The sequence below is a fragment of the Marmota flaviventris genome, chromosome 5, assembly GCF_047511675.1.
Source record: "Marmota flaviventris isolate mMarFla1 chromosome 5, mMarFla1.hap1, whole genome shotgun sequence".
Lineage (NCBI taxonomy): Eukaryota > Metazoa > Chordata > Mammalia > Rodentia > Sciuridae > Marmota > Marmota flaviventris.
Genome location: NC_092502.1, coordinates 111,790,825 through 111,935,003, shown reverse-complemented (window position 1 = coordinate 111,935,003; position 144,179 = coordinate 111,790,825). Strand labels below are relative to the sequence as shown.

At 38.3% G+C, this 144,179-nt stretch overlaps 1 protein-coding gene across 4 annotated transcripts; it reads left to right on the top strand.

Annotated features, from left to right (window-relative positions):
• Positions 1-56,300: 56,300 nt before the first annotated feature.
• Pik3r1 (phosphoinositide-3-kinase regulatory subunit 1) lies at positions 56,301-140,943 on the top strand. 4 transcript variants are annotated; one of them, XM_071612539.1, is made up of 17 exons: positions 56,301-56,525; positions 62,953-63,014; positions 66,360-67,066; positions 111,303-111,395; positions 111,872-111,946; positions 117,470-117,601; positions 118,373-118,574; positions 118,769-118,848; positions 130,748-130,850; positions 132,083-132,181; positions 132,283-132,463; positions 132,720-132,845; positions 133,736-133,878; positions 134,114-134,290; positions 134,389-134,457; positions 135,126-135,296; positions 136,634-140,943. In XM_071612539.1, exons 3-17 carry the CDS (start codon positions 66,733-66,735, stop codon positions 136,821-136,823), a joined length of 2,175 nt encoding a protein of 724 aa, XP_071468640.1. In that variant the 5' UTR covers positions 56,301-56,525; positions 62,953-63,014; positions 66,360-66,732; the 3' UTR covers positions 136,824-140,943. The 4 variants fall into 4 exon arrangements, with proteins under 4 accessions (XP_071468640.1, XP_027807398.2, XP_071468641.1 ...); XM_027951597.2 differs by lacking the exon at positions 62,953-63,014; XM_071612540.1 differs by lacking the exons at positions 56,301-56,525; positions 62,953-63,014; positions 66,360-67,066; ... (3 more) ...; positions 118,373-118,574; positions 118,769-118,848 and adding an exon at positions 126,952-127,155.
• The last annotated feature ends 3,236 nt before the right edge of the window (positions 140,944-144,179 follow it).

Below are 144,179 nucleotides of genomic sequence, written 5' to 3'. Positions count from 1 at the left end.
CTATCCTTCTCTTCCTCCCTCCTCCTGGTCCCATTCCTCCACCTCTAGGGGAAGCCCTAGTTTCTTTTCTCTTACTCTACTGATCTCCCTTTGGTTTTCATAAGAACTCCCTTCCCAGCTTTCTTGTCTGCTCTCCCTTCTAACTTCCACATATGAACCTTAACTTTCTGAGCTTGACTTGTTTCACTTAACATAATGTTCTCAAGTTCCATCAATTTTCCTCCAAATAATAAAATTTCATTCTTCTTTATGACTGAATAAAACTCCATTAAGTGTATATATACCAAAAATCTCTTATGTGTATATATACCACATTTTCTTTATCCATTTATCCATTGACAGACACCTAGACTGGATTCCATAGTTCAGTTGTGAATTGTGCTGTTATATTCTATTATTATTTTGTATTTCTACAAATAGGGGCAAAAGAAAGTTGCCCCTTATCAGAAAATGCAGATAGCAATTTAAATAAAATTTCTTAACATTCATAATTTCCCATTCCCAAACGCACAGTTTGTTGTATAGCTTTTGCGTTCCTTATAAAACAAGATCTAGATAGAGATATAAATTACAGATACAGATAATTAATTATGGCTGGATATATTTATATACATAGGTGTATAATCACAGCTATGTCTGTTCCTAAATGCAGATATCGGTCTACAGACTACCACAAACAAGCACAAAGATTATTCAAAATGAAGGCATTTTATTAGGTGGAAGGGCTTTTGATTCATGATCTGCCTTCTGCACTCAAATTAAGATATATCTTGTTTAATCACAACCCCTCCCTTCTAAGGAATGAAATTCCCCTGGATTGTTCCTCGCTAGTCCAAGTCCAGCTCTGCTTTCCTCAGGGTGGCCTCTCAGTGAGCCCAATTTCTCTGTGGGTAACCCAGTCCAGGAAGTCCTCAGATTTTCCTACCACAAAGAACTGGATGCTCCGGTAAGGTCTGGGCTGAAGTGAACAAGGACTGCGAATTTCAAGCCAGTACATTTGACTCGCAGCTAGGGTTTCCTTTTACCCTCCAAGACTCAGGCATGACCCTGGAACATGTTTCCCAGGTACAAATATCCTTTTCAAAACAGAACCAGATGGGGTCTCAGATTTAGTGACAAAAATCTACTAATTGTAGATCATAGATAACATGTAAATTATCTGAAAAGCTAAGGGCTTTATAACTTACCCTTGAAACAACTCTTTGAGGTAGATATTGCTGTTATTCCCAGATAAAATACGAGGAATCTGAAGCTGAAGGAAATATCTAAAGTTTGAGTCACTCGTGACATTGCCTGACTCGCTTGCTTGACTCATGACATGCTGCTTCTAAGTTTCTTGCAGGAGATGGAGGAAACACCCACAACATGAGTTCTAGCTGCTAGAGTTCTCTTTCCCAAGATGTCTGGCTGAGAAAGAGCTGTGTCAGCAGCTCTGCAGGATGATCTTATGGGTGTTAGGACCACTGCTGAGAAATCATGTCTCTGTTACAAAAGCTGGTGGCACAGGTTTCAGAAACTTACAATTACATCCTTCTCCCTAAGATGGTCTAGAAGTTTGGTTCAATCTGATGGCCATTTGAAGTCTAGAGATGCTATGTATCTGATGTTCAGGGAGTCATCCCGAGTGCTGCATGTGGGACTCAGAGCAGCTGGTCAGGGCTCTACCTAGACCAGCTTGGCCTTGGAGCACTCATCCCCCCTAGGGAAGACTTGGTGATTACATGGGAAAACTCCGCGTCAGGCTCATTTATAAATATAATTTAATATTGTTGAAATACACTGACCTGGAGTGAAGATCTTCCCATTTAAATGGATAATTTTCCTTTGTTGAGTATTTTCTAAAGCTCCATTATTTTTTTAAACTTTTATGAGCTCATTCCTGCCTCCTCTCCTATCAATGGATTGTTGACAGACTGAAATTGGTCCTGGTTATTCCATGTTTGGGTAAACGTGGACCTTGTTCCCTTAAATCCTGGTTTGATAAGGACTAACAGGAAACCAAAAACGAAAAAAGTTAAGTAAAAAATATAAATCTTGCATGGATTAGCAATGCCATATTCAAAACAGAATATGGAATAGAGTATTCAAGAGCTTAGCACATTTGTATCTTAAGATTTATTTTCGTATAATTTACCCTCAACTTGCATAACAGTGATCAAATGAAGGAGAGCATAGATTTAACTGTGAGATCCAGTTATGAGCATAAACACAGGAACACAGTTGCCCAAGCAATGGCCTTAGGTTGCAGAAGCACAGATTCCAGCTGACACATGGAAACCTCGTTTCTCCCCACATTACACTCCTCTGACAGCTGTTTCAGCAACACAGCGGGATAAACTTTGAACAGTGAGGGATGTGTCTTCCACAGTAGCTGTAGCTAAGTAGGTGGGGTAGTAAAGAGGTAGATATTTCATAAAAAGGAGTCCTTGGGTTTCAGAGAGATCTCACATGATGACTTTCATTTTTCCTATGACCAAGGGGGACAGAAATGATGGCAAGGGTAGCACAAGAAAGTAGTAAAAGTCTAGCCTCTGTGGAGAATGAGAGAAGGATCTGAGATAAGTAGATTTAAAAAAAAAAATGATACAAAGCACTGCAAGGGGAAAGCTGGACTTGGAAACCCTGAATGTATAGGGGGCAGCCGTGGGTAGTCAAATGACAGGTAAGAATAATAGATAATCAGGTAGGTCCTAGTTTGGAGATTGGGGAGGAAGGTGCAACAGAAAGTCTGCAATGAGTGAAGCATTCTGTGCCCAGTTTGGATAAGGAAAGAAACATAGCAATGACTGAGGATAAGCCATGGGGAGAGAGAGAAGCACGAAAGGGCTGGAGTGTTGGAGGGAATGAGATTGGATAATAAACACAGTGGTAATATGGAAGGAAGGGAGTAGGAAGAGTAGAAAGCTGACCAGTGATTGACATATTAGAGTTTAAAGTACTAGAGGGGATGGAGTACCAGTTGGTAAGACTCTATCAATGAAAACAGGTGATTGGGAAGGAGAGAACATGCAGGGTTAAGGATGACAGAACCTCGAGGCTCCTTTGTTGAGCATTCCATTAGGATTCAAGAACTAATGTTGTCAATGCTTTATTTGTGTAGTGACATTGTATTATTACCTTATTACAGGCCCTCTTATTATAAGCCACTTCCAATACTTGCAGAATAAAGAAAAATAGTCAGTGAGATGAACAAAATATAAATCATCATTGGGTCTCAGATGTGGTCAAAATTATGTGGATTAGGTAGTTCAGGGATGTGAATTTCTTCCTCCTCTTCTGGGGCTGTGCACATTTCTCATCTGCTCTACTCAGTCTTAGGTCCCCCCAGTGGAGGCCTGCAACTCCATCCCTGCATCCTGTTGCAGTTCTGAGCAGAGTTGCCTACACCACATTATTGTTCAATGAAACTTCATTGAATTAACAGCTTGAGAAAATAGTTCTAAGACATCCTCATATGCTCATATACTGATTGTATAAGTGCTCATGTTAATGTTCATAATACTTTCTACATATGCAACTTGAGTCCAGTTGCATAGCTGGAGGGTTCAGGATGATGAAGAGAGGAGGTTTGGATGCTGCTGAAGATAGGGACAAAATCTGCTGGAGCTTCCAGACCCCCCTGCTCAGTACAGGGCCCAGAAAATAGATGCCAATGAGTTCCAGATGAGAAAGATGACTCCCCACCTTATAAAGAATCTGCTTTTGACCTCTAGCTGCTGAGAGGCAGAAGACTCTGTGTCATCAGGAGCCCAAACCCATCCAAGCAACCTCACCTCTCCACACAGCCTCAGGCTCTTATAAGGTTATTTATTTTTTTGCTTATTTTTTCCTTAAGATCAATCTAATATGTACTTTTGATCTTAATGAAGGCAGGCACTTGAGTAATTTTATAAATAAATAATTTACTTCCCAGTTGGGAGGTACTTACTCTATTGTAGAATAATGTGTTCCGAATGCTAGTGATTTCAAGTCCAGAAATGAGAAGTAATGTGGTTTTGATAGCATTCCACTGCCTGTTCTTAGCCAATCTCTGAAATTGTTGGAGGGTTGGGAATGCTGCAGCTCATTGAAGGGACAGTGTGACAAAAAGGAAAAATTCTTATAAACACTGGAAGGACAGGCCTGAGCTTGGCTGGGCTGGGCAAGATGATCCTCCCCTGCTGATAAGGTCTCTGTTTAGAACCAGGGAAACTGGCAGAACAGGGTAGGAGCAAGCCCTGAGCAGTGCATCAGGATCGATGGTTTGACAATACATATTTTTTGGAGGCCATCTGGGGATTAAATTAACATATTTAAAGTTCAAAAGGGAATAGAAATTCATTACTAGAATGGGAGAGGTCATTTTTTTCCTGGATTACTCCCAAACAGAAAATTGAGAACAGGATTTGTTGCAGTAAAAACCCAAAGGGATTGTTTTTTTCCTTCAGCAAAGCCAACAGATGTTTTCATTCTTTTTAGAGCCAACTCTCGGTTAACCAGCACTTGGACATTCTGTTTTTTCAGTTATTCATTTAACTTTTTCTTTTTTTAAATGCCACCAATCCTGACAAGATATTCCTTCTAGTCAGTGTTTAAGTGATTGCTCTCTTTGTTAGAATATTTCCTACAGTTGATCAGAACAGAAAGACAAAGGACAGACAAGGCTTCTTTTCCTATTTAGACATTTGGACTTCCTTTATCTCCCCTCTGCTTTTTCCCTCTTTGCCATTATTCTTTCCCATCCTCTCTTGCATGCTCCCAGCTCTCCTGTCCTCTTCCTGATACATACATCCTTCCCAAACATCCTCACAAGTACCCCCTCCCTGTGGTGTGACACAGGACAGTTAAAAATTCAGGACAGGCTGGAGAGTTTAAATGCTAACACTTCATAAATAACCATAGCAGTCCTCATTCACTGAAGTATTTTTTTTTTCCAATTTGAAGATTTTTTTTTAAAAAATGTAACATGAAAGATGGTACTACCAATTTGTTGAGAACCAGATCAAAAACTCAAAGTCCGGAGATCCTGGACCATTGGACAGACACATGATGTAATCTACACCCTCCTCTGAGAGGAGGTAAGTAATGTAGTGTGCCAAACTCTCCTGTATCATTATTTCAAGAATATTCTAGATGCCACTACTTTATTAAGCAGATGAAGAAATTAAATTGGGAGAAATTAAGTACAAAGTAGCACAAGGTTACAAAGCTGTTAAGTGACATACATCAACGTTCAAGCTCAGGTCTTCCTGGCACCAAAGCTTTGTAGCATACTTTTATGTCTTCATTCAAGAGAGGATACAAAACACTTGAATATAGTCCACCCTCATCAATTTGCAAGTGGATTTTCCTGTTTTCAAGTGACTTTGGGTCTTGGGAATCACCCAGTTTCCAGACTCTTGGACTGATGACACCAGTAGTATCTTCAAAAGGAGAATTAAAATAAACATGGGAGAGTGAAATGTATATGCATGTATTTAGATTTGACTCTGCGCCAATGTGGATGTGACGTAACATTCATTTTGATTCGTTCCTGAAGAATTTCTCCAGCTTCTGGCTGATTCTTATATTTCCTTTCCCATTTCTCATGTATCCCTATGAATGAATCGCGATGAATCCCCTCCAATGGAGCAATTTGGCTCTTGCCTTTTTTTCCCATATCCCACCTGCTGACATGGAAGTCCAGGAGTTAACTAAAGAGTACTCAGCCTCTCTCAGGAGACTTAGTTATACCCATTGACCCTTAAATCCATTCACTGTATCAACAATTACCTGAAAGGACTCACCTCCTTCTTACCTCCTTGCTTCTTTGTGTTTTCCTTAAGGGGTAGGGAGAGGGTTCAAAGAAGTGATTTTAGACAAGAAATTCAAACAGCACCCCTTCCCCAACCATACCCTGCCCCTATATACATGCACCCTTTCTCTGCAGGAATATAAGCCTTCAGAGAAATGAAGAGCAGTTTTTCCGCGTAAGCGTTTTAAAAACAATCTTGCCACAAATAAACTAATTTTAATATTAAAAATTAGAGGATAACACACACACACACACACACACACACACACACACACACCTACACGATGCAGCCCAGAAACTGAAAAACCCCTTTATTTTTTAACTCTTGAAACAAAAAGGAAATTAAGTCAGAAACTGAAGAATGCTGATAATAATTATTAGCAATATTACCATTTCAGAATTTATGTAATATAACTGAAGCAGCACTGAAAGGAAAATTTATATTGTTAGAAAGAAAACTTTAGACAAAATAAACAACTGAGTTTGGGCATCCAAAAGAAGAAAGCACTTAAAACCAAAGAGGTTTAAAGAGCTTGGCTTTAATGTTGGAAACCTCAGGCTTTTACACACTGAATAGGGAAGCAAAGTCAAGAAATTATTTGATTGGCTAGACCTTTGCCTTATTTGATGTGATCCAGGAGAGAGTCTCTGTTAGAGGTTAGTTGGTGGTTTCTGAATGGTTAAGCTTAACTGTCAGCTTATTGTTTACATCTGTTAGGGTTTTGTTTGCTTAGGTAGGAATCCAAGACTCTAGAGCCATCTCAGCCTGATGGTCTCTCAATTGATTATGTTAAATTTATAAGTAAATAAGAAAGAAGTAAGTACTTTAAAAGTTTTGGAAATTAACTACAAAAGAAATGCATGGAAAGACTGAATAAAAATAAAAGCATAAGTTAACTAATTATAAAAAACCAAAAATGTGATAAAACCAATAAACAAATCCAAGAACAAAGAATCCAACCAAAGAGATAAACCATTGTCTATACTTATCAAGAACAAAATAAAGTAAGAAAAAATATATTCAAAGGGCCATAGGAATGAAACATAATCATAAATTATAAAGGAAATAAAAACAATAACAAACAAAATTAATTCTAGACAAGTAGAAATGAAAACCTGGGTGAAATGTATAATTTTCCAGAATTGTTTTCAGAAGAAAGAGGAAAAAAAAATTCAGGCAAACAAACTGATTTGCAACAAAACAATGAAGATAATACATAGAAGAGATCCAACAGCTACTTCCTAAAAACTCCCACTTATTTTTCTGAAATGTTTTTTTTTCCTATTTAAATGAGTTTAAATAGTACTAAAGTTATCTGTTCCATAAGAGTTTAGTAAAATTCAACTATTAAAACTAATCTAGATTTCATAGTTCAATTACCAACTAAACTAGTAATTTTTTAGGGAGTAATATAACAAAAATGATATTACAAATCAGTGTGGGGAAAATGGAGATTATTGGAATAATGACATATTTGAGCAAGAAAATTTCAGTCAATGCCTCACTTGTTACATTCAGAATATTTAAGCATGCATGGTGGTGCACACCTGTAATCCCAATGGCTTGGGGGGCTGAGGCAGGAAAATTTCAAGTTCAAAGTCAGATTTAGCAATGGCATGGCACTAAGCAACTCAGTGAGACCCTGTATCTAAAAATTACAAAATAGGGCTGGACATGTGGCTCAGTGGTCGAGTGCCCCTGAGTTTAATCCCTGGTAACAAAAAAAAAAAAAAAAAAAGGAATATTTATAAGAGGGCTGGGTATAGTGGCACCTGCCTGTAGAACTTGGGAGTCTCAGGCAGGAGGACTGTGGTTTGAGACCAGGCTCAGCAACTTAGTGAGACCCCCCCATCTCAAAATAAATAAATAGGGCTAGATGTATAGCTCAGTAGTAAAGCATCTCTGGGTTAATTCTCCAGTACCAAAAATAAATAAATTAGCAAACAAATATACATACATAAAATAAAAGCTCCCCCCATCAAAAAAAAAAAAGAATATTTGTAAGAGAGATCAAAGATTTAAATGCAAAAAAATTTTTAAAACACCACAATAAAATACAGAAGAATGTATAATCTTGGAGCATGAAATATTTCCTTAAATATGAAATATGACCTATAAACTACTTTTTTAATATTTTTTATTTTTAGTTGTAGATGGAATCAATATTTTTACTTTATTTTTTTTAAATGTGGAGCTGAGGATTGAACACAGTGCCTCACACTTGAGGGGTAAGCACTCTACCACTGAACTACAACCCCAGCCCCTAGAAACTACTTATTAAAATTGGAAAGTTAGAATACATGAAAGTCAAAATTTACTGTAAGCAAGATGAATATAAAAATTGTTAACAAGATAAAAATTTTGGTTTAAAAAACTATAACAAAAGACTAATTTTCTTAGTACTTAAATATTTTCTAAAAATAATTTTCTAAAAATTCAACTGCGCATTAAAAAAATAAAAACAAGCAAAGACAGTTCCAAAAAAGAACTACACGTGGCTTGTAGATATGTAAAGAGGTGCTCAGTTTCATTCATAAGAGACATGCAAATTTCAATGATCATATGCCATTCTTTGCCTATCAAACTGTCTTGATAGCACATATGTTGGTGAGCATGTAGAAAAATAAACATGCTGCCATATGTTTTAGGGTGGAATATAAATTAGCCCAACCTCTTTCAATGGCAGCACATTCACAACAACAAAAATGGAGATGGGTGCCTCTTAAACTAACAATTCTACATCTAGACTATAAATATCAAGTGTAAAATTGATCTGAACAGTTGATTATAATAGGAAAATACTGTGAATAACCTAGATATGCTTATTTAGGGAACTAGTTAAATTAAATGGAAATCCAACTATGGATTACCATGTAACCATTAAAACAGAAGGAGGCAGCTCTGTTTGTCAGTTATGGAATAAGCTCTGGAGTATATTGTTAAGTGAAACCAACAAATATAAAACTAGCATACTGAATAAACATGACTCTGGGCGTGAAATTGCAAAGCAACTTTATGTCTCAGTGCCCCATTATAATGCATTTAGTGGAAGCTGGGTACACTTTCTATGATACCAATGACTCAGGAGGCTGAGGCAGGAGGATCTCCATGTTCAAAGACAGCCTGCAAAATTTAACAAGACCCTGTCTAAAAATTACAAAATAAAAATAATTACAAGGAATGGGGATGTAACTCAGTGGTAGAGCACTTACCTACTTGCCTAGTGCATGCAAGGCCCTGTATTGGGTACTAAGTTCCACCTACATCCCCACATAGAACCCATTCAGTGGAGAAGTTCTCCTACTCCTGAATGAACAAATTCCATGACTTTTGTGATCTCTTGACAAGTACACAGTTTTGTATAACTTTAGATCACCAACTGAATCTCAATTAAGAACTTAAAATGGCCAGTCCCACATCATAGTCAATGCTGCCAACTCAAGTCACTATTACATTCCCTCCTACATTTAAGGCTTGTTTTTTTTCTAGTTCAACTGCTATGCTACTTATCTTCCATTCCAGGGTGAGATGACAAGAGAAAAAGAAGCATGAAAGTAAGAACTCGATTCTACTACGTGAGGATGGCTTTATAAGAGATCTAGGTTGGACAGGTGTTTAAAACCGACATTTTTTTCTAAGGGGAAAGATGACCCAACTTGTTTTGGGTTATTTCCTGTTTTTAAAACTGAAAGTCCCATAACTCTGAAATTCCATATCTGGAAATGTGGGATTTTCAGTGACACAACTTAAAGGACACTATGCAACTGTTAGGAGGCAACTCTCTCATCAATTGAGATACCTCACCTGCATTCCTTTGATGCTCACTTAGGGATATGGTCCACTTTTCCTGTTGGGAAACCTGCAATCTACTTCTAGTTTTTAACCACTGAGATCTCTTTTTCCATACTGTTCATATGCATGACTGCTATGATTTGAACATGAGTTCTCTCCAAAATTCATATTAAAACTTAATCCACATTGTGGTATTAAAGGTGGAAGAGATTAAATCATGAGGGCTCTGCCCTTATGAATGTATTAAAGCCCTTATAAAAGAAGCTGCAGAGACAGTTTGTCCCTCTTGCCTTCCTCCTTCCACATATAAGGAGATAGCAACTAGGCGCTGTCTCAGAAGGAGAGAGACCAGGAGCTCGATGTATATTGAGTTTGCCGGTGTCTTGGTCTTGGACCTCCAGCCTCTAGAACTCTGATAAATAGATATGATTGTTCATAAATTACCCAGCCAGGTATTTTGTTATAACAGTACAAACAGATTAAGACAATAGCCTAACAACTTTCTCCCTGCCACTCCCTCCCTCCCTCCTTCTCCCCTTTCTCCTCTTCTCCTTCCATGTCCCACATCTGGTAACATGAGATTCACACACCATCAGTAGTCAGCTCATCTGTTGCCTCTGGCTCTCAGGTGTTAAATGCTGTCCTGGCATCTGTCACTCAGGGTAAATATTCATCTAAGTACTCCCATGTAAGCTTCTCGTCTCTAGACCTGAGGTTGGTGAGAGTGCCATGTACAACTCAGCTCTCTCCAAAGAAGTTATCTCCACAACCATAGATCTATCTTACTTTCCTTTTTGGCCAATGGTCCATCACTTTGTATTCTCAATGGAGGTAAAAAGTTTAAGAACTTTAAACTGGTTTCTGAATATTTTTGTAGAAGATTACTATTCTGATATGGCATTTATATTGGTATTTGACAATCTAATATCTGTCGTCATAGGATTTTGGCCCAAAGTGACTTTTTAATATCTGGTTTCTATGCTTACTATATGAATAGAATAGCCTGGAAGGATTTGTTAAAAAAAAAAATGGCAATTGACTCCAGGGTGGGGAAGTAATTGGCAGAGAAAATAAAAGAAAGAGACTAACTTTTCACTATGTTTGCATCATTTGTGTCATTTGAATTCACACACTGTGAAACTGTGTAAATATTACCTGTGAAACATTTAAATCAGTTAAGTTTCTAAAAATTGAACAGTATAATACCTATGATTAAACTTAATAAGATAAATGAGTCTTGTATATATAAAATTACTAAATTTTGCTAATATTATCCAATAAATTAATAATAATTAATGGATTTGATTCTATGTGAGAACAGACAGATGAAATAATAAACACAATGGAAAGAACCAAATCAAACCCAGGGTGCCCACAAACTTCCTATATAATTAAGGTGCACTTCAAATCAATATGGGGAAACATTATTATTTAGAAAGTAATATCTGAGTAACAGGTCATTCATTTGTAAAAATAAAACATGGTCCTTCATTTACGTTGGGGGGGGGGGGCGCTGGGGATAAACTCAGGGGCACTCAACCACTGAGCCACATCCACAGACCTATTTTGTATTTGATTTAGAAACAGGGTCTCACTGAGTTGCTTAGCACCTCACTTTTGCTGAGGCTGGTTTTGAACTCTCAATGCTCCTGTCTCAGCCTCTGGAGCCACTGGGATTATAGGTATGTACCACCACACCCAGCAGCCCTTTTGCTTCTAAACCAAGCCAATTTATATTAAAAATTTAAATGAAAGAAGTAAACTCATAACAATAGTATACAAAAATACAACTGAATAATACTATCATCTTATGGGAAGGACAAATACAATACAAATAGAAAAGCTGTAAAGGAGAAGTTGGATAAAATTAAAACCTAAATGTCCCAAAATACAAATAATAAAAACTGAAACAACAACAACAAAAAGTGACAGAGAGAGAGAGAGAGAGAGAGAGAGAGAGAGAGAGAATCCACAAAGCCATGTACCTATGCACATAACATGCACGGTGTTTAGGTTTTATGGTGGTATTATACAGGTGATGTTTCTTTTCCTTGTTTTCTTACTTCCTGAAGTTTTTTTTCTTGAAATTAATATGCATTGCCTAATGATAAACTTACTTTAAATGATATTAAAACATTTTTAGATAATTAAAAATAGATCACCATAATGAAAAGACTCACTATTGAAACAGTGTTTTCCAGTAACATATGAAGACTGAATGTGTTTGCTGAGGTAAAGGAACTGCTTTTCCAGCAAGTTGTTTACCCCAATGGTACTCTTCCTCAAATTGTCATTTTTTTTTTCATCTTGGAAAGGGCTGCAACTTGAATCCTTCTATATGCTTGCTTACTTTGAGCTGATGTTAATAGAATGCTGTTCACAATGACATTGGAGAGGATTTCTATTGACAAACCTGAAATTGGAAACCTTGGTATAGCAGCTCCCAACAGAACACTATTGTGAAGAGTGTGTGTGCCCTAATTGATTTATTCTTTCACACCCAGGTTAAATTCTTCTAATTCCAGATTTAAACAAGAGGGCAAGGCAGTATTTTTAGCCAGAAAGCCCAGAGAAGGAGAAATGACAATTGTTCTATTTTAAAAAGTCAATATTTTCAGAGTTCAGAAGTTATAACAAATTCTTATAATCTACAACAGAAAACCATGTGATAAAATAGCAATAAGCACCAAAGCCCAGAAATAAAGATGTGATATTAAAATAGTACCGATAGTGACATTTGAGCACCTGCCATGTGCCCATTAACCTACTATACGCTTTATGTACATTAGCTGTAGCCATAGTGATTCCTTAAAACACAAACTGCTTGATTGATTACTTTTCCAAAAGATAATTCCATAAAAATTAGATTTTTAAAACTTCTATGGCCCGTGACATTTGAGCACGTACACTCTTCACAATAGCATTCTGTTGGGAGCTACTATATCAAGGCTTCCATCTCAGGTTCATTATCCTGAAAACAACTGCTGTTGAGTATAAACATAAATAATAATTCAGGTCCCAATATATATTATAATGTCCCTAAGGAAGTTTAGGGATATAAATGAAGATCTTCAGGACCATTTATTTTTCCATAATGAAAACAAAGTTTACGATACAGCTCAAACACTTAGGCTCCTACAAAGTCCTGGATGGTGATGATGAAGATAATGAGGAAGATGATAAGGACAGCGAGTATATGAAGAGTCCTTGCTGTGTGTCAGGTGCTATTACATTCGCTCTACACTTAATTTGACCTAACCAACAATTCTATAAGGAGTTGGAGGGATATCCCTGCTTTAACAGAATGAAACTGAAACATTCAGAAATTCTAAAATGTATCCTAGGTCACACAGCTAGTGAGAGAAAATGACAGAAATTAGGCTCAGACAGTTTGAGTCTAAAATGTTTATACAATACACTGTCCCCCCAGGCTCAGATCCTGAGGGATGAAGGGACGGAAAGATCAAATTATCACATTTTGGGAAATAGGTCTATATCCCTTGACAAGCATATCAAAATGAACCACCAAAACACTTATTTGAAAAAAATAATAAAATCAATTTCATACTACAATATGGAATTAAACCAAAACAGAGGAATGACTAAGTTGTTGAGATAATTGCCTTGAGGTTTTATTATCCTCTGCTAGAGGACACTGACCCAGAAGGGCACATTCCCAAGAGACCCACTGTCTCTGTGACTACATATAAGGCCAGATTTTCACTTCTTACCCTGAGAAAATGAGTATGCTTCTCACCTAAATTAGTGCAGTAGTCACTGAAATAACAGGATGGTAGAAATGTAGGACATATGCCCTGGTATACATGTAGAAGTAGGAGTATGCACAGCATATACCAGATGAAGTATCCTAAGATATGTAGTCTATGTAACATAGTGATTAAAAGCAGGGACTTTGTAAGTTAGGTAGAAGTGTCTTCAAATACTGGCCCACAACTTATGAGCTCTGTGACCTTGGAAAGTAATTTTACTTCCCTAAGCCTCAGCTTTCTCATCTTTAAATGGGATAACACATGCCTACCTTACAGATTTGTTGAGAGGGCCAAAGGGCATGCTATGTCTGGTACTGAGACTGGAGCAAGGATAGTGCTATGTAATTGTTAGCTCCTATTATTTTCATGATCATCTTCAACACCATCATATTTAGCCCACATCTGCTCTATTATTAGCATTTTTAAGCTAATAATAGAGTGATTTCCAACGTGGCTATCTTCCTTGCTTTTCATTTTTACCTACAGAAAATGTGTCCCATTAGACTACTGAATTTTCCATCTAAAGCATCTTGTAAAGTTGAACCAACAAAGGAAGGATAGACAGGAAAATGAGAAAAGCCATCCCACAAAGCCTCCTTATGACCAAAACTTTCACAATAAATGCAAAGCATATAAAAAGGAATGTCCATCCCCTTATGTCACAGCTGAAAACTGTAGCATAAATATTTTTGTCAGTTGGCTTTATTCTACAGATGTTTTTAAGTATTTGTTGCTGAAACAGCCAATCCACTCCTGAATTAAAAAAAAAAAAAAAAAATTGGCAGTACTCAAAGTGTCAACTAATTAGATCCAAATTGCAGCTGAACACTTTGAAATGTATGCATCGCCCACGTGAATACTGAAAATTTTATTATAAATGAAATTTCAATTGCTATGAAAGGCACAGGAATAAACTAATTTGTGAGCATTTACTAAACACCTTGTTACGAGTTCCCCTCATAAGGGACAATGGAATAAATAATGGATTTTCCAACACTGTGCTCAGGGAGGGTACTCTGCATAGCAGTCAGAAGGAGGTTGTGTGCATAACCAACTGGATTCCACTCCCATCTCTGCTACTAACTTTGTGAAACTTAAAAAGTTGCTTTTCCTTTTTATGCAAACTAGGTCCCCACCCTCTGGACCTAATTCCCTCTGCAAACTTTTTAAAAACTTAATTTGAATGACTAGAGCAAAGGCGCCTATTCTTAGGCAGCCACGGTTCCCAGTGGCTGGCTCACTGAGCAACTTCACAAGTTGTGCTACTTACTTACCCTGAAGTCTGTGAGCAGGCAAGGCATTGGTTTAATCCTATGGGGTCTCATTGTCTGCCTTTAGGTGAGATGAAATTTTAGTGAGCTATTTGCCAAAGTATATCATGATATGAATTATAGACAATGCCAGTGGTTGATAGAAATAAAGCAACTTAAACCACCCAGCAGAAAGTCTTTCCATTATATCAGGAAGGACTTTGTAGATTTTACCACCCAGCCGTGCATTTGCCTATTATGTTGGGTAGTGAATGCCCATCATTGGACTTGCTCATTCTAAGGCTATTAAACTATCTGCAAGAGGTTGGAAGAAGAGGTATGGTATAGATTGGGAGGTGTGGTGGTTTCCTAGGGCTGCTGTGACAAGATACCACAAACTGAGTAGTTAGAAATTGGTTTTCTCACAGTTCTAGAAGTCCAAAATCAAAGTATGGTCAGAGCCATGCTCCGCCTGAAGATCTAGGAGACAATCCATCCTGGTCTCTTCCTAGCTCTTCCTGGTTGCCAGCAATCATTAGCACTCCTTGGCTAAAGGATATGTCACTTCAATCTCTGCTTCCATCTTCCCAGGGCCTTTGTCCCTCTGTAAAATGTCTCCCAGTCTCCCTTCTCTTATAATTATGCCAGTGGTTAGGTGTAGGGACCTCTCTAATCCAGTACGACCTCATATTAACTAGATTATACCTGCAGAAACCCAATTTCCAAATCAGGTCACATTTGCAAGTGTCAAGGATTAGGGTTTCAACACTCTGGGGGAGGTGCAGAGGAGTGGGGAGGATATAATTCAACCCACAACACTAAATATGACTAGCTGCCTGCTGTGGTGATCCCACCTGCTGTGAGATTTTAGACTTTTATAATTCCATTCTACCAACATACTGTTATTAATTTGTTCAACAAATATTAACTAGCTCCATTCTCTAATCCTGTTTTCTTCTTAAAACATGCACCTTGCTAATTCTGTAAGTTTTGTGTTTTAGGAATGACTGGGGAAATTGAGGACATTGCCTTGAGTCAAATCCCAGAGCACACAGGGCTAATTACTGTTTTGTTTGTAGATTGTTTTTTGTTTTTGTTTTTGTTTTTTTTAATTTCACATTCAGCTCATTAACCTTACATTTGCTTTGCATTCAGCAATACAGATGCATATGCACAGTGCAAACAACAGCTAGATGTTGAGCATGAGGCACAATGAACTTCTCAAAAAGTTTTAATGGTAATGAGTTTTAATAGAAAACCAGAGCTCAAAAGCCAGCCTTGTATTTTCCTTTAGAAAATAACAGACTGGTCTCACTAGTAAATCAGAAAAGAGTTCACATGGCTTGAACCTACTATCCTATGCTGATCTGTTTGTCTCCTGTTCTCAAAATGTGGCATTTGGACACACATGCTTAAGTGGTTGTACTTTATTGTCCTTTTTTAACAGGCAACTTTTTTGTATCTCTCTTCTATCGCTTTTTCTGTAGTTTCTCAGCTTTGGTGCTATTGATGTTTTGTGCAAATAACTGTCGTGGGACTGTCTTGTGCACTGGGGAATGTTCAGCAGCATCCCTGGCTTCTACTAAATCTCATTGACATCCCCACCTCCACCCATTGTGACAACTAAAAAAAGATATTGCCAGGAGTCCCTGGAGGGCAGGGTGGTCAATATCACCTCCAATTGATAACCACTACATATTTTATAAAAATGAATTCTTTTCAAAATATAATGAGGGGCTAGGGATGTGGCTCAAGCGGTAGCGCGCTCGCCTGGCGTGCGTGCGGCCCGGGTTCGATTCCTCAACACCACATACAAACAAAGATGTTGTGTCCGCCGAAAACTAAAAAATAAATATTAAAAAATTCTCTCTCTCTCTTTAAAAAAAAAAAAAAAATATATATATATATATATATATATATATATATATATATATATATAATGAGGATACTAGTAGCATTGTTACCTTATATCTTTAATGTCTGACTCAAGAGAAGCCTGAATTCTCACATTGACTTCTTTCATTCTGATAATATGTTGTTTTGGTTGAAGTATATGAAGAAAACCCCACAGAGATATGAAATTGGAAATATGTAATTGGAAAATGACAGCAAGTTTTAATAGCTTTTTAAAGTCACTATGGACAGTTTTCTTTAGCACTACCCCAAAATCACCAAGTAGTAATTTCTTAAATGTTGCTTTGCAAATTAAAGTTATTTTGTCTGTCTTTGACTTTGAATGGATCTTTCACACATGCTTTGGTCATTTGGAAAATACCAGTTTGTTGAACTTTGTTGTTCTTCCAAAATTTGACACATTTTATCAATTTCATTACTAATTCAATATCAAAAAGATCACAATTGTTAACATCACCATCCATCTCATCAGCAATGCCTCTAAGCACAAGTATGTGGTCAAGTTCACAGCAGTGGGTAGAAGTTTCACAAAGTTCCCATTTTTTGCTTGAAATCTTGAATTTTATCATTGGCAACAAATACTGCCAGTTATTTCCCCTGAAGGGACAGACTCACTTCTTTAATTTTTTAGTTATTGTCTTAAAAAAAAAACGCTCAAGTATGAATAACCGTAATTTTCTATGATTCTTTTTAATAAAAAGACATGTTTTGTGAAAAAGGCTTTTAAGTCTGCATCTTATGCAGTTAAGCACCCACTCTCCCCAAGCCAACGGGCTACCTTAATTTGCAGCTTCATGTGCATTACTCATTGTGACACATAAGACATTTTTAAGGCAAACTTAGGGTGTATTTGAGATCACATTTTATGTTTCATCAAAGACCTTCTGAACCAGAACTTGCTGTTTTCACCACAGGGCCTGGTGACAAGGAGTACAATAACCTGCTGGCACAGCTGTACAGCACTGTCTTGGTTCCTGCAACACCACAGATACCGCTGGTGCAAATGTCAACACAGTAGAAAGGGCCAGTGTTGTCTTAGTAGCAACAGAAAGAACAGTTCGACCACAGAGATTCCCCAGAGGCCCACAGACCACGCTTTGAGAACTGCTGGTCTATGAAGATCATTCCACTCCACATCACCTGAATAATATAAAATATATCTTCTGATAGACTTGCACGTAGCAGACACACATCATCAAACTAGAATTTGGCATAGACCAAACACTTCACATAGCATCTGAAGAATACATATCCTACTACACCAAAATTGTTAAAACAATGTGGTTGATTTCCTTGATGAGAGTCTTGGAGATTAGAAATGTTTCTGAAACACTTTAGTTTCTATATTAATGAAGCTGACATTTCTGTGCTTTTCTTTATATTTTTTTAAATGATTTCCACATTTAGCCTAGACCTTTCTGAGTTTCAAAACTGTGTGTCAGTGCTGCTTTCTGGGATTTGTACCAAACTTGACTCTTTCTTCTCTCAAAGAGTGGGTTCCAGTTCCAAAGAATTTGGTAAAGAAGCAAGCATTCACTCCATTTCCAATGCCATGCCTTGTTCAAATTAGACACTCATTAAATATTTGTTGACTATAAAATTTAATTGGCTTACCCCTTTTATAATCTTGAAAGTTTTATGATCTGATAATATGGTTTCTAATCTTCATCCATCTTAACTGGACAGAGCTACTTTTTAGACCCCAGGCATTTGAAGGTGAAAGCAAAGCTTTTTATTGAAAACAGAATGATTAAATAAATTTCTGCATACTGCAGAAGAAACCTGTTCCCTTGCCCAAGGCCTTTCCAGGACACAACCTCAGCAGCCAAAACCTTGGCTGCCAGTTTGATGCACACCCTCTCACCATCAGGCAGCTGAGGGATTCTCTCCAAGAGAGCTGATAAGCACAAGAGATAAGACTCAAAGATAACTGGCATTTGGGGTTCCTAAAGAACCAGATGGGCCTGTGTACAGAAAGACCTACTTTTTGATAAACCACACCCTAGGATCACAAGAGAAAAAGGAAGATGATATTCAGTAGATAAATAGAGGTCATCAGGAATTCCTAGAATAGGACTATATGAAGTCCTGGGAAATAGCTCTTCAGTAAGCTGGAATGAGAAGATGGATACTCCAAGAGGAAATCTCCAGGAGGGAAAAAGAACATAGAAATTACCAGCCAGGTTTGATCACACTGAAGGACATTTCAGATGCCTGAATGGAGGATTCAGAGTTAATCAAGAAAATAAATTCACATTATGCCACATGACTTAGCTGAGAACAATATTTTACATGATGGTAAAAATATAAACACTATGTATGTCAATGTAACCAAAACCTGTGAAAGATTTTTGTTGGGAGGAGAAAGGTAAAAAAAGTAGCATCGAAGACTGGTAATTATAAAAGAGTTCAATCCTCATCTAATAGAGTAAATCAGTTCTAAATAAAGAAGTTACAGTATAGTATGTTTCTTTTAAAAAATGGAAGTTAAAAATCTGAAGAAAAAGCCTAAGGTGTTAAAAGTAGTTCCTCTATATAGTAAAACTTCGGAATGGGCAAGGTTGGAGAAGATTAACTGTTATTTTTCACTGTAAACCTTATATAGACTTAACATTTCATACATGTTTTGCCTCAAATTACTTCAATAAAAAATAAAAGCTAACAAGTCAAAGATGTTTTGCTTTTGAAATAGATGGACCCAACTGCGTACCCAGACTTTTTTTTCCTAGGAGTTTCTGGTAAACCACACTGAATTTCCCTGCAGGAACAGGAAGCAGCCGCATGTCTGGCCCTCCCCGACCCCCTTCTCCTATCAGAAATTACCTGTCATGTGTCCTATCTCCTCGAATTCTGTCCTTGAATAGTTAATTGAATTAAGACTTTGGTCTAACTGCTTTACCAACCTGATTTGTCCGACATATCCCATATGAACAAATCTCTCTGGCCAGACTGGTCTTCTTCCTGCAGCTTGATTATGTCATTTGGCCAAAGAGAAATTATCCTTCTCTATTTCTGCCCCGAGCTTTACATATCAAACAAACTTCCAGCAATAGGTCAAATCCCAATTCTGTGTGGGATTTTTCTTGACCACTTTAGTTGGAAGTGATGCTCCTAGATAGACACTATTTGGTTTTTAATATTTTTACACTATTTGTTTTTAATATTTTTTTTAAATTATCTTAAATACAAAAGCTATGCATCATTTATCTGTACAACTTAGAACAAAATAAACATCCAATAACTCACTTCCCAGCTTAATAAATAAAACATTAATTTCCGTGACTGTGTATCCCTACTCTTACCTCACAAGAAATTGCTGTCCTGTTGTCTCTGTTACTGATATCTTTTTATTAGATTATTCATTTTCTTGCTTTTCTTTATGGTTTTATCACAACTAGATGAATGCCTAAATAATCTTAATTGGCTTGCCTTGAATTTTAAATTAATGAAATCCTACTTTATATATTTTCCTTAGATTTTCTTTTGTTCGAACATAATTTTTTAATATTTTTTTTATTATTTTTCATTTTGAGACAGGGTCTCACTGAGTTGCTTAGAGACTTGATAAGTTGTTAAGGCTGGTCTTGAACTTGCAATCCTCCTGCCTCAGCCTCCTGAATCACTGGGATTACAGATGTGTGCCACTGCACCTAATGAAACATTATTTTCAAGAATTACTTACGTTCTTATCTGCAGTTCATTATTTGTCATCATTGTATAGTATCCAATTGTCTGAATATAATATGAGTTATTGATAGTTTCTGTTATGGACTGCCACATTGAGTTGTTGTATTTTTCTCTGATGACCAGTGCTACTGTAAACTACACAGAGCTCTTCCCTAGAACACTGCCTTTCATGGTGTGGTCCTTGGACCACCATCAGTTGTGATTGGGCCTAACCCCAGACTTACTGCATCAGAAACTGTCAGTGGGACCAGAAATCTGTGTTTGAACAGCGTTCCAGTAATTCTGACACACTCAAGTTTAAAAACTGCAGCTCTGGTGTGATGAACCATTTGTCAGTTTAACCTTATAGTTTTCTTCATCATTTTATATATTTTTATATACTTTATTTTATATACAGCTATGTTACTGGGCTATATGAACTAAAGTTGTTACATCTTCCCTTTGAATCAAAACTTTTATAGGGGCCGCGCCTAGCACGTGCAAGGCTCTGGGTTTGATCTTCAGCACCGCATAAAAATAAATAAATAAAATAAAGGTATTGTGTCCAACTACAATTAAAAAATATATTTTAAAAAAACTTTTATAAAGATAAAGTAACTCACTTTATTTTTGATAATGTTTTCAGTCTTAAAGTCCATTGTGTCTGATATTAAAACAGTTCAACATCTTTTTCTTCTGTTAGTTCTAGCTAACTTTCTTTCTCTGTACTTAAGTTTTGGTTGAATGTGGCTCCTGTAAAACAGCATATTACTTTTTTAAAAAGTCCCATCTGATAGACTTGTAATTGAGAACCTCATTCCACCTACATTGATAACCTGTGCTTTTAAACTCATTTCTACCTTCTTACTTTCACATCCTGTTTGCTCAGATTCTTGTTTTGTTTAGTTTTTCCAATTTTATATTCTTTGGGTTATTCAAGATTTATTTTTTCATCATTTTATTTTTTTGCCTCTTATTGTTTTATAGTTTGAGTATTTATCCTAGAAATATTATCATGAGTATTTAATTTTTAAAAGTATGTATTTAATGGACATTTCTACTCCAAAGAGTAGAAGTTTATGATGTTCTAAAGTTAAGTGATGAGCTGGGGTTGTGGCTCAGTCATAGAGCGCTTGGCTAGCATGCATGAGGCACTGGGTTTAATCCTCAGCACCACACAAAACTGAAATGAAGATCTTGTGTCCACCTACAATTAAAAAATATACATTTAAAATAAATAAATAAAGTTAAATGAAACTCCTCCAGACATGTTTTCTAAATCAAGAATTTCATTTTTGTTTTCAATCTCATAAATTGAACATTCGTGTTTTATTTCATTGTTGACGTTCAGATACCAACACATTCTTATTTTGTCGGTTATTATTTTTCCATGAAATTCAGGTCTTCTGCGGTTCTTTTTCTTCTTCACTTTTGTCATGTAGGAGTTCTTTTAGTAAAGGTCTGGTGGTGGTAAGTTCTCTTAGTTTTTATATAAAGTTCTTTATCTCATCCTATTTTTAAATGGTATTTTACTGTGTGACCAGTTCTATGGTGACAGTTATTTTATCTCTTGTAATTTAAAAATAGTATCCAACTATCCTCCTTTCCATGTTGCTACTGAGAGATCAACTGTCAAATTCATTGTTCCCTCATAGTAAAACAGCCTTTCTCTGTAACACAAGTTAAGAGATGATTTTCTTTTTTTGCCTTGCCACTACAATTGTTCTCTAAATGTCTGAATGGAGATTTCCATTTAACATGTCTAGGATTTGCTGGGATGCCTGATTCTAATAATCAGCCTTTAAATATAGATGCCAATTCAATGCCGCAATTTTTATATAACTTAAAATCTATTAAATATCATTCTCCTTCATTCTTCCTGTTATCTTTTCTAGCAATCTGATCACTTCATCCTCAACATGTTTTGACCTCCTTTATATTTTCATTCTTTTTCAAGTTCTTCTGTTTTCCTGAAACCGTATTTTTCTTTATAACTTTTATCTGGTAATTCCAATGTCTCCCATACTTATATGTCTATTTCTATATTTTTTGTTGTGCTGTTTCTTATTCCTGATGGCTTGTTTGTTCACGTTAGTGTACGTGTGTGGCGGGGGGAGGGGAGTGTGTAGAGAAAGAAAATACTGATGCCAGATGTTCTGTGAGATTTTACATAGGAATCTGTTTGAGGTCTGAGTTTAAGGAGGATTTGTGTTTGCTTCTGCCAGGCATCTGAGGGCAATATCACTTTAAGCTCTATTAGAATACTGTACAGATTTTTATAATGATGATCCCAAGTCCATGTGGTTAGAAATTCTCAGAAGAAATATTTAAGAATATTTCTCCATCTTTATTTTTTATTGGTATTTCACTACATCAGTTGACAATGTATTTTACTGCAAGCTATTGTCCTCTTTGATAAAATTTTAAATTGTAACTATAAAATAAAAGGAGTGAATCAAAGAAAATCTAAAAGCCAGTTGAAGATAATGTTGCATTATTTTTAAATGATAGTTTGCTAGGATCTCAGGAAACACAGTCCACTGTGTTCTGCTTTTAAAGGAAGTTTCAGGGCATTGCCTAAGGTAATGCTAGCAGAATAAATTGATTTTGGAGTGCTTAGGCAGCTTCAAAATCTGAGCAAGGAAAACTGAAAGTTCTAACTTCGCATTAAATATTGAAACGGCAGTTATGATTTAAAGACTTAGGAATTCAGACCTGGGTGTGCTTGCCAGTGTGAATGGGCAAGATGGAGCCATTTGGTTCTGTGTAACAGAGAATGATATGACTCCAAAAAATACCAAGTGCAAAACCAAACCAAGTGCAGGACGATGAGTCTAGAGTGCTTCCTCAGAAGGCAAGAATTTTACATTTGCTCATATATACATATGCTATCTCTGCAGGAATACTCAGAACACTGAAAATATTTGTTCTCTCTGGGAGCAGGAACTGGATGGTAGGGAACAGATGTGATAGAGATTTTTTTTCCATGTGCACCTTTTAGAAGCTCTTAAGTTTTAAGCCATAAAAGACATTTCCTATTTACATAAGTAGAAATATTGATGCATATTTTGATAGATATAGACAGATGAAGAGTAAGTGATTAAATGACTGAGTGTGTGAATTCCCTGACCAGATGCAACTCTCACTGATTGCTGTCTAGCTTCTCTCTATTCCTTCATTTCTGTCTGTAAAATGGGGGTGAATAGCACCTTCTCATTGGGTGGTGGTGAGAATTAAATGAGTTAAGACAAGTAATCAGAACAAAGTTTAACACATAGTAAGAACTTGAAAAATGCTAGCTACCATTATTTTTATCATAAGCCTTGTGTTCTTGGGAGCCTACTTACCTAATTAACATGGGCTTTGTACAACATTATACACAGATTCTAATTCAGATTCTCCTACTTACCCTCTGTAAGATATTGTGCAGGACTTGGGATTTTTCATGCCCTCAGTTTCTACATTTACAAAAAAAAATGTAGAGAATAATAATTCAAGAATAACTGCCATAATCAACTCAGCCATCTCTCTGATATTGACAGAGAGATGGTATAATAATGATAGTAAATTTAGGTATAATAATGATAGTAAATTTAGTTTTAATGAGTCTTTATATTTCATAAATGCATACTAAAATATTTTGGGGTAAAAATATCACATTTGCTTCAAACTAACAGAAGGAGGGATGGGTGAGGGAATGGGTAAGACAAGAGTGGCCCTGAGTAGATACTTGTCATAACTGAGTGATGGGGGCATGGGGCTCATTACAAGTGCTCTCTCCTCTTTTGTATATGTTTGCACTTGTCCCTAATAATTTTTTTTCAAAGAGACTATGGTTAAGTGAGAAAAAAAAATCACACAATATGCTATTGTTTTTTTATGTAGTAATGACATAGTACCTGGTTGCTGGTAGCCAGTTGCAGAACTGGTAATATAGCTAGGGTATAGCAACCTCATTATTTATATTAGCCCCAGTTAAACGGTCAAGAACAAATGCTGGTAAGCCAGAGAAAGGATTAACTGATGTATGCAAAGAAATCACCCCCTTTATTTATTTATTTATTTTTTACAGTTCTCCTGATGAAGATCTCAGGTTTCTGACATTTGGGGAGACACCAACCCCCACATGTTACTGAAGGTCCAGAGGTCTGACACATAATATTCATGCTATTCAGCCAAAAACCAGACCCTGGAAAATGGTAGAATTGTCTCTCCATGCTTTAGTGTCAGCAGTCATTTTGCCTTCACTTCAAGCTTCAATTGAATAGTCTCAAACAGGGCAGGTACTTTCTTTTATCTCTACAACCGTATCGTATCTGTATAACCAAATTCCTTATTGTCATCATTTAACTTAAAAGAAAGTGAGTTTCAGTGATTAGTGTGTGGCCAGTTTTAACTTGGACAGTCATTAAATAGCATGGGGGGAGTGGGGATTTGGAAATGCTGTCTTTAAAAGTTTCTCCCTCTACTTATTTTTTACCCTTCCCACCTCTGTCTCCATGGAAATAAGGTCAGAGGTCATAGGGACTCACAGGGAGCCAGCAGCTGAGAATGAGAATTCCCACTTAGAGATTTCAGCTGAAAGCCATAAACTCTTTTACAAAGACCAGCTGAGTCTTGGCCTCTTCAGTCTCTGGCTTTTTATACTGATGAATAGGTGGTTTTTCGTTTTGTTTTGTTTTCCTTTAGTGTGTATGTGGAGGAAGACTAGGTACTACTAAGTAAAACTCATTTTTTACATTTGTATTTTATTTCTGCGCAATAAATCAAGTATGAAGACATTGCTTAAGAAGTTATTTTAAATTTAATATTGTTAAATGATAGTGTACATGTGGAATGAAGCAATTATCGCTAGTTTGATCTCTTTCCTTTCAAGCTTATGACAGTACCAGCTATTTGAAGAAAAGCATATGTGAAATTATCATGCAATCAGTTATAAATGATTCTGTCTGATAAAATGTCACCATAATGCATTTCAAAATCACTTGGCTAAAAAACAAAATCTCAAGATATGGGTAGTTAGTACCATATCATACATAAAATGTTTTATGAACTTAAATATAATTTACTATTGGCTCTTTGTCTTTCTGAACTATGCACACTATCTCATAATTTTTGCCCTTTAAGTATTCAGCTTACTTTCTCAGAAATCATTTAAAAATACTTGAGGAGTGACTACTCAAATATACCAAATATTTTAAATTATTCTTACATATTCTACATTATCATTTTATACATTAGTAGCTAAATACTAACTGAAATACTGTGAAATATAAATGTAGGTTTGAAAAAGCTCTAGCAGGTTCTTATTAAATTTGGAACTAAAGGAGTCTGTGTTTCAAACTTTAATATTCTTTTTTTTTTTCCGTTTTTGCTACACATCTTTATGGTTCAAGGTTTATAGACTCAGCATTATTCCCAAGTACTTTTGCAAAATGTCATCATTACTGTTACATAAAATAATCAGTTCTTACTTTTAATTAGCAATCACAAAACTGCTCTGAATATTTCAGAATGTAGTTTTAGCAAACATCAGTACCACAGTACCTCTCAGGGGCTTTACCATTCTCTCTTTTTCTTTTGTGGTCAGCAGTCTAACTATGTAGTTTTTATTCCTTAGTGTTTCCTTTGTCTCTCAGCCTTTCTCATGTCTGTACTGAGACCTCTGTCCTGGGTTGAGCCCTTATTCCACTTTCCTCTGCTCTCAGAAGTGAAACAGAACATCGTGTTCCGAAACTGCCCGGCACACATGCCTGAGGATGCTGCCAAGTCTGCAGCTGACCAATTGGCCTACTTTAGAGGACTTGCATTTATAAAATTTACAACCCTTTATTTCCACCACCCCATCCTCACTGCTCTCCCCCCGCCAGCACGATAAAGAGTATGCCAAACGTACTGATAAATCAAGAGTTCTTTGGTTTGGTTGCAACAAAATGGGCAGCCCTTTTTTTTCCCTTCGTTGGCTCTGAGGCTGTCCATTCCCTCCTGAATAAATGGAAAATGTTGGTTGATGTGGTGTACAAAGACATTTGAAATTGGCTGCCTCTGTATTAATGACTATTTTCAAAGAAATATACTAACAAAAATGATATGCTCTTCAATTTGGGGACATTTGTATTTTTAAAGTAATTCCCTTCCAAAATCTGATCCAGACAAACCCTCCTTCTTCCAAATTAGGAAGTCAGTGATGCCCAGTTTTCAGCAAGATCAGGGAAGTCAGATATTATGGATGTAGGTATTTTGAAGACTCCTTATTGACATTGGAATCTTCTAGGGTTCTAAGTAGATTCAAGACCAAGACCAAGTAGGAAAGGGTGAGGATTTAAACAAATAAAGAGAAGCTGTGGGAATTGGTTTCTCATGATTTAAGTAATTATTCTGTATCCAACTCTATTTCTCAGGAGAAGGATCTCTGCTAAGTGCAGATACAGAATTTTCCAAAACTGATAAACCATTGTACTCTCTTTATGGAACAGAATATAAAATAAGGTCCAAGAGTAAATATCTATTTAGAATGAGAAAAGAAACCACAAAAATTAAAACATTTTTAAAAGCATCCAGAAAACAGATTATCATTTGTATTAATTAATACTTAGGTGTTTGACCCACCTATATAACTTTTATTTTTTTTAAATCTTGTCCTCTTTGGTCCTTCCTCATATGGCAAAAACTTTGTAATGCCATTCTTCATAGAGAGAACATAAAAATAATACTGTCTTTCTTCTGGCATAGTCGACAGAAATAGGTTTTTTATTATTGATGGATTTAAAATGATTTCTTTAGCTTCAGAATTTATTGGTCACAGCCAAAACACTTTCTTACTCCAGAGGTGCTTTTTGAGAAAAGTTTCTAGAGATTCCCCTTTGATTTTGCTGGGTAGCATGTCTGCTGGCCCCCTTTGACTGGTCCAGCACCCTGTTTGTTGTCCTGGCCAGGAGAGCAGGACATAAAATGTTTGTAGTAGAGCCTTGGTCTGGAAGGCCCTGAGCAGAGAGTGGTGCATCCTATCATTCCAAATTTCTTTCTTGGTGCCAAAGTTAGATTCCAGACTCTTACGGAGGCCCCACATGGTGCAGGGCGTGTTACTGGAGGTTGGCAACCAGAGGAAGTACTGGAAACCCACTGGCCCCACCCACAGGCTCAGGACAGGATCCAGCTACACCCCAAATCACTGAAAAGAGCACACAGGACCTTGGTTGGGTCCTGTGAATATAAATAGCTGTGAGACTTGAGGTTTTAATGTTTTAAAAATCCACCTCTCTGTTCAGTGCTGGTCATTTCATGGACATTCATGAAAATGAAAAGGGAATTGAATCCCCTAGCCAAAGTGACTTCTACTTAATATTCTTAAAATTTTTAATCACATAGCATGGATTTTATCTACTTGGTTCACCACTATATTTTCATCATTTAAGCAAATGAGAAGTCTCTTTCTCTGAATATTTTTCTATTCAAGGAGGGTACCAAGATCAGTTAGGAATGCCTTTTCTTTTCCTGGGTTAAAATGGACCAGCCAACAGGAAGCCCTGGCTGTTGCTCACTTCAGATGCTTTCATCCACCCTCGAGATGCTTGTTTTACATCAGCTGAGCTCCCCCTTCCCTGGGGGAGTACTGTAATGCATAGTTTAAGCATCATGTCATCTCCTTTCACTTGGAGTGCAGGTTCTAATGCTGCTGGGGAGGCAAATGTAAAGCGTTTTAGGCTGGAACCCTTCCAGCCAGGGTACAATTCTTGAATTTTATCAGAGTCTAAAATTAGTTTCTTGCCCTCTGTTATAATCTCACTTAAGATATTTGAAGAACCTTGAAAATATACATGTTTGCTTATTTGAGGACTATGGGATGCTCCTTTTGACCTCTGGGGAGAAAAATAATTCAATCAGTGTGGTCGATGTATGCATTATTTTGGGCCACTTCACAACGTGGCCATCCATACGTACAGAGTGGGAGTAGGGCTGCAAGGAACTCCTGAATTACAGATTACTCAGTGTTGGGGCTGGATGTGTGCCACAGTGCATTCTCCCAGTTTACTTGAGAAGAAATAGACCTGCAAAGAGATGAATTGAGTTGCCCAAAGTTGTCCTCATGAGTAGCATCAATCAGAAGTTCTGTGAGGGAAGCATATTAAAGTTCTCTCTCAAAATGAGTGTCATAGTCCATTGTCTTAGTCCATAAAATGGCAGATTGGGCAATTAATAAATAGCAAAATTTATAACTAACAAATTTATTTCTCATAGCTCTAGAAGTTATGAATTGGGAAGCCCAAGACACTAGCAGATTCCATGTCTAGTAAGGGCTGTTTCCTGGTTCACAGAGGGCATCTTCTCACTGTGTTCACATGTGGTAGAAAAGGTAATGAGTCTCTTTTTGGACTCTTTCCAAAGGATATTAACCCCATTCACAAGAGTTCTATGGTCATGAGATAATCACATCACGTAGGCCCACCTCTTCCTACTACCTCACTGAGGGTAAGGATTTTAATGTATGAAATTTGGTAGGGACACAAACATGCAGGCCATCTGTTTTTGTTTGTTTGTTTGTTTTTTAAAAGAGAGAGAGAGAGAATTTTTTAATATTTATTTTTCAGTTTTCTGCGGACACAACATCTTTATTTTATTTTTATGTGGTGTTGAGGATCGAACCCAGCACCCCGCGCATGCCAGGCGAGCGCATTACTGCTTGAGCCACATCCCCAGCCCAATGTGTTCTTATCTCTTATTTTTATTTCTTCATAAGCACCAATCTCTAGTACCATAACTGTATGTCTAAGTTAGTAACATTTGAAAACCCTGTAGTTTATGATAAAGCACACTGGGAGGCCAAGAAAATTAGAGAAATTATTGTGGATGGACTTAACATGGGCATCTGAAGAATACTTAGTGAAATAAATTGAGTACATTTGATCCTCATCTCTAATTGCCTATACAGCACTGCAAAATGAAAAGGCACTATTTTATTAATTTATTAAATAAGAGACACTCACTAGGCCATTGCTTTGAGTCAAGCACTTTGTTTAGAGGGGCCCGCATATGGTGATCAATAAAATATGGACACTACCTTCCAGGATATCATAATTCAGTGGAGAGGACAAATGTATGATATATTTGTTTCTACAGCTTCATAACCAGTGATCTCAAACTACTGTGATTATTAGCAGCTAAAAACAGCATTTATTTTTAGTTCACAGTTCTGTGGGTCAGAATCTTGGGTATAGCACAGGTATCTGCTCAGGCTCTCACTGTGCTAAAAAGTGAGGTGTCTGCATTCTCATCTGAAGCTGGCATTCCATGCCAAGATCATGAGGTTAGGACACAATTCAGTTCCTTGAGATTGAATTTCCTTGTTGGCTCTCAGACAGGGGCTGCTTTCATATCCTAGAAGCTACAAACATTCTTTCCTATAGATCCCTCCATCTCTAAGCAAACAAATGGGTATCTCCTTTATACCAAATCCTCTCACACTTCATTCTCCTTTGAAGAACCTCATCTCGCTCTTTTTAAAATTTATTTATTTATCCTAATTTGTTATACATGACAGCAGAATGCATTTCAATTCATAGTACACATACAAAGCACAATTTTTCATGTCTCTGGTTATACACAGAGTCACACCATTTGTGTCTTCATACATGTACTCAGGGTAATGATGTCCATCTCATTCCATGATCTTTCCTACCCCCATGCATCCTCCCTTCCCCTCCCTCCTCTTTGCCCTATCCTAAGTTCCTCCATTCCTCCTATACTCCCTTCCCCACTCCCATTATGGATCAGCATCCTCGTATTTCATTAGGCCTGTCTCACAATGTCCACAGATTTTTGTACCTTAATTCCATCTGCAAGAACCCCTTTTGCCCTATGCTGACTGGGGAGAAGCACATCATCACTGTCCCAGCTGCGCTCACACTCAGTGGAAGGAGACTCTACAAGGGAATCATTGGAGGTCATCTAGAATTCTACCTACTGCACCTAACAAAATGCTACCATTTACCAGTGTAAATGATATAGTAAAGGTGGGTACAAAGAGCCATGAGAACTAAGAAAAGGGAAAGAAGCAACTCCATCTAGTAGAATGGATAGAATCCGGGTGAGAGAATAGGTAAAGTTTGAGCTTAGTAGGAATGAGCAGGAGGGCAACAGACAGGGAAAGGGTAGTCTTGTATACTTTTGTGTGATGTGTCTCTGTTTTATCTGTACCAGTGTAGCTAAGGTCTTTGAGGACATGAAGCTTACCACCTCTGGAGACTCCCATCTCTAACCTGCAATATACCAAATAGAGCCATAGACTCAGTGTTAATGTTTAAGAAATATTTGGGGCTGACTCAATATCTAACTAGTTCTGATGATTGTGTAACCTTGAACCTCTCACATTGCTTACCCAGCAGAGGTTTAAAAAAATAAAAAGTGAGTTTTGTAAAAACTTTTGACATACACATATATTTTGTAAAAAAGCTTTGCAGATACAGAGGAAATAAATAATTGTTATTAGTCTGACATCTATTAACCTCTCCTGTCATTTTCTTCTGCTCATCCTACTAAGCTTTGCCCATTTTGTCCCAACTCAGTCAATCCAGCTGATGTTGAATTAGTCGGGGTTCTTCAGAGAAACAAAACCAATAGGAGATTAAATGGATGGATGGATGGATGGATAGATAGATAGACATTTATTTTAAGGTATTGATTTATGCAATTGTAAGGACAGCCAAATTCTATGCATGGGGCCTGGAAGCAGTCTCAAAACTCAGTGAAGAATTGCTGCAGACTTGTGGCAGATTTAATTTCCCAAATAACCTCACTTTTTGCCCTTAGGGTTTTTCAACTGATGGGATAAGGCGAACCCACCTTATCTAAGATGACCCCTTTTACATAAAATCAACTAAGAGTGGATGCTAATCACATTTACAAAATACTTTCACAGCAGCACCTAGATTAGCATTTGATTAAATAGCTGGGTCATGTAACCCAGCCAAGGTGACATTTAAAACTACCTGTTAAGGATGTGTTAAGCCAGTCTTGGACCTTCTGGAGCAGTCAATTCCCCTAGGTGTTGACCCTTCAGCCAATATCACAGAGAGCAGTATTACCCAGCTACAGCCAGTCAACCTGGAATTATGTGAAACAACAAAATGGTTGTCATTTTAAGCTGCTAAGATTAGGATAGTTTGTTATGTAGTCATAGAAAAGAGGAACACCTACAGATTAAAAGGAAGAAATAAACAAACAAGCCCGAGTACAACAGAATAAAGCAGAGCAGCTCTGGAAAACAGCAGTAAGATTTAGAGGCCCATCTTCTGGAACAAGGCCATTCCTGTGACTTAGCTCCAGTGACTCCAGAACTATGCCTTTCCAGTCAAAGTTCTTCAGGAACCCACCAGATATTTTTTACTTTCTCCCTTCCTAAGAACACCTGGTTTCTATTTAGGGATCAAAGAAATATGACTCCCTCCTCACCCCCAAAGAAATGAAGGACATGACCTTGGCTAAGCTCATCAACAGATCCCTGGACACAGTGATTGAGTCAAAGAAAGACACATGACCTAAACCAGTCCAATCAGGGTTTTTGCTGATAACTACAGCAAAGACATTATTTGTGCCTTGCTGGGTGTCAGTGAAAAAGCATGTGGTTCCTTTCAGGAGCTGCTGGCAGCCAGTGGATGACCTTCAGGAGAGTCAAATATTAACCCAACAGCACAGAAAGCAGTATGAAGACAGATAGTTACTCCTTTCTACTGTCACTGCCCTGCTGGTGTAAGCCCCACCTGCATCTTATATTAAATTGTTCAATTCTATGAATGAGCAAATTTCCTTTCTTTCTTACACCTACTTCAATTGTACTTTTTTGGATCTGAAAGCCTCTGTGTAGGTAAAGCCATTCCTAAAGAAGAGAGGGTTAGGCAAACTCAAAATGTTTATCTACAAAACTCCCTTTCACCTGTATCAGCAGCTGTCTTGGAAGCAGGTAAACAGAAAGGGATAAGATGTGGCAGGACATTTCTACTGTCCTCGCAACTCTGGATTCTGCAGGTCACTTGTTAGGAAGAAAGAATGATAGAAAGTGGAACTAGAACTAATATTTACTGAGCACCTACTATTTACCAGGAACAGACCTGGGTTCTTACATGCATTCTCTTAGTGAATCTCTACAAAGGCCCTTGAGTCATCATTCTAGCCCCCATGGATGTGGAAGCCAAAGATCAGAGAAAACAACTCCGCTAAGTTCATGCTGGTATTCAGTTCTACCCGACTCCATGCTCACATCTTCCCCACTCCCTCTGTATCCCAGAAGCACCCTCTCATATCAGTGGTGTTATCATCACTGTGGAAAGTAACTCTCAGTGGAGACAGGGAAAGGAAGGAATAAATGCAACTCAATGCACATTAGTCCTTGAGGTGAGGACTGGGAGGTGGAAGGGACAAAATCCACCCTCAGCCTTGCTCCATTAATTGCACAGGTTGTCAAGAATGCTTTTCACATAGAATCCCTGCATGTTGGAGCAGGGTCATCTACTCTGATCTCCTTTTACAGTTGATGGAACTGAGGCCACAGAAGTCAAATGACATGCCCTAAAGTCACACAGCTAGGAGTCAACACTCGAACTGAAACCAGAGTGTGCTTTGGCCCTACCTCATTGGTCCATAGCATAGAACGTTAAGTTTGAGATTTTGTGACTAGACATCCTAGGTTCATCACCTGGCCCAATACTTACTAAGTAGGTTGGGCAAGTTATTTCATCATTCTGAGCCTTGATTCTCTCTCCTATTAAAAAGGGATAATAAAAGTACCTCTCTTGGATATAAATCACATAGCACAGCCCTCGGATATAGTTACTGCTGAGTGTTATCCACTGTGACCAACTTACATCTCACTACCTCAATGGTACTGATTCTCTTCCATCCTGGCCCCATCTTGTATACCTCTCAGGATGTGTTTTCCAAGCTGATTATCCCCAGTGTGATCTAAATTAAAGTCTTCAGAAATTTGCCTATATCTGCTATAGAATAGAACTTTTAATTACTACACTCTGAAATGACAGAGAAGATAGGATAAGAACCCTAGTTTTCATTTTAATTTATCTAACCTTAGGTTTAGAAGAGGAAGTAGGAAGTTGGTGGAAGTAGGAAAAGGAAGTTTCCCAGTTCTTTTTCCATCTTCCCACTGTTGAAATCTGCCACCAGGGAAGCATCTGATGAATTTATTCAGTGGTCACTGACTGATATATATGGTTTAACCAGTGACCTCTGCTCTTGAGGGTATTTGCAGTTTCACCAAAGGTCAAAGCTGAAATTAAAAGCTCTCTACTTTCTAGGTGTCAATCAAGAGTGAAGTAGGTTTGCTGCTGATGATCTTGGGTCAAGGAGCTGAGGGTGAAGAGGAAAACAAGATAGGTCTTTTTACAAACCCAGGTTTCACACTCCAGAGTCAGGGTAAACTGATCAGGTGGGCAGGTAGGAAAAAGGAGGTGTTGGCTATTTCCTGAGATAGCCCAACTGGAGTAGAAAATCAGAATGCCTTCAGAAAAACCAAGGGGCTGGGATGGAGAATACTTCCACAAAGAGCCAAGCCCTTTACTGAGGACAAAAATGCATACATCATATCCAAGAAGCCAGAATAGCACAGGGTGACCCATGAAAACCTTCAGAGTGAGTCAGAACCCTGAGCTCACACACCCTTCTTTCACTTGGCTGGCTCTGTGCTATGGGCAGGGACAGGTTCAGAGTATCAAGACAGCTAATGCTATACCACTGCTCACTCCTGCTATTCTTGAGGTTGGTACACCTTCCAAAGAGTTGGGAGGAGGAACAGGAGGAAGCAAAAGCCAATGTCACCAAGAGAGGCTTGAACTTTGGAAGAGCATCAGAACTCCAGACAGGTCAAATCCAGCCCACAGGGAGTTCCTTCTCAGTGCTCTATGGAGATATGAGGAGGAAGGGAAATCCTCAGAAACTGGAAGTCCAGGCAGAACAGCCCCTCCACTAGAAATGAAGACCTAGATTAGAACCAGAGAGGTGAGCTGGGGAGCAGGGCAGGGCAGGGAAAGCAGGGGCAGCAGTGCTTTCCTGTCTAGGGGGACCTACAGGTCTTAGGGCTTATTGAAAGGCTTTTTGTAGAAAGCACTATGTAGTCTTAATAGATACATATTTTTATACATATATGCCTCTGGTTTTGCAAATGTGTATGGAAGCTGCAGTGTGAATATGTGATTCATATATTCCAAGCTTATGGTTTATTTCATCAATAAATGTATAGTAAGATTCACTTACTCTCATCTGGGGACATACATAAGAGTTTTGACTTCCAAAGGAGATTCTCACTCTTAAAAAGGTTGGAGACATTGGGCTATATCATTGATTGCATCCCCTTCTCATTGCCACTGCATGTACTTCAAAGCTGGGTTTGTGAATGCCTCCTTTATGACCAGAAAGCATGCTTGTTGTCCTCTGATGAACAGTGGATAAAATAAATCAAACAAATATGTCAAGTACTTCCTTTCAAACAACCCCCAATGTATTCTACTGAGTAATATCTTTTACATTCTCCTCTGGGGTGAATTTAGCCTCTTCTGTCTTGCCTGCCAGTTTCTTCCAATGTAGTGACTTGGGGACAGACTCTTTTGGAGGTAGTTGAACTTTGCTTTCTGAAACTTCCCATTACAAAATTTTAGGTAAATGTGATAATACAGGCCCTTGTTAACACACTGAGAAGCATGGCCCTCAGATTGCTAGTTATGAGCAGTTCAAGGTCAAAGGCACACTGCTAACTTTGCTTCATTTTCTTTACACTAAATAAATCAACCATCAGACAATATTTAGTTATATTTCTAACATAACTTGTCAATTTTTTTTCTTTGTATTTTTTTTAAGTTTTTGATTTACAAAAATACACATTAAGCATTTAAAACGCAAGTATACAAAGATGAAGTGGCCTTATTAGCTCAAAGACAGAAGTGAAGAGATTTTTGAAATATTTAATATTTACAACTAGAAGGCATGCTTGTTGTCCTCTGATGAACAGTGGATAAAATAAATGATATTTAGGAAGAAATGTGTGCTGGCATGTAAAGGGCTACTTTAAAGTTATTTTTTTTTTTAACCTTGGAATACAGTCACAGTCCAAAAAAAATCTCTGTGTGAAACATTGATAAAATGATAATAACTGTCTCTATCTCAAACTTCTTCCTTTCTCATCATCTCTGTCCTCCTCCTCCTCACTCCCAAAGAACCAGCTGCCCTTTTTGTTTGGTTGGGAAATCTGTTCATAACACAGGTCAGTTCCTACTTGTAGCAGGCAGACCTTGTTTCCTTACAGTTGAGCCATCTGCCTCTGAGACCTGGGACAACTCACATCACCTCTCTAACTTCTCTTGAAAAGATGAGGGGTCTTTAGGACTCAGACACTTTAAAGATTATGCCCATGTTTTATGTTACTCAAAATCAAACAACTGAGCCCTAAGACTAATTTCAAGATACCCCAAAATTTCTAAGTTTCCCCAGGATGAATATTTTCTTTCTTTAAAGAAATATTAAATATGAAATTCTTTCAATACACATATGGATTTCTGCTTCATCTGGTTTTGGCAACCCAATCCCAAAAGGACAAGGTCCACAATATACTCTTTGAGCTTTGAAAATCTACAACTTGTTACTTACATTAGGAGAATACTACAGAGGTGGAGAAGTTGATTTTAACAATGATATAAAATAAAGCTAAATAAGAATAAATCATTTTGAGAGGCTGGGAGAAATGAATAGGACTGTTTCAAAAGTTAATGCGTACTACTACTTGTATAAACTGTGCATTGTGACTTTCAAAGAATACACTGTACAAAGGGGAGTATGATCAATTTACAGTGGAGAAACCTGAGGAACACTACTTTAGCCAGGTGACCAATGTCAACATTGGTAGTCACAAATAATGATGAATTCTCAACATACCTTGGTATGATGTAATAACCTGGCATTTTACCTCCATAGTATTCTCCCCAAAACCCACTTTTCCTAGTCTAATAATGAGAAAAGCATTAGATAACTCTCAGTAGAAGGGCATCCTCTTATCTCTGACAAAATCAATTACCAGTGCTCTCAAAACTGTCAAGGCAATCCAAACCAACAGAGTCTAGGAAACTCTCCAGGCCAAGTGGAGCCCAAGGAGACATGACAACTAAAAGTAATGTGTGTCCTGAATGGAACCTGGAGTGGATAAAGAAATTAGGTTAAAACTAAGAAAATTTGAATAAACTGTGGTCTTTTGTTAATGTGTCAATATTGGCTTATTTATTATAACAGCTGTATATCATTAATGTACATTAAAGATGATAATAATGGGAAAACTAGGTAAAGGGCTTATGGAAACTTTGCGCTATCTTTTAATTTTTTTTTTTAAATGTCAAACTGCCCCCCCCCCCAAGTAAAGTCTTTTTAAAATTTTTAAATCAGTGAGCAATTAGCTAAAATAAGATAATGGTGGCCTGTTGGTGTTAAAAATTTGTATACAGCATCACTAAGCCCAGATGGGGAAGTATCAAGTAATGGGAAGGGATGCTTTTTCAACTGGGCCCAATGATTTTATCTGAATGTTCCTAGAATCCTCTATAATGCAAAGAGTAGATATTGTAGTGTATCTGAAATAACTTACTCTGCCTTCCCACGCCCAACTCATCTGTGAAAGCCCATAGCACCTGGTGCCTTCAACCTGGAATCTGTAAGGCAAAAGTTTTAAATTTCCCCATAGAATGAGTAAAAGTCACTTTATGGTTGTTCAGAGATTGGATCTTTGGCTGCATCACTCATACACTACAAAATAATGGTGGACAATTTAGTAACCTCTCTGAAGTCCTATTTTCTCTTTTTGTTTAAAGAAAAGAAAATCGTCAACAACAAAACTTTGAAGGGTTGTGAGATGGAGAAAATGAAAATATAAAGTACTCAATTCAGTGCCTGGCACATAGAAGTTCTCAATAAACGATAGTTAATAATAAGCAGGGTTATCCATCGAAATCAAGATAATCTCCTTAGGTGAGAAGAAAATATGACTTACAGCTCTTTCCTCCAAATGTCCCTTCTCATTTTAACTGCACCAAGCATCTAGGAGGCTCTCTGCCAACAGCAGGGCTGGTTTGTTATCTAAGTGAGTCTTGGTCATTAAGCAAAGTCAGAGTCTTTGTTAATGTTTTCATCATCACTGGCTGAGCAGAGAAAGCCCAAGCCACAGGGTACATCTCTGCCTGCCAATGCTCTGTATTCTCCAAACAAAAACGCAATAAAAAAACACGACAGTTAGTGTCAGACCCCGAGCCCAGGCCTGGGAGCGGGCGGGGAGGGCTCCTTTTTCTCCTTGTTCCGCAGCACCTGTCACGGAGACGGGGACGGCCAGGCCGGCGCGGTCTCGCTTCCTCCTGCCCCCGCCGCGCTCGGCGGGCGGCTCCAGACCGTCCGCTCCCAGCAACGCCGCGGCGCAGCCCGCTCGGGACTAGAAAGCGCCCATTGAGGGCTTGCAGCTGCCGGTCCCGCTTGCCCAAAAACTAAATAAAGCCTCAACTTCAGTTCCAGTGAAGAAGACACTACTGTGTTCTTCCCAAGCCCCAGTCACGGCTATAAAACATTAAAAGCAAACTGGCGATTGTTAAACACTGCATTTGTTTACACCCCGAATCTTGAATCACAATGGTGTGGCTCGGGGCTGCCAAGGCCCGGCCAAGCCCGGCTTTTTCCTGGACACTGGAGTCTGTTCTCTGACCCACCAGACAGAAGAAAAGTTGAGTAAATACCATATCGCTTTGCTTTTGATAGATGTTTGCTCACAGGGACTTCAATGGGAGTTTTCTCGAGGCGGGGTCGGAGGGCACGTACTTGCAGAAGCAAGATGCTCTATCACATTCGTGGGTGTTCTGAAGGCTCGAGGCTTTGCAAAGTATCCCCCAAGAGAAAACCCAGGCTATAGGAAATAAAATATACCCAGACGAATTAAAGGACAGCTGAGACCCTTTTAAAGAACTTCATGGAATAAAAAGTGGTGGTGGGGAATAGATGAATGGGGGTAGCAGCGTGGTTAACCGCTTAAGCGGACTGATGGTTACTTGGAACATAATCTCACTTGTTCTCTGTCTGCTCTTGTGAATTTAGAATATATTTCATTTTAAAATATTACAATAAAAGCCCCTTTGCTCTCTCCTTTTCCCAGTCTACAATATGTAAAAATCGTTTTTCTTTTAAAAGTCTTAATGTAGTCCCTTTTTCAATTTTTCAGGTTTTTTGTTTTTTTTTTAAATAATGTTACATGAGGGTTTCTTTAGAAAAAGTACATGAGCATCGTGGTAAATTGAGAAAATGTAGAAAAGAAATATAATGAAAAAAGTAATTACAAGTTCTACATTTTTCAATTAGACTGTCATGGTCTTTATTTCATAGGTAAGAACCTTCAGAATCAAAACTAGTGAGAACCACAAAGATTGATGGGGAAAATGCACAGAAATGCAGATCTTAGAAATGCAAAGTAAACAAAGCCAGGGCAGCCAGATCCAAGGACAGCATTCAGCACTAATTGAACACCGGTTTCACACAGAGCTATGTACTGGCCATTGAAAGAGAAAGAGAAATAAATAAGACTCAGTCCTTGGTCCCATGGAGCTCACAGTCTAATGGGAAAAGAGTATATAAGCAAGTCATTTGAGTACAACTTTGGAATTATATGTACAGAGGAGTGAATGAAGGGCTGTGAGAGCCCAGTAGAAGGCCTTAGACAGGAGTAACCTTTTAGCCAAGATGAGAGGAATGAGACTTCACAAACATAGGAAATAATGAAGTTTTCACAGTTAGGTTAGCAAGAAAAGCAACTGTGGTGTCTTTTTTATATGGGCTTGGGAACCAATATTATTAGATTCAGACTTGCCCATTTTTTCTGTAATAGAGGCATCATTCCCAAAAGGTTTTGCAAAGGATTAACTTTGATATTTTTCTGAATATTTCCAAAAGAATGGAGTCACTGTTCAAAAGAACCCTACAGTGAATTTGTTATCTAGATAACATCTCATTTGTCTTTTTTTAAACATGAACTTTATATATCACCTGTAATTAGTGCAATTGTGAAAACAGGTGTTTCCCCCACTTATTCCATTCATTGTTCCATCATAGTTCCAAACCCAAATGGATCTTGAGTGAGTTTTATGTTTATTTGCTAATGCTACCACCTACCATCCACACACACATTCACTTACTCATATAGTGAATTCCATTTGGATGGCAAAAGGCAAGTAACAGCCCAGACCAATGTGGCCAGGGTGAACACAAATTTCAAAGATTAACATTTTTTAAAAGTAAACTTAATAATTTTTAAAACTCGCATATTTGCAAAAATGACTTAATATTTTTAATTCTTAGTCTTTGTTTTTTTTTTTCTAAAACTAGTTTGTAGCCGCCCCCATCCTACACAGTGACTATTAAGGTAAGTCAGGACTGTAATTACAACTTTGCAAATAAAGAAACCAAAATGAAGAGGTAAGGTAGTTCCTTTCCCAGGGTAGGCCCTTAAATTGTCACTTGTTAAAACAGAGATATTTTCTGCAGTGACTAGAGCCTGTATCTTCAGACAAGAGTTTGACCCATGGAGTCCTATAGTTGTCATTCTTAGGTGGTGGGTCATTTTCCACCTCCAACTGAATTACAGCACTTGAATCTTGATGGTATTGAACATACCTAAGAATTTACAATGGGAGGACCATGTGCCACTTGGTTGAGCTGATGGGGTAGGGAGAAGGAGTCTATTCTTATCTTTCAGTATTTTTCCTCTGATCACCAGACCTGAATGTTTCACTGTGGTTAGAGTAAATAAAGGCTCAAGATGACTTTTTCTTTTTTTTCCAAACAAAAACAAAAAATTCAGTTATCCTGAAGAACACTGATAATGTGAAAGGACAACAGTAATTACTATTTATAAGGTCATCTATGGCTTATTTTTCTTAAATTGAATTTTATCAGAATACTCATGTTTCATGGCTATATTTCAAGTTTGAGGAAACCAAAACTCTACATTTCAAGGCTATAATTCAAGCAATATAAGACCTTTAATAATATTGCATGATTCTGTTTATGGAGATTTTAGGTCAATTGTATCATTGTCATCTTTATCTTAGTATGCATGTGCTATACCCACTGGAAAAAATTCATTATCTTACAAATGTTTCTATGGTAACTTTGATTCTGGATTATTTTAAGAATAATATCAGTGAAGGTATTATTCTAGTTACTATTGCTGCATAATAAATTACCCCAAAACTAGTTGCTTAAACTCAACATTTTATATTGTTGCCAGCCTTATGGGTCAGAAATTCAAGATGGGCTTAGATTGGGCAAGTCTCTCTTGGGACCTCCCATGCAGTGGCAATCAGATGTTGGTGGTGGTTCCAGTCATGGGAGTCTCCACAGTGCTCTCTCACAGAGGTTGAGGTACCTTCCCAGAGTTCAGAGGGGCTATTAAGGAGAACATGCCAGTGTGGTGTCTCAGAGTAGTCAGACTCCCTACTTGGTAACTGGTTTCCTCTCCTCAGAGTGTCACAGAAAATAAGGCAGAAGCCTTTTCCAACCAGCCTCTAACATCACAGTCTCTACCACAACTCTTGGTTTGGACTGAGGTTGGCCCCATCTTGATGGGAGTGATACCAAAAAATTTGCAGACATACTTGAAAGATGCCGCATGTATGTTTTTGTGCTTTTTTTCTTTAAAAAATAACAACATAGCTTGTATTCTCTTAAACTATCAATATGGATCCTACTAAATTGTGAATTCATCCTGTGCTTCTAGAACCTAGAGCAGGGATCTGTGTCATAGCAAGTGCTACAAAACATTTATTTACCTGAACTCAACAGAAGGCTAAGGAACCAAGAACCCTTGTCATCCATGTGAGAAAGAAGGGACTTTGAGACAGACAGACAAATTTTTACTTTTGGTAAGTTGGAAGATGTTTTAGTGAGTTTTTTTTTTTTTCTGCTGCAACAGAAAGACCTGACCAGAACAACTGTAGAGAAATAAAAGTTTATTTAGGGGCTCACATTTTCAGACGTCTCAATCCATAGATAGCAGGCTGTATTCCCAGGACTCATCAAGAGGCAAGTCATCATGGGGAAAGAGTATAGCAGGAAGAACCAGCTCACATGATGATAAGGAAGGAGAGAGAGAGAGAGAGAGAGAGAGAGAGAGAGAGAGAGAGAGAGACTCCACTTGCCAGATACAAATATATACCCCAAAGCCACACCCCAATGCCCCATCTCTTCTAACCTGCACCCTACCTGCCTCCAGTTACCACTCAGTTAATCCCATCAGGGATTAATTCACTGATTGGGTTAAGACTATAACCCAATCATTTTTCCTTCAAACATTTTTGCAAATTGTCTCATATGTGAGATGAATTTTGTTAAGAAGTATATTATTTTTAAAGTGACTACCCAGTTGATTAGCACCAGGAAATAAATCACATATTTCATAACTTCCTTTAGCAGAAGAAGGTTCTTGCTTTAGACTTTCAGGAGTGTATTCAAAGCTGTTTCAATTTAGTAAATTCAGTATTTATTGGGAAAGGCAAATGATAGAACTAGTTAGTGTCTGAGAATTGTTCTTCAACTCATTTCTGAGGCCATTAAATGTGGCCTTAATTCAACTCATTGAGATGAGGTTTGTGTGGCTGGCTGATAGGGAGCATTGGGTTCATGTTAATTCCCCTTCTTTTGCCTACAGCATTGTACAGGAAATGATTCATTTTCACAATGTTCAGTATTTCTCTAAAATACTCTTGAGTCTTCATTAGTGGGGGAAAAACTCATTAACATTTGGCCTCTTGAACTTGTTTAGGCAGAACAAGCTTCTAAGTTGCTTGTATTTATTATAGTCCTCCAGAGAAACAGAACCAATAGAATATGTGTATGTATGTATGTGTGTGTGTGCGCGCGCGCATGTGTGTGTGTGTGTGTGTGTGTGTGTGTGTATATATATAAAGAGATTTATCTTAAGGAATTAACTTATATGATTATGGAAGCTGACGAATCCCTAAATATGCAGTCAGTGAGATGAAGAATCAAGAGGGCCAATGTGTAGTTCCAGTCTAAGTCCAAAGGGCTGAGTCCCAGGTGTAAAAACTAGGCTGAATGCCAACAGGCTGGAGACACAGAAAGAGCCAATGTTTGAGTTAGAGTCTACAATAAGAAAAAAGGGTGGGGGTGCACATTCTGCCTCTAGGCAATCAGATAAGAACCAATTCCCTTTTATTATAAACCGGCCTTTTTGATCTATGTAGTCTTTCAGCTGATTTGATGAAGACAATCCACATTACAGAGGAGGGAAGTCTGCTTTACTAAGTGGACTTAAACAAATGTTAATCTCATCCAAAAGCACCTCCACAGATATACTAAGAATATTTGACCAAACACCTGGGCATTCTGTGGGTCTAGTCAAGTTGGTACATCAAATCAACCATCATATTCCTTTTCCATTAAACACTAATCAAATTTAAATTTCAGGTGGATTTTGTGTGGTTGTAACAGAAATTATTTTCTGGGTAAACCTATTTTTTGAAGAATGCGTAATGTAGCCGATGCTCTTCATGTTTTACTGTATGCTCAGAGTATTTCATTTTATGACTGTGAATAAATAGGATGCCCTCTTGATCCCTGTCCCTGGCAATATGATAACCTTGATAATGGGAAACCAGGAGAAGGAGGATGTCCTAATGATCACTTATGACCATCGCCAGAAGGAATGCTTGTGCAAGTACTCTGTCTTTGCTCTGGAAGATGACAGGCTTGCCCTCAGAGATATTATAGAGCATAGAAATTAAAACAGAGCTTCACAAGCATTCTCAGACTCAATGACATCAATCAGAAGGCAAATCATCTGTATAGTTATAATTTATCTAAAATTCAGGAATTGAATATTCTTCACTTTGGTCTTACTCAGAAACCCATAGCCATTTCTTATTGGATGGTAGAAAGTTTGGCTTGCCCGGTGGAGAGACTGTGTGTGCAGTGATAAAGTGTGCAGCTGCCAAGGAACTGCTGCAGATCTACCAACACTGGAGCCCAATGGGGAACCTGATAGAACAAAAAAATAAAATACAATATTTAATAACAATAGTGCAGGAAGGATCATTGGGCTTGTTTACATAGTATTCAATATATTTTAAATTATCATACTACAGAGACCATATAATCTTATGTATAGACTGTTAGGGAAATTCTGTTATTATTTCCATACTGCAGTTTGGAAGCAGAAGCATAAGGAACTTGTCCTCAGGTCATTTAGGAAGTTAAGTGGCAGACCTTCCTACAGAGATTTGAAACTAAGAAGTCTGGCTCCATGTCTTACCATCATACTAACGGCACCTTTCTCAGTTGGGTGAGTCCTCTCTTGGTTACCCAAACAAATCCACAGTCTGCCCCAGTGACCCTATGAGGTGCCACCTTGCACTGCCAAGTCCCAGAAGATTGCTAGGCAAAGGTTCCTCTTTCTGCCTTAAGGCCACACCCCTTGGGCAGAGAAGTGTGGGGGATGAAGTAAAAGGCCAACTGTGGTGGATCAAAGACCTGTTCTCCAGCCCTTTCACCTGTTCTGAGCTCTTTCATACCTCACTCCTCCCACCATCCAACCCATGGACCTTCCCTTAGAGCTCCGCACTATATATTCCATTGAAGACTTGGTATTCCCTTGGACATATTTATTATCAAAGTAATTTTGGTAACAAAAATCTTGATGCTGAATTTTAATGCTGCAGCCAGTGAGGCTACCCTTCCTCTCACTTGGTCACTGAGACGGTTCCTTTCTTCTGACTGTAGGCTAGGGGAGTAGAAATACAGTGGTGAGCAAAACAAATACAGCCCCTACCCTCAAACAGCTTATAGTCTGGTGGGGAAAACAAACATGATTCAAATACTTACACACACACATAGGTGACACTAGATGATGACAGGTACTACAGAGGAAGGATGCACCATGCAACAGCCATAGGGGAAGGAAAACAGTCAGGGGCAGCAAGGGAAGCTTCCCTGACTAGTGTGCTGGCTCAGGTCAGGAGAAGATGGAGCTTGTGCCACAGGAAGGGGCCTGGAGGCAGGCGGAAGGAGTGGGGGGATTTTGAGGAAGTGAGAGCAGGCCAGTGTGGCTGGAGAACCGGGTGTGGTATACAATGAGGGAAGACAAGCAAGCAAGGGCAAGACTGTCTGAGCTGATGTTCAGGACTCTGGCTTACAGTCATAGAGCAGTTCTTTTTCACAGCACATCAGAATCACCTGCAGAGCATTTTAAAATAATGAAAAAAAAAAAAAAAAGGATTCCACTTCATAACCATAAACTCTAAATATCTGACAGTGAGACCCAGACATAGGGTTTTTTTTTTTTGTTGTTGTTTGTTTGTTTGTTTGTTTAAGATGTCAGGTGATTTTACCATAAAGTCATGGGTGAAGCACTTTGGACTCAGGAACAGGAGATCACCAAAATGTTTAAAAGAATGTGCATACTATGTGTGTTTTGAGAAGGATGGATTCCATTGTCAGATTTACACCTCTAAAGCATAATTTCAGAAAGGAGGTAAATTTAGTGACCATTAAATGTGCAAGTTGGGGTCAGGGTAGCACCAATGAAGATGAAAAAATATGAATATATATATTTAAGAGATTTCCAGTTGCTTAAATCACTGAGACTGGAGGTAGTATGAAAAGATGGACTTAATGTAGGGAAAAGAGCAAACAACTATTAGGCTTCTGCTTTGACAATAGGTGGATCGTTGTGCCACTTATTGAGATAGGGACAGGGACAAAAATCAAAGATGTTTAGTGTGGGGAATGGGACTTCCATTGTGGCACATGTATTGTGCTTTCATTTCATCATTACTTTACTTCTCTTTTCTTTAATCACCAATATATCATTTGCCAATCATTGCTACTAATTATTCATTGGGACAAACCACAACAATAACAACAGCCACAGCAACAATGACAAAGAACTATTGACCTAACTGAGTCTTGGACTCAGTTGGGTGAGTGAATGTCCTACATGGAAGCTCAGACTTCTTAAGTACAAGTCATCGCCCTGCTTCATCAGCCCTCAATTGTAAGTCAAAGGTGCTTATTAAAAAGTAGAGAAAATTTCCATAAACCATATTTTCCTAGCAAAACTGTTTCTGTTTCATCTTGTCCTTAAAATTATTCATGCTGTGTATTTAAGATATCTAGTGCCAAGTAACAAGATCCCATCCCAATAAGCTTAAACAAAAATATCTTTTTATTTTAAGGATATAAAGGTTTCAAATACAATATAGTACAAGAATAAATCTGCAGCTAGGGTTCAGGAAAAATCAGCACCATGAATTTATGATTTCACATTTCTCTTTCCTCGGTTCTTCCTTTCTGCATACTTGCTTTGTTCTTCTTTCTCTCTCTTCACCAATATGCTTATGTCATTTTTCTAAGGAAAACATGGGGACAAACAGTTCCTGAGATTTAAGTACTCGAGCTCAGACGTCCTGATTCCATCAGTGCAAGATCCGAGCTTCCATGGAGGACATTCACTCACTCAACTGGGCCAGCTGTCCTCCGTGGACCAATCAACTTTGTATTACAAATATTACAATCATCCCACATTGATTCATATACCCTGATAAACTGTGGCCAAAATGGATGTTCCCACCAAAGCTCAAGGGGATTATTTTAGATCTGGGAGTGCAAGTCCTGGAAATAAAGGAGCCAGCCAAACAGTGCAAGTTTGCCATTACATTCTGCTATAATTAGGATTTTAAATGTCCCCCAAAGATCGATGAAGTAAAGCCTTGCTCTCCGTGGTGGTTGTTTCAGTCAGGTTTTTAATGCTGCTGTGACCAAAAGACCCGACCAGAAAAAAATGTAAAGGAGGAAACATTTATTTGGGGGCTCATGCTTTCAGAGGTCTCAGTCAATAGATAGAAGACACCATTTCTCCAGGCTATGTAAGAGGGAAGTAGCTCTTATAATGATCAGACAAGAGAGAGTGAGTGACTCCACTTGCCAGACACAAAATATGTACTCCAAAGTCACACTCCCAATGACCTACCTCTTCCAGACACACCCTACCCACCTTCAGTTACTGCTCAGTTAATCCTGTCAGGTGATTAATTCACTGATTGGGTTAAGGCTTTCACAACCCAATCATTTGTCCTCTAAACATTCTTGTATCTTCTCACACATTAGACAACACTTTCCCTTTATAAGCTGATTACATGAGGTATTTGTTATGCTGACACAAAGCTAACACACATCCCAATCGAGTAAATTAAGGTATAGAAGCCACAAAGACTTAAATGAAGATCATTTCAAGAATGCTGCTAATTCTACAAAATATTTCATCTCTTTAAACTAGTATTTTGTTTTTGTTATTATTATTACATCTACAGTTTTCAAAATTTCTGAAATTTCATATTAAATAGGGATGAATGCTAATAGATTTGCATTTGTACATAACTTGGACTGTGAGGTTGGAACTGATTCAACAGAGCAATGCACTAATTCTGAAATTGTGCTTATTTTAAATATCATTTGCATTTCTGTAGATGGAAAATTATATAACCAACTCTAGTTCTTTTGATTCTCAATTGATTCACACTTAAGACTCCTCAAAGCCCTAAGAGAAATAGCAGGAGTTGAAATTTCAAATGCATTTTGGAAAATATGTACTTTGTTCTCTTCAAAATCAGGGAGAACATATTCAATGACAAGTCATAAAGATGCTGGTTTTGATACTGTATTCCTTTGAAGCTCTAAGATAAAATGAGGACTGTACTGGTGATAAAAATGATCATAAATAAAGATGTCTTATAAGTTTTTTAAGGGGTGGGCATTGAAAAAAGACCAAAAAATAATCAGGCCAACATTCCCTTCTGACTGCTCAGGCATGGCCTCTCTGCAGGAAAGGGAGACTGTACTGCAAGTGCTGATGACCTGTGGACTTTCCCTCAAGGAATTCAAACTCCAGTTAGGACTGAACACATATATGGCTAATAAAATTTATAAAACAATCTATTCTTAAGTGCCCGGTACAAAAGCTACATTAGTATAGAGAGAAGTTAGGAGCTGAAAGTTCCAGTAGTGTTGCAGGTCCCTGCCAGGCTGATCTTGACAAATCTGTGAAGTAGATACAGTTTGTCTTGGGTGCCCTTGTATACTCCTATCAGCATAGACTGTGTGTTCTACGTTTGGTCTTTCTGTATTTCTCTTTAACTTCACCCTCCATCTGCTGGATGGTACCTATCATTCATTTCAGTCTTTGCTCTTAACTCATTTTCAACAAATCCTTCCTAAGGTGCTCATTGCAACTTGAAACTGAACCAGAACAAATCTGTGAGGTGAGGATGTGGGTTCTGGTCTGGGCTCTGTTCCTATGTTACTCAGTGTAACTCAGTGTAATTTTCTTCAACCTGACCTTATCTCATTTTTTAACTTTTCCTCATCTTTAAATAAAATGGGGTAGAATTAGGTAGGGTAACTATCTTCCAGATAGTAAATTGTCAATACATACATACATATGTATATAATACACATATACATACAATACATATAATCTGAGAGCAGATGTGTTTATATTTTAAAAAGTGGAAGAGGGACAGTCTCCATTGTTCCCAGTGTAATTAACAGCAAGAGTCAGCAAACATTTTTCTGTAAAGAGTCAGACAGAAAATATTTTAGGTGTCGTGGGTCATATGGTCTCCATTGCAACTACTGTAATTAATTCTGCCATGGTAGCATCAAATCAGCCAGACAACTTTAAAAATTATCTTAAAAAGCAGGCAGTGGGCCAGAGTTGGCCTGCAGGACATAGTTTGTAGACTCCTGGATTAGAGTGTGTTTTCTGGAGCCAAGTTGCTTGAGCTCAATGCTCAGTTCTTTTCCTTATCTATAAAATGAAAAATGGTACTATACCTACCTCATAGTGCATTTTTGGAGACTGAATGAAATAATATGTGTAAAACACTGCTCTGTTTATGAACTTTCTCCTTGTGAGCATGGACACACTCAAACCTTCTTACTAGACAAAATCTTATCAACTCACCCTGCCTCAGAATAATGGCACTAGTGGTCACTTGCATGCTACCACTTTGACTCTAAGACAAATGGTCTTGTAGCCTTCTGTAAGGTGGTCTGTTGGGAAGCCAAGAATCTTCTGAACACCCTTCAAAGAAAAACTGTGGTGAAGTTACCTCATGTGAGAAAGGAGGATTACTAAGTTACTAGTTTTTAGTATTTTGTAATACTAGGTTCTTGGTGTTACAGATTAGCAAGGGAATGATGGGAAATCTGGATGTAGTTTTAATGGAGTCCAACACAGCTTTGTGTAACAGAAGTGGTGGTAGAGGTGGGAGTGAGGGTGTGGGAACATCTATAATTGCAGGAATGACTTAGGAAACAGATGCAGATTCCCTTTGCCCTTTGAATTCAGTGATTGAACAAAATACCAAGAATTGCCAACTCCTGTGCCACAGTTTTTGTGCACTAGAGTATTTTATAGCATTTATGGCTTAAATGGGTTTTGCCTTGGATTGCATCATCAGCCCATATTGTTCCTCCTATTTTTCATGTGGCACAGTGCCTACATTTTGTGAAAAATTATTAATCTTTTACAAGGGCATTGTTGACAGTTCTGTAATCATTTGTTTGAGTCATAAATTTTTTCTTTGATAAGTCAACGGTGCCTGTACTATTTGGCAAGTATTTGCCACACACTAGCTAGACCATAATGATACCACAGGGGCCACAGCCAACACAGGAAGGCTGGGGCTTGAATAGACTTCGATTCTTCTCATGGTTATATCATTAGCCAGCTGTGCGGCTTGGAGCAATAATTACCTTTGTAGCAGAAAGACAGTCATGTTGCTTCTCTGGGATGTGGTTTCTTCATCTGAAAAACAGTATGTAAAATAGATGCATAAGGCAATTGCCAGTTCCCTAGATCGCCCATGTAGAGTTGAGGTGACCCCAGAGTCTGAAGTTCTGTTGCAATCATCTCAAGTCTCTGTGCCTTTTTAAGCTTCTTCTTGGTTTGGGAGGGATGATGGATAGGTTAATAAGTACAGCTTGTTAAACTGAATTTTGCCTGGAAGAGGCTGATCACAGATTCAGGATTAGAAGCATATTAGTCCAAAGGGAGGCATCATCCAACAAGGGGCAGCAGGTACTGCTGTCTCAGACTGTGAAGAAGACCCAAGTGGAGATTTGGTTCTGTGGCTCACCATCTATGGGAACTGGCCCAAATCCTACAATCTTTCCAAGTCTGTTTCCTCATCTTTAAAATGAAAATCACAATCTGTTGTGTCTACAACCCAGGGCTTGTGCATCAAATGAATTGATTCTTGTACAAGCCTACTTTAAGCATTAAAACTCAGAGAAAGCCAACATTAATACGGATTCCTTCTTAAAACAGAAAACACATGATGTGATTTTCAAATACTAGTGGTTAAGAAACCTGATAACCTATGAAACATTCTAAAGTATCAGTAGTCATTGCTTCAAAATGCATTTTGAAATCCACGTTAACACCATTGTGTGTTCCCCTAACAAAGACTTGGAGTATTAAAAAGTTCTAAACCTTTTGAGAAAAGTCAGTACTGTCAGAATATAGCCTCACCTGATCTAAAGTGTTTTCTTTGCACACACAGCATGGCAGGGCCCAGAGAAAAGGCTATGTGATGGGAGTTGTATTGGGGAGGCTGATGATAATGTGTTTCCTTTATTCTGCAAGGCTGTCTGAAAACTCCTGGCTAGGTTCTGCCGGCAGCCCTGACAGCTCTGGGTCCCCTCCAATGAAGGGAACAAAGACTGGGGTTTCTTTTGAAAAAATTCTTTCTGAGCAGTGAGATTGTCCAACACAGTTTCCCTGATAAAGGGTTCATTATCTATCCGCGTGACTTTGCCCTTAATTTTTATGCTGGCAGTGCCAACAAGAGCATATTTAAAGCCAATCCTTTTACTCAGACAGCTGTAACAGCATCCTGACAATTTGTGCCAGTGCTCAAGGCTTGGGTGTGGAATATAATCAACCATAGGCTAAATTTCCAATTAGTTGAATCACCAAGAAATGTAATTTATTAGCTTGCTTTGTTGTATTTACACTTCTTGTCAGTTTGATAATGCAAGCTCATTTTCAGATTAAAAAAAAGAGAGAGAGAGAGAAGCATGTTTCTTCTGTGGCTCAACTGACACATTCTTTATAGATCTGAAAGGATTGCTTATGTTGGAGAAGGTGGCTTTACAGCTTTGGAAAAAGTGACCCTCTAGGAAATAAATGAATATAATAATTAGCACACAGTGATTCAGTCTGGAAGGGACAATCTGTAAATGGCAGAGGAGAAAATCTTGTATCATCCAAGTCTAAACAAGGCGACTAAGTTTTGTCTTTCCGAGGTGGGACTGGACGTAATGTTAACTCAGGAAGGTGAAAGCTAAGTGTTCTGTCAGCTTTGTTTCAATCAAAGTGAGGTAGCCATATGGAGCCCACACAAAAGGAAGCCACAGCGGAAGAGCAAATCCATTTTTATCAGACAGTCTAAGGGAGAAAGTGTCTGAGATGAGGGATGCACAGGGAGATGGACTCCATTGGGTTCCCAGGACACTTCAATAGGGGTTTTCAGCTCCAGGATGAAATAGCCAACAAGATTCTCCACCCACTGTTTACTCTGAATCTATGCTCATTGAAAACAGTCTTTCAATGAATAATTTTTTCTGCTTCTAAGTTTCCTTAGTATTAGGAAGTGGGTAATGTGAACATGAAGATTTTCAGGCTTCTTAGTATGGTTGTGAAGGTTAGACACTGGACAAGAGTATCACGTCAAAGGTAACACCAACCACAAGACAAACATTGTAGATTTAAATATTTATTATGAAAACTCTGACGACATTAGAAAATTTTCATTGTTTTTAACAAAAATTGGTATGTCATAATAATTTTCTGGCTGATGGGATTAGAATGCCAGAAGGAGGGAGATTTTTTTTATTTTTATTTTTAATGCTTCCTGGGTGTAATTGACATAATAAACCGCATAGATTTGAAGTGCACTAGTCAGTGAATTTGACATACACAACACATACATTCAGGAATCCATCACCACAATCAAGATAAACAATATGGTCCTCAGTCCCCAAAATTTCTGCCTGCCTTTTTAAAAACATTTTTATTTGTTCTTTTTAGTTATACATGACAGTAGATGAATTTTGATATATCAAACATATATGGAGTATAACATCACTTTTTAAATATTTTTTATTTGTTCTAATTGGTTTTACATGACAGTAGAATGCATTTTGACACATCCTACATTAATGAAGTATAACTTCTCATTTGTCTGGTTGTACATGATACAGAGTTACACCTGTCATGTAATTATATATGCACATAGGGTAAAAATGTCCAATTCGTTTTACTATAATTCCCACCCTTGTGTGCCCCTTTCCCTTCACTTCTCTCTGTCTTGTCCCAAATACCTCTGTTCTCCTCCCACCCCTTATTGTGAATTAGCATCCACATATCAGAGGAAACAATTGACCTTTGGTTCTTTGAGACTGTCTTATTTCGTTTAGCATAATATTCTTCAGTTCCATCCATTTACTGGTAAATACCATGATTTCACTCTTCTTTAAGACTGAGTAATATTCCATTGTGTTTATATACCATAGGTTTTTTTTTTTTTTATCCATTTATCTGTTAAAGAACTAGATTGGTTCCATAATAACTTCCCATTTTTGTGGTTGCACATGATTGGGAGTTACACTGGTTGTGTATTCATATATGAATATAGGAAAGTTATGTCCCATTCATTCTACCGTCTTTCCTCCCATCTCCACTCCCTTCCTTTTTTTATTCCCTTTTGTCTAATCCAGTGAACTTCTATCTCCACCCTGGCCCTGCTTATTGTGAGTTAGCATTGGCTTATCAGAGAGAACATTTGGCCTTTGGTTGTGTGAGATTGACTTACTTCACTTAGCATGATAGTCTCCAGTGCACACCTTTTTATAATCTATCCACCTCTTCACTTCCACCTCATCCTGGAAGATTAGTAGGTGAACATTCATCTGCTTCTTGTCACAGATTAGTTTGTATTTTCTGGAGTTTTAAATAAATAAAACCAAGCCATATGTATACTGGCTTTTGTTTGCTTGATTTTTGTTTTGGTCTAGTGTTATTCTCTCAGCATCATAATTTTGAGATTCAACAATGTTGTGCATGTCAATATTTTGTTCCTTTTTGGTAGTGTATCATTATATGGGACTACCATAATTTGTTTACTCAATCACCTATTAATGAACATTTGTACTGTTTACAGTTTGTGGCTATTGCAATAAAACTGCTGGGAACTATCATTTTCAAATCTTTGTATGAAAATATGCTTTTATTTTTCTTTGATTTATACTTAGGAGTAGACAACTTGACCTCATTTTACACGCATATTTAATTTAAATAAATAGTCAAACTGTTATCTTGACTGTCTTTACAGACCCAGTATAACGGAATTGGATTTGTTCTGTATTCTTGCCAACACTTATTTTAGTCAATCTTTATGATTTTAGCCATTCTAATGTGTGTATAGTATATCTCATATCTCATTGTGTTTTCTTTTTTGATTAAAAAACATTTATTGAGAACCTAGAAAATGCAAAATACCATTTCTTTAAATACAGTTGGTTCTTAATTTTGTAAAAATTCATATTCTAATAATATATATTATCTAGAATTTACTATTTAAATTACTATAATTGTACAATTCCGTGGCTTTAATTATATTTAGAATGCTATGCAACAATATCACTGTGTATTTCCAAAACTGTTCATCACTTCAAGCAGAAAATTTGTACCCATTAAGCAATAAGCCACCATTTCTACTCTTCTACCCTGTAACCTCTATTTTATGCTTATGAATTTGTCTATTCTAGATATTTTATGTAGATGGAATCATACAATATCTGCTCTTTTATGTTTGGTTTATTTCATGTAGCATAATATTTTTCATTTAGAATAAGTTTCACCTATGTCATAGCATGTATCAGAACTCCTGATTACTGAATAAGATTCCATGTTGTGTTATATACACATATATATGTTTATAATATATTTTATAACTATTATATATATATCACATTTATACATTTGTTTATTCATATGTTGATGAAAACTTGGATACTTCCAATTTCGGGATACTGTTGAATATTGCTGCCATTGACAATTTTGGTTTTAATTTGTATTTTCTTAACGACTAAAGGTGCTTCTGTACATGAGTTTGTGTGCCATCCAGTCTATGCAGCTGTCTTTCCTGAGGCACTTATCTACCTGGATTCTCCAAGGCAGCAATTCTTAAAACCTGACTTCACATTGGAATCATGAGAGAATATTTAAAAGTTACTAACGTTTACATTTCGCCTCTAGAGATTTTGATATAATTCATCTGTGATGTAGATGAGGCAGTGGGATTTTTCTAAGCTTCCCAGGAAATGGCAATGTGTGACCAAAATTAAAAACTCCTCCCTAAAAGCTTCTCAAAGTTTAACTTGCATATGAATCACCTGGAAATCTGCATTTGGTAAAATGCAGATTATGAGCCAGTAGGTCCACCATAGGGCCTAGGATTCTGCATTTCTAATAGGCTCTTAGATGTTGCCAATTTAGCTAGTCTATGGAGCTTGCATTAAGAGGTTGGCAAATAAAAGTGTCCTACTGGTCTTGAGAAGGGTATTTTCTCAGCTTGCTTTGGTATTGGGAATCCTTGGTTTCCTATGTCTGATTTCTAAACCACCTTCACTGCTGGTATGCATACTATATAATGCCCCTGTTTCCCTGCTGGAAATCCTACATACTCAACATTTTGAGCTCCTTAGTGGGAGTACCCCTGACAGCCATCAGTTTGTCTATTACTGACTGAAATGTGGTGTCTGCATGCTTATATGAATATATTGTTGTGATAGGTTCAGTTCCCAAATGCCCTACAGCAATGGTTCTCAAATCCTTGTATGCATCAAATGACTTGGGGGGCTTATTAAAATACACCACTATATTCCACGTCAACATTTCTGATTCAATGAGGACAGAGAAGTTGAATTTCCATTAAATTCTCAGGAGATGTTCATGATGATGGTCCAAGAATCTAGAGGTTCTTTAGAGAAGAAAGAAAGAGACAATGTGCAATAGGCCTCTTGGTTTTGCCACATGACCTTTTACTTTTTAACTTATATTTTGGGATTCTGGAAAAGATTAAGGGTTATTTTAAAGACAAATTTGAATACTGCTGTTTTGTTGCCTTTAGGTTTTATTTAATAGAAATCAATGGAAAATGAAAATAAAATGCTAATACTAGTTATGGGAGAAGGTATCAATTTAATACAAATGAAACAAAGACAAATTATTCAGTTCTTGTGTATGGAAAAAAAGCCTTAAGCTATGTGTTCAAATATGATAGAAAGAATTAAAGAAAATTCAACATATGCTGGAAATAAATTGCTGACAACTGTTTAAAAGAGGAAGTACAATTAGGGATTTTATACTGTAGCAGTGCAGAAGTCTCTTTCCAGGAACTTGGCATGTACAAAATGGTAAGGTTTTCATTTTCAGAGTTTATTCAGACTAAGAGCCTAAAGAAAATACTGTGAATGGTGCAGCAATTTCATCTCAACTTACTGGACTGGATACCAGTAATTCTACCAGAAGGTGAGAGACATCATTCCATCTACAGAATCAATGGAGCCCTTCATTTCGCATAGTAGGTGCAAAGAATGTACGTTGAAAAATTGCCTATTTATTTTTAGGTAAAGTGAATTCTTATACATAAGGTGGGTAGTTCCCTGCTTTCCTATCTCCGCTTCAAGAGGCATCTTGGAATAATAGAAACACCCCTACCTGAATAGCCTAAAGTAGAATTTCACTTTTCCATTAGAATGTGAGTCACCTTTAAAATGATGTTCTTTCTTCTACATCCAACGCCCACCTAATTCAAAGTTCACAGAAGTCTAAGTGCATGGTTAAAAAGAAAAAAAAAATAAAGTATGTTTTTGCAAGGACTTTGGGAAATGGACTTTAGGGCAGGAGGAAGGGCGGTTCAGATCTCTAAACTGCAAACAAAACAAAACCCCCAAACAAAACAAAACAATAACAACCAAAGCCCCCAATAATCTGGGAAGAACTTAAAAAGCAAACTCTTACAGATTTTAATAGGAACGAGAAGAACACATGGTGCTGGTATTCCATTTTATCGTCAGTGTAAGGTTTGAACCAGTATGATTGTTACTCGAGGATCTGCTTTTTACAACCAAAACATTTAAGAAGCAATGCAATTCATCATGAGCTTCTCCCGCCCGACCAGGAGCAGAGAAAGGTTGGTGGGCTGCCTGAGCGACCTACATTTGCTCAGTCGTCTGGACTACAAGAGATCAGCCAACGTGCGCCGCCCTCTTGGTAAAACTCTCTTCCCTTCTCTAAGTCCCGCCTGCCTCCCAGAGGCGTTGGTGCCAGGCTCCTGGAGTCCGCGGCAGGCTGCGGGCTCTCATGCCTCGGGTTCACCCTTTCACCCCTCCTTCACCTCCGGAGTGCCACTCAGGGTGGCGCGTTTTTTCCGCCCACTCGGGAGGCTGTGCGGGCAAGGCCAGGAATTGCAGGGCCTCCCCATTTCGGAAATCCCTGGAATTGTATCCGCTCCACCTTAGCCACTCTGCTGAGGCATGGGGTGGGGGGGGGGGGGTTCGAAAGAAACAGGGGTTGGTAGCAAGACACTCGACTTAGAAACGCAACCAGCCTCCACGGAGATCTGAACTTGTCCCGGTCCCCTCCCTGTCCCTCTGCCTCTGGTCCAGGAGACACCCAGCCAGCCAGACCAGCACCGGGCGCGGAGAGCTAGAGCGCTCGGCAGCGGATGCGGCGCGCGGCCTGGCAGCCCAGGGCATCCCCGCAGCTGGGGGCGGAAGATCTGGGCGGTTGCAGGAAGGGTCTGCGCAGCCCCAGCTCCACTCCACCACCGCAGCCCTGATCTGAGGCCGGCGCGGTGAGTGGCAGAGAGGAGGGCGCGGCAAGGGAGGAGAGTAGCGAGTGTGAAGACGCTGATTGGTGCGGGCTCAGGGGCGGGGAGCGCGGTGGGCACGGGGGCGGGGCCTAAGCCAAGAGCTGGAGCTGCTGGAGCTGCGAGTGCACGGAGAGGAATAGCTAGCAGCTGGAGCGGAGTTGGAGGAAGCTACGGCCCCGGCGAGGGCGGTGGACTAGGGGGTCGGAGACTTAGAGCTAGGATCGGGAACAGTCGGTCCAGGCTGGATCGGAGGCACGTCGAAGCCGTGAGCTCCGGAGGCCGCTACAGCACCGGCCCAGCAGAGGAAGGAAGCCGGCCGGCGGAGAGGTAGGCGGCTGAGGCGGCGGGTCCGGGTGTGTGTGCTCGGGAGGGGGGAGGTGGTGCGTTCGTGCGCGGCTGCCTCCGCTCTCTTCCTGTCACCAGCAGCCGCTTCTCCTTCTGCAGAGCCCAGTCAGGGGAAGCGGGCCGGCTGCCGGCGCCCCCGCGGTCCGCATCCTCCAGCCGCCAGGCAGCTTTTCCCGGCTCGTGGCCAGCGCCGTGCTTCTCCTGGCCACCTCCTGGCTCACGTTTTCCCGGCCCTCCTCCGAGCCGGTTCCGCACGCTGCCGGGCGCGTTCGCCGCGGGAGTTGCCAACGAACCCGGGCTTCTCTCCCAGCCCTTGTCTCCGCACGCTTCCGAGGGTCTCCCCTGTCGCCTTTGCTGCAGTTTCCTGGGGCCTTTCACTAGAGGAGAGCACCTTATCCGCTGCCTTTGCATTAGCGGAAAGGAGCGCTCCCTTCCCCGCCGGCTCTTCAGCTGCAGGCAGGGTCGCCGTCTGCGCTTTTCCTTAGGCGGGCGACGGTGGTCTTCAGAGCTCGCCCCCCAGCTCCCGCCCTCCGAAGTTTGCCGCCCTCCTCTTCCGGGGTGGGGGAAGTGCGCCTCGGGGCGGTTGTTCGCTGGGGCCCTAACTCAGCTTCTAGTGCTGGCCAGGCTTGGGCAGGTTGTTGGAGGCTTATTTAATGGGGTCCCGGCACAGTCCGGAAATCCAGCTTTTTGTAACGCAGGGCGAGACTGGAGGGACCTGCCCAGCAATATGGAGCCGGCCAGGAGAACAAGCGAGCGTGCGAGCTGGAGCTAAAACATCGAGGGGGAATTGTCTGGAAGCCACAGCTCGAACACTCACTTCCCAAGGGCAGAAACTGCCTGGCAGATCACGAGACAAAGAGAACAGACAAGCTCTGGCCAGGCATCCCTGTACAGAAATGTATTTTGATAACCAGAATTTGAGCATAAAAATGCAAGAGTGTGAGCAGAATGGCTGTTACATGTTGAATGCAGAATGTGTAGGAATTGGATTTGGGGGAATTATGCTTCTGGGCGCTGTTAAATACCGGAAAGGTCTCAGCCCCACCGTTAATTCCTGGCGGAGCTGCAGCGCTGTTGGTGCTCAAGTGTGAGTTTACTCTTTTATTTGGGGTGGTGGGGGGTGGAGGGGTTCATGACTTTAGGGTTTTTTTTTGTTTTGTTTTGTTTTCCATTTTCCCTCCCCGTGTTCTTTTCCTCTTTGTCAGTGCAAAGTAAGAATGGATAAAGCAGTTCCGGGTTTTGAATGTAGCATGTGATTGTCATTTCAGTGTGATGAGTTTCAAGTTTAGTTGTTAGGCGGGATATTCACAAAGCTTATTGACCTAGGCTTTCTGTGGAATCATGTTTTAATATTTTATTAGCTTGTGTTACTTTTTGGCCACCTTAAAGATGGTTAGTATTGGAGTAGGTAACCGACAGGGTCATTTCGGACTCAAGTTATCAGAGAAATGGATCTTCAATGTATAAATCATTAGGAATTTGGTGATTCCTGCACAGGAGAGGGCCACAAGCCCTTTTATCATCAAAAAAGAAAAAAGCATCATACAAGCTGTAACTTTTTGACAGATGACACTAATCTTGAAATAAGTCACTCATAAACAAGAATAGTGTTCCTATGTACAAAAGTTGCTAAAACTTTGCAAAACAAGTGTTTTGCTCAGCACAAAGAAAATATGAAATTGTGTGTGTGTGTGTGTGTGTGTGTCCAGGTCCCCGCACGTGTGCCTCTAAAGTTTGTTGGTTTGGAGTCAAATTGGAAAGGACAGGGGGAAGCGCCAGGCTTTGCTGTGGATAATGTCACTGTTGGACTCTTTAGCTTTTATATGCCAGTTGCTGGTAGTTATTAGAGGGGTCATGCTACTGTTTCCAAAGAAATGTGTAGATCTTATGAGTAGAAGAAAGTTCTATGTGTCTGATATCATCTTTCAAACTGTTATGTCCTTTTACTTTTGATGTTCATTTTGATTTTGAACCTGTTCTTAGTTGCATAACAGAACTCTGCAATGTACACCCTCTTAATCTGCTGTTTTATTTGTACTGTGTCTTTTCACATCTGTGATATGGTCAATGTAAAAAGCATTTCACTTTCCATTGATTAAATATATTATTTTCTTTAGCAGTTTCTTGAGTTTAATACATTTACAGTAAAGTTGGTTTTGGGAAACTAAAATGCTACAATAAGTTATAGGGATATATATTTCATTTATTGGCAGTGATAATGATTGTATGCATTTATCTTCTGGAAATATTGATTTCACCTAAACTGATTTCTGGAGGGCTTTGAATCCTAAGTGCAAACCTATTCAACTTACCCAAATTGTTAAAAGTGTTGGCCATTCCTTTAATGAAAATTTTCCATGAATACCCTGTAATTTTTAGGTTGATATGTTGGTTTTAAATCCCCCCCTCCTTTTTTTTAACCTAGGTAGTTTAGGGAATATTGTAAAAAAAGCATCCACTTTGAAAGATTGTCCACATGGCCATCTAAAATGGGAACAATTCGAGTTCAGCTTTTATCATATTTGCATTTTGTAATTTGCAAAATGTCCTTTATTGAATAAAGAGCTGGTGAGTAAGTAGAACATAACAAGCTGAGTTGATGTTTGCATGAGTTCTTACTTTTAATTCTCTAATATTTGGTCCAATGCAGAAGAAATGAGAAGTGCTTAAGTATCAGCATCTTATATGTTTTAGACAGGCTGATCACAGAGCTCTCTTATGCAGAGTACAGGGTTTTGCTGGTAGAAACAAGAACATGAAGCATCCAAGCGAAGGCCTGGAAGACTAGCATGTTACTTATCAGTGGAAGGGATTATCAATTTGGCTTACATTTTATAAAGCATAATATAAATTATATCACAACAATTCAATAAAAACCCAGGTTGTTAATTTTTACAGTATTCATATTATTCATTGCATTATGTCTCCAGTCTCATCCAACTGTATCCTAGTCATCTTAATGCTTGCCACAGTTCTGCCAATACTGTTATTGAAATTACTTGCCTAAATGAGTGGCAATTAAAGACCACTTCATGTATGCTAAACCAAGTGAATTGAAAAATAGACTCTGTAATTACTTATAAACTCATCTGTTTGGCCAATGTTAGGTTTTTGTGTTTGTTTTGTGAAAGAGTAGAGTAGAATGAATGTAGCACAGTTTTTAGTTAAAAAAAAAAATTAAAAGTCTACTATAAGAACATCTTCAGAGATTTTCTTCTGCCAGAATGGTTTTCCTTAAAGTAGATCAAGTAAGTACCCATAGGTACCTGTAGTCAAAATCATTTTCAGGTTAATGATCACCCTAGAGAGTTTGGAAGTCACAGGAGTCTGGCCAAGTGTGGAGAGGCTCCACCAGTGGGCGTAGTGAGTTGATAAAGCCCAGGTGCCTGGCTGTTGGCTGTGGCTTGCTCCTTGCCTTCGTCCTAGGATGCCTCAGTGGTCTCCATCTGGGGCTTAGTCCTAGAAACTGGGGCTCTACCAGAGGACACAGCTGCTTTCAGTCCCTAGGGGGTTGCATTACTGAGTTTGTGTTTTTCTCTTTGAGAACAGCCCAGGAAGCAACCATTAAACCCTGCTGGAGAGGAGTATATCTCTAACTTTCGCCCCTCCTTATCCCCTCACATTTGTATACCTACACACTACATACGCACACTCCCAGCCCCTCCCAGGTCTCCTTGACCCTGATCTCTATACAGCCACCCTCTACCTCAGGTAGGGAGAGAACTACTTGGGCAAAGTCCATTTGCAGCCTTTATCTATCTATATATCTGTTTACAGCAGAAAGTTTTATTTTAGCTAGCTTCAGGATTCATTTAGAACTGTTTGCAGCATTTAAAGGCACTACAGGAGAAAATTCCTGGCTAATGTCTGTTCCTGTTTTAAATCTGAGTTGTAAAAATGGCAGTAAGTAACATTCAGTGTTAATAGTACATGCTACCAGTAGAAATAGTAATACCATAGCTACAGTTTATAACTTCAAGCACATTATCTAACTCTTCTAGCTTATTTTCTCATCTGCAAAATGGGGATGATAAGTGTATCGAGGGTGATGACAAGGGTTAAATGAGTCACTACATGTAAAACTCTTAAAGAACTGGGCCTGGCACATAGTAAGCACTGATCTGATGTTCATTATATTAAGCTCTTATTGTCAGACATGCAGTTTTCCATGCTTTGCATGTGTAATTTCCTTTAGTACTCATGATGACACTATAAGGCATAGATTTGCTTATTTTTTTCTTTCTTACAGGTGATAAACTGTTTCAAAGAGAGATTTCAGTGACTTTCCCCAGGTTATATGTCTAAGCACTGATGGGGGCAGCTGCCCCTATTTGCAAGTTCTTGCTAAGAATTTTAAGAATTTTTTTTTTTTTTTTTTTTTAACAAAAAGAGGGACTTAGGTCATCTCTGTTAGTCCTCTCTTTCCATGGCCACTTCTTCGGTCATTCTCTACTGTGGTGATGCAAAGAACCAGACAGATCACCCTCCTAGCCTTTTCTGGGTGAGAGGATCTGTTCCTCATGTCCTGTAAGTTGCATTACCCTTTCTCTCCGGAGTACATGTGTTCCTCTTTCTGTTGCTCTTCTTGCAGTGCTCAGGGAACCCATTAGTGAGACTTCTTTCTGAAGAGTCTCATTTTCTTATTGTATCACCTGGTCAGGCTGTCTCCCCTAAAGGGCTTGTGGGCAGCATTTGCAACCCACACGGCCTCCTTAACCCCATCAACCCATAGTGTGGCAGCAGGAAGTGTGTTCTAATTGGCCAGTTATTTTGAAAATAAATTTGAGATATTTAAAGTCTATTAAGTTGAAATATCAAAAGTCTTTGGGCTAAGACTGAGTTCATCATTTTTATTTTATTTTAATTGAGATAAAATTCACCCTAAGACCATCATTTTAAATCAAAGGTGCCATACCCACTATATTTGCTAGGATATTTGTTTTTTTATCATGATTTCCAAAAATTCGAAAGGTAGAAAAGATTTTAAATAATGATTTTAAAAGACTGTTTAGTTGAGTTAGGAGGTTCTCTCAGAGTTGAAGCTAGCACTGAGTGGTGGGAGTATGGAATATAGGGTGGTGGTGTTGCCAGCACAGGACCCTCTGTACCCTCCTTGCCTCTATGAAAAAAAATCCATTTTGTGCCACCACCCAGTGCCACACTGCTAATTTCATCACAGAATGGCATCACATGACTAGAATACATTCTCAAATTATTTAATGTAATGTTAGAATATCCTTTAAAAACATTAGTTTTTATTGATGCATTATAATCACACATAATGGTGGGTTGTATTGTTACATATTTATACATGACATAATTTGGTCAATTTCATTCCCCAGTACCTCTCTTTTCCTTCCCCTAAAAATATCCTTTATTCTTGACTCCCTGACAAACTTTCCAAATCCTGTCTTTCATAAAATGGGCAAGAAGCAAGTCAACAAAGTTAGAATTTTCTTTGCTTTTTTGCCATAATGCCTGCAGGTTATAGGATTAAACTGAAAATCTATTTTGTAAACAGTTGTATGTTAAGCAGTCATAGATTGCTGTTTGTCAAGCTTCAGAAACAATTTTATCTTGAGAAACAGAATAATTGCTCAGTATTATTTGCAGATAAAGAATATGTACTTCCAATTAATGGCATTGCAAGCAGTTGTTAAAAGGGTTGAAAGACTGAGCGAAATAATTACCTTGAAGGAAAATTTGAATTGTTACATAATATTATACAAGAGTAACTTAATTTGTTATTTGTTCAGAGGATTCCACTATACCTTTGTTACAGCAACTTATGCATGCATTAGCTTGGAATTTCTATCATAAAACTGTCTTCATTATTTGAAAATGATAAATTGTAGATGATGAATATCCACATAAAAACCTTTACTACATAAATAATTAGGTTGGATTCAGATGCAAATAGTTCGGTGAACAGGTGTCTGTAGTCAAAGAATGGAGGCAAAATCTGGTTAATATGGAAAAAAAAAATATATTCTGTCAGTCTGGATAGTTAGGACCTCAAATTGGTCTCAGGAGGGTTACACAGGTACTGCCAAATGCCTCAGGCCACTGTGTCTTCTGGATGTGACAATCCTTGTGACTCTGGATTAATGCTTCACATACCCCATAGGGAGGAGTGAGTTGTTAGAAATTGTGCAATAGGGGCCCAGGAGTGTGGCAGGGGGCAGAGGTGCCAAGAAGGCTATTGGTGGCAAAAGCTAAGTTCACAGAGATGAATGGGCAATCTTCCAGAAGTGGTATGCCCAGGATTCTTTTATTCACTAGTTTATGGACTTTGCAAGCAAGGATGCATTTTAATGAAGTCTCTTTGAAGAAAATTTGCATGGCTGGGATGCTGCATCTTGGACTTGGAGGAACCGCTGCTGAGTTATAATGGTTTCTTTTTGTGCAGGTGCATGAGAGCCAAACACTATCAACAAGGCTGCTGTCTGGAAAGTAAGGGAGATGTTCAAGGTTAGTTTCAGAAGCCAGCTTGGGCAGGCAAAGAATCACTGGTACTACTGACATATCTAGGCTGCCCTTGATTATCCGAGTTCAGGCAATAGGTTATGGTGGTGTTAAAAGTGGGGGCTCTTGAGCCAGACTACCTGAATCTAGTTTCTGTTTCTCAGTTGCTGAGTGTAAATCATGGTCAAATACTAAACATAGTGCACTTCATCATATATTACGTGAGACAATTAATAGTGCCTACCTACCTTCTATGGTTATCATGAGGAACTAATGGGTTAATACACATATAGCTTCCAATAAGAATTAGATGACTATAGTGGTGATGACAATGACAATCACTAAAACGGGCATGGCAGTCAGGAGAAAGTGTGCAGTGTGTGGTCAGGTAGAGATGTCTGCTGCCTCCGCCCAGTTCAGGACTCTCTGAATCTTAACATTAAGTAATCAAGTGACTACACCTCAAAAAATGGCTCGTCTGTTTTCCTTCATCTTTTTTTAAAAAAAATATTTTTAGTTGTAGGTGGACACAATACCTTAATTTTATTATTTAGTTTCTTTATGTGGTGATAGGGATCAAACCCAGTGCCTCACGCGTGCTAGACTTTGTTCTCAAACCACTTAGTTGTCAGAAAATGAGGTTCTTCTGACAAGTGGCAAGGGAAAGAGCACGTAGAGACCTCTAGGTCTCTGGCACTCAGTGCCAGGAAGGCTTCCCTGGAGTTTAGCCTCTTTACAGTCATTAGGTTCCTCAGGGTTCTTTTGCCCTTTGCACAGATTTATCCTCAGGCATATCCAAGCACAGTTTTCAGGTTTGTAAAACCTTGAAAAGACATGAAGTTTTTTCTTACTGAAATGTGTTCCCCAGCAAGAAACATGCATAGCTACAGAAGTGTGCTGTGACAAGGACTTGATAGTTGTGAGGTTGGAGGGGATTGTTATGCTTTCCATTCTGTAAGAATCCCCCAAACTGGCCCAGTGGGTGACTGACACTGAGGAAGTGCTAGGCAGCAACTGGCATAAAGATCTACCCAGCTTACTGGTTGGATTTTTTTTTTTTTCCCTCCAAAACGACATACATTGCCAGGAAAAGCTAACAAAAATTTCAAGGCAGATTTGGAGGAATTAAAATTATTCTTAGGCCTATTGCCTGGTTTCTAAGCATTTAGGGATATGTAAATTTTCATGTTCTTTAGAGTGCTGCATCTCTTTTGTTCAGAGTACATTAGTACTAAAAATGAGATTTGCTAGTTCTACATTTTTGTGTGAATTTATGCAATAAGTATTTAATTTGATTCTGGATCTTTTGAAAGGAGAGGCTTTCTTCAAATGGATAATATAGCTTGTTTTTCTCATATGCTTCACTGGTTGCATTAATTTTTTTTTTCTCTGATGACTAAAATGCAAAGTGGAGTACTATCCCAAATTAATATTCTTGCTCCACAAAGACTTCCAATGTTTGTTTTTGCTTCCTTTAATATGTGACTCTCCTAAGAGTGTTATTGTATTACAGCTAAGAGGCTTTAACCATGTAAAGTTGACTACTTTACACTTCTGAATGCAATATAACAATTAATCTATGATTAGATTTTGCTTCTTAAAATGCCATTCTGAGGAGTGCCTATAATATTAAACTTCTAAAGTGTTTCACTTTTCAAGAAGTATAAAAGCTCTCTTTGCTTTCACAACCCGAAATTGTGTGGGTATTGTTTTATTGCTTTATTGTGCAATCAGCTTCACAGAGGCCTCTAGGTTGCTTTTACTCTTTATAATAAAGATAACAGGAGTGGAGGATGATGTGTGTGTGCAAGCTTTCCTATCAGCCATCTACTGGGACTTTCTAATTCTCTAACTTATAGTTTTTGACTCTCCAATTCTTCTGCCTCCCCTATGCTTTAAAGCAAAAAGCAGAAGAAAAATACTTCCATTACCCATTTCCCTGTCTGTGAAGCCATCTTTATAGAGTCCTCTGCAGCAACCATTACTACTACTTCTGATTTCTTAACTCCTTAAAATCTAATAACTATCTTTACTACTGGCCTGAGTTCTGCTTTCTAAAAAGTGTATGATGATTCCATGATAAGCCGAGCCCCCAATTATCATTGTCCCCTGTGTGAGTGCTTCTGCAGGACTTTGTTGCAGGGGGATCACCTGTTCCTCCCTGATTCTTATCCCTTGTTTCTGGGACATTGCTTTGTCTCTAAACCTTGATTTTCCTCCTCAATGGGAGTTATTGAACCTCAATGTGTAGTCCTTAGATCATTTTTAAACTTTTAATTTTTTAAATGATTGATTGCTTGATTTTTGATGAGTGCCATTTCATTTATTGGTCTTACCTTGTTTGCAGCTGATTACCAAATCTCTAGTGTGTCCCTTCTCCTGAGTCACAGCCCAGGCTTTCAGCAAGCCACTGGCACACCTGCAGGTGGATGTCCATAATCCCATAAGCCCATTGAGTCTCCTGGCTTCCTTTTGCTTGCTATTAATACAAAATTCACAGTAGTGGAGAACCAGGCACCTGTTTCTCCTCTTTTTCTTGCTCCCCATTTAAGCATTTATCTCCCCCTACACATTTTTACCTCACCATCCCATCATGTTTCTTATTTCATACCTCTCTTTTCACACCTTCTGCTGTCTCCTTGGTTGGTGCCCTGGTGGCCGCTTTCCCAGACTTCTGCAATACACCTTTCTCAGTTTGCCTCACCTCTGTTCTCTCTCTATGGCATTCCCTCCTTTGCTCTGTGGTTAGTTTGAGATTCCTCAAGTGCAGCCGTGATCCTATTGATCCCTTTCCCCAGGCCCTCTCAGTGCTTCCCATTCCACAGTTACTAAATTGCAAACTCAGCACAGGCACGTATGATGTCAGACAGTCCTATCTGTCTTTGTAACGCAGCTCCACTGTTCCCTCCCTGACTTTGGATGGATCAGACTGTTCTAACTCTTCCTGTAATATAACATTTGCCTAATCACTTCTGTACCTAGGATCATGCCACACATTTCATTCTGTCTTTAGAATCCTGCAATTAGATGTGGCCCCTCCCTCACCTGAACCCTGCAGTGTTTAGTCGGCCTCTCTTTTGGCATTTACCTAATGTTTTGGTTCCCTGTGTACCAGTCTTATCTCTGAGACATCCACACCCGCCAACACTCCTCCTCCTGTTCCTGCCCAGTGTTCTTAGAAGGCAAGGCTCTTACTAATCTTCGTTGTGTGTACCGTGTCAGGCAGCAGCACACTGGCCTGTGTATGTCTGCCAGCTCTATTAAGTACTTGTTGAATGGAAGTAGGAATTCAAATGCACACAGATGGCGAAGTGTGATGTTCATTCATAAGTCTTGTTTTTCCTTCACTAGGTGAAGCTGAGTGTGGAGTGAAATCAGACGACAGATGGACAGTGTGACAGGAGCTGCACAGAGGATTGGGCCTCGCTGTGAGAGTCAGCCTAGAGTCAACGTGTTGACAAGTTGCTGAAAAGGAAGCCAGGAAGGACTGTGGCACACAGGAAGTGGAGCCCTGTCTGCAGTCACACCATTGATGGAGGACAGATGGACAGCCGAATGGCCAGTCAGCTCTCCTTGTAAGCCTTTGGAGAGTGGTCCTTTGTCCTCTGTTGGACACCTATTAGGATTTTTAATACACTCTCTGATTTCATTTTCCATTAAAACATAAAATTAGACTACAGTGCACTGCCAGACTCATCTGTTGCATGGTAACAGATCTGCAAACATGAGTGCTGAGGGGTACCAGTACAGAGCACTGTATGACTATAAGAAAGAGAGGGAAGAAGACATTGACTTGCACTTGGGTGACATATTGACTGTGAATAAAGGATCCTTACTAGCACATGGATTCAGTGATGGACAGGAAGCCCGGCCTGAAGACATTGGCTGGTTAAATGGCTATAATGAAACCACCGGGGAGAGGGGAGACTTCCCTGGAACTTATGTCGAATATATTGGAAGGAAAAAAATCTCACCTCCTACTCCGAAGCCCCGGCCACCTCGACCCCTTCCTGTTGCACCAGGTTCTTCAAAAACTGAAGCGGACAATGAGCAACAAGGTGAGCATCAATGAGTAATTGCTTAATGTCCTCTACTTTCTTCTACTTCTTCTTTTTTTTTTTTTTTTTCTGCAAAGTCTTAGGTTTGGGCTGGGCTGCTATGCTCTGGGTAGAAGTAGTCATGGTAACTTTAACTGAATTGGTATATGGTATGTACAAGAAGCTTTTTGAGTCATGACGTGGCTAGAAATTTTTGTCTGTGGAGTTAGGAGTTGTTATAAAAATAGGGAGATGGTATCTGAGACCTGTTCAGTGAGTATCTATCTGTAAGCACTATTTAAAGTTACCATTAAATTAAATACCTACTGTATTCTTACTCTTATAATTGGTATTATGTATTTAAATAACCACTTTGGGAAAGTAAGTCTAATATAAGTATATTTAACATTAATATGATTTGTATGGAAGAAAATAAGCTATAAAATGACCAAAAAGCTCAGCAGAGAAAAGATAATTGTTTTTCTAATCCTGTATCTGCCTCTCAGTTTCCTGTCTTGGAACACTTTGTCTTAAGCCAAACCCCAATCCTTGGAGTTAGCATAAAAGTAATTTTTTTTTTTTTCCTCCTTTGTGCCCAACATCACTTGTAGCATTAATACCTGGAGTCCGCTTGGCCCTGGTGAGGGGAAGACAATATTCACTGGAAACCTCCTTGATTCAAAACCCACTTACAATTTATTGGAGGTGTTCACACTTGAGTTTGGTGTACAGCTGTTAAGTTTTAGGATCTTCTGTTCAGTTTCTCACTGAGATAAGCCTTATGCTCAGCTTTGCTGTTATCAGCTTTGTCAAATACTGGTTTCTCACTAGTAAACCTCAAGCTTTTTTTTTTTTTCTTTCTTTCTTTTTTTTTAATCTCTGGGACTAAGAAAGTTTATGGGAAGATACATATAAAACAGGTGAAGCTGACTTGCTTGGTTATATATTGAGTAGCATCCCAGGAGATTTCTGGAAGCAGTTCTGATACTACTAAATGTATTACACTTTCTTTAATGTTGGCTTATTCTTATACAAACAAATGAGATAATGAGAATAAAGATACAGAATACAGAATAGGGTAAGAGCTGCCTTTTAGCATTGGGTAATAGGACTGTGTGAAAGACAAAGAATGTTTTTTCTCCCCCACTAGACCTAAAAGGGATACTTGTTTTATAAATGTTATACTATACTTTATAATAGAAGATATTATTTGAGTAGTATTATAGTTAAAAAAGCAAAAGCTAAATTCCTTTCAGGTGAATCAGAAAACCTTGAATCTGTACCTGTATCTGTAATTTTGTCAACCATTGAATTTCTTACAGTTTCACTTAGCAGATTGAAGACAAATACATAATTGTATTTCTCCACCAAATAACATGTTTTTAATTTGACTTTTGATTTTTGTAAGTTAGAAACACTTTCTTAAGTAGGTTCATTCCAAAGGAAAAAATGATTTAATTTGACCCAAAATACAAAGAGTTTCAGAATCTTAAAAAACATCTCAGTTGAATCAGAAAAGATGATTTAAGAATAAGGGTATCTTGTCAAGATTAGTGACAAGAAGATTTTGTAAAAATAGTTTCTAAACAAAATTGCATTTGATGACTGCCATTAGGTATGTTTATTTAGATATAATATTCAGAAAAGCAAGTCTTACAAAAAAATGATTTTCTCTTTTTAGGAGCTAAACTATTTTATAATGCTTGCTTTCTTATGGGTGACAATTGAGATTTTTAAAAGCTTTTTCATTTTTTTCTTTTTAATGCATGGGAAGAGTAAAATGAAAATTTTTAGCAGAATTCGAGAAAGAGATCCATGATAATGTGCATGAAAATATTAGAGCCTGAATATAAATGAGAAATTAGGAATAACTTAAAGGTTGGAAAGGCAGAGTAGGTGGATTATGTGGAGAATATTATACTAAACATTAGATTTTCTAGAAATGTTAGTCATATTCTCATTTAAATGTGATTCCTATGAAGTGAGAATTCAATAACGCCCATGTTAAATTGTTATGGGTAATAGTTGTAACTATTACCATGTTAAATTGTTATGGATAATAGTTGTAATGACAAACTTTATGTGTTGGAACCCGTGAGGCTCCAATTTCTTTTGCCTAAGTGCATATTTATTTGAAAAGCTTTTGTAGTGAAAAAAATGTGTGATGGCAAGAAGGGAGAGTTCTTTTCTTCTCTTATAGTGATTGAATTCTCTAGGGTTTTGTTGTTGTTATTGTAGTTTTGTCTCTCCGTCTGACTTAGCCTATTTTTCACATTTGACTCCCTTTATTTTATTTAGATTTCCTCCTTCCCCACTTAGGTCTAAGAACCACATACAGTTCTCTTATGTCTTATGGTATAGTCTTTAACAGGTCCTGAGGTAAGACTGAAGGGTCTCAGACCAGTCTGCAGCTAATCATTTGTTTCTTATATGCTGCCAAGCCTTCCCCCTCCCCTCTCTTTTATTTTCCTCTTTTTTGGAGATAGGGTCTTGGTGTGTTGTACAGGCCAAGTGATCCTGGGCTCAAGTGAGTCTCTGGCCTCAGCCTCCTTAGTAACTATGACTTAGGGCATGCACACCACCATGCCTTGCTATATTCTGTTTTTAAAAGAAGGTTGTCATTAGACTCTGGTCAGAAGTAGACTCAGGGTCTAGGGGTGTAGTTCAGTGGTAGAGCACTTGTCTAGCATGCACAGTTCCGCAGTTTAATCCCTAGACACACACATACACATATACAAACTCTGAGAGGTTCCTTCTATACAATGTTATTATCCACTTTTTTTCTTTGTATGCATATTTCTAGAAATAAAGCTGTAAAGTCTAACTTTTTCTTTTTTTTTTTTTTTTTTTTGGTTGAGGGGAGAGAAGAAAGTTAAACAACAACAACAAAAAGATAACTTAACATCCTCTCAGGAAAATATACTTTTTGCTAATACATTTTGCATGCTGTTATTTAAGAAGCCCTGGCCTATAAATTAAATGAGTTTATTTACTGTGTAATTTTGGGTTTGGAACATTAAGTTCATTTAATAAACATGAACTGAGTCCCTATTTTGTGCTAGAGAGCAATGATAAAAGATGAAACCAAGACATCTCTCCTCTCTTGCCTTTCCCCCAGTTCATGGCTGGGCTTTGTCACCTCTGTCATGGTGCATAACCTGAGCATCCAGTTGGCTGACCCACTCTGACCTCTTTGTTCAGATCTTTGTTATGGAAACTGGCCCTGTTCACCCTCTACTTTTGCAAAGTATTTAATGGCTAATCTACAATATAATTTTCTGCATTTGCTGTTTGTTGTCTCTCCCTTTGTGATGAGTGTGCAAGGTGTGTGTTACTGTCCTAAGAAGATGCATGCTGTCAGAGGTGGTCCTCTGGCTCCCAGCTGTTTGGATTCTGGCATTCCATTCCCCTATATGCAATCTTATGGGAGCTGGGGTCCTGTATTCCCTCTTTTACACAATGGAAGGAATCAGTTGGAAGTAAGAATTAGGGATAAGGGAGAATAAAAATATGTATCTCTCATATGTAAACTGGAGGAGCTATTTCTCAGCACAGCCATTCTAACACATACTTTGAAATCCTTTATTTAAAATTATGCTAATGTAGAATATGTAGGCTAGTGAATTTCTGTGATCATGTTAGTTTAGGTAGAGCATTGAAATCTGCTAACTTGAGAGGTCACCGGTGAGCTGTTGTTCACATTCGCACCATCCATTACTCTCACACCCCTGCAGTTCCCCCAGCTCCTATTGTAGACTCTTGACAGCGAGTCCCAGCTGGTTTCACATATAAAGCAAAAACCATGCACTAGACATGGCCTATTTTAAATTTTGATCAAAATCCCTTCTAAACAAAAAAAGAAAATAGCCTGCAGTTGGTGTTTGTTTTCATGGTTTCCCAAGGCATGTTATTCTTACATTTTCCACACTCTGCATTTGAATGTCCCTCCATGGTTATCACTCCCTGTCTAGAAAGCAAGCCTGTAATACATCACATAAATTGACTACACTGTAAAGAGGTCACAGAAAATAGCGACCTGATCCCAAATGACTGTCAATTGGCTGGGTCCTGTGGTCGTAACATATGGCTTTCTCCTTGAGACAACAAAAATAGTGCTTGTGCAAGTGGTTTGCTTACTGCATGAATTCCTGCCTATACAAATTCTGTTTAATTTCAGAGTATGCCTTCTACTTTAGCCACTTTCCCTCCTAGTTAATTGAGACTTCCCTGTGAAGTTAGAGGACTGTCTTGTTAAACATGTGACTTCTGGTGCTGTGTGCCCATTCTGTGCTCACTGTCCACACTGTTCTTACTAGAAAGCCGGGCTAGTTACAGGATCTTTGCAAACAGGGCCCCATCTCTTAACTTCTGACCAACCAGAAAACTCCATCAGTACATTATAGCTTTTACCAAGGTGTTAAAGTTTGTTTTAGCCATCTCTGTTTTAGTAGGAAATAAGATATATTTCTGAAAGATATTATCAAAATACTTGATTAAAAGAATGGGTCTGGAAACAGCAAATATAATCATTATTTTTAATAGAATCAGATGAGCCTAATCAATTCTCTTGTGATCACAGAATACATTGCTCATTTATTAAATTTTACTTATAACTCAGTTCCCCCTTGCATGACCGTCAGTATTTATATTCTTATTACCGAGTTCCTCATTTGTTAAGATTTTTTTTTTTTTTCCTATTAACTTAAAAGTTCATTGTTTTCCCTGGAAATGTGTACAAGGAGGGATGGTGAACTCAATAATTTGTATATCCACAGTTATTTAAAAACAAAATTGTCGAGAAGAGAAAGAATTCCCAACTTGCTTGTCTTTTAGGGAGAAGACTCTGTCCCTGAACTGGCTCAGCTGTGTTCAGAATTTACAGGCAGAGCCTTAGGGGCCTATGAGTCAGGCAGGGCTACCCTGGGTATTCCCAGGGACGAGAGGAAGGCTTGCTCCCCCCTTCTGCAGGAAGTTAGTCAAAAGGAAGGACTATTTCTCTCTTCCCTAGAGCTGTGGTGACAGTTGGGTTCAGCCTGATATTATTTGAGGAGGAGCTTTTTGCCAGGTTACCCTGACCTGTGTCTTTTGGAATCACAGGGTGAATGTAGGCAAATTACATTTTCTTACTTAAGTGAGATCTAGTACCCCTCTGCTCCATGCTTTGCTTTTCATGGTTTTCAGTTATTTGAGGTCAACCGAGGTCTGAAAACATCACTGAATAATTACATATATTGAGAGACAGCACATTCACATAGCTTTTATTACAGTATGTTGTTAAAATTATTCTATCATTGTTATTATTGTTAATCTCTTACTGTGCCTAATTTATAAATTAGGTATGTATGCTTAGGAAAAAAACAATAAATGTAGGGTTTGGAATTATGTGTGGTCTCAGGCATCTACTGAGGGCATTAGAATATATTAGAAGATGCTTTTGTTATAGCTTGTCTTTAGACACTTATGTGTTTTGGCTTTTTTCCAAAGTAGGTAAAAGACTCTGTGTTTATATCTTTACATTCTGAATGAAGCCCTTGCAACAGTGACTCAAAAATTTAAGGGAGCCTATTTTATTTACTAGCCTAAGTTGACATTGATATTCTAATAAAACTCCCTTTGTCATAAAAACATCTTATAGGCCAAAAAAATGTTTAAGCTTAGTTGTCAGTAACTTCTTAGTTAAGTTTGATGTCAATCATTTCTGATTTCTAGGTGAATGTATCTTTGTCTCAAACAGGAATTCTGATACATAAGCACTTCTTCAAGAAGTCTTGAATTTTTAAAAATATACATTACAATCTGAAATTCGAGAATAAATGGTACCTTACATCTGCTAAGTGGCATCCAAACAGGAAAGATTTTTTTTTTTTTTTTTTTAATTTGACCAAGAAGTCAGAATTTTTATTGTTTAAATTCTTCTTTCTTTTTGAGGCCTTACAACTTTATTTTTAAACTTTATTTGTTTGTTTGTTTGTTTGTTTGTTTGTTAAAGAGAGGTAGCCAACCTGCAAGCCATAGTTTACAGATTTGATTTTTTTTCCACATTTTTTGGGTAAATTATAATGTACATAATGATGGGATTTGTTGTTACATATTAGTAGATGCACACAAGAAAGGGGAAGAATTTTGTGCCTATAACAAATAATAATGCATAATATATTATGCCACATACACATCCATATTTTGATTAGTAAAAAATAAAAAAACAGATGTTAGCAGTACAACCGACTGTCGTATGTATGTATCTCTTTGTTAACAAGTTTTCATGAGCAAGCCTGTAAAATTGGTCTAATGACTGAGATGGGAGAAAATAACTAGAAATAAAAATCATAGTTACTGGTGGATAATATCTTATGTTGTGAGGTCTTGATTGAGTTTATAGCATTTAATATCAAAGCAATTTTAGTCTTTCAACAAGACTAATCAAAGTAGAGGACAAAGTTAACTAGAAAGTGGTTTTTTGTTATTGTGGTTTGTTTTCAGTTACTTGGATACAGTTTCCCTAAAATGTCAAGTTAGTTATTTAACAAAATATGTCAGAATGCTTTAGAAATGTATTATTTCTACTTAAAATTTATATAAAGGACCATGATATTTTGTTTCTACTATGGAAGTGGAAATATTGCTAAAATATAACATTGCAACTAAAAATATATATTGTGATACAATATATAATATGTATACATTGTTAACATATAACTTGGCAGTATAACAATGTTAACATATAACTTGGCAGTATAACAATGTATGTTATACATTGTACCACAATGTATAACATACATTGTTATATGTGGTACAATGTATAACATACATTGTTATAATATAACTTCGCAATTAGAAACAACAAGCAGCAGATCTTTCTGTTTAATTATGTATGCAGAACTTTTTCCCAGTGGCTTTATGCCATCCCAAGTATAGTTATCATTTTTAGAAATACCTTCTCTAGATTGTTTCTTGCTTGGGAGCATTTGCAGTGTTTGTATTCATCCATTTATCTATTCTCACTTGGTAGCATATATTATGTAATACCTGTAGATTAATCTGTCCTGTCAGTTTGATGCATATTGAAGGTCTGACTGTGAATTTATTACAGTATTTGTCAGACTTTTAAATTTATTGATCAAATTTTATATCTAAGATTGGAAATAATGTAGGCATAAATGAAATGTAAATTTTTTTGATATATTATTGGAGTCATAAATTTTACCCTGCTTTTGTAGCCTACCTATCCCTAACCATTCTAATCCCAGTGTTCTGTAATTATAAAACAAAAAGCCAGATACTGCCTTCTGGTTTTGTCTGTTTTAGTTTTACCCTTCCCATTCCTACTCATAGGAATTGTTAGAGAAATAAACACAGAAAACTGTAAGTTTTTACTAGTAGTATTTCCTCAGTAGTGCAACTCTGAAGCCCTCTCTAATGGGAGGAAGGGAATGTAATGAGACACTTGAGAATGCAGTGAGACAAATGAGTTATGCTAGTTGGAAAGATGTGTCACATGACCTTATCACAATATCTGATTGGAGGCTGGTCTGGGATTATTTAAGAATATTGCTACTAATGGTGTTGGAACCAAATGGTACCAAGTTGTTTTGTTTGTTTGTTTGTTTTTATCTACATCATATATGATTTTAAGATGTCTCACAAATGTGAAATATTTATGTTCTACCCCTCTTTATGGGCACTCAGCTATTACTAGCATCATCTGTTTTGAGACTCTTCCAGTTTCAGTTCACATGTAGCAGTACATGAGTGAATTAAAAGATATTCATGGAATGCCTTTTTGTACTGTATCTGTGCAGTGTAACCAAATTCAGTGACATGATATATACTCAGACATTCCTAGGGAGGTGTTTGGTGTTTTTCGTTTGTTTATTTGTTTCTTTTTAAATTTTCCAAGGTCAGTAGAGGGTGATGATTATCGTAATTGTTTATTCCGTAGTATCAAGCTTTGTTTATTTGGACTTCTTCAAATCCACCTAAGAGGTAACATATTAAGATAGGCATTAGCAAAATTCTGTGATAAAGCCAGTGTGACTGTCATGGGTGGTCATTGTGATCTTTCAAGCTTTACCCTAAATGGGAAAACCCACATAATGCTCTCAGACCCAGCACATGGGACCAGTGCCACAGCAAGAAAAAGTAGGTGTTAGTTCCATCTTTACTACTGGGGTTTGGTACATACAGTTTTCAAAATTACTTAAGGGTGTTAAGAAGACACTGATTTTGTAATATTAGTTATTGAAATAATAAGATGTTACTTTTAACTGTTGTGAACCTACACTGAAAATGACTTTTTAAATTTTTATTCTATGTAATAGTTTTTCTTTTTCTTTCTTTGCATCCCATCTTCATCCCCCACTTTGTCCTAGGGTTAAGCTAAGACAGTCAAGTACTCAACTACTTAGCTACATCCCCCACCCCTAAATAATTCTTTTTTTGGGAGGGGCAGGGGCAGGCAGTACTGGGGATTGAACCCAGGGCACTCAACCACTAAGCCACATCCCCAGCCCTATTTTGTATTTTATTTAGAGACAGGATCTTGCTGAGTTGCTTAGCACCTCACTTTTGCTGAGGCTGGGTTTGAACTCGCAATCCTCCTGCCTCAGCCTCCCAAGCCACTGGGATTACAAGTGTGTGCCACCATGCCTGGCCCTAAATAATTCTTAATATTGAAGAATGTTGCTTCTTTATCAGAAAGTAGTCATTTCTCACTACCCTGTGCCCCAACTATAGAAAATATAATTAAATACTTTGTTATTATTAACTTTAAAGTATTTTACAACATTACTAACTTAAGTCTATCTCCTTTAGGTAGTAAAAGTAATTTTTTTTATCTTTGAAGAAAAAGCACTTAAAGAGGTTAGAGTGCTATGACTTTATTGCTAAAATAATATTGGATATTTACTGAGTACCAAGGAATGAGATATGATGAATTTTGTTAGAACATATTACAGTTGTTGTCCCACACTTCCCTATAAGTCTATTTTCATGTTGAAAATGTCTTTTTGTAAGTTGAACATTAAAATTTTGCAGACTTAACTACTTACCCTGCTAGCATTTTATAGACTTTTTAAAAATTTGATCTTCCTAGTCACCCAACAAAAATAGCATATTATTAACCATTTTGAGATTGAGAAACTGAAACTTAGATTATCACATGAATATTTACAAAGAAAAGGGACAGACCATATACAGGGTTCAAGAATACTCCAAGGGGGACAGGCAGTCACAGAAGTGTGGATTTTGCTAAGCAATTCTTTGAGAAGTTATCAGTAACTGAATTCTGCTTTTTGGGCAAAGTTCAAATATGACTGTCTTATCTGTTAAGTTTTGTTAGCTAGTATATTCATATAACTACAAAAGATTATCTTCACTTTATATATGACTTATGACATTATCTTATATCTGGTAAATATATTGAAGGGTTGAATTATAAAAAGACTGAGAAGGAAGGCCACAAAATGAAGACAATTTTGGGTATGTGTATGTATATGCAGTTTTTCCCAGGATGAAGTTTACCTCGATCAGATAACTAAAAAGTTATACAGCATTATAAATAGATTTGCCTTCTATATCTATTATTTTTGAGGAAGTCAATGTTGGATAGTTTCCTGAGTTTCAAATTTTCTTATTTCTGCCTTATATTCTTTTTATTAAAATGGAACACAGGCTGGTTATTACCTACTTAAAAGTCAAAAACCTGAGGATATCCAGAGTAAGAATTGTGTGTTTTGGCATGTGGATAATGGCTGCTTGAAACCTTTAAGTACAAGATATCTCAAGTTGATTCAAATGAATCTAAAGTCTTGTACCTGAATTATGTCAAGTTTAGCAGTAAATGCCATTTTAAAAGACAGTAAATTACAAAATTCCTTTGAATGTCAAACCTTAATTCTCAGGAAAGTCGGCCACTGCCAAGTTTATAACATAAATATTGTGTTTCTGTTACCTGGCTTCTAAGGACAGAAGAATGAATGAGGGCACATGAAGGACACAGGTGGATTTTATTTCTAGGTGTTTAAAAGAACAATGTGATATTTTACAGATATAGCTTCTCAAAGGCAGTGAGTCACCACCAGCAAAACTTCTTGGATGTTTTTATTTTTGCTTATTTTGTTTTTCAATTTAAAAAGAAACATATATAAGAGTTTTCAGAGTTTAAAAAGCTCTGACTTTTTAAAAAAGTCTTTTTAGAGAGCCTCCTCTTACTGCAGTTCCTAAGAAGCTGGGGAAATACATGCTTATAAACATGTCTATAAAAACTGGAACTAGTGGGGAGCAGCATGTACTGTAAATTAAAACAACTCAAGTTTAAAAACACAATAGAAGAAGTTTTGACCGCATAAAAATAGCTAGGCAGATCCATGCCATCCTTGATTCTCTGCCCTTAATTCAGAAAGAGCTTAGGCAGCTGTCCCTGGGACATTTTCTCTCCTCCTCTTCCTTTTCTCCCCAACACTGCCTTTTTATTCAGTGGGAGGTTACAACTCAGGAAATAGGCAGGCAGAGCTGGGAGGCTAGAATAGGAGTTAGAATTGGGGTAGCCTGAGAATCCTACTCCACAGAAGAGAAGTGTTGCAAGTGGGTAGAGTTAGAAAGACACGTGTTAACCGAGGGTCTGAGTGTTCTGAGTGCTTGGTCATTTGGAGGAGCCTCAGAAAGTCAGGCAGTGAAGGCAGATTTTTTTTTCTTTCAGGCTAGCAAAACTATGTCAAAATGAAAACCACATTGGGAATTGCCAGGAAACTGTTTGTTTCAACCTGCTTACTGACTTTAGATCTGAAATCGGCACCCAAGTGGATAGAAAGGGGAGGCTCAAAGCAACACCAGGTCTGGGAGATTTCTGCTTGTTTAGTGATAAATAAACAGGAAAAACCTAACAGAGCCTTACTGAAAACCACTGCTCCATACAGGGAAGGGAAGATCAGATCGAAGATCCAAAGCAGAGGAAGCCTCCAAAACTGATTATTTCAGAAAGATATGACTCTCATGAAAGGGGCAGAAAGCAGTCAGATGATCAGGAGCTGAAAAGATGGGAGGATGGGATGAAATGGAAGTAAGACAATAAAAAAAAAAATGATTAAAGAAACTAAAAATATAGCAGCACATTAAAATCCACATCAAAGTCAGCAAAGAGAGGAATTGACACAGCTAAAACAAATGTGTTGTGAGGCTAAGGGAAGTTAAAGCTCTTCAGAATCCAAAAAGAGAAAAAGAGAGATTTAAAATGATGGGGAGAATACATACAGAGAAGATCTAGCATGAGAATTGTAAGTGCTGGTAAACAGGAACTGGTACCAAGTAAAACAGAACAATATAATTAAGATAAGCTTTCATGCATGTGTGCAGATTTGAAAGCAACCTCCACATTTGTCATGTGAAATCAATGAGGGACCACCTCTGGATTCATTTGGCCTCTTTTTAATTGTAAGCATAATATTAAAATACCTTGCCAAAATATCTGGTAAAATATTTGCTATCTGATAGGAACAAAAGTATCTTCCTTCTCCTTTTATACAGAAAATACCAAAAGATGGCAGACTGACTTCAATAGTTTTAAAGGGTAAGAGATGGTGACTTAAGAGCGTAATGAACTGCCTCTTTGTATTTTATGGGGACATACAATTGAGAGACATTCTGTATTCAGCAAGTGCTCACAAATGATGTATCAAACCTTGCGTTACATGGGAGGACTTAAAAATTGCCTTTTCATTCTTAAGCTTTACACTTAGAACTCATAGGTTTTAAATAATTTATTTGGATGAACCGAAAAAGTAATTACCAGAAGTGTAAAACCATAATATAAACATTTTCCAGATTCCTAGAAATGCAGTGTGTATTACAAGACAGACAATAAAGTATAAAAATATTACTGATGGAGAAAATGCTTACTATGAATGAAAACAAAAAAAGGAATACATACATGTACATATATGTGTATAAATATATATAAATATGAAACTGGATTTATACCCATATTTGAATGGTCAAAATGTTATGCGTCAGGGGCTCTGCTAACCTTGTACTGTGTTGTTATTTTTCATTAAACAGTTCTATGACATTGATCTCATTGCACTTGTTGTAAAGATAAAGAAAGTTTAGTTATGTGATGGCCCAAGGTCACAGCTGGTGATGGAGTTCGATATAACCTCAAAAGTCCATTTGTTGACCCAGTGACTTAAGAAACTGTGCCATACTGCCACAGACAGGTGTGAAGTCACATTATACAGCACTGCTCACTCCTGGTCATCCGGGAGCTGGCTTTTCAGTGACCTCTGATGTAGTCTGGTAGGACAAAGTGAGTTAAACAAGTGGATTTTTCTTCTTTCAGGAAATTAACTCCAGTAAAACTGGAGTATGAAGCAGACGTGAGAGTTATTCTTCCTTATAGCAAAAGAACATCAGAACAACAGGGTGGAAAGCGGCAATTCATTTTAAAGTTCCAACTCTGCATGTTAAATGGTTAAAATATTAACCATCTTTAGCCCTCACTTGGGAAGCATCTCTCAATGTTATATTTAACATTATAGATTTATGTAATGCTGCAACATTTATATATACAGTACTTACATATAGCATTTATATATAAATTCATGTTCATGTGTATGTACATTATATAGTTCTTATAAAAAATGTATATGAAATTTTATCTATATGATAGTATAGTATTTCAAGCCATGTAGGAAAATTATTGTTGTGTTAATTATGCAAATACACCTTTACAATTGAGTTTGCTGTTTCAAGGATTTTTGCTGGATTGAAAGCTAGCTCTAAATTGCTACTCTACTAGACTTCATTGTTTGGTGTTTCATGCACAGTTACATTGTAACTGTCACTTATCATTATACCTTCCCCTTAAGAGAAACTTAAGAAACCTGGGCAGCTTTTACATTTAGAGGAAGTTTAAATATATTGGAGCATTAAATTTTGTTGCATAGCTGAAGCTTCGGGTCTTGTCAGACCACATCTTTCTCACTATTCTGTGATCTAAATTATCTAACTTTGATCCTCATTAAGGAAAAGTTTCACAAGGAATAAGAATGTTTGCTCTTGTTTTCTTTGCCAGATCCGGAGTCTGCAGCACATTTGAGACCTCTTTGCCTAATATAGTTTAATCAAATAAGTGAACTGTCATCAGTCAACTTTTTTTTTTTTTAATTCTCTTAACTACTTTTAGTGAATTCCACAATTATTCCCAAACCTAGATGTTAATAATTTATATTCTTTGACTAAGAGGGAAAAACAACCTTCACTCCTTCCTTTCGTCCTTCTTCCCTCCTTCTCCCCTACCTTTCTAATTTGTTATTGTAGCTGTGAAACTAGTTGTGTTTCGCATACCATAGAAGAAAAGAAAGGAATCAGTTTCACAATAATTCTTTCCAAAATGCAAAACTACTGTCCCTCCCTACCTCTCAGACAGCCCTGCTCATTCTATTTTCTAGTACTCACTATCTAGTAGAGGACTTTGCTTAGATAATAAGAGTCTCTTGATTCAGTGAGTCCCTAAGGGGCCATCTTTTACCAGAATTCAGTGCTATGTTTAGTTCACATTTTGAAAAAATTATGAAATTATAAATCCTATGTTCTACCAAATGTAGTTAGTAATCTTTAGATTTAATATGTATGTGTGTGTGTATGTGTGTGTGTGTGTGTGTGTGCATGTGTCTGTGTGTGTTGTTGTTGGTACTGGGGATTGAACCCTGGGGTAATTTACCACTAAGCCACATCTGCAAGCCTTTTTATATTTTATTTAGAGACAGGGTCTCACCAAGTTGCTCAGGGCCTTGCTAAGTTGCTGAGGCTGGCTTTGAACTTGTGATCCTCTTGCTTCAGCCTCCCCAGTCTCTGGGATTACAGGTGTGTACCACCAGGCCTGGCTTATGTATATTTTTGTAAGAGAAGGAAATGGGGGAGAGTGGTTAATATTTACAGTTATTACAGGCTTTTAACATGAGGGCAAAAAAAATCTTTTGTTTATAAGAGTTGGAGGGGCTGTGGTTGTGGCTCAGCGGTAGAGTGCTCGCCTAGAATGTGCGAGGCTCTAGGTTCAATCCCCAGCACCACATAAAGAATAAATAAATAAAATAAAGGTATTATGTCTGACTACAACTAAAAAAAATAAATATATAAGAAAAAGAGTTGGAAAGGGGAGAGTTAATATTTCTTACTTTCATTAAAGGCAGTGCAGGTTCTGATGAACTTGTTACCTTATTCTGGACCTTTTTTTATGGGCATGCAGTTGAACAATACATGACTTTTTAGTTTGCTGAAAAGGTGGTATTTGCAGGGGTTTTTGTTTGTTTTACATTTTTAATTCATTACATACAAGTGCTACCTTTTCCTTTTCTTAACTACCTGGAAGGAACTGTTTTACTCCTGAGATGGAAAGTTTGAAACTTCTTCAACATGTTTTTTTCTATTCGTACCTTTGCAGGCAGACATCCAGAGTGTGCTGTGTGCCAGGCACCAGGCTGTGTGCTCTGCCTCATCTCACTTGGTCCCATTTGCTGGTGGAGGCTTAGAAAAAGAAACGGACGCAGGGTCAGCCCCTAGTAGCTGGTGCTGGGCTGCTCTGCAGCTGACTCCCTTCTGGATGTGTGGTTTTCGGGGCTTACTGCAGCACCCTGGCAGTGTGAGACTGAAGGAAAGGAGCCTCTAATGGTATTAGCCACGTACTAGACTATGAACTGTGGGCTTTTAAATACAGCTCACATCTCTGTAATCTTTGCCTGTATTCCCATTATTCTCGAGCTAAATTAAAAAGTCTCACAGATATGGATAATAAACATGTTCAGCTGGTCAATAACTTGGTTCTGTCAAAATCATGTTTTCGAAGCACATATCACTTACATTGAGGCAATTTGTGTACGCATTTGTGCAAAATGCATTAACTCCTTTCAAAGTTTCATTGCAATAAAGAGTGGCATAGTAATAGAGATGTAGAAAAATGACCCCATTTCATTTCTGGAAAGGTAGTGTGCTTTTAATATATTATTAGTTTTGGAACCTAATAATTTGAATTCAAATTCCTTTGTATAGCAAGTCTAATATAGAAGGTGGTTGTGTTTTATTTGATTGGTGAGGAAAAAATTGACTCTTTGCTAGAGAGAAAAAAAAAAAAAAAAGCTTGAACTTTGAGCACTTGGGGCCATAGCCTGGGTCGTGGTGTGAACTTTTTCATGTGGCCTCAAGTTGAGTCTTGTTCAGAACACAATGGTCTGACTTTGGTTCACATTGTAGTCATAACACATGAAGGTGAAAGAAGAGTGGATCCTGAAGTAATCAAGATGGATTTTATGATTTTATTCAAAGCACTAGTTCCAGTAGGCAAGGGGGCAAAGAGAAAGAAATTCCATGGGTAGATAGACACACAAGTGCTTTCCCAGGCCGGACCTGGAGACAGAGTTAACCACTGTGGTATGGTGTAACCCCATCTCTTAGGAGTTAGGGTGTCCCCTATAGCTATGATTAGGGAAAACTTCACTCCTGTGAAGTGGAAGATGCATTAAGTTGAAGGGACAGTTCAAGGCCATTCCATAGGCTCAGTAGTGACCAAGAACTTATTGTGGAGGCCTCCTTCCTGCGCTTCTCATCTTTCAGACTTGGCCCTCCATGTTCAGTCAAGTTGGAGTGTGTCTATCCAGGGAAAGCCCCTGTTTTGGGTTTAGTCAAGTTTGCCAGAAAAGATGGACCTAAGTGGGAATAAAATTTGCTGACCCCTGCCTCGGAGGTTAACGGTTTCATTTATGTTTTTCATGACTCATTGTAAATTACAGTGCTCTACAGATAGAGAAAGAAGCCGTCCTCTTCCCACCCTCCCCCAGACACCACATAATGGAAAAAGTAAGAATTTTCTGCATAAGCAAGGCTTTTCTCTCTCTCTTTTTTTAAACAAAAAGCCAGTCTCTGATGGGACTTTTTTCCTGCCAGAATTCCCACTGGTCTACTGTCGCAATTTTTACAAAAGGCCACGCACGATGAAAGAGGGAGGCCCATTTTAAGCCCTTTGCTGCTTGTTATGTGAAATGTGTGTTTCTGTTCTTGGTGTTGGAAGAATTATTATTTTTTTGGACCTCTCTGATCGGCATGTAAAATGTACTAGAGTCTCCAACTGCTAAAGTGCAATTTCAATTAAGAAAAGGTTTGTTCTGCTGCTGTGATTAGACGCATAATACGTTGGAAGTTTTGATGTTCTGTTTCCTGTTTAAAAAAAAAAAAATAAGTGTGGTCTCTTGGGATTTCCCACTAGATGAGCGGATTTTCCTCAGAGAGAATTTAGCTCTGGGAAGAACCATCTATGGAGGTCATAACCTAGAAAATTCTTCAAGAGGAGTTGCAGTGAATTAAAGAGGTGAGGAAGCCGAAAGTTCTGTTCAATTGGGGCTGTGGCTGAATGAGCCATTTCTCTGTGGAGCCTGAGCCCTCCAGTAATTGGGGACAACATGTCTGCAGAATTTGGATTTCAGTTCATAATGGAGGAGAGAGGGAGTCTGGGACCCCACTGGGAATTTGTACTCTTTATTCCATTGCATCCTTTCTTTTTCTTTAGAGATAGTTCAATTTGCTAACAGGGAAAAAAAAAAAAAAAAAAAAAAAAAAACCCACAACAAAAAACCTAAAAGACACTGTAACCTTAAGACTTGCCTCCAGCAAGTGGCTTCAGCATAAAGCAGGTGCTCGGTTAATTTTGGTGGCTCACAAACAGAGAGAGGTTACCTTTGAGATCCAGATTCTGAATAGTCTGTCTTTGCACAGTCACATCGACAAGAGTGACAGAGGACTGCTTAATTGAAACTACCTAAGATGGTTCCTTAAGCTTCATGGACAATTGAGTAACTTCAGTTTCCTCTCTTTACTCTTGTTTACTTCCTGCTCCTCTAGAATCAAGCATTAGGTATTCTGGTCTCTTACAATGAGAAGATTAAACAGCTGTAGTTTAAATTAAAGCATTAATTTAGAGTGTTCTGTGGCTGCATTAATTATATTCTCTATTGAGATTACATTCTTACCAATTTGACAGATGCATATAGCAACAATATGTGCTTATCCAGGGCAAACCAAAGTTCTGTTAACCACTGATCCTTAGTGGTTTTTTTTTATTTACTGTATACATTAAAACTTTAGATATTGACATAATTTAACTTGACTTCTCCCAGCAGATAGAAACAAAAAGAATCTGAAGCATGAAACAGTTGTAAGAGCTATGTTTGTCTGGAGACCTGGCAGGACTAAGTGATGGAAAATTCTGTTTTTCAGTGGAATTTAGCAGAAATCATGTGTAAATGAATCATAATTAAGAACTTTGGGATTTATTTATTTTAATTAGAAATATTAAGCTCACTCAGTGGTCTTTGAAAAAATTTTTCTAACTGCATAATCTATGTCAAGTAATAAGTTAAATTTCTCTGGGCACAAAGAAGAGTTTTAGCTGTAACCATGATCATAACTCATGCTGAATATATCACTGCTACTGTTTGTTGAGTGGTCAACTGGTCACATTCATTGTTAGTTTAAACTTTTCTTTGTTTTCCAGTAACAGTTATAAGGTACTGTATGTTTTAGAAATGCACTTGTTTGAGGTTCTCAAAATTAATGTGACAATTAGTGGGACTGGAGGTAAGAAATAATAGCTTTAACTTCATCTAAAATTTTGTAATATTCCATTGCAGAACACATCCGTGGATTTTATAGACAATTTCTAAGAAATTTGGGGTAGTAGGCAGCTTTATCAACCTGCATCCCTTTGCACAAGGAATCATTTCTCTGTTATTGGGGGAAGGGGCAAAACAGAGGGGTGAAGTGATTCACAGTTAATGGACAGATTTCAAGGCATGTAAGTCACTCTACTTAGGTTGATCCTGAGACTCAACTATGGTCCTCAAAAGGAAGAAATACACTTCAGCAGCCAAAAAGAAGACAGCACACATATGTGATAGGTCTTATTAGGTATCTCTTATTTTCTAATCAAGAGCTTCCTGGTTGTAGGAAAAAAAAAAAAAATGGAACCATTTTAGCACATCGGTGAATCCTTATTGTACTTCGTAATTCTTTGACCACAATGTAAATGTAGTGATGGCACCTCTTGAATAATTTGGACAAATATGATTTTTTTTTTTTAAGCTGGGTGTGTTTTGAATTTGAATGGGTTACTGTAAGCATGTGCAGGAGACATAGGACAGAATTTGTTACGGTTGTTATAGGATCACTAATGCATTCAGCATCCCTTTTCATTATTCTTGGTTATGTGGAGCATTTGTGAACAGGCCAAATATCTCAGAGATGCCTTTGGCCAACCATTAGTCCTAATTGCTGTGACTAATTTGTTGTATGACCTAAAGACAGTAATATACTTAACCTTGGTTTTCTCATCTGTAAAATAGAATTGATGGCACTCTGCCAAGCTGAGAATTTCAAGGAGGCATCACAGTCACAACCAAGCCCCTAGCACATTCTAATTAGAGTATTAGAAACCCAGTATTTGATGGTGACATTCAAAAATGAAAAAAACACATTGGACACAAACACAAAAATTGTTTCTTAGACTTTAAGGGACGTGTTTAGACCTAAAAAATGAAAGGAATTGAAATTGTTTAGCCACAGGAAGTGAAGACCAAGGGCCAGTTTAAACAGCTGAGAATTACACAAAACAGTGTTTTATAGAAAATAGTAATGAACTCTTCTTTCCCTTTGAGGCTTTTCAAAGGAGAAGTGAAGTTAAATTACAGCAGAATTACATGAGTTAGACAGTAATGGTGATTATACTGACCAATTCTAAGACACAAACAAGGGTGTTCTCTTCACTTTCAATGAGGGGGAGAATGCATTTGCCGAGCTGCTATATACAGAAACAGAAAACCTGCTGGAATAATGTTTGTTTCTTGAAACAGAATTTCCATTTGCATTTGTAAGTCTTGTCCTTTGGAAAATATTTCCTGGTAGACTCTTTTATTCTTTTTGCATCATATTCATTATTTATGCCACTTGATGTGCCATTCTAGGGTCATTAGTATGCTGTATGGATGTTTTATATACTTACTGTATACTCCAATATGCCATATTCAGAGGTCATAATATTGACAAAACTATGTGCAGATTTCCTCTGCCACTTTCTTTTGTTGTGTCCATTTGGTGTGTTTCTTCTTTTGCAAGATTTTCAGGACAACTTTTCCTCTTACAGGACCAGCATTGCAAGCAGCTTAATAAATTACAAATATTTTGCCTCTATGATTACTAAACAATTATAAAATAGCTCATTAGTAAAAGACTTTTTTTTTTTTTTTTTTTTTTTGGTTTTGGGGAAGAGGGAAGAAAATCAGTCTTTCTGAATCTGAATCTTTTGCTTAAATAGCCTTAGCAATAAAGACTGCCACCTATTGGTAAAAAAGAAAGAACTAAAACTAACAGATGCTTGCTTATCTTACAGGTCTGTGTGTGTGTGTGGGGTGGAGATCAAAGAATTCTTTGATGATGCTCTTGACGAACGTATTTGAAAATGCATGATTCGTTTAGGAACCTATGCCTATGGTCTAAATTTATCATAGTCCATCTCTTTAAGTCCTAATAGGTATTTATGGTCTCATAAAGTATAATTTTGAGACTGTCAGAATTCCATTTTAATGGAATATTAAATGTAGTTTTAACTGGACAAATTTTGGAAGCTTGATGATAGATTTGAAAACATATTGATGATTAAATTTGAAAACATTTTTCTAATTTTGTGATTAGTTCCTTTAGCCTTTGGAATCTAGTGTTTCTGGTGTGGCCAAAGTGGGACAGACTTGGTGACATTGGCCTTTGGTGCCTCTTGGTTCCAGATCATGGGCACTATACAAAGACCACCATCTTAAGTGATGTTATCTGCCTAGAGTTGCTAAACATTTATAAGGTGCATTTGATTAAAAAAAAAAAAAGTTTTTTGTTAAAATTCTCATGAGATTCCAAACTGGGAAAATGTTATTTTTATCAGCTTTTCCCCTATTATTGGATTGATACATAATTCAGTTATTAAGATGACTTGGATTTAAATATATAACACTAGCATAGCAATATTTTATTTTTAGTAATATATCATTTTAAATCCATGTATCACCATCATCCCCAGTATGTACACTGGCAACTTTTGAGAACAATTGAAATTTACATACATTAGTGTTTCATCTCTGTGTGTGTATTGGTAGGTAATCCTAACAAATTTAAGAATAAAGCCACCATTGTTCTGATATGGTGTCCTTATTTTTTTCCTTATGTGTCTTTTCATATTTGGAATTTTATACTTTTTTATGTTAGGTACTACCCAAATAATCATTTGATATCCTCTCTTGTCATTACATGTTCAGTTAATTCATTTGGCAAAATTTATTTGCCCTCCACTGGGAACTAAATAGCATAAAGCTGAAGAAAGTGTTGGTACAAGGGAAACTGGGAGCCCCATATGTTATTTGCTTCAGTTTTTTGCATAGTACACCTATATATATGTTTGAAAAAATATAAACTGTTACAAAGCAACATATTGGTGAATTTAAATGAGTAGAACATAATAAAAGTAAAAGCCAAGCAGAAGAGTCGTTGGAGTGAGGCCATAATAAACCAGGAGATACTTTTTGAAGGAAGTGGAACATTCATACTTTCCAGAAGATTCTTATGAATGTCAGTATTAGGCTTATCCTTGGTATTGCAGCATAATTTGAAAAGATGAGATAAAGATGAAAAGGCAGCTTTGTGAGTATTGTCAAGAAATTTAAGACATGCACATTTTATGTAGAAAAGTTGAAATGCATTGTTACAACCAGGCTGTGTAATTTCCTTCTGTAAAGACCTGCCCATTTACCAGTAATGATACCTTCTTTCTCTTCTATTTTTGTCCCTTCCTTTAGGAAAAGGAATATATGCTTACTCATTATTTAAAATTCAAAGTCATTTTCCTGTTCCAGTTGCTTTTGTTCCTACCATTAAAGAAGAATTCAATTGAGCACATGTGAAATTTTTATTCCTCTTTTATTTCTGCTTTTCCCAGCTATCCAACTTTTACCACTTTTTAAAAATGTTTACCCTACCATACATCAAATCTGTATTATAGCATCTTTTCTTGGTCTATCTATATTATATTTGTATAAAAGCAGATATATCAGTCTTTTAAAATGCTCCCAAATTGTCTACCCTGGAACTTAATGGTTCTCTCACAGAAATCCAGTACTTAAACACATTACTGAAGCATTTAAATCCACTTTTATTTTAAAATAATATTGTACTGGGCTGTTGGACTTCCTAACTATAAACTGTTTCTTTCCCCCAAATAATATAGGTTAAGCAAACAGGCCATTCTAGGAGTATTTTTTTTTTTTTTTGCATTTTTTTTTTTTTTTTTACCATGCTACCTTGATAATGATTTAACTTCCCATAAAGCTGCATTTTTAATAGGTGTTTATAGGTGTTGCTTACTGAGTGTTTCAAGTACTCTGAATGGAAACTGCTGGGGGAAGAAGTTAACACGGCTATTTTCTCAATCAAGAAACCATGTGAACATTCCCACATAAAAAACTGTTGAAAGGCAATGTGTTAAGTGAATGAAAAACTGGAAAAATGCCCATCTCCTACCATTGACCTTCAGAAGTTATCTAGAGAATGGCGATTTACTTGTGTACTTACACTGTGCCAAATGCTGGGCAGGGTGCTAGGATCACCAAAATGAAGAGGATCCTCATGCCCTGAGCAAAACTTAAACCCCAGTGGAGGAAAGCCAAGAGAACCTGGGCTGAGGGAGCCCCCCAGATGGGCGGGCACCATCCCCTGGGAACTGGGCAGGGACCCCTGGCTCCTGGGATGATGTGTCTTCCTTTGCCTTCCACTTGCCTCTCCTGCATGGTTGCATTTCTCTCTGGGGCCTATGGAGTGGAGTTTCAGTGCCCCCTCAGATAGTTAGGGCAAGAGGAAGGCACGTGTTTCCCAGAGAATCTGGGTCTTGGTGACAGGCCCCAGCACGAGAAGGCAGTGGAGACCCATGTGTTGCTCCCTGGCATAGCCATGCATCCCATGTTGCCTCCCGGCTCTTAAATTCCCCCCAGCTTTGTCAGCTTTCTTGCTTCTGATATCAAATATGAAGGGTGCCAGGGTAAGATAAGATTATTCCCTTTGGCCTTGGCATACCTAGATGTAAAATAGAAACTATAATAAGTGAGTTAGATTTCTGAATTCATTTACCCAAATTTATATTTCATTTACTCATCACATTATTGAAATATGCCCATTTGCAGTCATCACCAACATAGTCAAAGTCGCTCAAATGAAGTAGACTTTGATAGTCTTACGTAGAGATCTAGCCACCATTTATAACATTTCTGAGGGAAAATGTGTTCCAAGTTTTATGTCGCCAACTTACAAATGAGCTTTGGAAACACAATCCATATGTAAGTTGTTAACAATCATCCACGCTACGGCGGCCCTAGCTCTGTGAGCATGCTTAGGTGGCCCCAGCCTCCTTAGTATTAAAAGTAGCATTGCCAGAGGATTTCGAATTGGTTTTATTGAAGTTCTTTAGGTTTGAGATAAGATTTCAAAACCTGCTTTCCAACACCTCTGAGCTAAAGGAAGTGTACTTCCTATCCTTAAAAAGTTCCTTTTAAAACAAGACTCTGTCTGTTTACCTTTTATTCCTATGTTAAAATTAATCCGATGCTGGGCTGGGGTTGTGGCTCAGTGGCAGAGTGCTCGCACATGTGAGGCTCTGGGTTCTATCCTCAGCACCACATATAAATAAATAAATAAATAAATGGTATTGTTTTACACTACAACTAAAAAATAAATACTTAAAAAAAAAAAAAAAAACAATGCTCCACATTGGCTGCCTTGTGACTTCTCTAAGGGACAAGGGAAGTAAGGGAAATGATTAATTTCCAAATACATCAATCAACTCATAGGTATTAAAGAGTTATTTTCACAATGGTGGAGTAGAGTGGGTTCCATTTTCTGAGAAGGAATCCTACTTAGACTATCCTGGGATCGATTGATTGATTGATTTTGCCAAGGAGATTCTGTAAGGTAGATGATACTTTGATTGACTGAAATGGTCTTTGTTATTATGGAAGTAAAAATGCCAGGATTTTAGAGTTGATTTTAATAATGCATAGTGACATTGTGTTCTTGGTCAGACCTTTGCAGCCCATCTCTGGTAGCTTTGTCATGCACGAAGATGACACAGGAAGTACATAAAAGCAGTCAGTCTCTAGGTGGAGGCGAAACAGCGATTCCTGTCACCTGGATCAGCCACCCATGACTCCTGATGGTAGGCCTGGCTGCAGAGGGCAGGGAGCTTTTCTGTGGACTAGAACTACAACTCCTTTCTTTCAAGTTTTCCAGTCTTGTCATTCCTTTCCATTCTTCAGACTTTGCATGTTTCAAAAGTCTTTAGATATCTACAGAGGAAAAGCATACAGTTGACCGAATTCTGAGAGGGAGGAAAGGAACAAACTATGGTCATCTGTAGAAGTTCACAGATCTGGAGCTTGCTGGGGTCAGGGTGGGGGGAGTTCCTGGCTGTGTGTGGGAGGAGTGGACTTGAGATGCTGCGGTTGGATCATGAGTCGGGGCTTGGAAAGCACTTCCTCAAGTTCACTAGCAGGAGTGTGGCAGAATTCAAGGCTTGGTGTCTGAAGACCGCATGGTTGCCAAGCGTTTGAGCGATCCTCCCATCTCTCCATTGAACTAAGAAGCTGAGGCTGGTCAAAAGCACCACGAGATGAGAGAGGTTGGTCCCTTCATCCCTTTTCTGCTGCTTAAACTAAGGGCCACATTCTAGACCCTCTGGGTCACACTATCCTGAACCTGAGATTAGCAGAATTATAGGCCCGATTTCAGGCAGACTTGAGCTTGCATAAGATGAGGGCAAGTGCCTACATGTGTCTTTCATTATTCCATTGCTGTAGGAGATGCTGTTTAAGTTGGCAGATCTACTTATTGAAAGCAAAGCTTGTCACTGGTGAGATTACTGATTTCACCAAAAAAAAAAAAAAAAAAAAAAAGTATCAGATGCCAAGGGAGGGGAGAGTGTAGCATTTAAAAGTGTGGTGAAGCCATCAAGTTAACAAGAAAAAGTAGAATAAAATGTGGTTTCAATTTGTTGTTCTAGGCTCAAGATGATTGTATTTCAATAGTAAACTGCAGGTGTGTGTGTGTGCGCGCACGCGCGCGCATGCATGTGTACACACTTGCTCTCCAAATTTCAGAATCCTAGAAATTATTTAGAATTTCTAATTCTTTCAGTCCCCAGTTCCATACTTTGATAGTAAATTAGTAATTTTCAATGATAAGTAGAACAAGAAATTGTAATTTTAGGCCAGAGGTTCCCAACTTTTTTTTTTTTTTTTGGTAGATAAGAGATACTTATATTTCCATAAAGCTTTGGAGGCCCAGCATGTCGGGAAAATTTTGAATGACCCATCCTACCTTATTAGCAGTTTTGCTAGGTAAAACCCCACTGCCATCCAGTGGTGACTAGTTATACAACACAGTGGTTACAAAATACACATTTTTCTACTTTATAACCTCTGCTCTTATCCAGATACTTTCCATCATAGTTTTTTTTTTTCTTTTTGAAAGTGATGGGTATGAAACCCGGGGCCTTGCATATTCTATGAAAATACCACTGACTTATTCCCAGCCCCGCAACTGTAATTGACAGGAAAAAACTGACTATGTGACAGGCTTTAGAAATTCTTTTTTTTTTTTTTTTTTCTTTTTGGTACTGGGGATTGAACCCAGGAGTTCTTTACCACTGAACTACATTCCCAGCCCTTTTTATTCTTTATCTTTGAGACCGTTTGAGACTGTGTCTTGCTAGATTGCTGAGGCCAGCTGGCCTCCAACTTGGGAATCCTTCTGCCTGAGCCTCCCAATCCTGGGATTGCAGACATGCACCACTATGCCTGCTTTGGCTGAAGAAATTGATGGTGAATAAGAATTCATCTACCTTGTTCCTTCTTCCTAAAAATACTAATTGTCTGTATTAATCTTTTTTCCTCCTTAAATTAAATATGTCTGCTTTTTCCTTGAACAAATGTTTTGTTACTTTGGCTAAAGAATTAATGTCTGGTGCTATTCTTGCTTGAAAGTTTTACTTTAAAGCCAGTTTCACTTCTATCTTTGTATTTATACTTTGACCTGTGGTTTAACAATTTTCTAGTATGTTTCATGACACTTATCCTACATTTCAGACAAAGATTTATGTGTCCCATAGGGTCTAAGTTGGACTTGGAGCAAGAGTCAACTAGCAAATGAAATTATTCTGTCCTGTGAAAGGTTCCAGCCTTTTAAAACTAGAGTCTGAGAAATAAAAAATAAAAAATAAAATTCTTGGGAAGAAACTGGGTTTGTGAGTACTTGGCTAGAAATTTTAGGAAAGGAAAGAACATTTCCTCTGGCCTCAGGAGCACATTCAATGTGAAATATTACTGTTTTTAAAAGAGCCAAGCTTAAATTTATCTTTGGGTTATTTATTTGACTTGAAAATAAATGGATCTAGTCCTTATTAAAAATGTTCAGAATCCTATTTTAAATAAAATGGTATTTTACTAAGTTGGGTGAGAGGCTGCCAGCATGAGCTATTAATTGAAGCAGCTGGGACTCATAGAGGTGTTTGCAAATATCTACTGCTAGTTGGGGAATTGGTGAAATCTGGTACAAGTGAGTTCCAGCTGCACCCATTTGCCTCATTAGAGTTCTTTATGGTAAATGAGACACATGCTTTCTATGTGCTTTCATGTAGTCTATACTCTGAGCACTTAAGTAAGCAGGTGGAAAGTTTATTCATTCAGAAAAATGAAAACGACCAACCATGGGCCCATCTATATCCACTCCAGGAAAGAGCCATTCAATATCTTCCTTATATTTTCCCATGGATCTCATTTTGGTTTTTGCATTTTAGTAATCTTTCCAGCATTGTGAATGATGTTTAAATGTTGACCTTTTGGTTATCAATGTGGACAGTAAATATGAATCTTCACACTCAAATATGATATAAATCAGTTGACCAATCAGTATGGGAGCAAACTTCTGACGGTCCCTCTGTGAACTCCCTATTCATCCTGCAATCACCATATCTAGAGCTGGAACAAAGAAACAGTCCTTAGAAATGAATGATTCTGCATCTATAACCAAAATATCATCTGTTTGGGTGCTTTATTATTTTATATGGTTAGTTCCCATCTCTTGTCCTCTCCTGTCATCCACTAGAATAGAACATCAAAGGTTTACTGAAAAGAAATTTGAATCATGGGATTGAATATTTGAAAAGCACCATAGGGATCATCTACTCCCATTTCTTATTCCTTCAAAAGCAAAAAATCTAAAAAAGATGCATGATGCTGTAGGACATTGGAATCTCTTCCCAAAGGAGACATCTTCTCAAGTCATTTTCATCTTAGATCTTTATCCAAAAGGGTTTTCCTCCAATTCCAGTGCTGGGGATTGAACCCCAGGGCCTCAAGTTAACTGTGCAAAAACAAAACAACAACAACAACAAAAAACACTGTACCACTGATCTACACCCTCAGCCCCTGAGAAGGGGTGTTTTTACACAGACTTTATTTTAGTGAAGCCTCCAATAAAAGAAAAAAGACACAGTGTTGCGATTCTAAGGACCGGGTTGTGGTATGTACTCTGAATGTTGGTTTAATATATAAATCGCTCTTAATCTTGGAGCTGGTGTAAATGGACTGATAAGTGTTTTGGTCAGTCAGAAGTTGTAGCTTACTTTTTCCAATGTTGATATGATTCAAGGGAAGACACCCTTGGAAGTACTTAGCTGTGTTTTATATCCATAATCATGTTTAAGTTTTAAATTTTATATAATACAGGGGAGCAGATTGCATCAATACAGTCTTTTTCTTCTTTCTTCAATGAGGCAAACAAAGCAGTATCTTAAATTAAATCAGGGCTTCCTGAGGTTCTGGAATCTTATTCCTAATTTTTCCGCTGGGTAACCTCCAAACCTTTTCTTGCCTTTGTCCCTAGTTAACACCAGTCAGGACGTGAGCGAACAAGATGCTGCTCTGAGAATCTGCTGTGGAGGGAGCCTTCAAGGGGATTAAATCTGGAATGGCCTAGAACATGTTTAATCACTGGGTTGCTTTAGAGTTTAATTTCTGAGACTTCTAAATGGGTGATGAAATTTTGAAGAATCTGCTTTTCTAAAATTACCAAAGGAGGATTGTTTCAATCCCTGATTTGCAAGGAAACCCCCCTCCCCTTTTTTTTTTCAGTCCTGTCAAAAATTTTATCAGATAAAGAATTTTTTCATGCCATGGACGGGGAAAAATAACCCATTCTTACTGATGAAGGGAAGTGTGTATAGGAGCAAATAGTGGATTCAGAGCTTTTCTAGAGTCTTTGGAGGTATTCATTCTTGACAAAGTTGTATACAAATGGTGTCATACCTGGGACAGCCTCCAATGCAGCCTCTTACTTCAGCAATGTGGTAAACAAATGTCACTCACTTGTTACCTGCTTCTTCATGACCCAATAGATCAGCATTAATTTGAAGTCATGCTCTGCAAAATAGTCCTTGGGAAAAATGGGTTAGTAATGGGGGTGGAAGAAAACCTTTCAGTTTTCATTTTAAGTCTCAGCCTCATTACTTTCTTAGTATTCTTTTACCGTGCCAGTTTAACGTCAGCCTCACTGTGCTTCTTCTAAAGGGAGGAAATCAAAGGGTAAAAGTGAAAGATACTGGCTATCAGTATGAAATGCCTACTTCCTATACAGCACTGGAATCCTATTGTTATTCATGGTTAGTGTAGGGGAGGGAGTATAACATGCAGAGTCATGATGTTCTTATGCCCTTTGGAGGATTATGCTTTGTGCAATTCCTAAAATGGGGTGATTATTTGGGATTTTGATGGGCAAGATATTGCATTTTAAAATGCTAGTAACACCTTCACAAACCGCAAAGGCCTGGGCTTTGCAGGTGGAGTAGCCGAGTACCTTTGCGGTGTGGTTTTATTATTTCTCTGAAGCACCTGCTTGCAAGGAGTGGGACCCTGAATTCATAAGGGTGGATTCACAGAAGTCTTTAAAACCAAGTATCTGTTGATGCAAAATAGCACAGAGTTCAAAGCAACTTTGATTTCCCCAACTAGATGTTTTTTCTGTTCTTTAATGAAAACAACCGACCACCCCACTCTGCTTTTCTCTTTAAGTAGTTGTTGTTTTTCTTTTGATCACACACATATTTGGTAATCTTTTAAGTGCTACATACATTAAGGTATCCTTGCTCCACTTCTTTCCCACTGTGGCTTGCAGTTGATGGTCTTTGAAGCCCCAGCTGTGGTCATGGTTGGGCATCCTGAGCCATCTCTGGCCTCAGCTGTGCAGAGTTGACTGGAGTGTTTTAGTCGTCTTAACTTGACCCAGTCCAATGATCCATTCGTTTTAAAAAGTTCTGAAGATCCACATATGTGGGCATTTGTTTTCAGGGAAGTTTGTAACTGAAATGGTATAATTAGAAGAATTTGGCTCAAGGCCTGTTAACATCACCACATGATATGTAAAGCAGAAAGCTTCACTGGTCCTTTACATTTCATAATTTCATTTTTTTTTTTTTTTCCACATCAGTGTCAGATCCTCCTCAGAGAGGCTGGCTTTTGAATGAGGAAAGGCCAGAGAGACCGTAAGGGACTGAGCAGTCTCATAGACTGGAGAGGATGCGCAGCAGGAGGGGGGAGATAATGGAGAAAGAAAATTATTACCAAGTTGGGGGAAAGGGTTGGAAAGGATGATGCAGATGCTCTTGACAAGCCTCGTGTTCTTCAGCTTTGCTGGGCCTAGTTGGGTTGAATGTTGGTACATTCACCTGCCAGTCGTGGCTTGGTGACCCAGAAAGCACAAGTGGGCAGTGGGTGGTACATTAGTGCTTGTCCTATAGTACAGAATATCCTCCTCAGGTAGGCCACTCCAGGGAGAGGGCAGATGTGCTTTATGGGGGCTTCCTTGGCCATAGTTGTTTTCTGTTCCACAGGGACCCAGGATGCCGTGTGGTTTAGTCTGAGGTGGAAACTGTGCACTCAGCCAAGCTCAGCTCACCCCCATTATCTCATAGGCCTTTTCTTTTATTGTCATTTTTTTCCCTTTAGCATTTTAAATTATAGGTGCAAAAGTAAAGGGATTCATAACTCAAAAGGAAACATGGACAGTGGACAATAGGAGCTGCTGCTTCCTTAGAAGTTCCCAAGACCCACAAATCTCACTCCTCCTGTGTAGCAGGAAGCTGGCTGGAATGCAGGGATAACCATGGAGGTGTAACCCGTTTATATAGGGCTGGTGTTCCTGATTTCATGTTGGTCATTTTGCTCCTTCAGCTTAATGTAGTCATGATAGCCAGTTGGGATGGTTATACCTAGAATGTACTTTGTTCATTCATATGCTGCAAAATTATGTTCTCCTTCCTTTGTTGGATAATGTAATGTTCTGTTCTTGTTGCCTTTCCTGAATGATAATTTTTATTATTATTAATGCCTTTTAGCCATTTATCATGTTATCATATGATCTGAGTTAGAAACTGTTTGCTACTTCCAGTTTCTGCCACCCAGGGGAAAAAAATATTAAAAAAATAAAACACCTTGTATTCAGAGAAAAACAATGGCAGCTTGGCTTTTTAAAGGCAACTCTCTTCTGGATATGAGCTGTGCCACTCACTGTTGCTTGGATGTGTCTAGTAGGAGATGGGTCGAAGCTTCACAGGCTGTCTGCTTGATCCCAGAGAGCACAGGCACCGAAAGAAAGAAAGACAATGGTTGATTGCATGAGGTATCACTGAAGGCCTCAGTTCCCTTCACAGCCTTTTATAGCTGGAGTCTGAGCCCAGAAGCATTCTTATTGTAACCAATACAGTTGAAAAAATAATTTTTTAAAAATTAACACATTCATTAACCTGTATTTTTTTTATCCATTCTATCCTTTCTTTTTGTCTTTCTGCTTTTTAAACCTGCATGTTCTACAAAGAGAATGTGCTAGAGACTGGATTTGAGGATGCTGGACTACAAAAGCATACACTGTTGGACCATCCTGTCAAGGAAGATGGCTTCCTAAGGTGCCTGTGTCTGCTTCTTATTCTGGGTAGACATTTCTACCTCTACTCTTTTTATTGTAACTTTTGCTCATTTGTCTTGTAGGCAATATCGGACATGTTAATGACCTCTAATTTTATAAATAAAATTACTGCAGCCCATATTGTCCAGATGTGAACCTAAGCAGACCTAGAGTTTTTTGACTTAATAGCTGAATGATGCCAGCCTTCCCCTGGTAATTGAACCTTCTGTCATCTGCAGTCAGCAGACAGTCTGGAACAGGAGGCACACAGACACACTTCATGCTCATTTTAAGGAGAGCCAGAAGCAGATGGAGAGCCCTCAGATGCACCAATGTTATTAATCACACCATTTCTGAAGATCCCACTTTACAGGCTTGCTTACTATGCCGACTCCAACCAGACACTGAGACGAACACTGTGAGACCCTACTAATAGCATTTGAGCAGGTTCTTACGGTGAGATGAACACTACTGCTCAGCTCCCAGTCAGTTCAGGCACAGTGCCTTCATGGGAGGAGTCAAGCTCTTCTTCTTGATGTGCAAACAGGATAAGAACACAGAACTCTCATTGAGGAATGTGGCTCCTCTCTTGCATGTGTTTATAATTTTGATTTCAAAGCTTACACATTCTCCAGATAACCAAACCACACTGAGGAGAAAGAGAAGACCCCAAAAGTTGTGCCACTCTGTAGGGTTCACCAGCCATACATGAATGCCACCGGAGTCCTTGGAATATGGCTGCTATGAAATTGAGATATTCCACAAGTGTGAAATAAAACATATTAAATCTGCAAAATTTCTAGGTAAAGCTTTTTATTAATTATATGTTGAAATGATAGTATTTTGCATATGTAGGATGCTAAACAAAAGATTAAAAGGTTAAATTTTGCTTTTTTTTTTTTTAACTTTGTAATGTGGCAGCAAGAAAATGGAAAATTACATATGTGGTCGACATTTGGACCCCTCTATTTATAGAAAGTGATCCTTCCTCTGAATTCCTGATCCAAACTCTATTTGATGACTGTGTTATGCATTTTGTTTGATTTCTTTTCATGTGTAGTGGTGTTTTCTCTTCTGTATTAATGGCCAGCTGATAGAAGGTAGGACTATGGACACAGTTGGTCTCATTGTGATTTTCAAGAGTGAGGAGGGTTTGCTGTCACCAGGACTGGCAGGTTCTGTTCTCATTTGGTTGGCATAAATCAGGTATGCTAAATACTCTGTGAATATCTTAGTAAAAATACATTACATAGAGAAATAGGCCAGTTTAAAAAAAAAAAAAAAGTGACTGTTCTTGAGCTCTACTTCTTAGGTCTGTTCTTTGGCTAGAGAATTCTTTCTAACTTCATTATCTGGCTCTTGACAGTCCATTTCCCAAATATTTAATTAGTCCATTAGGATCCCTTGGAAGGGTGCTGCCTTTGTGGCCTCTAAACTCAATGACCTCTTGTCAGTTATATCCTGGCTGTGACTGGCACAGCTGTGTGAGCCTGGACAACTGACTTAACTTTTCTGAGCCTCACTTTTTCCTTCTTTAAAATGGGAATAATGATAGAACCATCCTCATGGTATTGTAAAAGATTGTATTATTTTGGGGATTATGCCTAAAGTACATCAAAATGTGAGTCATGATTATTCGCATCTTTATAGCAAGAGTCTCGAGGGCAGTCTTTAGTTTGTTTCTGATCTCATATAATTTGTGGTTATTTCCCACTACCATGTTTCCCCCTTCTGTTTATTGTTTTTTTTTTTTTTTAAACTGGTGCTTTGTAGATACATATAAAAGTGAAATTCACTATGATATAGTCACACATGTACATAGCAACAGTTTTGAGAATGTTCAAAGAATGAAATAACTGAATGACAAGTTAGTCAGAGAGGAAAGAATAAACTTATCAAGATCTAGGTTTTTGGGGAACAGTAGTTTCCTCTGAGTGTCACGACTTCTAGGTAACCTCCTTTGGTGTTCTGTCACTGATGTTTGTACTCACTGGCTGTAGATCATGAGATAATTTTCTTCCCTACTTCCCATCTCTTAGAGCCTAGCAGTGCTATGCGTACATGGTCAAAAATCTAAAACCACCAAAAGGTATTTGCATTGAGAAGTGATTTAATTCAGAAAGTCAGAAGAAGGAGAACTGGGGAGAAATCTAACAAAGTTTAAAGAGAAAGATCTCTGGGTCCATGTAAACATGGGTTGTAATCTCTGCTTTGCCAAACACTGGTCAAGTGACCTTCAGGTGGTCGCTTCACCTCTCAGTCCTTCCCAAGCACAAAATGAGATTGATGTGCTGTCATGACTAGAGGAAGAGCCCTAAGTGTCTAGTGTTGTGTCCAGGTCAGTGACCGTCCCCCACCCCCACATCCTTCGCCTGGCCAGCTTCCTGTTGCTTTGTCTCATGATCTTCCCTTCCTGCAAAATCATTATGCTTAGAAACGCATTAAAATCATTTTCTCTAATTTGTAGCATTCATGACTGTGGAATTAAGAACATAGGGTTGGTTGTCTTCCATTAGGTCTACCCTCAGAGGTCAGAGGAATTTTTCAGTCCTTTTGAATTTGCTGTTGATTCTGGCCAAATGAAAATTTATATCTAAGCTGAAAACACTTATTTGACCCTCCATGCTTCAGATTAGAAATTATAGGTGAATGACATAAATGAATGCTGATACTGTCCCACTTTATTAAACTTTATTTATTCCCCCCCACCCCACCACACTTGAAATTATTCATGCTTGGTGCCCACTCCAAATATCCTCTAATTTTTTTGCTGGAGTTGCAATGGCATGGTGACTATGAAGCATACAGTTATTTTAAAAGTAATCCATGATAACATGTAAATTTAATAATTTTGGATTGGCCATATGCTCTCCTTGACTTCCTCTCCAAATCAGAATTTAAGAAATAAAGGCTATTTTAGAACATCTAGCTAAACTTTGTGATGACTTCACTGATCTGCACAGTGAGGCCCAGAGATATTGAATGTTTTCCCCCAAAGTTACCCAACCTGTTAGCAAAGCAATCTAGAGTACACTCCTCACCCATTGTCTAGTTTTGTTTTTTTTTTTCCTACTGCTGCACAGTGGCTTTTTGATTGTTTCCCATAGAACACAGTGACAATTGTGCCTAAAGAAGGTATTTAATCATACTTATTATTTTTTAAACAGAAGTCATAAGAAGGATGCAATTGTGCTATAGATCCATTTCCTGGCTTTCTGTATAGGTTACACTAAATGGTCCCAAACAGTAGTAATTCATGAAGGAAAACAAATGGGTCATCAGAAGGCTGATGCAAAAAATGACCAACAGGGGGAAACCTAATACAACCTTTTGGATTAATGCTTTAATCCCCCTTAAAAAAAAAAAAAAAAAAATACCCAAGCTCCTACTGGAGCCAACAAAAAACATCTGTTGTTTTATTTATAGCCACAATTTCTAAGAAGCATATTCTATAGCAGATGAAAAAGTAGTTGACAGCTCATAATTCACGGAGTTACTGAGGCCTGATCTGATAGAACAAAATGTACAAAACTCCCTCTTATGTTTCAGGGCCTATCACTTCCTTTTCAGCCGAATAGAGAAGTGACCCAGCAGAGAAGTGGAGCATAGATCGTGACTGTCATTAGGAAAGAGGCAGCTCTGAGCTGATAATGCAGAAAGGAAGACCCCGCAGGGATAACGATTACTTTCACCTTTGGGCCCTCTGTGGCCTGAGTCATGGGCACTTTTTCATTAACAACATCACAGGTATTTCCATTATAGAAAACCAACACTTTCTCACCATTCCCACTTTCAGCCAGGAAGTTTCTGCAGTGTTCTGTCTTCAGGTTGTTACCAGCGTACCTCTATCAAGAATCTCAAGTGTTGATTAAAATCACTGATTTTACAGTTCCCTGAGTCCAGCTTAATCTTTCCCTCACTCCTTTTCTTTCACCAGTTAGCTCCAGTTCATATCGACAGAAGCACTTTACCCTATTGACTTTCCAGCAATTATTAGAATATGTCGCTACTGAGATATCACCTGTTTGTCAGCTCATTTCTGACAATCAGATATGATCAGTGTATGTTTTATATTTTGCGTCAGTTCTATCTATAGCTCCTCCTGTAGGTCTCAGTTAAAAAAAATAGATTGGTCTAGCACAAGTTACTTTTGATAGCAGAGAACTGTTTATCATCCTGAGCTTTTTTTTTTTTTTTTTTTGATAATTTAATCATAAGGTCCAAATTGGCCCATTTAAAATTCTTAAATTCATACTAGAATAAATCCATCAATTTCCTTAGCTGAGAGGTGAATAGTCTCCTGTTCTTGCACTGATGATCATGGTATCTTGTGAAATATGAGAATTGATTAGCACACCAGAATTAATCATCTCTGTCTGAGGTGGTGAAAGTATATTGCATCATTTCTTTAAAACTGTAACCCTTCACATGATTGTTAAAGGTTGTGTTTACTTTTATATTGAAATTGTTGTACCTTATATTACGTATAAATAGCTCAGTTCTATATTGGTGATTTTGAAAACTTTGGTAATTAGAAAAAGCTGACTGAACGCTCTCTCACGAATTACTTCTGCATTAGCTGGAGGAATTGTTTGTTCAGTATTTCCAGGCCCCTTGTCTTTCTCTTTTTTTTCCCCCTTTTTCTCCCTACTTCCACTACCAGTTCATCTTTACTCCCCTGCCTCCCAAACTGGGACCCTTTAACTCCCTTCACATACCTCTTAAGATTTCATTTTGGAATCCTTGGAAATATAAATCGTAAAATATATATTCTTAAAAATTATTTGCAGGTCCTTTCCCTACCTGATGATTAACCCAAAGAGTCTGTTATACCTTATTGGAAGTGATAAGTTGGCAGGTTATTTTTAGATGAATAAAACCCATTACATCCTTGGGGAAGAATGTGCTTAGTTTAGCCTTATGAGAAAATATTTAATAAATGCTGTCCTGAAAATATTTAGCCTGGCTGAGTGGGCTGGCAAGAGTTCCATCCTGATAAAGCAGAAGTGATGGTGAGAGGCTGGCTGGACAGTACAAGCTCAAGTTGAACAAATGCCTGTCTTGTCACCAAGGCTTGTAACTGTCACCAAATGCTTTTCCACTGGCATCCTGAAAAGATTTTTCAACCTCTTTTGGCTTTGTAACCTCCAGAGTGTTGTCATGCAGTCTGTCTGTCCCAGGAGGTAGACTAGATTCAAGGAGTGATTAATGTTGGCCTAGAGGTCAATTTGTTTTTTATAATCTCAGCTTTACCACTCTTAGTATTAGCATGACTTTAGGCAAATTATTTAACTTTTCTTAATCTCAGTTTCCTCATCTGTAAGAAGGGGGCAGTTAATACTCACAAGATTATACAGATTAACTGAGATAAAGCACTGAGCATAGTTTCCATTGCAAAGTGTTCAATACATGGGAACCGTCAGGAGGAGAGAGGTAAACTTGTAATTTCTCTCTACCTCCTTCCCAAACCACACTCCAAATTTAAGGAGCCCAGTCCTTGGCTGTAACATACTGTGGGACCTTGTTCACACCATTCCTCTCCACACAGTGGTACCCAGATGCACAGAGCTCTTTTCTCTGTTGATACCTAATTAGGGAGGATATCAGACCTAATTCACTGTGACAGCTAGACCCTCGACTCATTCAGCATCATCTGCCCAACACAAGTTTAGATGTTTGATCACTGGAGTCCAGTGCAAGGCCAGCCTGTGAAGCCCAAGGCATGCAGGCATATGTTATCAGTATGAGAGTGAATCACTGAGATTCTGTCTCCCACAGTGATTTTCTCTGTTAGGCTCATCCTTAATTCATGCTGCTTAAAATGTGGTCTGAGAACCATCAGGGCATTACTTGGGAGCTTATTGGAAATGCAGAATCTCAGACCCCACCCTACCTCAGGCCTTCTGAAGCAGGTTTATTTATACACACACGAAAGCTTCAGAAGCATGACCCCAAACCTATACCCTTGGGAATATCTGACATCCAGAGAAGGTTTTACTAAATACGAATACAATTTGTATTTGATAATGACTTTTTGGTTAAGGTTTTCCCCCATCTTTGGGTATAGTTACTGATGTATTAGTTCAGGTTACCCTAGCATAGACTGGGTGGCTGCAACCTCAGAAACATTTCTCACATTTCTACTGGCTGCATCTGAGGTTAGGGTATGAAAATGGTTGGGTTCTGGTGAGGTCTCTATCTGTGGCCTGTAGATGGTTACCTTCTTGCTGGGTCCTCACATGGGAAGAATGGGGAACAAGCTCTCTGATGTCTGTTTTTATAAGGGCACTAGTCCTATCACCAAGGTCCCAACTCCATGAGCTCATCTCAACTCAGTTATCTCCCAAAGGCTCTGTCTTGAAATAGCGTCACTTTGGGTGGTAGGGCTTTGTGTGGGAGACATGATTCAGCCCACAGAAATTGACTTCTGTGCCTTACTTTGAAATTCATTTAAAAAGATAAATATCTATCAGATTTATGACAAAATGTTAATTGCAGAATCAAGGTGGAGGACATATGGGCATTCACTGAACAGTTCTTTCAACTTTTCAGTATGTTTAAAAATGTCAGAGAAAAAAAGCCAGCTCTCTGTAGTTATTTAGAATGGAATCTGGTGGTTCTTTTCGCCTCTGATTTTCATCCAAGCTGTCTTAAAACTGCCTGTTCTATTCAGCTGGATCGGTTTTTCTCTTTGGCAGCTCTTCCCTCTCTCTTCGAGCTGTCTCCTTGGTCAGCCAATGCCTGCTGACCATCCTGTCAGTGAGGTTCCAGCCTGGATCCAACACCTCTGTCTGGGCTCCAGCAATATCTTTCTGTCCAGTCCCTTTCTTTACCCCAGCCTTCTCCCCATCAGGGGATCCTGCAATTGCTTTTGACATCAGGGTTCTCTGGTTTATTATGTTTAAGCATTTACAACATTACAGTTTATAAGTTTGACTCTGAAATTTATGGTTAAGTCTGTGTGGGAAAGAAGTGAGCGCCTCTGCCTCTGCAAGTTCACCCCCAGTTAGAGATTGTGTGGTTCTCCTGGAGTGCTTCACCTCCTTCTGCTACCCATGGGGGTTCCCACTGCTTTGCTGTTTATAGTGTTGATTATCCACATGTAAAGGAGTGTGTGGTTAAGGAGAATGTATTTATTGACTTTCTTACTTGGGGAAGGGAATATGAACACTGTTATTATCAACTTGAACCCACTAGGAAGTATGATGGCTATTCCCTTATAGAATAGGATGAGCAGCATATATGTGTGTGGTAATAACACCTTCATTGTAATGCTCCCTTAAATTAGAGACCTTGACAGGAATTTTTGGGAAATGTGTCATAGGTTTCTTTTCTTGACTGTGACTCTTCTATTGTGATGGATGGAAGCCATGCTGAACTCATGTTTATGAGCTTTGTGACATTGGCCAAATGGCTTCATTTCTCTCATTTTAGTCTCCTTGCCTGTAAATTGAGGAAAATAAAGCCTATCCATCTCTGATCTGCTATGAAAAATAAAACCATGTCTGTAAAATAGTGTGGGGATGCACTCCTAGTTGATATAATATTCATTTATGCACTCAACAAATAGCAAGTGCCACTGTATGTATGGTGTGTGTTCTTCCTTTCTTTCTGTCCTTTCTGAAGCTTCTGGGTCAGGTGTCATATGAAGTCTTTCTGAGCCAACAGACCAAAAGGCTACTTCTCTTCTATCATTGACTTCTGAAATCATTCAGATTCAACTGCTTTTCTGGGTAGGGAGAGGGGAGGGGAATCCCTTTCTTCTTCATTTACCTCCTTCCCAGCATTTTAATTTGCTAAACACCATAAATTGTCATCTTTAAATCAGATTCCAATTTAGGTGATAAGAATCATAGTTAATTAGGCTGCCTGTCAAAGATTAAGTGTAATCTTGCATTTCCTGATCTCTTTACTCCAAGGCTTTAGCCAAGGCCATCAGAAGAGAAGCCGTAATGTCTGCTTATGGTTAATAAGAAGATCTTTGCCTGCCGTTTGTTTCTGATGTCAATCTGTTGTCTAGAAATAAAACCAAATGGTCAGAGGGTCTCACATCCCTGTCATTTGTTTTTAAGCTGTGGATCAGAAGAGATGAAGTGGCAGAAGATAAACTTGGAGATATTAAAGACTACTAACTTTGGGGTATCTGAAAAGATTTGCAGACTTCAAGTTTAAATCTGTTGGCAACTCCTTTAATTCCCTCCTACTAGTTATCTCTGAAAATAATGCAGTTATGTTTGAAGATTTATTTTCACATCTACTCTTTCTACTCCTATTTTCAGTTGCCCATACTTTTTTCTCTCTTCTCCTCATCCAAAAAAGTCCTTGTTTTCTGCCAAGCTTAATGTAATTTATTACATAATCATTCCTAGTTCATTTTTTCTCCTCATTCAGAAAACTGGAGTCAAATAACTCAAAGAGGTTAGTATCACAGGAAAAGTGTAATAAATTGAAAATGATATTTGAGTTGACTTCTGAAAAAATATCGAATATTACTTATAGAACAAAGGCAAAATATTAACATCTACTCTATCAAAGCTACTTCTAACATGCCTCCTTTAAAAAGTACCAAGAAGACTCTTGCTGTCTTAATTATAATTGTTTTTGTCTTAAAATTTGCCATTGTGATTAAGTATTTCAATTGTTAGCAATATTAATCAAGATTATATGAGTAATTCTAACATTAATAAAGATTATGCTATCTGTACACTGGAAGCTATACCTACCATATATATGTGTGTGTTATACTCTAATTTATATGCATAAATTATGTATGTACATACATATATAAGTTATATATACAATACATGCACACATACATATATAATTTACTTAATCTTATTTTCTCATGTAATTCCCATTTTATAAATGAAAAAACTGGGGTCCAAGCTGATTGACTTCCCCACTATACTAAGAGCAATCATCAGGATTAACATGCAGACCTCTGGCTTCAAACCTATGACTTTTAATCACAAGCAATTATCAAGTGAGTACCAAAAATAAGGATCCATAGTTGGAGTTGTGCTTTGTTTTTGTTTTTTAGCGTCAAAGTACAGTGGTGTTGCCTATAGAACTTACGAAGTTTAAAATTCAGGGTACTAACTAATGTAGGTATAAACTATAAATGTGTTTATAGGTTTATTTAGAAAAAAAATGGGGATTTGTTTAACTTTTGCCCATCAGAATGTTTCATTTGAAGTCATGAAACAGATTATTTCAGGCAGAAACAAAGTTTTGATTCAGTGGCAGTTAGACTAACATCTTGATTTAATATTGATCCATGTTTGCATATATAATTTCTGTGTATTTTGTGTTGCATTTTTAGAGGAAAGCAGCAAAATTTCACACACTTCCAAGCCGCTTCCATCAGGAATGAAATACTTGGCTGGGGCCATCTCTGGAGTCCCAGTGTTTCAGCTTAAACTTTCCACTTGGCCCTGCCAGGCACTAACTTTAAAATATCTCTTTTTAATGGAGAACGCCTCCAAAGGTGCAGCTGTGTGCTGGTTTCATCTTGCACTTCACAGCGGTGTTGGCACCGCTTAGTGCAAAGAATGCCACCCTCTCCCACACACTGCTGGTGCCCAAGGATTGTTGAGGCCTGTCCGTGGTAGTGGTTTGGGAAGGCTTAAGTTTGAAAAGAAGGCTTTCTTCTGTTGCATGTGATTGGCTGTCACCAGGATGGGTGGGTGGGTTGCGGGGGTGGTGGCATCAGTGGAAGATGCAGCCTCTGATGTGTCATCAAAGTTCTTTCTACAGTTTGGTACACCTGGATCCCTGGTGATCTTGTCAATGTTGAAAATGATTCCTCCTTTCTTTTGAAATAGTGTGTGTGTCTTGGATTCACTACTTTTAGACCTTTTAGCTCTTCTTTCTTTATTTTTCCTTACCTGATACTGATTTCTTTTTTATCAAAAAAAATAAAAAATAAAAAAATAAAGGGACAAACTCAATTAAGTGGACAAAAGGGGTTGGATTGTAGTAGTGGAATCTACAAATTCCACCAGATTCTTCAGAGTGGACCTGGTTCTCCAGACTTTAGACAATGTGCTACAGCTGCCCTCAAAACCAAAATGCAGTTCTTATTCTGGTATAAAAATCATGCTAGCAGATGAAATCCAATGAGAATTTATATGTAAACTTTAGAAGGATCACACTTTGTCAATTTGTGTTTTACTTATAACTCTACCCTATATGTTTTATATTTTAATTATTTTTATTCCAATTATGTTTTGGTTTATCAAATTGTAGATGTGATACTTTATTATGAACTGGCCAAAGAACAACTTACCAAGTTTGGTAATTCCTAAAATTGCCATTTCCCTTTAAAATCCCTTAAAATGAAATTTATGAAAAAAATATAGACCTACCTTTATGTTTCCCTTCTGTTACATATGCTGATAGGGTAGTGTTTGTTTTGTTCAGTATAAGAAAAGTATTTGTGGGAAAGGATCCTTTTGTGAACTAAACATCCACTTAGCAACAGAAATGGTTTATAGTTTATCAAAGAAAATAAAAGGGTATACACTTTCATATTAGAGTGTTTTTAAATTTTACAATGCTTTTAAATGTTTTTAAATTTTACAATGGAATGAAAGGAATAATTGATTTTAGGGTTGTTGTAAGAATATTTTACTTTAGAATATCTTTTAGAGTTTTGATGGTAATTAATTCTGATGCCCAAAGTTAGTGAAATGAACTTACAAACTTCTTGGGTAGGGCTGCCATATTCCCTATGTCTAAATATTTCACAGGGGAAGTGGACTGAATCACAGATATTGTACTAGGGAATAGGAAATCCTTGAATTGTTTTTTTTTTTTTTTTTTTAATCATCTCTTGTAAATTTTACTTTTCAAACTCCCGTTTTAAAATCTTGATCAGCTATAGTAATTCATGCCTTTGAACAATAAAATTTTTAATATGAAAAATTCAATATATTACAAAAAGAGCTCTACCACTTCCTTCCACATGTGTGTCAATTTTTTTTTCTTTCTTTATTAGATAATCTGACAGCAGTATGAAATACTCTCAGTGACCTCACAATGGTTTCAGAAACTTCATAAAACTCCAGTATAAGTAAAACAAATGCTATTGTGTAGCTCAGGATAAGTGCAGGTAAACTAAATGTCATGGACAAAAAAAGCATGGGAAGAATAAAGAAAGTAAGCTTTTGCTTTTTAAAAATGTCTTCAGTTCAAGTGAAGAGAGAAGGGTGGAAACCTGCATGTAGCACTTGCCAACCCAGCACTAGAACAACTGTCGGGTGCATATTTCAATCACAATTAGATGAAATTTTTAATTATCGTTTAATTTAACTTTCATATTTGCCTTCAGAAATGATGATGTTGATAAGATTCTGGAAGGAGATAAGGCGTTATTAAGTAATTCCATTTTTAGTGCCAGCGTAGAAATTGTTTTCCATTTAAAAAAAAATGCTTATTTATGAGAGAAAGGAAAGCAGAATCAGCCTGTTCATTGCATAAGTGTTGTGTGGGTATGTGTATTGTATATTCACTAATCCATCTTCAATTTTCTGAATTTGGGAGTGTGCTCAGATCTGTTGGTTTGATAGAGCTAAGTACATACTCAGTAGCATTTCTCTATACCATTTCCCTACCTTTACGTTTCCCTTCTGTTACATATGCTGATAGAGTAGTGTTTGTTTTGCTCACTATAAAAATAAAGTATTTGTGGGAAAGGATCCTTTTGTGAACTGAACATCCACTTAGGCCAACAGAAATGGTTTATAGTTTATCAAAGAAAATGAAAGGGTATACACTTTCATATTAGAGTGTTTTTAAATTTTACAACACTTTTAACTAAAAAGACTGAAACTTTAAAGACATTTGTATTTTGAGTGCTTATCAGATACATTCACATTTTAACATTTAGAAACTTGGAGATACCATTAATGGATTTTTTTCAGGAGAATCATCTGCATAGACTTTTTTTTTTTTAATCAAAAATAGTAAGTCCTAGGGCTGGGGCTGTAGCTCAGTGGCAGAGTGCTTGCCTAGCATGTGTAAGGCACTGGGTTTGAACATTAGCAACACATAAAAAACTAAACAAATAAAGGCATGCTGTCCATCTACAACTATACAATAATTTTAAAAATTAGTAAATCCTAAAACTTATTACTCCATACAGCTTCTAGCCCCATTCCTGGACATTCTAATTCTGGGGATGTAGTGCATCCTGGGAATCTGCATTCCATAGTGTTCTCCAGGTGGTGATCCGTGTTAGGAGAGCTGAGGTTCCCACCCATCTCTCTGAATGGTGCCTGTTAATGGCATTATCTGTTCTGCCTTTATGTTCTAACCAAAAGGTGTTAGAGTGATTTTGCAGTTGTTTAAAGTCACCCAAGAAACTGGTGACCTTTTAAGGGCCTCAAGTCCAAATACTGATTAGCCCTGTGTCAGGATGCCATCTCAAAGATAGCACACAGTGACTCAGAACTCTTTCATCTGTCATTGATGATATTTTCCCTTATGCAGGATACCAGACTGTACCCTCTGATATTGTGGTCACTAGTTGCATGTTGCTATTTCAATCTAAATCAATTAAAATTAAGAATTCGGTCCCTGGATTTTGTAATGGTTACATTTTAAGTGCTTAGTAGCCACTATGACTAGTTGCTGCTTTATTGAGAGCACAGCTATAGAAATATTTTCATCATTGCAGGAAAGTTTTATCAGACAGCACAGCTATAGGATTTTCCTCCTGTTATAATTAAGCTCTTCTCATTTTATCCTGAGTTGTAGCAATGGCTGATAGAGATAGGTGCAAAATCATATATGATGTCTATTATAGGACATAGTACAATCTTCAAGGATCTTAAATCAGAGTGTTTAGGATTTGCAACATAATTTACTTAAATCATTCTTAGTTCTGAGGTCAAAATTTAGTGACACAACTGTATTTTTGAATCATGAATCTGTCATTAACTCTTAACTAACATTAATTCTTAGTACTTGATATATGGGCTTAATCAGAAATCTGCTTAACCAGGTACATAGTTTATAATAAAGAATTATACCATTAAAATCTCACTGAAACAAAATTGCAACTATTTAGTCTTTCTGAGATTATATGAACTATTCCTAGGTCAGAGTGCAAAATGTAGATTTTACTTGTCTAAAGTTATTTATAGATGCCTAGCAAGTAGGTTGCACAGATAGACATTTTCTTAAAGACTGTCACCCATATTTTGAAGTTTGAAAAAATTCAGGTGAATATATTTAGCGCCCTCTTCTGGCATATTTTGAGAAAATTATTTTTACTTTAAAACTTTTGTGGTTTTTTTGAGTAATAATATAGCCATCAGTGTAATATCATAAAAAATTGTTCGTGAATGTCATTCAATCAGATTTCTCTGTGTCATTACAATTGGTAAAACATACAAACCATACAAATAAAGCATGGGGAAACAGCTTATCAAAGCTTCACAGTTCTTAAACTACTAACTGCCCAAAATATATGTAAGCAAATAAGGGCTCTGACAGCAATAACACAGGGACTTAATTTGATGTCAAGTGGACAGTGATCATTTGTATTAGCTTGCAGCCACCCCTTGCATTTGTGGGGTTTGAGGCGAGAGTGCAAAAAGATGCCCAAGTACCCTGAGTCTAAATATTTTAGTTAGACATCATGCTAACATTCAACAGAATCTCATCTGTTTCCCCATCTGGATAAGGATTGTTTCATAATAACCAGGAGGCCAGTTTGAATTTCTTAGGCTCCTCAGAATACTGCTCCAGAGCAGGGTGATACAGGGAGAGCAGGAGCCGGCTCCTCCCTGGCTTATCCTGCTCATCCAAACTCCAGTCCAGCCCTAGACCCCTGCCAGATTTAGCCCACCTCTGAATTCTGGGGTGCACCTGAGCATGGAAGGTTCAGGAGTCCTGGGGAGGATGCCCTAGGGAGAGAGGTCTTAAGAGATCATGTGGCTGGGAATCATAGGATTCTAGGCTGGTACTCTGAATATATCCTAGGAGAAAAGAAATGGGCATTTCCCCTAGCCCTGAAAGTGTACAGCCTGGGGTGGGGGGGGGGGTCTCTCTTACTTGGACCTAAGTTTGCTACTGTCAAATGTAATTAAATTATATTTAAAATAGTCTTTATTGTGGTCTAATGTGTTTGATTCTCCTAAATTAAATATAATTGTGGGATTTTGTGTGTTTGCAGCTTTGACCCTTCCGGATCTGGCAGAACAATTTGCCCCTCCTGACATTGCCCCTCCTCTCCTCATCAAGCTCGTGGAAGCCATTGAAAAGAAAGGTAACCAGACTGCTAGAGGTTGTCAGTTCACTTATTGAGACCCTTATTTCATGGATGCCACAATTTATGTGTATTTCTGGGACATTTATTAAATAAATTTCTTACTACCTGAAATATGAAGACACTTTGCTAGACTCCCCCCCCCCCCCCCCCCCCAGCTATTTAGGTCTCTTTACTGGGAAAATAATCGTGGCCTGTGATTTCTAGCTCTAGGTTAGCATGTAGTTTACTGTATGGAAACTCTTATGTATTCCATAATTTAATAAACATGATTAACTTGCTTCTTAGTGGCCAGCTGGTTTTGCCAAAATTATTGACATGCTAGATAAGATTAATAGTAGGAGTTGACTTCCAAGAATGTTTGGTACACATCTAGAATAGATACGGCATGGAAACTGGAATGTCTCTCTGGCAGAAGGCTCACAGGTTCTCCAGAGAGCTGTGTTTGGCATACATGGTTCTGTTTTGTGCCCTAGGTCTGGAATGTTCGACTCTATACAGAACACAAAGCTCCAGCAACCCTGCAGAATTACGACAGCTTCTTGATTGTGGTGAGTGTCACAGAGCTACACATGCAAATGGGAAATGTAGGTCTCACCTTGCTGCTTCCAGTAATGCGCACAAATACACACACACACACACACACACACACATACTGACATTTCCCCTTTGAAGGGAACTCAAATCATGCACAGTTCCCTCCACCCTATTGTGTTAACAGTATAAACCAGTATGAACCTTTGATGTTTGTCTCCTGAGTTGGGGTGTGTGTACACCTGCCTGCTGGCATGTTGACCATCATCACAGCCATGGGCCCCTACATTCTCCAAGAATTACAGAGAAGAAAAATGACCTTGGGATTTCTCTGGCTCTGCACATCTACCATCTTTCCTTGACCTTTCTGTTGGCCACATTAAACCCATCTGGATCAGCTAAACAGTGTTTATATGAGGGTGTCCCATCTGACATCCTCTTCCTTTCATTCCCCTTTCTTTCTTCTTTTCCTGTCCCCACCCACTGCCCCATCTGGCTGGCTGACATGCTATTTTCCTTTCTTGCTTGCTCGGTTTTTCATGCATACATACATACATCAAGTAACAGAATGATATTGATTGTTTTATTCAGTCACGTACTGGCAAATCAACTCTCTGGAAAGAAGCCCTGGTTTGTAACATCTGCCCATTTCTGTGGCATAAATATCCCCACTGTGGTTGATTTCAAGCTAACCAACGTGATGTCACTGAATGTGGAGCTGGGGAGAATTGAGGACAGTTGGCGCCTAAGAGCCAGGACAAACCAGCGCCAGCACACCATTGGGCAAGTGACACCAATTCAGCCAAGTGGTGGCTTTATATTTGCTTACTCCCTCCTTTGCCATAAAGGAAAAAAAACTGTACAATTGGTTTACTTGCTGTTATTTACATGGATAATTTTCTCATGTCAACTTCTAGGATATCTGAAGTCCTTTATTCCCTCATGGCATATTTATTCTTTTTAGAAAGATACTTTTCAATCTCACATGATATTTCAACTGAATTTGAATGCTTGAACCAAAAAAAAAAAAAGAGTAAAACTTGGTCCTAAGTGAAGCTTCTTAGAAGTACAACTGTACAGGACTGCTTATGTGGTGGTATTTAGTAAATGAGAATTGAAATTTAAGGCAGCTTCAGAATAAGCTGACTTAGGAAAATTTTTTTAAAAGATGTTTCTTGGAGAAAAGAATGAAACTAGTTCTTTTTTTTTTTTTTTTTTTTTTAGTTGTCAATGGCCCTTTATTTTAGTTATTTATATGCAGTGCTGAGAATCAAACCCAGTGCTTCACACAAGCTAGGCAAGTACTCTATCACTGTGCTAGCTACAAACTCAGCCCAAGTCTAATTCTTTATCAATAAATATTTTCACTTAAAATGTACTGCACAAATGTTTTAACATTTTTTTGAAAAAAAAATTGTTTAAATTGTATTTCCCCTTTGTACCTGGAAATCAGCCTTGCGCGTACAGTGCAAATCCTCTTTGCTGCTATATCTTCTATACTTCCCACAGAGTAGGTCATTACAAGTTGTTTGGCAGAAAATTCAAGGTGAAAAGACTTGTTTTTCTGTATTTCCAACAATATTACCAGTGTATTAAGGAAACAATGAATTTTGTCCTCAACCAATTGACATAGAGATAAGTGTTCTGGTCAGAAAGTTGGTCAAATTGAACATGTTAAAAGTCACAGGAAATGTTTAGACCTCAGAAACTGATGAAATAGTGGTTAGGTTTTTAAATGTGACCAGTACAAAATGATGCACATTAGCTTAAAAAAAATTCACACCACCTTGAGATGGTGTAAACAACCAAGATTCACGTCAACAATATATTTTGACTGGCAGTTTTCCTCCCCCTTTGAAATCGAGACATACATATGAAAAGCTGGCTTCATTTAAATTCTGGGCTATAAAAAAATGAATCTGTCCTCTGCCCCTGAAAAGTAAGCAGACTTGGAAGTGGATTTGCTAATTCTGTTTCCAGCTTGAAAATTGTTCAATACATTAAAATACTGTAATATTCTGGAGAAAGCTTCAAGATAAATCTGAAAAAAAAAAAAATCGTAGCTTTAAATCAACCTTGTGAATTTCTAGCATCTGAAAAGAACAAATGTAGGGGACAGCAGCCTCCTTTTATTAACACCTACTAAGTTAATTTATTTTATCCACACACTAAACTTATAAGCATTAGTTACTTTAACTTCCAGAAAAGGAAGCTGACCCTTAGGTAGGTAAATTCACTCACATTGCACAGTGGCTGAGTGGTAAAGCTGTGTCTTATAGCCAAACAGTTCTGGCTTCAAAAGCCCTTGTTCTGTTCTTTTTTTCTTTTTTCTTTCCCCACTATTTTGCCCTAAAATGAATCATTTCTTCCCCCCTTTTCTCATTTGAGTATTAACAGTATGAATTTTCTCCTGACACTTTCTGATTCCTCTTAACAGGAATCTGGCTCTTAATCTTGGCACTATTGGCATGTTAGGGTGGATAATTCTTTGTCAAGAAGAGTGGAGGACACTGTCAGCGCATTACAGGATGTCTGGCCACATCCCCAGTCTCCACCCACTGAGTGCCAACCTCCCCCAGTTGTGACCTTCAAGAATGTCTAGACATTGCCAGATGTCTCCCAGCCCACCCCACTCACAATGGGAACCACTAACCTAGATAGTGGTGGGGTGGTGGCATCTTTCCAGTGGAAAGGTAGGGTAAGGTGTTGGTAAAGACTGTATGACTCTTCAAAAGTCATCTCAGAATAGCTGTGGTAGCTTTTGGAAGAGCGTGTTGAGATGGTTTTAATGCAGAAAAGGAGTATCATAGCCTAGAAGTTGGAAACTCCAAGAAACTTTAGAAGTTATATTACAAATAATGATGATGATGATAATGGTAATACAACATACTGCTCCATGAACTGTAGTGGAAGTTGACATGTGGTGAGTTAGCCAAAGACCTGGTGTGAGGTAATTTCTTTCAAACACTGTAATAGCTCCTTGGGAAACACATCACGTGTCATAGGAAAGGGCTTTGAAATTAACATCACTCTGAGGACTATGTAGTTCAATCCACAAACACATAGCACATTTCTATGTGCTGGACTGAGGGATGTAGGAAGAGCGGGTGAGAGCTACAGCCCCTGCCTGCTCCTGCAGCACCCTCTGTCTGATAGGGGAGACACATCATCCTGCATCACTACCATACTGTTTACTAGCTGTCTTGATGGAGGCATGGCTCATCAGCACTGTAGGAGAACAGAGGGGAACCCTGCCTGACAGAGGGACATGCGAATATTTAGTCTTGATGTTCATACACCATGGCCAAATGGCTTCACACATTTTTCAGGATGAGCAAATTCAGTAATATTAATTTGCTAGGCAAAGATATATTAAATGAAGCATACAGGGGTGAAGTACACAAGGAGCTAGAGGCTTGCCAAGCAGTTGATGACTATGGAGAGTTACTGTCATGATACATATACAGTTTTATTGAACAATATTTTGTTACACTAGTATTCGCACACTTTCAATGTTGGTTCTGTATGCAAAGACCTAATTTAGTCCTTTTCTTACTTGTTGGAGGTGTCAGGTATTTCTGCTTAGCTCTTAATAGGATATTTAAGGGATATAGAACTTTTTGTTTCTTCACCTTCTTTTTTCCCCTCTGGTGCTGGGTACTGAACCCAGGGCCTTACTCGCGCTAGGTAAGCATTCTGCCACTGAGCCACACCCCCAGCCCTTGCCTCTTCACCTTTTTCTCAAACCAACCTAGCCGCGACTTATACCAGATTCGCTTTTCTTAGAAGTTTGTAGTGCTGTGTAGTTATCTTTCCTAACATTCACCTACTTAGTGAGGCAAGTTTGGCTTATGGTAATGATGTGTCCAATGAATCTCTGTGACCTTGGTCTCATCTTAGGGGGATTTATAATATCATACTTAATTAGTCCAAGTGTCCCCAGGACATGACCTTCTACTCACTCACTCTTTGGCAACTCGATAATTGGATACTTTCTCATTCTTTCTCAGTCCACTGCCCAATCCAGTTACCAGTTGCATTATTTCTTGATAATGTCTTGCTGGCTTCTATCTGCACTAGAAATCAGACCCCATCCCTTTGCTTCATTACCAAAACCAATGCCTTTACTTCCAGCAGCTCTCCTTTCCAATATACTCTTAACTCTACAGTTAAAGAAGCTGTATAAAAATGTAGTGCTTTGGACATTGACCCACTTGTTCTCTGCTGAATACCTGAGTCCCAAATAACTTTCCTCAAGTTATCCTTCATTACCAGTGAGCATCCTTCAATAGTGGCCAAATGCCTGTCCTTGTTTTTAGATGTCTATGAACAACTGCTCCTTGCACTCCTCCTCTCTGCTGGGCATAGTGCCTTTTTCTATTGCAAGGACTCAGAGCATCATACACAGTGAGTGCTCAGACGGCATTTTTTGATTAGCATCACCCCTTTATTGAATTGCTTGACCTCTTTTCCAGCTGAGAGATCCATTAGGCAGATATGCTTATCTTATCTTTTTTTCAGAGATGGTCTGATGCCCACAGGTTAGATTAGTAACAGTCACCATTAGGGGGAAACATTCTGAAACTGTTCAAATTATTTTTATGGATTTTCTTGATTGACAGCTGAAAGTCTGTAGTATCTTACTATTTAATCTATCACTCTGTTAGGTTAGATTTATATTAATTCTGAGATGCAGTATGTATCAGTTTATGTCTGAGACAATCTGGGAATTTGCTTTACTTATTTTGCTCTTGTGATTTTGGGCAATATTTCCTTGTGACTCATCCTCCCTTCTCAATCAGGCAGACCCACCCTCCAGAGGGTATTTGGGAATGTGGGGTTATGTTACTTTGCTAGGGCTGCCATAGCGAAATACCACAAACTAGGTGGCTTAAACCACAGAAATGCCACTCGCACAGTTCTGGAGGCTGGAAATCCAAAATGAAGGTGAAGGCATGCTCACTTTCTTCTGAGGGCTCTTTCCTTGGCTCTCAGATGACAATCTTCTCACTGTGTCCTCATGTGGTCTTTTCTCTGTGCACACATCCTTGTTTCTCTGTGTGTCTTAATCTCCTCTTCTTATAAAGATCTCATCACATTGGACTAGGGCCTACCCCAATGGCTTCATTGTAACAAAATTACCTAGCTCTTAAAGGCCTTATCCCCAAATATAATCACTTTCCAAGTTCTTAGGGTTTGGGCTTCAACATATGAATCGGGAAGGGACATAATTCACCCGTAACAGTGACATTATTATTTTTTTTCATTGCCTCAAAGTCTGGGAATATGTTGGCATCATGGCAAGGAGCCAAAAATGCTAAATGCTTATAACACATGGGGTAGATCTACATAAAGAAAAATTGTTCTACCCCAAATTTAGGAGCAAGGCCTCTGAGAAACACTACTAATAAATATTCCATGTCTTATATTTGCCCTCATTTTGCTTCCTTTCCTGTGTCACATTTAAGTCCCACATTTGGAAAATTGGCCCAACTGTTAGATAAACGTCTGAAATATTTCTCAAAATGGTTCTTTCCTAGATGCCGCCTCCTTGGACTTGGAAATGATCGATGTGCAAGTTTTAGCAGACACTTTCAAACGCTATCTCCTGGACTTACCAAATCCTGTCATTCCAGTAGCTGTTTACAGTGAAATGATTTCTTTAGCCCAAGGTTTGTTTTCTCTTCTGAAAACCTCTTTCAACATATATTGGGATCTGGATATGCTCTAAACTCTGTGAAGTGCTGCATATAAGGAGATGGTATTTAGGAAATATCAGTAGTAAGCCTCCTCTCCCTCTCACTACCACCAAGAATTCCCTTCCTTATCAGGACATCCAATAGAAGACCCAGAATCTCATTTGCTTATAAGATTGTCCACATGTTGAACTGGCTAATTCTTAACCTTTGATCAGTATTAACAAAGATCACTCTATCTGAAGGACATGGTGTTCCAAATACCAGTGTGAGATTCAGGGACCCAGGATAAAACCCAGTGACTGGGGATGTTCTTGGCCATCTTTCCCAGGTGCCCATAACAATTTTTACTGAAGGATGAGGATTCAGTTAGAGAAGTCTCCGTTCACTGCTTTGGGGACAGGAAATTGTGGTCCATAACCTTCAAAGTCAAACCTGTGCTACTTATCTGATGCTCCTCAGAATTAACCAATCGCTTGAAGCCACTCAATAGTGGGCAGGTTTCAACCATCACACCCTGAACATCTTGTGGTTTTTTACACAAAGAGTTTCTTGCATTTCTATTTGACTTTTTTTTTTTCTTTCTCACAATTCATTTTCTAATAAGAAGAACAAACGTCCCTTCTCCTGAAGACTTTTAATTGACTCCTTCTGTAGCTAAAGGAAAGAACAGGACTGGTCTTGGTATGCATTAACTGGTACCCAGAAACAGTCTTACTCTTTTTCTTTCTCTTTCCTAACTTGCAGAAGTACAAAGCTCCGAAGACTATATCCAGCTGTTAAAGAAGCTTATTAGGTCGCCTAACATACCTCATCAGTATTGGCTTACACTTCAGTATTTGCTAAAACATTTCTTCAAGCTCTCTCAAACCTCCAGCAAAAATTTCTTGAATGCAAGAGTGCTCTCCGAAATTTTCAGCCCTATGCTTTTTAGATTCCCAGCAGCTAGGTAAGTAAAAAAGGGACTCATGAACTTGGGGGTGAGGAGGGTAGTCCTAAAATGATCCATCATTAACTGTGTTCTAAAGAAACTGCTTCATAAAACATGAGCAGATTTTTACCACAAATATCACTTGAATGTGTATAAATGAAACGAATTTGTTTTTAGTGATGAGGTTTCTAACAAAACTCTCTTTCTTGCAGCTCTGATAATACTGAACACTTCATAAAAGTTATAGAAATTTTAATCTCCACTGAATGGAATGAACGACAGCCAGCACCAGGTAAGGCTTTGTGACATTCAACATTCTCTCATTGTGTGGGTGTTTTTAAACCTTAAAAGCAGTGGCTTCAGACTTCCTCTGAAGTAACGTAAGTTTTTGGTATGGTAGAATTACAATCCACAGTAATATTTTACTTGTGATTCACAGAAAAAAATAATAGTTGTGAGTATGATAAACACCCAGGTTTCAGCATTTGCAGATTATGAGTTGTCTTGGTGTTAGATGAGAGTTGGGTGAGTTCCCTAGACCCACCAACTTCTGGACCTCTAGTTGTTGAGTAAATTTATGGAGTTCATTTTAGTTGTTGACATTTTTATTTTTCTTTCTAATACTTCTAAAGTAGGGGGTTTATAATTATTATATAATTTTAAAACATTTTGGAGTGTGATTTTTGGAAGTGAGTATGCTGAGAAATGTCTATCAAAATAAACATTTTCAATAGTGCAAGCAGCATGAAAGCCCGGTGTTCTCTGCAGCAAGTTAGAGCAAGCCAGGCACTTCTTTGAAAGCAGGCTGGTGTTCAGTTAGCCATTTAACAAAGCAGGAAACGTGGGCTATGTAATTTAAAGTGATTTTTTTTTTTTTTTTAAACTGTGGAGAGTCCAAAAGATCTCACTTTGCTATACACTTGTGGACTGTGGTCATTTAGAATAGCATTAAAGGACCTATAGGCGAAATGAAGTTTCAGGACCAGTAGAAAGTGTTGCCTGTAGTCTTGATTTATAAATAGAATTTAAATGAAGCACCATGAATTTATTATTCATTATAGGTAATGCATGCAGATTACTGTGGTTGTCTTTGTATTCACAGGCCTGGGGACCCAGGCACCACTGTCATGCAATAGAGTTAAGTTGTGCTTTTCTATCAGATATTGCAGAGGCAGCTTTGATTATTTACATCTAGATGGGAGAGCCCCAAAAAGACAAGGACCTGGGCTTAAACCCCATCTGCAGGGATTGGACATGGAGAGAGGGAGATGACCATTCAAAATGTAGAACTTCTACAGGATTCTATTGTGAACAAGTCCAAAAAATGGTAACAAAAGTGAGAGGCATTAGGTTTAGTAGATAAGGCAAGCACAGTCTGTTCCAGTGCTCCAAATTACAGCAAGCAGAATGTTTAACATGCCCAGAATTGTAGGAAAACTGCCTCTAAAAAGATAGTCAATAGATGCCTTAGGCTTCAGTCCAGTGGGGGCCAAAAGATTTCATCTCATATGATTACTTGGGTCATTTGTAGTCTTGAGAACTCTGTGTCGGCATTCAGGCTTAGTAGGAAAGAATGAGAGTGGGGCATGGAACGTGGCACTTGAGCCATTATTCAGTATGCACCCCTAGATGAATCACATAGGCTGGGAAGGAAGAGGACCAACAAGAATAGGCAGGCCCCTGAGCCAAAGAGCTGAGCAAGGACCTTTCACTCCCTTCTGACCACTATTGAAGTATATGTTAGAGAGAGAAAGTGGGGCCCTAACAGTACACATACGGTAAAGAGCTAGGGATTCTTTAGTGACCCTGGTCTTCTTTAGTGATCTTCTGCCATTCCCATCAGGGGGACATGTGGAATCTCAAAGCCAGACAGGACTTGCCAGACACCTACAAATAAATTTGTCACCTGGAGCCTTTGAGAACTTCTACTATACAAAGTATAGTAGAATCAGTGGTGGAGTTTGATCATTCTGGCTGGTGTGAACTGGTTAAGTGTCTTCTATCAATCTTAGTCTAATTCCACCAAAGTAAAAGTTTATCAGCAACCATTTTCATAATGTACCTTTAAAGCTGCTTGATGTGTCAAAGGACCCTGTGTTCCTCTGCTTAAAAACTGGTGTGCCAGTTTCAAAGGAGGATTAGTTCCATCAGCTCTGCTACAGAATGACAAAGCCTTGAACATTTGCTGGATCATCCCAGAAAAAAAAAAAAAATTAAATCCAAGTAATTTTTAAAACCTAGTCTTAAGCCGTTTTCCCCTTTGTGTGCTATCTCTTAGGCACTCTGCAAATTGTCTAGGCCCCTTGGAATTCAATGGATGCCTCAGTGTCTCTCATTTGTAAAAACATTGCACTCCCCACCTGCTAGGGAAAAATGCCCTTACCCTGAATACCTTTGTATTTGGGAATGACTCCAGCACAGATGATTGACAGAGCATCCCGAGGTAAAGAAATGATTTGTTAGGCCTGCGACACCTTACCAGAGTCCTTCATCATTACCCCAGCATGTGCTAGTACCAGAGTGCTTTGGAAGCACAGCTCTGGCATATCTCCAGTGAATGGTCATAAATCAATTGTTTGTAATAACTTTGTTACTATGTATAGAAATGAGTACCTGAATGCTATTTAAAAGGGACAAAAAGCAACTGTCTATTATGGACCAAATAGACATAATTTCTAGTTTTTACCAGGTAGAACTTGAAACGATAAAGCTGATGATGTTTAAGGCATAATATCAATGTAATTAAGGTTCATAAGCACATAGTATCTAATTAAATACTGAACTTTGGAGATGTATCTGGTGACTTTTAAGGGCAATTGAATAGATAGAAAAAGTTCATGGAAGTAATATGACTTGAATTGGACCTTGAAAGATAGGTACAATTTGAGTAGGGGAAGGAGAAATAGCATTTTGATTCATAGACTTTAAAGGTTTAAGTAAATCGCAAGGTACAAAAATAATGGCTTTATATCTTACAAAAGCAGTAATATAGTAATGTTTTGATCAACATTGGTCTCATAAAAGGTGGTAGCTATATCATCTAACCTGGGTATGTAGTAGGCTATAAAATCGAGGTTTGTATAAGCACACTCTATGATGTTTGAACAACCATGAAATTCCCTAATGAAACATTTCTCAGGACGTGTTCCTGACTTTGCAATACATGACTATATTTTAAGTGACATTATCATAAAAAACATCATTTTGGAGTTGAAAGCATTGTCCCACTCTGTCATTTGGAGCATGAAGATACTAAAGCCTATAAAGAATGAGAGTAGTCATCTCCCCCAACCCCTCGGGCCTGTTCCCTGCTACTTGGATTTTCAGAACCTTTCAAGCAATGGAGCTGCTTTCAGTGTCCACGAAGTCCTCTGAGGTTTCCAGCAGATGATAAGCTAAAAATACATGAGTGTGTTCCTACAGGTCACATATACCAAAGACACAGAAGGCAATGTTGGTAGCTTTCGGGGTAAGCCTTTGCACCACTCTGTCAGATGTGCAGTGGAAAGAAGCCAGGATTTCTCAATTGGCTATATCTGGATTTGAAGCTCACATCTTTGCTACTTACCTGCTTTCTCAAGTCACTCAGCTTTTCCATACTGTTTTCCAGACTGCAAAATGGGGATAAGACCTCTTCCTCAGGTTGTTATGAGGATTAATGAGCTAACAAATACCAAGACTCTACTGTGTCAACTATTTATCAGACCCTGCTAAGAAAGATCAATAGAGGAAAGGAGTAAAAAGGGGAAGGAGAGTTACTGGGGTCTGAATTAGAATAAGATATATTCCATGCTTGTATAATTATATCAAAATGGATTCTACCATGTATAACTAAAAAGAACCAATAAACAAACAAACAAACAAAAACCAGACCCTGCCAAAGCTAGGCTCACTCTGCAGCTCTAATTCTTCAAACCACTATTTCTGGTTGTCTGAATTCTGTCGCGCTGTTCTCCCCATTGACTCCATGTTCATAGATAGGGCTTTAATGCAAATCTGAAAGAGATACTTTAGGTAAATGTAACCACACTGGATGCATTGCTTGGAGCAAGGCATTTGCCTTCGTATGATGCCTTGTCCTGTGTGTGGCTTGCTGGGTGAAGTGGCCTCGACTTCAGTGCCACTCCCCATGTACATTGCCCAGGTGTACACAGTGCACAAAATGTGAAATTATATATAGTGTTCGTAAACAGTGCCATCCACTTTGTCTTTGCCCAAGTAGGTCCTTACTCTGCTTTTTGTGAAGGTTAAGTTGACATATTCAATAAGTTTATGCCCTAAGTCCTTTTTCCTCTTAATCATTTTGTAGGTTTTTTTTTTTAAATTTAATTAATTATTATTATTATTTTTTTTACTAACCTCTTCAACTACCTTTCTGCAGGGCAAGGACAAAGGTGGTTTTTTTTCCCCTTCTTTTTTGATCTAATTCTAGCCTAGAACTAGGCCTAGCATAATAATCATCTAAATATATTATATTTTTTTTTTTTTGATAAACTTTCAGACAGAGAAACTAAGGTTTAGGAAGGTGATCCATACAAAGGAAGTTTTCAGAGCTTTGTTGATAGTTTGCCATTTCCTTTGTTGATCAAAATCTTTACACCTGTAATCCCAGTGGCTCAAGAGGCTGAGGCAGGAGGATCACGAGTTCAAACCCAGCCTCTGCAACTCAGCAAAGCCCTTAGCAACTGAGACCCTATTTCTAAGTTAAAAAATACAAACAAAGGTTGGGGTATATAGCTCAATGGTTAAGTACCCCTGAGTTCAATCCCCAGTATCAAAAAAAAAAAAAAAAAAAAAGTCTTAGATATATTTTAAGGTGGTAAATAGCAAGTTTTCTGGAATCATTATGTGTTATAGCTACGCTACTTAGGTAGCTAATATAGATTTCTATAGGGCAACCAAAGTAAAAACAGCTTCATTTAATGCAAGATGCTTTTGAATGCCACCCATTATAAGTGTATTTACATATTTCAGATTTCATGGGTATATTCAGAAATATTAATGTAGCATAATTGAAGTCTAATATTGTACCCTCAAGCCTAGAGAAGAAAATAAATGACTCTTTTTCCCCCATGCCCTTCTACACCTGTCAAAGTTAATTTTTAACCACCAACACATTGCAAAACATTCATCCTGAAGAGCCTGATTCATAAATCTTGTTTTAAATGCTGTGGGTTGGTTTCCAACCAAGACTAAAGCAAGCACTAAGGTACAGGGAAATGACTTTCAAAAAAAAGTTTTACTTTTCTCTGATTTATTTTTTATTGGGTTTAAAATGTGGTCTGACATTAGAAGGTCGTTTCTACGGTGAGAAATGAAACCTTGAAAAAAAAAATTGCATGCATTGAGATGGGTAGGAATAAACAGAGGCCTTGCTCTAAGTTTCATCAAAAAATAATTTTATTTGAGCTCTGAAAAAGAGATGTGAGCTCTTCGGTGTGCATGTGTTGAGGGGAATGCTTAGTTTTTGTTTTCACAGTGCAGCCTTTTCTTAAGGGATGGGGCCAGAAGGGAAATTATAGGGGAAGAGTTTTATTCTGCTAGGCAATGGACCTGCCTTTTCAGACACCTTGTAGAATATGTCCGAGTTTGTGTGTATGTAAACCTGAGTTTATTTATAAATGTAAATGGGCATTGTCCTTAGTGCAGGGTCATTAAGAACATTGGATGTAAAGTACTGCATTTGCATCATCCTGAAAGGCCCTCTGTCTAAGTTGTTTTAAGTTAAAAATTAAGTGTAAAATGAATGCTTCCCTTCATAAGTGAAGATTTTTGTTCATTTGAGAGAGAAAGAGAGAGAGTGTGTGTGTGTGTGTGTTTTCTGTTTCTTTTGTTTTTTTGGCTGCCTCCCCTTTTAATGGTCTGTTGTTCATTAATAATGGCCCACAAAAACCTCTAAGAAGCTTTCCAGGTTGAAAGCCATTTGTGGCATTTGCTACTTGATGGTGACTTGTACATCTGAGAGACAGTACCCAGTCTATAACTTTAACACATTTTAATGATGGAGCAACGAGGTTGAATCTGCTGAAAACTGAAATCATGGCCTATTTTTGCTTCTGAAATGATTTTTACAAAACACTGAGGAAAGGGAAGGAGGTACACATTGTTTTTTAAAAGTCCAGAAAGAAAAGTTAGTTTTTAATTACATGTGCCAAGATTTCCAACGTGGATGGGTCTTTGAGGTCCCAGATAAATGCTTTCATTAAAACACAAATTTTCCTACAAGAGATTAGCAACCACATGAAAATCATGTCTCAAGTATTTTGACAGCTGTGCTTTTATTAGTGAATCATATGGATTAAATGACAGTTGTACAATTATACTTATTTGTATGACATTTTGGACATAGTGTGAGAAGCACAAAATATACACAAAAAAGTTACTCTATGGCGCCAGCAGAGGGCTCTCTTTTTAAGCTAATAAAGAGCATGGGTCTTACAAATCACTTTTCAAAGACCAAAATTCAATAGGAAAAGATTGAACTCAAACTTTCAGTAATGTAGTAGAACCACTTAGATGATGATTATACATATTGTGAGATGTTTGTTTAAATCAAAGTTTCCAAATCTAAGACTTTCTTTTAGAAGTTACACTGCTTTTCAGTGGATAATATTCTTCTAAAATAGAAAATATACTGTTGGACTTACCATTTAGGTTTTGTCATGATACATCATTTGAATCCAAATAGGTATGCTTAAGAAACTGATGTGCTGATGTTTTTAGCTTCAGGAGGGCTATTTTTAAAAGGAGGGCAAGATTATGCAGCTCAGCATACAAGGTATTCTCTGAACTAACTCTCTATCCCTGACAATTGGCAGATTCACTTATAGACTTTTCTGTTGGGAAAATTTTTCAATATTCTATCACTTGTACCAAAAGAATATTGTAAAGTCATTTTCATTGTGGATCAGCACCACTTGCCAGGTATTTTGAGTGTGTCTTTTGGTTCCTGCTGGTGGCCTGTGTGGACTTGATGTCAGTACCCGCATCTCCTTTATCACTCTGTGAGACCCTTGGGTCACCTTCCCATGCAGAGTATGAGGGTAGTATTTATAGAACCCATATTTAAGTAAGCTGAAAATAGAAGACAGGAAAAGTCAGAGTTTCCTTATAGGTGTGAAGTTTTTTTTGCACGCAGCTCAAAAGAAATTAACTTCAATTTCACTTGTCAACCTTTACTTTCTCTAGCAGAGGGAAGCAAGGAACTGGGGCTGTGGGCAAAGAAAAGAGTTTAGGGCCAAACATTAGAAGTATGGGTTATTTTTACTGTACCATGCAAGGAATTATTTGAAGTGATAATCTAAATTACTCTCCGATTTTAAAGCCTGGTAATTCTGTGATTTTTGCATTGTAATACAGTTTCCAGGATAACATTAGAACCATCTATGTTGATGCAACAGGAAATTTTTGTAGGGGGGAAAAAACATTTAATTCTTTAAAGAGTAGCCTGCACTGCTAAGTCTGGTTCATTGCCAAATAAAGGACGAAAATCCACTAGAAAGGTATGCCCTTTTCTGCCCTTCTCCCTTTGCCCCATGTAGCCAGCACAGAAACCTAATGCAGGCACACCATTTAATTATTAGAAAATCTTATGGCTGTTTAAACATCAGACGAAGTTGATCTCATAAAAATAGCCACAGTATTTTTTTTTCTTCTTCTTCTTCTTCTTAATGCCTCGTGGTCATGAAGTATGGCATGCTGTGGGGTTCTAAGTAGTCTTCCTGAGGATACCCTCCCACTACTGTGAGCAACTGAGTGATATGCTCCCAGCCTGAGATGCTCTAGAAGGGCTTTCCTGTTACACCTGTGGGGCAGTTTGTGCAAGTGTGGGGGAGGAGGTGGACACGAGCAAGGCTCTGTGTTCTGGGCTGTGGTGAGAGGTTCAGGCCTTTACAAGCGAGGCTTTGATTCTATTTTTTGCTGAACTAGCTCAGCCACTTCCTGTGTTTGGCTGTGCATAGTGCCTTGCTTCACTGTCGGCTACTTGAGCCCCGGGAGTCAGCCAGCCAGTGAGCTCCGCCACAGCCTTTTAGACTATTTTCAGCCCCCTTACAATGGTCTTCTCATTTCCTCGGTGAAAATGAGCAAGTTAGTCTTGCATTGGCCACTTGTCAGCCCATGACAACTTTGACTTTGGCTCCCCTCCCCCTCCTGAAATCCCTAGCTCAGCAAATATTTGAACCTGCCCAAGTTAATCATGAAGCTGCGATCTTTATCTGAGAGAGACTTGCGAGCGCCTGGGCTCTTTCCCTCCCCTGTACAGTAGCGCGATCCAGTTGGCTTCTCAATGGGGAGCGGGCGGTGAGCGGGCTGCGGGGAAGAGCTGCTGGGGCCGGACTCGCGGCGGGCGGGCGGGCGGGGCGCGGGGCGGAGGGACAGGCGCAACGCAGCCCAGCCGGCGGTGTGAACAGAGGGTCCGCGCGCCCCCACCTCTGCGCGCACTCGCAGCGCCGGGCTCGAGCACTGCCCGCCTGGAGCAGGAGGGGGGAGACACCCGGGCTTGGCCCACTGGGTGGAAGAACAGCTTTTTGGATTTTTTTTTTTCATTGTCGGATACAGGCATTTCAAAGGGTAACCGTTGAAATGCATAACCTGCAAAGTAAGTTGCCTTTCATTTGTGCACTTCTCTGCACTGTGGCTTTGTATCTGCGAATGGTTCCTCTCTGTAATTTGTCTCAGGGTGGGTGTGCGTGCTTGGAGTGTGCGTGTTCATGCAAAGCGCTGCCTGAGGAAAGCAGATGGAAGATTAGGAGAGACGCTGCCCTACTGTCCTGCAGGGGGACAGTAGGGGGGAAAGATGGGGTTTAGGTTGGAAGTTCGGAAGGAGGTAATTACAAGGTGATCAGCTGGAAGTTGTTGGCAGTACAGGGTGTACATAGACCACGGAAAATCACCTGTCTCCCTTCCCTGCTGCTGGGTTTCATTTGCTATCTGGGATCTAGGGACCCAAAAGGCTTGCACCAAGTGTTTCCAAATTCATGGGGGTGGCCCTCTAGGCTGACTTACATGGTCACAGTGCTCAGAGGACTTCTCTCCTTACTTTTGAGGGAGGGTCAACATTTTATTAAACTATAATTTTTTTCCCCTGAATCCTACCCAAGGACATATCCTACCACAATCATTTTTTTTTTTTTTAATCTTTTTTGGCCATTTTTACTTGAATTTGAGTTTACCTAAATGCTTAGGCAAATAGTGAAGTGCTGAGTGGGAAAAAGTAGAAGGGAATAGGTTGAGCCTGCTTTCTCCAATAGGGGAACACGAAGTAGGGGACCCAAGTGAACAGTGCCCAGAGAATACAGTGCCTTGGTTTGCTTTTTAATATGTTTTATAATTCCAAATTTGATAGAAAGTCTAAACCTAAATTGTAAGGGCTTCTGTGTTCTTTAAATTTTCACAGAAATATGTGACATACATATGTACATAGATCACAAAGCCCTGCTATAGTTTTTTTTTTTTTTTTTTTTAAATGAGCCACGTTTACATTGTAAGAAGGTTTCCCTCACACACACACACACACACACATATTGTAAATGTCAAAAGTGATTGGGTCACAGTGGGAATGTCCATTAGGCTCCAGTAAGGGTGACAGACTTATATGCAGAATGGTTTTTTAAGAACCAAAATTATTAGATTTGTAGGAAAATTGATTTCTTTAAATACTGCTAAAGAGGAATATTTGAGTGAGGCATTTGATCTAGAAGGGGGAAAAAAGATTACCTCACCCTCCCCTTCAAGCAGCTTGCACTGAAGATGGATTCATCAGTGGAATACTTTGGAAAGATCACTGTTCTTCAACTCTGCATTCTGACACATGTCTTCTTTTTGAAAGAAGCATTTTTTCCCAGTTATGTTAGTTACATTAAAATTGTCATTAATAAGGAATGTTGACAATTATGTTTATTATTTCTGCAAACAGTAGGCATCTTCATTTCTACAGTAAAATGCGGAATTTTCATTGTTCTATGAAATCTCGTTTTTAAGTTTGGCATGTTTGATAGAGGAAAAAATTCTGTACATTTTCTTTTAATTGCCCTTTCTAATATGGTAGAATGATGAGTGTTTAAGTTCTAAGCTTTCAGTGAATTTTGGAGGACTCAAATTAAAAAGCTAGTCTCAATCCTTTCTGCTTTTAATATATATGGTTGGTATTTAAGGACTGTAAAGTATAGCTTAAGGATAACCTTTTGATGCCTTTGTAAGATTTTTACACGAAGGAATGGCCAGGCTATCTATAAACACAGATGCACTAGGGGGAAAAAAGCTACGAGCTGCAGTGTATCAGCTGTTGTCAACCTGCCAACAGCGGAGCGTACCATGCTGCAAGGAGTAATAAAAAAGGAATTAGAAAACTCACTGCTGGAGGAGAACAGTCAAATTAAACACCTTTGGAAAGGCTGAGCATATGTACATGGCAGTTCTGTTCCGTGTGGGTCCTTGGTGAGGCTGGGACTGTGTGAAGGCTGGCATAGAGGAGAACTGATGAAGCAGGAGTGGTCTGGTGACATTTTTCTGACTTGATTGGCTGGGATGTGTGATGTAATAGGTTACAGTGCAGCCCCTTATAGGTTTTAAAATGAATTCCAAGACACCATTACAAAGAAAGCCGGACTCTTTTCTTATAACTGAGCTCAGCCAAGGAAACTCTCGCACAAATGTACAACACTGTTTGGAATATGGAAGACCTGGATTTAGAATATGCCAAGACAGATATAAACTGTGGCACAGACTTGATGTTTTATATAGAAATGGATCCACCAGGTAATACTGCAGTATTAATGGAGCAAGTCAGTTAAATTTGTGGCTTTTTAATTTTTTGGAAGCTGCCATAACAGATCCTCTGTCGATTGCTATTTTTATTTATTTGTTCCATTGATAAAAATTAGTTTGATTATTAAACAGATTGTTTGACTGCCTGGGGAAGGAAGCAGCTCAAGCTGTGTGGGGTAAATGCTGATTCTTACTTGAATGGATCTGAATTATATTCCACTTTTTTACTGGTGTCTTTTGTTAATTGTGATCCTTTGCTAGTTGGAGTATATTGTTCCTTTAATTAAAAGGATGCATCCTTTGTGTTGCTTTTCTCTGTTGACAGTGGATGAGAATAGTGTGGTACTTTGCAGTGATAACACTTGGTACTTTAGAAAGCACGTAAAATGTGGCAGTGATTACAACTTAGTTCTCAATGAAACTGTTGAGAAACTATTCTAAGTCAGATATAGAGATGGCTTATTCTCTTTCTTATTAAGATACTATATGATAAAAGGGTGGCTTTTCATTATTTAGTCCCGGTCTTTGTAAAATGTTCTTGATAAACATCTGAAATAATTTTTATATAAATTAAAATAATAACAGTGCTTTAAAACTTATGCCTTTAAATTTAGCTACAAATCCTAGATTTATTTCCTAAATTGTTTTCTTTCAATGTTAGTGCCCCCCAATTAAGAAACACTGCAGCCTTTTATTTGTCACCAATTCATATATGAATACTGATTTGACATTGAAGAAAGGGGATAGGATTTTTAACCAGACCTGGCACATAGAGCACAATTTATCCAGCAGAATATTAACGTGAATACTAAGGAGATTTAGGTCACAGATGAGTTTCTTAAAGTGGCTTTTGGCAGAACAGTGCCTGAAATACTAAGATTAGAGAAAAACAATTCCTCCTCTTAAAACATACTGCTATAGATGAGCTTTTTTATTAGTGCAATAGCATTTGTGGAAGACAGAGACCAAATTTGTCTTTTATAATTAAGTAAGAATTAAAGCCAAGTCATGTTACTCCTGCTGCTCATGTTCATAGTTTCTTACTTTAGATGGATTTGACCAGGCATAGAACTTTAATATAGCTAGAATCTAGAAATATAGAAAATTTCATGACTCTGGATTTACTCTGAAATTTATTTACATGGCCAGCCCAATTTATTTGTTCATCTCTAGATTCTCTGTGCCTGTCAGTCTCCTCTTCTCCTTTTCAGTTTCGTTTCCTTTTGAGCCACACTCTTAAAATTTTTCTTTTAACTGTCTTTCATCGTGTATGGAATTGTGAATTACTGGGTGTCTATTTCCAATTTCTTTTTTTCTTTGTTGTAATGGAAATGTTTATCTGAAGAAAAAAAAATAGGTCTAAGTTTAAATGTTCAGTTGGAGTTGGAATTGCAAACAACTTTTCCTTTCTCTTTCACTTGCAGCACTGCCTCCTAAACCGCCCAAACCCACCACTGCAGCCAACAACAGTATGAACAACAATATTTCCTTACAGGATGCTGAATGGTACTGGGGAGAGATCTCGAGGTAAGGCCCAGAACTCTTCATTTTCAGTCGATACAGAGTTTTAGATGAAGAGAAAGAAAAGCACCAGCTTGCTAAGTTCCATTTTTAGGATATCCTCCAACATAAGCATGAAGTATAGTTGGTTCTTTTCCAAAGACGACCAAAAAAGTCCCTGGGCGCTAGAGCACTGTGGGAGCTCAATGCCCCAGGAAATTAATAACTGGGAAGTTTTATTATTGACAGAGATGTCAGGGAAGCACCAAGGTAACATGGCACTGCCTCAAGGCAAAATGTAGAGGCATTCTCTGTTGAGCAGAACTGTGATCACTGTGATCATTAATATTATTGTCTTAAACACAGTAACATAAAATGTCTTTTTTTTTTTTCCCCCAGTTAGCTTTTTTTGGAGAGTAGAGAGTGGTAGGAGGAAAGCCTTTTAGGAATAATTTCTGTGCTGGTTTGTCAGGGACATTGATTGAAAAAATAAGTGGAATCTTTGTAGTATAGATATACCAATATGAAAGTGAATACTTTTTTTTTTTTTTTTTTTTTTTGTGGTACTGGGCATCGAACCCAGGGCCTTGCAAATGCTAGACAAATGCTTTACCAGTGAGTTGCACCCCCCAGCCCTCATGTACCTATTTTTAATGACATTGGAATTAATATGTCCTTATAAACAAATATGGAATTAGTAAACTCTAAAAACATAACATCTAAATATAAATCTATAAGGGGTTAGAATATGGAAATTGTCTGTACTTGATGCCCAGTTTTGCTGTGAACCTAAACCTGCTCTAAAAAACAGTCTATTGGGGCTGAGTGAACACTTGCCTAGCATGCACAAGGCCCTTGATTTAATGTCCAGTGCCACCCCGCAAAAAAAGTCTATTAAGAAAGAATGTAGCGGGTAGGGTTGTGGCTCAGTGGTAGAGCACTTGCCTAGCATGTGTGAGGCACTGGGTTAGATTCTCAGCACCATGTATCAATGAGTAAAATAAAGTTCCATTCACAACTTAAAAATATATATAAAAAAAAGAGAGAGAGAATATAGGGTTTGGGGTTGTAACTCTGAAGCTCAGTGGTAGAGCACTTGCCTAGTAGGTGTGAGGCATTGGGTTCAATTCTTAGCACTGCATATAAATAAATTAAATAAAGGTCCATCAACAACTAAAAAAATGTTAAAAAGAAAGAATGTAAACCTATGATTACTGAATTCAAAAGGTAAGCATTGTCTTGTGTTCTGTTCATTCCAGGGAAGAAGTGAATGAAAAACTTCGAGATACAGCAGATGGAACCTTTTTGGTACGAGATGCCTCTACTAAAATGCACGGCGATTATACTCTTACACTAAGGTGAGTCTCAGAATGCAGCTGCAGTTGGGGTGTTTGTGACATAAAATCATATTTCTTTATTAAGAAATTTTAATACTGTTATTTTTCTTTTGTATTTACAGGAAAGGAGGAAATAACAAATTAATCAAAATATTTCACCGAGATGGAAAATATGGCTTCTCTGACCCATTAACCTTCAATTCTGTGGTTGAACTAATAAACCACTACCGGAATGAATCTCTAGCTCAGTACAATCCCAAACTGGATGTGAAATTACTTTATCCAGTATCCAAATACCAACAGGTAATCAAAACTGAATTCCTCATATTATCATAATGTGGAGACAAGATACTTTCAAATCTATAGAAAATTTTAAAGCACATAAATTACATGGAATCATGTTTGAAAAACTTTATACATGCCACAAAATTGCTAAATCAAATAGCAAGATTAACAAAATTGGCAACATGGAAAAAAAAAATCTTTAAACAGTAGTAATTTGATTAAATACCTTACCAACTAAATTCATTTTTTCCCCTCTAACCCCCCATCCTTTTAGGATCAAGTTGTCAAAGAAGATAATATTGAAGCTGTGGGGAAAAAATTACATGAATATAACACTCAATTTCAAGAAAAAAGCCGGGAATATGATAGGTTATATGAAGAATATACCCGTACTTCCCAGGTGAGTTTTTGTGAAATCTGGACAGTTTCAAAAAAAAGAATAAGAAAGGCTGTGATTGGGGCTTGAAGTGGGAGGGAGATCATTTATTTGTGAGTCATTGTTGATTATTCCAGCATAGGACTTCTAACCCTATTAAATGAAACCTATAGTTATCAGAATGATAAATTAAGATCACATGATAACTGAAGGGGTTACTGTGAGGTTTAAATTGATTTAATGTGGAAGTCTCACATTCATGTGCCCTGTTGTCAAAAGAAATGGGGTAAATTTGCCCGTAGTGTTTTTCTAGAGATTAGAGCCTCTATAGGCCCTGAAGCATCTGGGAGAGAAGGCAACCTGGATACTATAACAGAAATGGCTTAAAAAGATGGAAGCTATAATCATTTTCCATAGATTGAGGAAAATTCTTCAAAGGAAATGTGTGTCTCTGAAATTCTATCAGTGTTTTTTTTTTTTTTAAATTCACATCCCAACCTGCTAACATAGTACCATTGGCCATATGTATCCATGGGTACTGAATCTGTCAGAACATGCGTGTACAAGCTTTTTTTTTTTTCCTTGTCACTATTCTGTAAACAATACCATACAACAATTATTTATGTAACATTTACATTATATATATGTAGTGTAGAGATGATTTAGCTTTCATAGGAGGAGATATATACAAGTTCTTTTTGAATACTGTTTTTATATAAGGGATATAAGGGACATGAGCATCCACTGACCTTGGTATCTCAGAGAGCTCCTGGAACCAACCTCCATGATACCCCAGGACAACTGTTCTTCCAAGCTAGATGATGATGATATAGGTAAAAAATGCTGATACTATCTTGCAATAAGAGGTTGTTCTATGAAATATGTGACATTGTCTTTTTAAATTTTTGTTTCAGGAAATACAAATGAAAAGAACAGCTATTGAAGCATTTAATGAAACCATAAAAATATTTGAAGAACAGTGCCAAACCCAGGAACGGTACAGCAAAGAATACATAGAAAAGTTTAAACGTGAAGGCAATGAAAAAGAAATACAGAGGTGGGTGAACTGTGACTTTTTTTTTTTTTTTCCCTCTTCTCTCTAGAAATAACCAAAATCTTTTAAGACTGCTTAAACTGATGGTCTCAATTTCTGTGCTTTGGATAATTTAAAATGATAGGAAGACATTCTTTATCAGAGGAAAACTTCCAGGAAACAATAGTGAAACTTTTCATAAATTTGGGAGAACTTACCTGATGTACCCAAGTAAATACAGATAACATTTCTCTTATAGGATTATGCATAATTATGATAAGCTAAAGTCTCGAATCAGTGAAATTATTGACAGTAGAAGAAGGCTGGAGGAAGACTTGAAGAAGCAGGCAGCTGAGTATCGTGAGATTGACAAACGTATGAACAGCATTAAGCCAGACCTCATTCAACTGAGAAAGACCAGGGACCAGTACTTGATGTAAGTATTTGAAACAAAACCCTGGTAGGGGATGATTGGCGATTGCTAAGGTTAAGGACGAATTATTAATGCATTTTCTTTTCAAAACTGTTTTCCAGGTGGCTGACTCAAAAAGGTGTCCGGCAAAAGAAGCTAAATGAGTGGCTAGGCAACGAAAATACTGAAGAGTAAGTAGCTAGTTACTAAGATGACAGAGAGCAAAAGGTTGTCCTCATTTTATGAAGATGCATGACATATTTTGTTTTCATAACAAGTGAGGAGTTAGTTACTGAGTTTGGAACATCTCATAGGAGAAAATTATAAACTCCGTGTCATTATCTGGAATTTTAAAAAAAGGAAAGTTTAGCTAAGGAGGACTTGGATTTATTTTTACTCATAGTTGTGTAAAATGACCCTGTGTCCATAATGATGTCCCTGAACATCTAAAAAATCCCAAAATATTTTTGGAAGCTTCAATGAAAAAAAAATTATGTTTAGTATATTTTGAAGGTTAAGTGTATGTTTGGTTTGAATTATTTGAAAACTGGCAGTCCTCCTATTTAATTAATTTCCCGATCTAAACTGGATAAACAGGATAATTTAATAGTTTTCCCTCTGCCTCGGTACCTCCGTGTGGTTGCTGACTTGGAGACAGAGATAGTATTTATTGCTAACTCTGTCCTGTGGAGTGGCATTGGAGGCTAAACATTAATAAGAAAACTCAGGTCAGAGAAGCAGGGTTGATCTAACTGTCTGATGGCTGTTCCGACTTTGTTGGTTGGAGTCGGGGAGAAAGTGAGGCATGCTGGGGGTTCCTGCACTTTTTATTCAGAAACCTTCTCTCTCGTCTATGTAGCCAATATTCTCTGGTGGAAGACGATGAGGATTTACCCCACCATGATGAGAAGACATGGAATGTTGGAAGCAGCAACCGAAACAAAGCTGAAAACCTATTGCGAGGGAAACGAGATGGCACTTTTCTTGTCCGGGAGAGCAGTAAGCAAGGCTGCTACGCCTGCTCCGTAGTGTATGTATCTCTGGCAAACTAGTTTTTATGTTTCATTTATTCATTAAGGGTAAGGATTTGAAAAAGTTCTAGCTTTGAATCTTATAGTATAGTAATGCAGAAGAGGAAATAAAATAGACACTTCTAGTTAGACTTGGATATTATGTCTATTAAGAAGTTCTCATAGCAGGTTTGGTGATACATGCCAGTAATCCCAGCAATTCAGGAGGCTAAGGCAGGAGGATCACAAGTTTGAGGCCAGCTTTAGCAAATTAGTGAGATCCTGTCTCAAACCAGTTTTTAAAAGGGGCTGGGGATGTAGCTCAGTGGTAAAGCACCCCTGGGTTCAATCCCTAGTACCCACTCCCACCAAGAAAAAAGATCTACCAAAGAAACCTGCCCTTTATTTATAAGATTGGAGTTTGGTTTCCAATTTGACAACAAATGAATCATGAGACGTCTTTAAGTCTTTTCTCATCTTTAAAATGGAAGTAGCAATGCCTGCCCCATGGTTTTTTTGTTTATTTTGTTTGTTTGTTTTTGCCTCTGAAGGCTAATAGAGGAAGAATCTGAGGTAATTCACATAAGAACACCTCCTATAGATAAAATATGTACAAATCAGAGCCACAAGAGGAAAGACCCCTTCCCTGTCTGGCTTTGAGACCTAGTTCTGTCACATGGCCTGTTTTTCTTTTGTTTTTCCCCACTTACTTCTTACTATTGTGTACAGTCTTTTGAAGAGTGAGTTTGGGTCACTGGCGTCACCATTTGCATCACCATGTCAGAGACATAAACGTCCTCTAATAGGAAAAAGTTGTAAATACCTTGTACTCCAAGGCTGACCTCCATTTACTGCAGAACTACTCTTCCTCCCAGGAAAGACACAGAACTTTGAGTAGGAGAACGGGAGAACACAGTGTAGACACAGAGGTGGAGAGTTGTGTAGACCTTTTGAGGAGGGCTGAAAGAGGGAATCCTGTTATCAGTTGTGACTGGAGGGAGAGAGTGTTGCTGTCAATGGGCTGCACTCATTGTCACAATGGTTGGGAACGGCTCTTCTCTTCGCTGCCTGCGTACCGCATGCCGGACATTCTGTCAAGCGCCTCGCATGCACCACCTCAGCCTCTTACATACATGTTACTCTTGTCCTCCTGTTCAACCATTTTAAAGATGAAGCTGGCCCCAGAGCTTGGCCCTACTCAAGACCCTCAGCCAGTAAATAAGTGACAGCACCCTGGATTGTTTCACCAGCCCATGTAATATGCTCTTTCACCATGATAACCTTATTAAAGATGCCCTATAGAGCTGTGAATTGTCCTGGGCAAACTCAAAAGGCAGTTGTTTTGTCTCCTCTCCAGGGTGGATGGTGAAGTCAAGCATTGTGTCATCAACAAAACGGCGACTGGCTACGGCTTTGCGGAGCCTTATAACCTGTACAGCTCCCTGAAGGAACTGGTGCTACATTACCAACACACCTCCCTTGTGCAGCACAACGACTCCCTCAACGTCACACTAGCATACCCAGTATATGCACAGCAGAGGCGATGAAGCGCTACCCTCTGATCCTGTTCCTGACGTTCAGCCACCCTGAGGCCTCTGGAAAGCAAAGGGCTCCTCTCCAGCCTGACCTGTGAATTGAGCTGCAGAAAGGAAGTTGTCAGTCTTCAGATGGGACTAGAGCTTTCTTGGACAAAAAAGAAGTAGGGGAACACTCGCAGCCTAGAGCTACAGGATGATCAGATCTTTCTAATCCAGACTTATTATCTTTTTTTTTTTTTTTTTTTGGTTTAATTTAAAGCCACAAACACAACACAAAGAGAAAAAGAAATGCAAAAATCTCTGCGTGCAGGGACAAAGAGGCCTTTAACCATGGTGCTTGTTAATGCTTTCTGAAGCTTTACCAGCTATAAGTTGGGACTTTGGAGACCAGAAGGTAAATAGGGCTGAGGAGCCCACACCCGAGAATGCTGGGTCCAGCCTGGTTTAGCCTGGGTGTCGCTGTGCACAGTGGACCCAGACGCATCGCACTGTGGATTATTTCATTTCTTAACAACCGAACGATATGTAGCAGAAAGGCACTTTGCTCACGAGGGGCACCTTGGGAGAACATCGGTTCATGTATGTTCAAGGGGAAATCTGTTGTAGCAAAGTGCCGTAAAATGTTTTGTTTAAACTTGTCAAGATAAAAACAACCTACCAACAGAAAAATGGAGCGTGGAAAACAGGAGTTAAAATGACATTAAGTATATAAAATATGTACATAATATCGGATGACTAACTATCAAATAGATGGATTTGTATCAAAACCAAATAGCTTCTTTTTTGTTTTGCTGAAGGCTAAATGCACAGCGCTATGCAATTCTTAATTTTCATTAAGTTGTTATCAGTTTAAAAATATACCTTCAGAATAAGCTTTCCCCTTCCCAGTTTTTGTTGCTTGAAAATATTGTTGTCTGATTTTTGTTAATATTCCTTTTGTTATTCTTATCCTTTTTTTAAAGAAGAAATGTACACAATGCCAGTTTTAAAATAATGGCTTCAGAATTAAAACTATGAAATAATTTTACAGTTTTTCTTGTACAGAGTACTTGGCTGTTAGCCCAAGGTTAAAAAGTTCATAACAGATTTTTTTTTTTTTGGACTAAATGTTTTGTTGGGCAGTGCCTGATAAGCTTCAAAGCTGCTTTATTCAATAAAAAAGAAAAGAAAAAGATGTATGAATATGACAAAGTATCGCTGAGTCCAACAATGTTGTTATAAGATTTAAAATACGGTACCTGGCAATGTTTGTTTTATAATGAATTGTGAACTTCTTGAATCTGGGGATTGGGGGGAGGAATAGCCAGGGGCTGTAACAGGCAGGGTGGTGGGAGGGGTGGTATGCACTTTCTCACAATTCAGATAAGTGGCGAATAACTGCAAAGTGAAGTTGCTTCTGCTTCAGTCTTTTCCCACTTTGACTTGCTAGTTGTTCTCAATTAATGATAATTACACACCTACTGTAACTCTAACCCAGTGCAGCTGGTCAGGTATTTCAGTTCTGATGAAGAAAGTGCTGAGAGTTCATTTTGGGTTTCCTGGAACAATGCTCCCCACCCTCCTTGGTTTAGCACACTGGTTTCAAGGTATAATCTGTGCATTTAGAAAATGTATTTTTTTTCCCTCTCTTTTTAACATTAGTTGTGACAACCAACAAATGTTCATTTTAGAAAAAGCATGACCTGAGAAAATCATTTTAATTGGATACTTGTTATTTTCCTAGCTATCTATTCAATTTAGAACATAAAGCAAGTAGACACAGGCATCTGGTTGCTGCTCTGGGCTGTGTGGAGTTTCTTCAAGCTCGTTCAAGTCGTGGTGGTCATTGCTGGAATCCAGATGACAGTCCTTGTCATTCATCCCAATAATTGTGTGTTGTACTTGAGGGTGGGGAAAGGAAAAATTTTGTGGTGACATCTTTCCAATTTAGGGTGAGGATGAGAGTCTCCCTCCCTGATTTACATATGCAAAAGCTGTTACTGTTCAGCAGGAATTGTACCCATGGCGGAAGGGGCGAAGGCTGATGATGATCATGGTCACTACCCTGTTGGATTAAAATGGAATCTTACAGTTTCAGTTTCCCTTTCTCAATATTAGATTCACCCACAGCTTTATTTCTCTTTTCTTAAAATACTAAGGTGAGGGTGTTTTGTTTTAATGTTCCTTTAAAAAAATCATTTGGAAGAATCAGTCTAGCACCTGAGTTAATCTCTGTAGAATGTATTATTTTTCTTCTTTTTATGAAGCTACTCATTACTCGAGAGCAAAAGTCTTATCTTTGGTCAGACTGCCGCCCTCAGACTTGACTCTTCTGATCTGACCATCTCCCTCTCATTGCCAGACAATTTATGATCTCCTGGTTTTAGTCCGTCTTTGCTTTAAAACTTCCAGTGGTGATATCCTGGCGCATCGCATAGAAGTTTGTTAGTTACAAGTAGTTGATAAACTAGACTTGTGGGGTTTTGGTGTTTTTTGGTTTTTTTGTTTTTGTTTTTGTTTTTTGATAGCACATCATATATGCTATTAAATACAAATAACTTTCATTTAATTACTAAAATACATCTGAGGTCAGACGTTTCATTAAAAGCTACAGTGTTTTTGCTTCAACATTCTGCAAAACAACATGCTATTTAGACAGTTGCCTCATTTTTGTGTCTCACAAGCAGAAGTGCAATAGATTTTTCTTTGAACAGAAGACAGGATTCGGTGTTCTGTGTGGCAGCGAATTACATCAGACCTATTCCGTCAAATGCCTTTTTGACCTAAGGTGGCATGCACACCAAATTTGTCCTTGTGGATATTTGACCATCAGTGCTCTGTGGGTTCAGTCATCTCCTAATGTTTTCTGGCTCATGACTATGAAGGGAGACAGCAGAACCACTCCTGCTATGTGATTTTATCCATGCATTCATTTTTTTCCCACCCAATGTAGCATCCTAAAGTCAAAGCCAGAAACTAGGCTGCAGAGAGCTGTGAAAAGGCTATAGAAGTGGGAGCAGTGGGACCTCATACTCCATACAAGAGTGATCATAACCATGTGAAAAGGCAAAAGGCATGTATTGGCAACATTTGACAATGTCACTGCCCTGGGTATATGTATATATGTATATGTGCATGGACTGTTTCCAGTACACCTTTCAGCCAAGACAGATCCACAGTCATTGAGTTCAAGTACATAACAAGCAAATGTCTAGTGCAGTTCTTGTATATGTGTATGGGTTGTTTTTTCCTTTGAGGTTGCTTTGTTTTGTCTTATAAAAGGTGAAAATTGTTGGCAAGTGAAGTGAGAAGTTCATAATTCTTTGGCTCTTTTGTTTTTAGAAGTTACTCCTTTTAGGGAGCAGGTCTAGATGACTTATCTTGGAAATCCTTATTTTCAGTGTGTCAAGTCAAAGTGTGTTTATGTGAGCTGTCACTGTGGGGAACGAATTACTTTGTCATATAGCTGGTTATGAACTAGTAATGTGTTTGGGAAGTCCTACTGATGTTCCTTATTGGGGAAAAAAGTTCTGCCGGTTTTAACAACTGCTTTTGCTATGCATGGTATCCAAGTGAGTTGGAAGGCAGACTCTGCTATCTGTTTGAATTTAGGGTCATTTAAGGAAGGGGCAGTTTAAAGCACAATGCCTCACATGGGACAAAGTTCCAAAATGCCAAATTATTATTTTTTAAAAATCTAGTTATATAACATACTAGTATGATGAGTGGGGAGGGAATGGAATTGGATTAATTGGAAAGACTATCCAACTTAACATTAAACTTGTCACCATGAGATAGCATTAGCTGCCCAGGATGCTGCTATTTAAAAGAGGAAAAAAAAAAAAAAAAGCAAAACAAAAAAATCTCATTTATATGTGTGTATTTTTTAAAGCTACAATCTGTTCGATGTTTTTACAAATCTGTTTATATGACATTGTTAAAATAAAGTTGGTCTTTTGACGAGAGGGAGGATGTCATGGTCAGTTGTAATTTTGCCTTTACAAGGCACCTAGGGTGGGTGGGTGGGGGGGAGTGTGCCTCCTTGACATTTTGTTCAAGTTATAGATTCAGTGGAGCTATGTCTTGTTTTAAGTTGCTTTGATGCATTGTATTAGGTCTTCAACAGAATAAAGGTTGTTTTGAAACTTAAGTTTGGGTTTGAAATTTCAGTTGTCACCTAAGAAATATCCCCAAACAGCTCACTCTCTTCTCGATTTATAAATGTTTTAGTTTTCATTGATTTCTACCTACCCCTTTTATTTCATCATCACATTATCTCATTTTTATAAAGTGAAGAAACTGAACAGCCACATGAATGTTCTCAATGTTATTTCCATGATTTCACTTTTTTTTTTTTTTTTTTTTTTAACCAGAGATTGAACCCAGGGGCACTTTACCACTGAGGCATATCCCCAGCCTTTTTTATACTTTATTTAGAGACAGAGTCTGCTGAGTTGCTTAGGGCTTAGTTAAGTTGCTGAGGCTAGCTTTGAACTCATGATCCTCCTGCTCAGCCTCCTGAGCCGCTGAGGTTACAGGGGTTACTGCACCTGGCAATTTCACTATATTCTTAATGAGGAAAAGAAATGCTTGTATTTGTCATTTCAAGGTAGGTTCTTGCTACCAAAAAAAAACCAAGAATGCTCTATTCCTGTACCCTTCCCCTCCACCATTCATCCCCAAACCTTGACAATAATCTTCTAGTAACTGGATTTTGATGATCTCTGGTTTTGTCTCTTGTATAGTTTGCATATTTTGAACACAGTGCAAGGATAGTACACGGTGGTGTAACAGTGGTATAAATTATCTAAGCTATACTATAAATGCAGGTTTTACACTATCACTTGGTCAAGAAACAACTGTTACCTTTGTTTTTTCCTGTTGACAGAACTTATGACCATGCTACCTTGTTCATAGATGACATTCTCTCTACATATAGGCACAGGGAGGATCCTTGATGTGTAGGAGAAATGGTCTAGGAACAGAGGTGGGGGCACACAAATAATTACTGTTGTGGCAACGATGACTAGCATTGGTTAAACATGGCAGCAGCTGAGACTCTTCTTGCCTTTCCCCTGTTCTGTGTGGTAGCACAGTGCTATATTCCTCAGATATTTTGCCTTCTAGTTTCTAGGAAGTGAGTCTCCTCCATGGTGACAGTTCCAGCTGGATAGACCCTCTTTCCAATTTGAGCAATCCTCTATATCCCAGATCTCAGATGAGGTTCTGGCAACCTTGTCTCCACCTGTCTTTGCTCACTCAAGCAGTGGTCCCAGCTCTATGCTGTTGCTAAAGCTCTGGTTGCCCTCACCATCCATTTGGTTTCTGAATGTTTCTGTCATCTGAGTAGTTCTCTTTATTTAATGTTCTCTGTAAGATTTAGGGTATAATCATGCATCACTTAATGACAGGAGAAAGGTGATTTTTGTCTTTGGGAGAACATTGTGGAGATAGATGCAAAGCCTACTACATGCCTAGGCTACAGGGTGCCTATGTGTGATACAGCACACTTGAGCCACGATGAACAAAACATGAAATTCAGTCAAGCCAAGCAATGCAGTCAAGCGGTGCAGTGAACATAAGGTACAGGAGGGTACTGCTTGTATGACATGACATCCTGTTACATAGTAAACTTTTATAAGCAGGAATAATCTTTAACCATAAAAAGGTTATAAGGTTATGTATAGTGACTATATGAATCAGTAGCAGTTATTTATTATCAGTTTCAAGTATTACACACTACACATAATTGCTATATTTTTATATAACTGACATCACAGTAGGTTTACACCAGCATCAAGTGGCTAATGTGCTGGGTTTAATGTCAATAGGCAGCAGAAAGTTTTCAGCTCCCCTGTTATCCTGTGGGCCCACCATTATGCATGTGATCCATAGTTGATTGAAACAATATCAAGTAGAATATGGCTATAATTTCTGTTCTCCTGACTGGTTTCTGATCATTATCCATTAAAATTCTCTTATCCCTTACCGATTCAATCTTTTCACAATTATACAAGTTAGAAGACATTTTCCTCATTCTACAGGTGAGAAAACTGAAGCCTAAGTGTAAAATGACTTAAGATCATGCAGCATATCAGAGCCCTGAGCCGAGTACCTAGGGGATCTGACTCAAGTCAAACTCTTCATCCCGTACCAGAATATAACAGACATCCATTGAAAAGTGCACTCTTGAGTTCAAAAAAACATTCACTGATAACTCTTCCTGATGGGGAGCTAACCATGTAACTCAATTGGTATTCAGTGCATAGGTGGACATGAGGAATAGCAGGAATTAGCATGAGCTTCAGACCCCTATACCCAAAGTGCAGTCCCCAGACCAACAGCTCTAGTATTAGCATCACTTGGTAACTCCTTCAAATGCAAATTCACAGCTTCCATCCCTCACTGAGTAGCAGGCCAGCAACTTGGTTCAACAAGTCCTCCAGGTGACCTTTATACACACCAAGATTTGAAGAGCACTGCTTTAGGTCATGTGATTATTGAAATAGTACTTCTAGTATTTTAATTAAAAAGCATCATTACTAATGAGTGATGTTACTTTATGATATAATGTACATTCATAGTACACATTCCACAAAGGAAATATACTGATTTGCAATTTAGGACACTCAGCCTGGCCTTATTTCTGTCCCTGTGGGAACTTGGACAACTGGACAATTGTCCAGGCCACCAGTGCCTTATCTGTGAAATCAAAGTCTGGGCCTAGACAGTCTTGAGACTCCGTCTAGGGCACAAGCTGTGATTTGGTGTAGTGGATAAAACTACTCCATCTCCCATCCCACAATGCTTGGTCTACAATTTGGCAGCAGTTCTAACCATAACTAGGGGGTCTGGAGACTGCAGCCTACTCTGCAGCTGACCGAGCACAGGCCCTTTGTGTTGTCAGTGAGAAGGCCAGGTGAAAGCTCTAGCAGAAGTGGGGTCAAATTGTCCTGCTGACATCTTAAAAGCTACACATCAGGTGAATGGAAACTGGCAGCCGAGTCCTCAACAGTGTAGAGGGGACTGTATTTGGAAATGACCCTGTCATGTCTGTCTACAGCATGAGGCACTAAGAGAATGTAGCCTACCAAATTCTCTGGGGCGTAGCAGGTGGTGGGTAAATATAGTCTGTTAAGACCTGAGACGGTATCAGTCCACTAAAAAAAAAAAAAAAAAACTTTTTGTCTGAACTTGTTCCTATCTAGAAATGAGGATCCTGGTGTGATATCTTAAGTGTAAATAGATATAATTGATTGTTCACTATCCAAACTTCAGATTATCTTCTCAAATACTGCTCTTTGTAATCTCCAGCTTGGTACTGATGTCATAAATCAGCTCAACAGAAAACTGCTGAGATGCTTTGGGAAGGAAGAAAAAAGGGGA

What these genes read in the sequence shown, in the direction of transcription:
- Pik3r1 (XM_027951597.2), top strand. Translation starts at nt 66,733, where the DNA reads ATGAGTGCTGAGGGGTACCAGTACAGAGCACTGTATGACTATAAGAAA. An exon ending in TTTAGATTCCCAGCAGCTAG is followed by an intron (nt 118,575 to 118,768) that starts GTAAGTAAAAAA and finishes TCTTTCTTGCAG; the next exon opens with CTCTGATAATACTGAACACT. An exon ending in ACCAGGGACCAGTACTTGAT is followed by an intron (nt 134,291 to 134,388) that starts GTAAGTATTTGA and finishes ACTGTTTTCCAG; the next exon opens with GTGGCTGACTCAAAAAGGTG.